The sequence below is a fragment of the Rhinoraja longicauda genome, chromosome 20, assembly GCF_053455715.1.
Source record: "Rhinoraja longicauda isolate Sanriku21f chromosome 20, sRhiLon1.1, whole genome shotgun sequence".
NCBI classification, from domain to species: Eukaryota; Metazoa; Chordata; class Chondrichthyes; order Rajiformes; family Arhynchobatidae; genus Rhinoraja; species Rhinoraja longicauda.
This window is the reverse complement of record NC_135972.1, coordinates 25,719,238-25,863,416: the sequence shown is the minus strand read 5'-3', so window position 1 is coordinate 25,863,416 and position 144,179 is coordinate 25,719,238.

Here is a 144,179-nt window from a genome sequence, read left to right as displayed (position 1 = left end):
CTGAGTTTCTACATTTTCCCAGTGGATTTTCTCCGGGTGCTCCAGATTCCTTCCACACTCCAAAGACATACAGGTTTGTAGGCAAATTGCATCCTGGTGTATATGACAATAAACCTATCTGAACCTGAATTAATCTGAACCTGTGGGCAATCTTCCAGTCTCCATGACACTGGTTTGCATGGATTGTACTGTTGTTACCACAATGCTTCATTTTCTTAGCCTCAGGTTCTTGAACGTGCTCCTAGCTCCTGACTAGCCGTGTGGGGCGGTAGAAGCTCCCAGCGTTCCGCGGCCATACCTCGACAGCGGTCCTGGCTCTCCCACCCACCGCGGAACTGTGAACCCGCCTGGAGATGTCCGAGGCTCGTCTCCTGCACGATCCTGAAGATGGGGAACCGGTGTGGGGACCGCAATGGTGGCGGACACTGGACATAGTGCCGTCTTCAAAATGGCGATGGACGGAGAAGTGGATCAGTGCTGCCATGACAACGGGCCTTCAAGACCAAGACAAGACCTCACTCTTAAGAACTCTGAAACTATGTTGGCAGCGGAAACGTGGCGACTCCTTGTATACTGTCTCGGTGATGTCTACTATTCCACTACAATCGTAGCACTTTTGTAATTATCTATGATTGTGCGTATCTGTAGTATGATTTTACTGGATCGTACGCAAAATAAAAAAATTCACTGTGCCTAGGCACATGTGACAATAAAGTATCATCATCATCGAAAAATACAACTAATTATGTCTGACTATTTCCAATATTACTGGAATTACCATAATTTGTTGACTGATTCTCTTCTACATTCATAGATGTACCAAAAAAAAATAATCCTTTATTCATTGGTGGATTTCTCTTTCTAATTGCATGTATGTCCCAAGCCTTTCCATGCAATCTTAGAGTCATAGTCATACAAGAAGAAACAGGCCCTTCAGCCTAACTTGTCCATGCCGTCCAAAATCATTGATTTAATGGATCTTTACTGTTCAGTGTGCACAGCACAGTGAAATCCTTTTGCATAACACACAAATGCACTGTTGCAACAATTTTGGTGCTGCTTAAAAGAAAATACCATTTAAGCCACTCCCGTTTGCCTGCATTTGGCCAATATATCCCTCTAAACCTTCCATATCCATGTACCTATCCCAGTGTATTTTAAATGTCATTGTAGTACTTGTCTCAACTACCTGCTCGGACTCTTTGGTCAAAAACAATATAATTGCTGATCAGTTAGAGTGAGGCTAAACGCAAATTGGAGGAATAACATCTCATATTTTGCTTGGGCAGCTCGTAGCCCAGTGGTATGAAGCTGATTTCTCTAACTTCAAGTAACCCCTGCATTCCCTCGTTCTTCATCCCTCCCCCTACCCAAGTCACATCAGCTTCTTGTTCTCACCTAGCAAACAGCTAACAATGGCCTGTTACCTTTATCATCGTTACTTTTTTGCATATCTTTCATTAATTTGATCTATATCTCCCTACATCACTGTCTATATCTTTTGTTTCCCTTTCCGCTGATTCTGGTATGAAGAAGGATCTCGACCCGAAATGTCACCCATTTCCAGAGGTGCTGCCTGTCCCGCTGAGTTACTCCAGCATTTTTGTGTCTGTCTTTGGTTAAAACCAGCATCTGCAGTTCCTTCCTACAAAGATTGTGACTTCCGTTCCCTGTGAGAGAGGCCACACAGCGCTCATCGTTCATTAAAGGGACAATCGGATAATTTTCTTGAAGGGTAATCTTAACCTGTCTGCAGAGAATGTTGCTGCTCTGGTCTAATGGGAAGTGGCAGCTTACTGGGTTCAGTGAAAGAAGCAGATTTGGAAGTCGAATGGTAGCTGGCATTAAATCCACAATAGAAGGCTGATGGGAAGGGGAAAAATTCAAACTTTCACAGCACGGAGCAAATAACCTCTGCTATGATTCACTTGGGAAGAGGTCCGTGAGGACGTATTGTTTATGTCGAGCTTGGCAGAGTGGAGAGTTGTAATTCATCTGCGGCAACCCACTAGGAATATGGATTAGCATCATTTACTGAGACATAAAATGTATCCATAAAAAGTCATGAGGGCAGTACACTTTTGCTGCTGCCAGTATCTCTGCAATTGGACTTTTAAATACCATCTACATCTTCCATTACATTCCTCCGCTTGGATTCCCTGCTGCATTCCTTGAGAGGGATACACTCGGGGCAGCACGGTGGAACAGACGCAGAGTTGCTGCCTTACAGCGCCAAAGACCCGGGTTCGATGCTGATCTCAGGTGCTGTCTGTGTGGAGTTTGTACGTTCTCCCTGTGACCACGTGAGCTTTCTCCAGGTGCTCCGATTTCCTCCCACACTCCAAAGACGTACAGGTTTGTAGGTTAATTGGCTTTTGTAAATTGTAAATTGTCCCCAGTGTGTAGGATAGTGCTGGTGTATGGTGAGATCGCTAGTCGGCGCAGACTCCATGGGCCAAGAGGCCAGTTTCCTCACTTTAACTCCAAAGTCTAAAGAGAGGAATCACTCCTGACTCCGGCATCTCTCAGGGTATCTGGTTTTTCCACTGTTTTCTATAATATCATTATTTCAACCAAAGTTTAGTAAAATCTGACATTTGTAGTCATCAACACAGTGGGACAGTGATGCAGCTGGTAGAGCTGCTGCCTCACAGCGCCATAGACTAGGGTTCAGTCCTGACTTCAGGCGTTGTCTGTGTGGAGATTACACATTCTCCCTGTGACCGCGCAAGCTCCCTTCGATTGCTCTGGTCTCCTCCCTCATCCCAAAGACGTGCGGGTTTGTAGGTTAATCGATCTCTGTAAAATTGTTCCGAGTGTGTAAGGTGTGGATTAGAAAGTGGGATAACATAGAACTAGCGTGGAAGGGTGATCGATGGTTGGCGTGGAATCGGTGGGCCGAGTGGCCTGTTTTCATGTTGTATCTCTAAACTAGGCTAAGCAAGTCATATCTTGGAAAACCGACGAATCGTAGAATGGTTACAGTGCAGATGGAGGCCATTTGGCCCGTCGTGTCCATGCCTGCTCTCTACCAGAGTCGAGCGACTCACTATTTTCTGTCCCTTACCGAATCTTTGTAGCCTTGCGATTTTTTTTCTTTGTTCATCCAAAATAAGCCATTGAGGAATCTGCCTCCAGCACGTCAGAATTCCAAGAGTCAAGAGTCAAGAGTATTTTATCGTCATGTGACCCGAAACAGAACAATGAAATTCTTACTTGCAGCAACACAAAAGATATGCAAGCATAGATAGACACAAAAAGCTGTAGTAACTCAGCGGGACCGGCAGCATCTCTGGCGAGAAGGAATGGGTGACGTTTCGGGTTGAAACGTCACCCATTCCTTCTCTCCAGAGATGCTGCTTGTCCCGCTGAGTTACTCCAGCTCTTTGCGACTATCTTCGGTTTAAACCAGCGTCTGCAGTTCCTTCCTACACAGATATGTAAGCATAGTTCTCTGAAAAGCCCATAACAAACAAAAAGAAAATTCAGCATATACAGGTTGATTTCCGATTTTCCAGCACCATTGGTTCCATGCGTAACTGGATCAACCATTTTACCAGACCAACAGAGGTCATGTAATAAGGATACAACAATACACCTCTCACGCACTAATTATACCCCTCCCATGTTTCTAAAGCACCCATGGACTGGCAGAAAACTCTAATTAAACAAGTATTAAATGAAAGTTAAATGTGAATTCAATAATTGATAAAATACATTTTCTTAGGTCCCCCCTTGGTCATGACCATGGGTGATGCATCCTAGCTGGCTGCTTGCTCCATACCTCAGCTAGAGCAGCGTCGCTTGTGGCTGAAGAGACCAATGCTGGAGTGACAGTCTCTGTCGCAAAGGTCACATTTGTGTGTGGACTCTGGGGTAAAATACATTGGGACCGGTATAAATGATACTTTTTTTCCTATCACCAGCGGCTTACATCATACGCTTGGTGTAAACTTGGAGTGGAGACTCGCTTCATGAAACGTTAGTTAGTTTGTTTGTTGGTTTTGTTTATTGTCACGTGTACCGAGGTACAGTGAAAAGCATGCTAACCAGTCAGCGGAAAGACTACACGTGATTACAATCGAGCCGTCCGCAGTGTACAGAAACAGGATAATGGAAATAACGTTTGGCGCAAGATAAAGTCTAGTAAAGTCCGATTATAAGATAGTGCGAGGTTCTCCAATGAGTTAGATGGGAGGTCAGGAACGCTCTCTATTTGTTGATAGGATGGTTCAGTTACCTGGTAACAGCTGGGAAGAAACTGTCCCTGAATCTGGGGGATGTGCGTTTTCACACTTCTGTATCTTTTGTGACACAGTGAGGGGAGAGGAAGGTGTGACCGGGGTGAGACTCTTCGTTAATTATGCTGGTGGCCTTGCCAAGGCAGCGTGAAGTATAAATGGTTGAATTGAACCATGAAGAAGTGCTCAGTCTGATACCCTCACTGTGCATTGCCGTTGCCTGCATTGACCTCAGGATGGAGGAATCCACTTATAGTGCAGCGGATCCAGGAAAATATCCAGAGGCCGGGACCGTGTTTTGGACACAGTGCATGGGCGCTTGGTGTAGTGTCCTCATAATGGAGAGATGCTCAGTGGAATGAATGCGCTCAATATATGATGGCGTTTGCAGGATCTCACCAGGATGGAGGGGTGCCGGGTACAATACCATCATGGTGGTTTGATGCCCAATGTTATTATCACAGAAAGTAAAAACATGCTGTATAAAATACGCTCTCCTCCTGTCACTAAATTAAACATTGAACTCCTTACTCGACCAACCTTATTATTTCATTTAGTTTCGTTTAGATTAGAGATTCAACGTGAAAACACGCCCTTCAGCCCACCAAGTCCACGCCACCCAGCAATCACCCGTACACTAATTCTATCCCACACACTAGGGACAATTTACAGCAGCCAATTAACTTACAAACCTGTGGGTCTTTGGAATGAGGGAGGAAATGGAGAAAACCCACGTGGTCTCAACACCGTACAGATAGTACCCGGAATCAGGGTCAAACCGGGTCTCTGGCACTGTAAGGCAGCAACTCTACTGCTACGCCACCGTGCCGCCCACATTTGTTCTTCTGCATTTAACTCTACTCCCCCTCGCCTACCCCTGCCCACACTACCAAATGTGACTCTCTGTAATATCTCCTTGTGTTGGACAGAGATTGAGAAATGGACAAGTAATCAGGCCTTCCCTCACCAGCCAGCCAGCCAGCGCGTAGTAGAGTTAAATGCCGGAGCTACATGTTGGAGAAGGAACTGGAGAACTTGTCACATAGGATGGTGATGCCAACTGCCTCGGCCTGGCCCGAGGTTCCAAAATGTACCTCCTACCTTTCCTTCTCTCAGTTGCTCCTTTAAAACCATTTCAATTTCCAAGCTGTCGGCACTTACTGCATGGCTCAGAGTCAATTTTGTTGCCTGATGACACTCCAGTGAAGTGCTGCATTAATTATGTCATTTGAATAAGTAGCTGTTAGCATCTGATTTGCTGGTTCATTGCACAACCCTCTCTCTCACCAACAGAAGAAAGAAGAAGAATGCCCTCGGTATCATCTTAAGAACAGGGAAGAGTTCCCAGAGAGAGAGAAAATCCAAACAAATTTAGGACAATAATATTCCCCTGGAAATTAGTATAGAATTGCTATGTAGATTCAAGGAATCATAGTCAGAGTCATACAGCGTGGAAACAGGCCCTTCAGTCCAATTTGCCCATGTTGACCAACACGCCCCATCTCCACTAGTCTCACCTACCTGCGTTTGGCCCATATCCCTCCAAACCTATTCTATCCATTTACTTATCCAAAGACGTTGTGATAGTACCTGCCTCAACTATCTCCTCCGGCAGCTCATTCTATACACCTGTTACATATGTGCGGAGCAAAGAACGTCCAAGGTAGACCATGTATAAAGATGGGAGTTTATTCAGTCATGGGACAAGCGGGAAGTGAAGGGGGTGCGGTCCGGTGGGGACTAAACATGTGCGCGAGTGAGGGCGGACCCGGAGCGAGTGATGCATCAACGATGCCGTCCAATCAGACCACGATACCGACAGCTGAGTGACAGACAGGTTAGTGCGCATGCACGTGTCACGGGGCTACAGCACCCGTGATCTCAATATAGCACAATACCCACCACCATTTGTGGAATTAGGTTGCACCCCCCTCAGGCTCCTATTGAAACTTTTACCATAAATCTATGTCCTCTTACCATAAACCTATGTCCTCCGGTGCTTGATTTCCCCGCTCTAGGTAAAAGACTCTGTATTTGTCCTATCTATTCCTCTCATCTACCTATATACTAAAACTCTTATTTGTTTGTTTGTTTGTTCCTGAACTACAGCCAAAACGATACACAGTAGTGGAACAATTTTAGGCCCACCTTACTCACCGTCACCCCTTTGGTGCTAATTGAAGAAGTTTCATTGAAATCAGTATTATATTTTAAAAGTTATTCACATAAAGTTTAAAGCTATCTCCGAGGGAGGGGGGGAGGGAGGAGGGGAAGGGAGGGAAGGGAGGGAAGGGAGAGGAGGGGGGGGAGATGTGAGGAGGGTGGGAGGGGAGAGGAGGGAGTGAGGGGTGGGGGGAGGGGAGGAGGGAGGGGGAGGGGGGGAGGGGGAGGGGGGGAGGGGGGGAGGGGGGAGGGGGAGGGGGGGAGGGGGAGGGGGAGGGGGGGAGGGGGGAGGGGGAGGGGGAGGGGGAGGGGGGGGAGGGGGGGGAGGGGGGAGGGAGGGAGGGAGGAAGGGGAGGGGGAAGTGGGGGAGGAGATGGTGCTGCACAAATGCAGGAGAGGTTTGGGCCCAACGGGTCTAGTGATCTAATAAACCTCTATATTACTATAATTTACTATCTGAATAGACAAATTGACTACATTTTCTACTGTTAAACCAGGACAGTGTCTGTATTAATTTGCACCCATTTAATGCTGTGGGTCCAGTGGCTCCCCACATCTATAATGCTTACCAGGATGATGCATATTTTTGCATACCTAGGCACTAATCAATTTTACTTCCCGCTATTCTGATAAACTAAGTTCCGACAATAACTAAATATTTGAACCTATTATAGATTTTGTAAAATAGGATCTTAATATTCTTACAACTCAAGGTGATTAGACATTGCAAGGGATTAATTTACTTCAGGTAATGGTGCGAAGCACATGATATTGGAGCCAAGTGTTGACTTTCAGAGATGCAGAGATACAACATGGAAGCAGGCCCTTCGGCCTACCAAATCCACGCCGACCAACGATCACCCACACACAAGCACTACCCTACACACTGGGGACAATTTACAATTTACAGAAGCAAATTAACCTACAAATCTGTACGTCTTTTGAGTGTGGGAGAACACCGGAGCACCCGGAGAAAACCCATGCGGTCACAAGGAGAATGTACGGACTCCATTAGTGTCAGGATCGAACTCGGGTCTCTGGCACTGTAACGCAGCAACTCTTTGTCTATTATAGTAAGGGGCTAAGAACACACCCTTGCTGGGCTCTAATGCTGAGAATTATGGTGGAGGATGCTTTACTGCCTTCTTCATACTGACCATGATCGATGGGTCAGGGAGTGAGGGCCCAGTTGCTGACTGGGGGGGGGGTACAGAGTTTAGAGATGAGTTTGGTTGGAACTAGGACTCTTGCTCTTTAGAACTTTGACACTAATGGACTGAGGATGCAATGGTTCTCCATGAACAACTACAATCATCGTTCTCTCTATGAATCCAGCCGTTGGAGAGTTTATCTTTTGATTCATAAAGTGAGAAACAGCACAGGAGACTATTTAACCCACGTGTTTCATGATAGCATCATGGTAGATCAGTCTGAAGAAGGGTCTCGACCCGAAAGATCACCCATTCCTTGCTCTCCAGCGACGCTGCTTGTCCTGCTGAGCTACTCTAGCATTTTGTGTCTGCCTGTTTCATGGGAGCTCCGGGTACATCAATCCTGCTGGCACCATCTCCTTCCTGCATTCCCAAAGCACCACTAATTATTCCCTTTCCTCTCAAGTGACTCGCAATTCCCGTTTGATTGAATGTTTCCATCACTTTTACAGGCTCCGAATCTTCAGATCATAACTATTCTGTCTATTTCCATTGATCTCTGTTTTACTGATGTTGTACTTGATAAAATGCTGCCTTGACGTTAAAGACTGTCACTCTCATCTCACCTCTGAAATCCAAATCCTTTGTCCGTGTTTGGACACAGTCTGTGAGGACATCTGAAGCAACACCGTTTTGACATAATCTTTTTCTCTTTTGGGTATCAATCATTTCACATTATCAATCAAAGTCACAAACTTCCTCCACTGTGTTTAGGCAGAATTGTAGATTTGGCTTTGAAACTCAGATGGTTCTATAACAATCTGGTTGCGACAGAGGGTGGCACAGTGGAACAGCATTAGAGTTGCTGCCTTACAGCATCAGACATCCGTGTCCGATCCTGACCATGGGTGCTGTCTGTACGGAGTTTGTACGTTCTCCCTGTGACCGTGTGGGTTTTCTCTGGGTGCTCCAGTTTTCTCTCACATTACAAAGACGTTGAGGTTTGTAGGCTAATTGGCTACTGTAAATTGTCCCTCATGCGTAGAATAGAACTAGTGTAGGTGTGATCATTGGTCAGTGGTCACTCAGTGGGCAATAGGGCCTGTCTCTGCACTATATATCTCTAAACTAAACAAACCTGATGAACTTATGGTCAAATATGTTTTCCTGAAAGGACCTTACCACAAAGGACAGGTCCAACTGAGAGGGACATGCCAGAGGTGGTCAGTATTTACTACCCATTCCTAATTGCCATAGAACCTAATGCTTGTATATTGTGTGTAGATACAAAATGCTGGAGTACCTCAACGGGTCAGGCAGCATCTCGGGAGAGAAGGAATAGGTGACATTTCGGGTGTGATGCTTCCCTTCATTGGTCAGGGCACTGCATATAAATGGAAGAGTGTCATGTTGCAGCTGTATAAAACGTAGGTACGGCTACATTTAGGGCGTTGGTTGTTGTGCTGCAGGAAGGATGTAGAGGCTACGGAGGTGGTGCAGGATGTTGCCTAGATTAGGGCGGCACACTGGTGCAGCTGGTAGATCTGCAGTCTCACAGCGCCGGAGACCTGGGTTCGATCCTGACCTCGGGTTCTGCCTATGTGTAGTTTGCACGATCTCCCTGTGCACCCATGGGATTCCTCCGGGTGCTCCGGTTTCCCCCACATCCCAAAGACGTGCAGGTTTGTCAGTTAGTTGGCCTCTGTACAATTGCACCTGGTGTGTAGGGAGTGGATGGGAACATGGGATAACATAGAACTAGTGTGAACAGGTGAAAGCTGGTGGGTGTAGACTTGGTGGGCCAAAGGGTCTGTTTCCATGCAGTATCTCTAAACTAAACTAGAGATCATTATCAAGAAAGAGAGCAGGTGAATGACACAAGACCTAATGTTTTTAAGAAGTTGATACTTGAAAGGTATAAGAAGACGCTGGAAATGTGGCAACCGTTTGTGTCCCGCCTGAGAAGAAATCTACTATCTTTTTTCCTTACAGTCATTGTTCTCTTTTACTTCTGTATGACTGTGCTTATATATAGTATGATTTTACTGGCTTTCATGTAAAACAAAGCCCAGAGAATTGTGAATTTGTGGAATTCTCTGCCTCAGAAGGCAGTGGAGGCCAATTCAGTGGATGCATTCAAAAGAGAATTAGATAGAGCTCTTAGGGCTAGCGGAATCAAGGGGTATGGGGAGAAGGCAGGAACGGGGTACTGATTGTGGATGATCAGCCATGATCACATTGAATGGCGATTCTGGCTCGAAGGGTCGAATGGCCTACTCCTGCACTTATTGTCTATGTATCTATCTATGTAAAGCATCTCACTGTATCTAGGTACATGTGACAATAAAATAAATATTGGACTATACCTTTATGTTTTGACAAACTTGAATTGTTATCTCTGGAGCATCGGAGGCTGAGATGAGATTTGATTGAGGTTTATAAAATTATGAGAGGCGTACATATGGTACACAAGGGAAATTTGCTGTCATCAACAGGATGGTACAGTGGCACAACTGGTAGAACTGCTGCTCACAGTGCCAGAGGCTTGGGTTTGATCCTGACCTCAGGTGCTGTCTTTGTGGAGTTTGCACGCTCTCCTTGTGACCGCGTGGGATTCCTCTGGGTGCTCCGGTTTCCTCCCACATCCCAAAGACGTGTGGGTTTGTAGGTTAATTGGCCTCAATAAATTGTCTGTAGTTTGTTGGGAGTGGATGCAAAAGTGGGATAACATAGAGACTAATGTGAATGGGTGATCAGTAGTCGGTATGGAATCAGTGGGCTGAAGGACCTGTTTCCATGCTGCATCTCTTAAAACATCTTCCACTGTGATCGCATAGAATAGTGCAAACAGGCTTGAGAGAATAACATGGATGTTGCTGCTCCTATCTAAAGACTGCCAATGGAGATAAGATATTGTAGCTGAGAATCATGAGATTTTATTAAATGTTATAGGCAACACTTGAGAGCGTTGTCATGGAAATTCTAAATTAATATCATCTATTTCTAGCTATATCAAATAACAAGCGCTATTTATATTGTTTCACAAATTGTGTAAGATTCCACTCTTTGGATAATATCACCGTGGCCTTGATGTCTTGTGCACTTCGACTTATCATTTTCTCACTGATAAGTAACATGTACTGGATATCACTATCCTATATAACTGGTGAATGTAATGCAGTTTTTACCTTATCAACATTTTTCAGGCTTTTCCTTTACTTATATCAGCTCTCTTCTAATCTCAATACGTTAAGGAGAATATTCAGAGAAAAGAACGACAGAAAAATGAGAACTGCTCCAACAAGCTCTTTCCATTCAAACATGCTTTGGAGAAAAAATACTTTTTGAGGAAGACTTACATCTAACATTATCTCAGAGACACACAATGCTAAAGTAACTCAGCGGGTCAGGCAGTATCTCTGGAGAAAAGAAATAGGTGACTTTTGGGTTGAGGCCCTTCCTCAGACGTTATCTCACATCGGCACAGCGGTAGAGTTGCTACCTTACATCGCCAGACCCAGGTTTCTTCCTGACTACGGGTGTTGTCGGTACGGGGTTTGTACGTTCTCCCTGTGACCATGTGGCTTTTCTTTGGATGCTCCGGTTTCTTACAGACAATAGACAATAGACAATAGGTGCAGGATGAGGCCATTCGGCCCTTCGAGCCAGCACCGCCATTCAATGTGATCATGGCTGATCATTCTCAATCAGTACCCCGTTCCTGCCTTCTCCCCATACCCCCTGACTCCGCTATCCTTAAGAGCTCTATCTAGCTCTCTCTTGAATGCATTCAGAGAATTGGCCTCCACTGCCTTCTGAGGCAGAGAATTCCACAGATTCACAACTCTCTTCCCACATTCCAAAGACGTGCAGGTTTGTCAGTTAAATTGTCGCTCGTGTCTAGGATTGAAGTATTGTACAGGTGATCGCTGGTTGGGCCTGTTTCTGTGCTGTGTCTAAACTAAACTAAACTAATATTCCAAAGCACCATAGCCAATCAACATTATTGAAGAATATTACTCACATGACAACCAAGTTGTGTATTGCAAACTTCCATAAACAGCAATGCCATAACGATCGGATAAATGTTTTATTAGCAACAGTCATTAGTGATAAGTAGTCAACAAGCTACCAAGGACAAAATCCTTGTTCATAAGTCAGTGTTCTTTCCAATGGTTTTAGGGATATTTTTTAGGCTAATGTGATTTACCTTAAGGATCCACACTAAATTAACATGATGTATTTTTCAACTGGAAGTGCCAGGAAGTGTCAGAAGTTGGGACGATATTTCCATACCCGTTTATGAATGAGATATATTAGTTTCGCATCTTACCTGAAACTTGGCACTTTCAACATTCCTGAAACCCTGAGATTTTGTTCCGAGTTGAGTACCTAAGACAAAAAGCAAAACTTCATCTTGTTGGATCATACTGAAATTAGTTGGACCAAATTTCCAAAGTGCAGTTCAATGGACATACAAATTAATCTGTGCCTCCTAGACCATTCTTTGGCACATCTTCTACTCAGTAAGATTGCATTTATAATACTGTGATCAGTTCTGGGCACCAAGTTATAGGAAAGATGTCGCCTAGCTGGAAAGGGTGCAGGGAAGATTTACGAGGACGTTGCCTGGACTCAAGGGCCTGAGCTATAGGGAGAGGTTGAGCAGATTAGGATTCTATTCCTTGGAGCACAGGAGGATGAGGGATATATATTTTTTAAGAGGTGTACAAAACCATGAGGAGAATAGATGGGGTAGACAAGCAGAATCTCTTGCCCAGTGTAGGGGAATCGAGAACCAGAGGTTTAAAGTGAGACGGCAAAGATTAATGGGAACCTGAGGGTTAACTTTTTCACACAAAAGTCGGTGGCTGTGTGAAAATCGTTGCTGGAGGAGGTAGTTGAGGTGGGTACTATTGCAATGTTTAAAGAACATTTAGACAGGTACATGGATGGGAAAGGTTTAGAGGGATATGGCCCAAATGTAGTCAGATGGGACTAGTGTAGATGGGACATGTTGGTCAGTGTGGGCCAGTTAAGCCAAAGGGCCTGTTTCCACACTGGATGACCCTATGACTCTAAATCACCTTTTTCACCTTGCAAGTCTCAAATTGTTCAAATGTCACACTCCGACATATCCTGACATGTATTCCACTAACTCGCGAAAAGCATCTGACTGGCAGCGATATGCTTTGGAAATGTTGTAGTCATGAAAGCCATCGAAGATGAAGTAAGGTTTGGTGCTTTATTTCAGTAGCAAGGACCCCCCCCCCCCCCCCATTAACACTGCACACAGCACAGCAGCCCCAGCAATGCGGCCCTGCAGCACATTGCACTGAAATGTCAGCTGGGATTACGTGCTGCGGTCCTCGAGTCAGCTTCAGATCTGCAGCCTCCTGATGCAACGATCCCACCAAAAGATGGCAGTGCGTGAGAGTCAATTTGCCCGCTGCGCTCGGTGATTCTCAAGCCAACAAATGTCTGAATGCAGCTAAGGCGTGGGTTCCCAGTTCTCCCTGAGTGACGCGAAGCCTTATTAGTTTTGTTCTGTTTCGGGTTTGAAGCAGTTGCAAACATCTTGCTTTTCAATCTGTGGAGTGAATTAGGTCATTTCACATTAAATATAATTCTGTTGAAAGCCATTTCATTCAGCGAGAGCAGGCAGGGTCCGCTTTGTCACCAAGGAGAAGGATTCTGCTTGTTGCCTGCCCTTATTTAAATACATATCAATTAACATTAACATATGGGAATGTAATTAACACCAAGGTTCTCAATTTCATTAGCCAGAACCCTTGACGAGCTCGGTGAATATCAATTAATACAGGAATTTAAAAGCACTTTCAATATGTCCCTGGAAAGTAATAATTGGTTTAATTATCACTTAAAGGTCATTGATATCAGAATTTCGAGATGACCCGGGTAACTGTGCATCAATAATCCATTCTGAGTTTATGCCATCTTTCATTTCCTTGATCATAATGGAAATTTTATTTTAATTAATTTACTTTTGCTGTATTTTTTCACTAGTTGCCAGCTCTCTGTGACAGACCACAAATGGTTGGAATCCTGTTTACACCTCTGGTCAAAGAATTATATATATATATATATATATATATATTCCTTTATTTGTCCCACACTGGGGAGATTTACAGGATTTATAGGCATAGAAAGTTAAGGACCAAATACGGGTCTGTTATGGTCAAGTCCAATGGTCAGTATGGATATGGTGGGCCAAATGGCCTGTCTCTATCAAAGAGAGCATCCAGTGAAGATTTTCAAGGTTCAAAAACTTATTGGGGCATCCCTTTTGCCTCTTTGCCTGTGATAGCATATCAGGCCCCATATCTGAGGAAGGATGTCCTGGAGTTGGAGAGGGTCCAGAGGAGGTTTACGAGAATTATCCCAGGGATGATTGGGTTTACATATGATGACTGTTCGAAAGCACTGGGCCTGTACTTGCTGGAGTTTAGAAGGATGAGGGGGGACCTCATTGAAACTTACTGAATGGTTAAAGGTCTGGATAGAGTGAATGTGGAGAGAATGTATCCACTATTGGGCAAGTCTAGGACCAGAGACCACAGTCATCAGAATAAAAGAACGTATCTTTAGCAAGGAAATGAAAAGGAATTTCTTTAGTCAGAGGGTGGTGAATCTGTGGAATTCATTGCCACAGACGGCTGTGGAGGCCAAGCCAATGGATATTTTTAGGGTGGAGATTGACAGATTCTTGATGAGTAAGGGTGTCAGGTGTTATGGGGGCAAAGGCAGGGGAATGGGTTTGACAGGGAAAGACAGACATGATTGAATGGTGGAATAGACTTGATGGGTCGAATGGCCTAATTCTGCTCCTAGAACTTATACATTGTAATGAGCCTAGCCAGGTAATCCACATTTCAGTGGGGGAGCATCTTGGGAATAGCGACCATAATTTTGTAAGTTTTAAGATGAGATTGCGAGGCACATTTTTCAGACAGCTTGTGGTAGGCGTGTGGAATGTGTTGCCAGGGGAGGTATTAGCGCAGATACAATATTAATATTTAAGAAATATTGAGACTGATATATGAATACGCAGGGAATAGAGGGATATAGCCCAACCACAGGCAAATTGGTTTAGTTTAGATTGGGATCATGGTCAGACCACACATGCTGGAAGAAAGGTCTGCTCCTGTGCTCTGCTGATGTCAGTTTAAGCAGGCAAAGCCACCTTTCACCATGGTACCTACAGTATGTTGCAGTTCCCCTGACTGCTCTGCTGGAGTTATCATCGGATAGAATTGGCCTGTCTGATCTTCAGCGTTCACCCTGTACACTAGCACTATCCGACATACGAGGGACAATTGTATAATTTTACCAAAGTCAATTAACCTACAAACCTTTACATAGAGTCATAGAGTGATATCGTGTGGAAACAGGCCCTTCGGCCCAACTCGCCAATGCCGGCTAACAATGTCCCAGCTACAGTAGTCCTATTTGCCTGCGCTTGGTCCATATCTCTCCCAACCTGTCCTATCCATGTACCTGTCTAACTTCAATGATGGGATAGTCCCAGCCTCAACTACCTCCTCTGGCAGCTTACCGAATATTAAAAGGCTTGGACAGAGAGGATGTGGAGAGGAGGTTTCCACGAGTGGGAGAGACTAGGACGAGAGGCCGTTGCCGCAGAATAAATGGATATGCCTCTAGAAAGAAGGTGAGGAGGAATTTCTTTAGTCAAAGGGTGGTGAATCTGTGGAATTCATTGCCACAAAAGGCTGTGGAGGCTGTCAATGGACATTTTTAAGGCAGAGATTGATGGATTTTCAATTAGTACGGGTGTCAGCCGTTATGGGGAAAAGGCAGGAGAATGGGGTTGAGAGGAAAAGATAGATCAGCCATGATTGAATGGCGAAGTAGAGTTGATGGACTTAATTCTGCTCTTATAACTTGTGAACTTATGAACACCCAGAGAAAAATGCATGCCATCACAGGGAGATCATGCAAAATAGGTGCAGACAGCACCCATAATGAGGATCGAACCTGAATCTCCGGCGTTGCAGGACAGCAATTCTATCACTGCGCCACTGTGCTGGTCTGCAGAATCATCTGTAGAATTCCCTTATTTCAGATTGGAAAATGCTCTCCAGGCACCCCATGGGTTAAATATATTGTGAGATGGCCCCCCTCATTGCCATGAATCAGAGACTTTGGGGAGGAATGAAAACAGAAAGAGTTTCATTATTTAAATATTAGGTTTAATTATATTAATTAATATTTGTACGTGGGTATGCTTCTATCTTTATAAGTCTGGAGAAATAAACACAAAACGTTGGAAATAGCCAAGTTTACATTTAATGGAATTATACTTCATCACCGGAGTTTGCTTAAGAGAAGACAGACAATATCAGAACTTATGTAAAAAGTATATTTCAAAGATTTGAATGGTGACTGTGCACGTTGCAACAATAGTTCATAAGTTATAGGAACAGAATTAACCATTTGGCCCATCAAGTCTACGCCGCCTGTGGGAGGAATGGAAGTGAAACCAAAGAACTGCCGATGCTGGTTTACACACAAAAGGACACAAAGTGCTGGAGTAACTCAGCAGGTCAGGCAGCATCTGCGGAGGTATAGTTGACTGCTTTATTCCAGGACTAGGGAGGACAAACTTCCAATTCCCAATCATTATATTGTGATTCATTCTGAGAAGGGCAGGAAAAGATGACAGGAAGTCTAAGTACGACCAATAGAGCAATCTAAGATAATAGCCGAGGGAAGAGAAAAAGGGAAGGAAATTGATAATAAGTGTATGCATAGGGTAGGTCTAGAGGGATATGGGCCAAAAATCAGGCAGGTGGAACTAGTGTAGATGGGGCATGTTGGTTGGCGTGGGCAGGTTGGGCCGGAGAGCCTGTTTCCATGCTGTATGACTCTAAATAATCATAGAATCTTACAACAAAATAAAGGCCATTTGGTCCATCATATCGTGCACTGGCCCCTTGACTGGCCTTTACAATCAGCCTTACTCAACTGCTTTTTTTTTAAAGTCCATATTTTTCTTTCTTTTCAAGGCCATATCTAATTTAGATTTGCAAGTTAAATTGATTTTTGCCTCCACTATCCATTGTCCGGCAGTGGATTCCGAACGACATAATTAAATGTTCAATATTTAAACAAACTAAGTTTTTTGTATTACAATTGATTTTGCAGACAGTGCCCAGATTCAGGTTTGGAGATAATGTTTAGTTGAGATCCAGCTGGTCAAGGCAAAAGGAAGTGCAAACACTGGAATCTTGAGCAAGTCAAGATGTGTTGGAGGAACTCAGGGGTCAGACATCAACTGGGGAAGCAATCGACAGGCAATGTTTTGGGTCAGGACTGAAGAAGAGTCCCAACCCAAATAATTGTGTGTCCCTCCACAGATGCTGCTGACCGCATAGAAATCCTCCAGGATTTTGTGCTTTGCCAACATTAGTTTAGTTTAGAGATACATTGTGTGGAAACAGGCTCTTAGGCCCAACGAGTCTGTGCTGACCAACGTTCACCCATACACTAATTCTATGTAAGAACAGTTTCACATCCTACACAGTAAGGCCAATTTACAGAAGCCAGGTAACCTGCAAACCTGCATGTCTTTGGAATGTGGGTGGAAATCAGAGTACCCAGAGAAAACCTATGCAGTTACAGGGAAAGATGTACAAACTCCATACAGACAGCATCCGTAGTCAGGATCGAACCAAGGTCTCTGGCGCTGTGAGGCAGCAACTCTACCGCTGGGCCACACCGCAGCCCTCGGTCAAGTTGTGTTGTAGTGTTTCATTCATGGCTTCTTCTGACATAAAGCCTTGACAATCAAGTTTCAATTCCCTGATCGCTTTCATTTTCATCTCATGTTCTCCTACCTCAGCTGGTTTAGATGCCATCAGCATTGCATCACCATTTCTTCCAACAATATTTACATCTGCACAGTGTCACATGCTCAGTGGAAGTTGGCACAAAATGTTGTCAGCCCAAGTTATGCAAAAATAAGCAAAAGCACTATTAGAAGTGCAAACACTTCACTTGCCACTTGCATGTTTTGTCAGTGATTCTACTGACACTTCGTGAAAGCAATGCATTTATATTAAGTTAGAACTCTTTCTATTTTTAGCTGGGCTTATATTGTTTTATTCTTGATTTCCTCAGGTCGCCTGTCAGAGCTACCATGGTATCTGCAATGATGTGCCAGGGAAAAAAATTGCATTGAAAATATTGCATTGAAGACTTAGTGCTTTGATTTATCTCATCCCTTTCATGTTAAGGCATTTCACAATCTAATATTATTTTGATCCCTATTTGCCATAGAAGGATGCTTTAGCCAAATTATGCATTGCAGGGGCTTTGGTTATGTGGAATGTACTGCCAGAGGAGGTAGTAGAGGCAGGTGCTATAACAACACTTACAAGGTCTTTGGACTGTCACATGGATAGGTAAGGTTTCGAGGGATATGGGCCAAGTGCGGGCAGGTGGGACTAGCATAGATGGGGCATTCTGGTAAGCATGGACAAGTTGGGCCGAAGGGCCTGTTTCCGTGCTGTATGACTATGATTCTATGAATCTAAGATGATAGCAGTTGAAAAAATGGACAGTCAAGTATAGGGTCCTCTCACTTGGACTTAGGACCACTGGGAGCTAGGGTGGCGCAGTGGTAGAGTTGCTGCTTTGCAGCGGCAGAGACCAAGGTTCGATCCTGACTACAGGTGCTGTCTATATGGAGTTTGTTCTGCTCCTTGTGACTACGTGGGTTTTCTTCAGGTGCTACGGTTTCCTCCCACATTTCAAAGATGTGCGGGTTTGTTGGTTAATCGGCTTCTGTAAATTGCCCCTAGTGTGCAGGATGCGAAACAGAGATAACATAGAACAGTAGACAATAGACATAGGTGCAGGAGGAGGCCATTTGGCCCTTCGCGCCAGCACCACCATTCAATGTGATCATGGCTGATCATTCTCAATCAGTACCCCCTTCCTGCCTTCTCCCCATACCCCCTGACTCCGCTATCCTTAAGAGCTCTATCTAGCTCTCTCTTGAATGCATTCAGAGAATTGGCCTCCACTGCCTTCTGAGGCAGAGAATTCCACAGATTCACAATTCTCTGACTGAAAACGTTTTTCCTCATTTCCGTTCTAAATGGCCTACCCCTTATTCTTAAACTATGGCCCCTTGTTTTGGACTCCCCCAACATTGGGAACATGTTTCCTGCCTCTAACGTGTCCAACCCTTTAATAATCTTATACGTTTCGATAAGATCCCTTCTCATCCTTCTAAATTCCAGTGTATACAAGCCTAGTCTTTCAACATACGAACTAGTGTATGGGGGATCGTTGGTCGGTGTGGACCTGTTGCTAAAGGGCCTGTTTCCCTGCCGTGTCTTTAAACTAAATTAAACGTCATGATCTTTAATGTCCATTGGTGTAATGTCACAGACAAAGGCTGACATTTCTGACATTTGCACACTAAGCCCACCGAGTCCACGCCAACCAGCAATCACCCCTTACACTTGCACTATCCTACACACTTGGGATAATTTACAATTTTTACCAGAAGCCAATTTAACCTACAAACCTGTACATCTTTGGAGTGTGGGAGAAAACTGGAGCACTCAGAGAAATCCCCTGTGGTTACAGGGAGAATGTACAAACTTCATAAAGACAGCACCCGTAGTCAGGATCGAACCCGGGTCTCTGATGCTGTAAGGCAGCAATTCTACCACTGCACCACTGTGCTGTACTGTGCCACAGTGTAAAAATACCCCCCTCACTTTCTTTCTTTGAAGGTTTTCCTGTTATCTTAAATTTGTGCTTAATGTTGCTACATCATGTGTGGGTGAAAACAGATTCCTCCTCACTGTCAAAAAGAGGTACAACTCAGCGGGTCAGGCAGCATCTCTGCAGAAAAGGAATAGGTGACATGTCCGGTCAAAACCCTTCTTCAGACTTGACTCGAAACGTCACCTTATGGCGAGTCTGGAAACTTGTTCTTTGTTGAAGAAATTTATTGCGACAGCAATATTCGATTACAAAGTTTTCTTAACAAGATTACAGACAACCATTAAAACTAACTGTTCTCTTCGAAGACGTCTCCCAACTGACTCCTTTCGGGCGCCAAAAGCGCACCTGACAACGCTGTCCAATCAGCGGTGTCGCTCTCTGGACCAATCCCTACGGTCACACCCACACGTGACCTTGCTGGCCAATCTGAGGGTTCGACGACTAGGACCACTCTCTATGGTCGCTACATGACCCCCCCCAGAACCCGAGGTACGGAACCTAGCCGGATTTCGCGACCAGAACGAGTAAGGAGAGGGGCAGCCTGAACCACAGGAGCAGGGGATTCCGGACTTGGTGGAACTGCCGGAGCGGGGGGTCCTGGACTGATCGGAACTGCCGGAGGCCGGCCTCTCCGAGGCGGTTGGCCGACCAGGACCGGGCGGTCCGGATCCAAGTGCGCAGGTTTAAGTCTGGACACCGAGACGAGCTCACTCCTGCCGCCCACGTCTAAGGTGAAGGTGACCGTCCCCTTACGCAAAACCCGGAACGGCCCTTCATAGACCCTCTGCAACGGGGAACGATGGGCATCCTTACGCAGAAATACAAACTCACAGTCCTTCAGGGCAGGCGGTTCGTGTACCATGGGACACCCATGACGTGAAGTCAGAACCGGGGCCAGGGAACCCACCCGTGCCCGGAGCGATGCTAAGACTGATGGGACTGGAGGCAGCTGGCCGGAGGGGTCCGGAAGCAAATCCCCGGGTACTCTAAGTGGCGAGCCATATACTAGCTCTGCGGACGAAGCACCGAGATCCTGCTTAGGAGCAGTCCGGATTCCCAGAAGGACCCAGGGAAGTTGGTCTACCTAGTCCGGGCCTTCCAGCCTCGCACTGAGGGCCGCCTTGAGTTGACGGTGGAACCTCTCCACAAGCCCATTAGCCTGGGGGTGGTACGCTGTGGTGTGTTGCAACCGGGAACCGTACAGCTCTGCTAGCATGGCCCAGAGGGTCGAAGTAAACTGTGGCCCCCTGTCAGTGGTAATAACAGCCGGAACCCCGAAACGTGCCACCCAATGGAGGGCCAAAGTCCTGGCACGAGGCAGCAGAGGTATCTGACAATGGGAAAGCCTCTGGCCACCGGGTGAACCTATCCACCACCGTGAGGAGATGGGTGTAGCCCCGGGAGGAAGGCAGGGGCCCGACTAAATCCACGTGAATGTGGAAAAAACGGACCGCTGGGACCTCAAACTCCTGTACCGGGGGCTGGAAATAGCGCTGGACTTTAGCGGTCTGGCAGGGAACGCAGGAACGAGCCCAAACAGCTACCTGTTTACGCAGGCCATGCCACACAAACCGAGCGGCTACTAAGGCAGAGGTGGAGTGGATGGACAGGTGCGCCAGCCCGTGAATGGCATCGAAAACCCGGCGCTGAAGGGAGGGCGGTACTACCGGCCTGGGACGGGGAAGGGAAACATCACACCAGACTTTTGTGCCTTCTGGCCCGCAGGCCACCTGAGCCAACTTCAACCCTGAAGTGGCGGACTGGTATGCCGAGGCGGTGTCCGCCAGTAGCTGTGCCTCCGCAAGCTCTTGGGGATCCACCTCGCAGTCTACCGCTGAAATGGGGGAAAAAGCAGGCCGAGACAGGGCATCAGCAACGTCATTAAGCTTACCCGCGACATGACGGACATCGGTGGTAAACTCGGAGATGGCAGTCAGGTGCCGCTGCTGGCGGGCCGACCATGGGTCGGACAATTTGGAAAAAGCAAAAGTTAATGGTTTATGTTCTGTAAAGGCCACGAATGGGCGGCCTTCAAGGAAATACCTGAAATGACGAACAGCTAAGTAGAAGGCCAGAAGCTCTCGGTCAAAAGCGCTATACTTCAGCTCAGCCGAACTCAGTTGCCGGCTGAAAAACGCCAAGGGCTGCCAACGGCCACCGACCTGCTGCTCCAAAACCCCACCCACCGCCACGTCAGACGCATCGACCATCAGGGCCGTGGGGGCGGAGGCGCTCGGGTGGACCAACATGGTGGCGTCTGCCAAAGCCGCCTTAGCTGCTGCAAAAGCCAACTCTGCGGCCGGCGACCATATCAACTCTACCGGTTTACCCGCAAGGCACTGGAAGAGTGGGTGCATGACCCGCGCAGCTGCCGGGACGAACCTATGGTAGAAGTTAACCATGCCTACGAACTCCTGCAGCCCTTTCACTGTGGTGGGCCGCGGAAATGCACCGATAGCCTCCACCTTCTCGGGCAAAGGAGAGGCGCCGGCAGGGGTGATTCTGTGCCCTAAAAAATCGAGAGAAGAGAGGCCGAATTGACACTTGGAGGGTTGGATGATGAGCCCGTGGTCTTGGAGCCGCTGGAATACAGTCCGCAAGTGGACCAGGTGTTCCTGCACTGAGGGGCTGGCGACCAGGATGTCATCTAAATAAATAAACACAAAAGGTAAACCCCGACCCACACGGTCCATCAGTCGTTGGAAAGCCTGTGCCGTGTTCTTTAAACCGAAAGGCATGCGCAACCATTTCGAACAACCCGAACGGAGTGATCGTGGCAGTTTTTGGTATGTCCTTCGGCCGCACAGGAATCTGGTGGTAGCCCCGCACCAAATCGATCTTGGAGAACACCACGGCACCTTCCAGCCCAGACGAGAAGTCCTGCAGGTGAGGTATGGGGTAGCGATCAGCCGTGGTGACAGCGTTGAGACGCCGATAATCGCCACATGGTCTCCACCCCCCAGATGCTTTGGAGACCATATGCAACGGCGAGGCCCACGGGCTGTCAGACTGACGGACAATTCCCATTTCCTCCATCTTCCTAAATTCCTCCCGTGCCACCACCAGCTTGTCGGGCGGTAGCCTCCGGGCCCGAGCGAAAACGGGGGGGCCCTCAGTGCGGATGTGGTGGACAACGCCGTGTTTGGTCGAAGGGGCGTCAAAATGCTGGATGAGCAGCTCTGGAAACTCCACCAGGACCTCAGCAAACGAGTCGGGTGCCGCGACAACGGCCTGGACAGTTGGGCTGGGTGGGTTGGCAGTTGTCGGAGCGACGGGCTCATCGCTGGCGGAGGGTCGGAGGTCATTACCGCGGACGTCGGGGACCAGTGAAAAGGCCCAGAGAAAATCTGCGCCTAGGATCGCTTGGCTGACGTCTGCTATAATGAATGGCCATTCATACGTGCGGAGGCCTAAAACCAGGGACATCTTCCGCGTACCAAACGTGCGGATAGGGCTGCCATTAACCGCGATGAGGGTAGGACCTGTCTTACCCGATCTGGTCTCAAGGTCGGTCGGCGACACTATACTGACAATAGCTCCCGTGTCCACCAAAAATTCTGTGTCCGTGAATCGGTCTCGGACGTAGAGGCATCGGTTCTGGCCAATCGCAACTACCCCTATGTACGATCGGCCGAGAAGGTACAAGGTGAGCGGCAGTTGCGGGATTCTCCACCCCATCGTAGATGGTAATAGCACCAGCCGCGCTTGTGCGGATCCTTTTGGCGGGCTTTCGGAGAAATGGCGGGAGATGCGGCGCCATCTTGATGTCGCTGTGGCGTGGTCACTGATGTCGAGACCTTGTTGATCGAACCGCTTCCTTTCGATTTGGACGCCATGAGCGCATCAGCTTTTTCTGCAAATGCCACGGCGTCCTTAAAAGAACAATCCGTGAGCACAAGCTTGACATCTTCGGGAAGCTTCTCTCGTAATGCCTGCTCGAACATGAGGCAATCCGTATGTTCACCTGCTAGCGCTAACATCTCAGCCATGAGAACGGATGGCAGCCGATCTCCGAGATCCGGTAGGTGCAGAAGTTTCTTAGCTCGGTCATGCCTATTGAACCCGAAGGTTCGTAATAACAGTGCCTTCATGGCCTCATACTTGTCTTCCGCGGGAGGGTTTACGTTGAACTGCATCACGCGTGTGGTCGTCTCCGGCGATAGAGCGCTGACGAGGTAGTAGTATTTCGTCGCATCTGCCGAGATGTTTCTTAAGTGAAACTGGGCTTCGGTGTGGACAAACCAAGATTGTGGTTGATGTGTCCAAAACGACGGAAGGTGAACGCGGACCGCGCTTAGCTCCGGTGCGCCGGGCGCAGCAGCCACCAACGGGGCGTCGTGTTCGTTCATGGTCGGTGATCGCCCAGATCATGTCGAGGTCACCAATATGGCGAGTCCGGAAACTTGTTCTTTGTTGAAGAAGTTTATTGCGGCAGCAATATTCGATTACAAAATTTTCTTAACAAGATTACAGACAACCATTAAAACTAACTGTTCTCTTCGAAGACGTCTCCCAACTCCATCATCAAGTTTGCTGATGACACTGTGGTGGTGGGCCGGATCTCCAACAACGATGAGAAGGCCTACCGGGAGGAGGTGGCTGATCTGGCACTCTGGTGTCAGGACAATAGCCTCCTCTTGAATGTCACTAAAACAAAGGAGCTGATTGTGGACTTCAGAAGGGCTAAACATCCAAGGACGTACACGCCACTGGAGATAAATGGGTCTATTGTGGATAGGGTGAGCAGTTTCAAATACTTGGGAGTCCGCATCGCAGAGGATCTGACGTGGGCAACGCACATTGCCGCACTGGTGGGTAAGGCTAAGCAGCGCCTTTACCACCTTAGACAACTGAGGAAATTCAGAGTGTCGCTGAGGATCCTTCATTGCTTCTACTCTGGGGCTGTAGAGAGCATCCTGTCCGGCAACATTACAGTCTGGTTTGGGAACAGCTCTGCCCAGGACAGGATGGCCCTGCAGCGAGTAGTGCGTTCGGCAGAACGCACCATGGGAACTACACTCGTCCCCCTGCAGGACCTATACATCAGGAGGTGCAGATCCAGAGCAAGCAAGATCATGAGGGACCCCTACCACCCCAGTAACGGACTGTTCCAGATGCTACGATCAGGCAAACGCCTCCGCTGTCACGCTGTGAAAACGGAGAGGATGAGACGGAGCTTCTTCCCACAGGCCATCAGGACTGTCAACTTTTATAACCCCAGAGACTAAATTTTTGTCGACACTTTTTGTGCTATGTTTAGTAACTTATTAACTTTATTTATATGCTGTAACTGTAATTATTTTTGTGCACAACCCGCAGGCATTGCCATTTTCATTTCACTGCACATCGAGTATGTGTATGTGACAAATAAATTTGACTTGACTTGACTTGACTTGAACTGACTCTTTTCGGGCGCCAAAAGCGCACCTGACAACGCTGTCCAATCAGCGGTGTCGCTCTCTGGACCAATCCCTACGGTCGCACCCACACGTGACCTTGCTGGCCAATCTGAGGGTTCGACGACTAGGACCACTCTCTATGGTCGCTACAACCTATTCCTTTTCTCCAGAGATGCTGCCTGACCCGCTGAGTTACTCCAGCTTTTTATGTCTATCTTCAGTTTAAACCAGCACCTACACAAAAAAGATACAATGTTGTTGAAGCCCTCACAAGGCCTTCTAGATATCCCACAGCTCCACTCTTGCTCCCCCTACCCCCAGTTGAAACAGGGACAGTCCCCCTTGTCCTCACCTTCCATCCCATCAGCCGTTGAAATAGAGCACATAATCCTCCGACATACAATACAATACAATACAATACAATACAATACAATACAATACAATACAATACAATATATCTTTATTGTCATTGTACCCAGGGGTACAACGAGATTGGGAATGCGCCTCCCATACGATGCAATAATTTAAGTAATTTAGACAGCAGCAACCCAACGGAACGAAACAGTTGTAACAGTTTTGGACAGGGTAAAGTGCAAGTTGATCTATGCGTTGTGGCCATCCGGCTCAGCAGGACCGGTTCATAGCAGCTATGGCCCTGGGGATGAAGCTGTTCCTGAGTCTGGAGGTGCGGGCGTAGAAGGCCTTGTATCGTCTGCCCGATGGAAGGAGTTCGAACAGACTGTTGCAGGGGTGTGAAGAGTCTTTGTGGATGCTGGTGGCTTTTCTGAGGCATCGTGTGTTGTAGATGCCCTCCAAGTCTGGTAGCTGTGTTCCGATGGTCCTCTGAGCTCTATGGACTACCCGCTGTAGAGCTTTCCTTTCTGCCTCCGTGCAGCTGAGGTACCACACAGGGATGCCATGCGTTAGGATGCTCTCTATGGTGCAGCGGTAGAAGGTCGTCAGCAGCTGTTGGGGTAGACCAGACTTTTTCAGTGTTCTTAAGTAGAACAGTCTTTGTTGTGCCTTCTTGACCAGCGCAGCAGTGTTATTGGACCATGTTAGGTCCTCCGAAATGTGAGTGCCCAGAAACTTGAAGCTGGACACTCTCTCCACACTGTCCCCGTTGATAGAGATCGGGGCATATTCCCCGTTATGTGACCTACGGAAGTTGATGATCAGCTCCTTGGTCTTGGTGGTATTTAGGGACAGGTTGTTATCCGAGCACCAGTCCGCCAGGTTCTGCACCTCCGCTCTATAGTTTGTTTCATCCCCGTTGGTGATCAGCCCATTTTTGCCACCTCCAACGGGATCCTACCACTAACCACATCTTCCCATCTCCACCCCTTTCCGCTTTTCGCAGAGACTGTTCCCTCTGCAACTTTCCCACCCAAATGACCCCCTCCCCAGGTACTTTCCCCTGCAACCGCAGGAGATGCCACACCTGTCCCTATGACTCCATCCAAAAACGACAGCAGTCTTTTTAGGCAGAGGTTCACATGCACCTCCTCCAACCTCATCTACTGTATCCGCTGTTGCAGGTATGGACTCCGCTATATCGGCAAGACCAAGCGCAGACTCGGCGAACGTTTCGCTGAACACCTCCGCTCAGTTCACCTAAATGTACCTGATATCCCAGCTGCTAAACACTTTAACCTCCCCTCCCATTCCCACAGTGACCCTCAGTCTCAAGAAGGGTCTCGACCCGAAACATCACCCATTCGTTCTCTCCAGCGATGCTGCCTGACCCGCTGAGTTACTCCAGCAGTTTGTGTTACCCACACTGACCTTTCTGTCCTGGGCCTCCCCCATTGTGCGAGTGAGGCCCAGTGCAAATTGGAGGAACATGACCTCATATTTTGCTTGGGCAGCTTAAACCCCAGCAGTATGAATATTGATTTCTCTAGCTCTGTAACCCTTGCTTTCCCTCTCTCTCCACCTCCTCCTCCCCCTTCCCAGTTCTCTGACCAGTTTGACTGACCTGAAACATCACCCATTCCTTCTATCCAGAGATGCTGCCTGTCCCACTGAGTCACTCCAGCATTTTGTATCTATCTACAATGTTGTTATTTCCTTATTAGGCTGTCTCTTTTTGCACTTAATTCTGCATTAATGACAATGGAAATTATATTAAATAACACACAAGACTGGTCTTTTTAGGAAGATTCGTTTTTTGATTGTGTTTTGAGGATGGACGGTCAGGAGGTAATCTAATTGGAATAAGTTGATTGAGTGAGTTTGAATGGGTGCACAAAGCAAAATTACTTGGAAAGTTGAGAATAAGCGGATATAACTTTAAAATTAGGGTTCAAAGTTTTTGTCAGGAATCATTTCTTCATACAAAGTGTGAAGAAAATCTCAGATTCTCCACCCCCAAAAAGTCTTGGGGTAAATTGAATATTTCAACATTGTGATGGATTGATTTTTTGATAGTCGGGCTGATAGAATGAAATGGAAGGATTTGGGCTTTAGGCAGCTCGATAAGACTCGAGATATAGATCAGCCACCATCTGATTGAATGACTGAACAGTCTCGAGAGAATGAATGGCCTTCTCCTGTTCCCGTGTTCCTGCTTTCGGCCAAATATAAAAGTAGAAAGCAGCTGAGCCCAGTTAGTCGATAAATTTTGTGCTTTGTGCTTTTCCGTCAGAATCTCCTCACATTACACTGAATTCTGCGGGTGTAAATGGGAACAGGTAAAGTGAACGTGGCAATACAAATCCATTCCCAAGGGAACTCTCAAATATTCTTCCTTCTGTATCATAAAATACTTAGCATGGGGCCAGCACACGACTCTAGAATAGACTCTGCCTCTGATTCTGAATGAAACCACGGGCTTGCAATAAATGTTCCTCGATCTATTTGGACGGATAATGGCGAATATTCAAGTATGTATAATTGATTATGTACAAAACCTCAGTTTTAGAAAATGGAACGACTTCTATTTCAAGCCATAATTTTACAGAATTAGCGTAAATCTCTAAAGGACTCTGGCACGGTGTTGTTTAATGTGGAAAGTGTGGCTGTTGAGTGGTGGCATTTTTATTTATTTATAGTGGCCTCTAGCTTTGGAACCAAAATAAATCCATGTGGAGGCAATACACAATAAATCAAATTAACAGGAGGCTGCAAACAAGCCCAGGTTTAGAATTCTCCACGTGGACATCTGCTTACAGAGATGTAGCGCGAATATTCTTCATGTGTAGGAAAAAAAATGGCTACTTTATTTTTATTCATTCACAGGATGTGTGTACATTGTTGGTAAAGTCAGGCAGCACTTAATGTCCAACCCAGATTGGCCTTGACTTGGGCAGCTTGGCTACGTTGGAGCACAATTAGAAGTCAACCATTGGGATGAATCTTGCGTTGTCTATAGGTCAAGCCTTAAAGGAGAATACCGAACCATTTTGGCTTTAGTATCTGTTGCAGAGTTTCATGGCCACTCTGCCGGTAGCTTCATCTAAATTCTAAATGCACTGAAAGCGAACGACATTAGAGAGTCAACTAAATTTAAACTCCCCAGCCAAGTTGTGGTATTGGGATGTATTTATTTGGAGTATTGTGTGCAGTTCTGGTCGGTTCCCTACAAGAATGAAGAGAAGGCTTGGGAGAGGGTGCAGCGGAGGTTTACGTGAATGATGCCTGGAGTAGAGCATTTCAAACACAGGGATAAGTTGGATAGACTTGGATTGTTTTCCCTGGAACGCCAGAGGTTGAGGGCAGACTTGCTAGAAGTATATAAAATTATAGGGACATAGATAGGGTAGACAGTCAGAACCTTTTTCCCAGTGTGGAAAAATCCAACACGAGATGTCATGCCTATGAGGTGTGAGGGGGAAAGTTCAATCGAGATGTGCAGGGCAGGTTTTTTACACAGAGAGTGATGGGGGGCTGGAAGGCTCTGGAGGCAGAAACGACAGTGGTGTTTAAGAGGCTTTTAGATAGGAACACTGAAGTGCAGGGAATAGAGGGGTATGCATTATACACAGTCAGATTAGATCGGTTTAACTTGACATCATGTTCAGCACAGACATTGTGAGGCGAAGGGCCGTTCGTATACAGCATTGGTCTATGTTCTAATGGTGACAGGATTTTTACTTCAGATCATTAATCAGAATGAATTTCCTCGTCCAGTAACGTGCCCCATCTAACACATATCAGGTGTTAAGCTATTCCTCCGATAGGAGGAGGACGTTGGTAGAATGTCTTGTATTTTTATAATTAAGGAATTTTCGATGCCAAAGATGAAAGGTCATGGATCTAAGTTTTCAAGATGGGATGGGATGTGTGGGGAGAGTGCGTTTGGGAGGAGGTGGGTAGGATAGAGTTACTTTGTGGAACTGGAAAATGGTGCTTGGTTTAGTTTGGTTTAGTTTAGTTTAGTTTAGTTTAGTTTAATTTAGTTTAGTTTAGTGAGACAGAGGATAAACAGGCCATTTGGCCCACCGAGTCCATGCCGAACATTGGTCACCTGACACCAGTTCTATCCTACACACTAGGGGCATTTTACAATTTTTACCAAAGCCAATTAATCTGCAAACCTTCACGTCTTTGGAATGTGGGCGGAAACCGGAGCACCCAGAGAAATCCCACGCGGTCATGGGGAGAACGTGCAAACTCCGTACTGACAGCTACTTTCCTACAACCATCAGCTTCTTAACATTATCCTGCACATCCCAAATCCCACCTCAGCAATCGAACACTATGGACCACCTCCTGCAGTTTCACTGTCTGGTATACTCATTCCATTTTTGCACTAATGTCTTGCTTGGCTGTCTTTTTCTTTTCACTGTCGTGGAGAATTTATATATAACTTAGGTTGTGTGTGCTGTTCGAGACTAAATGCCTTTTAAGTTGCTGCAAGTAAGATTTCCATTATACCTGTACCTCTACATAATTATGCATATGACAATAAAATTGGCTTGACTTGACTTGACTCACTGTTCAGTTTAAATTAAGACAATTAGAATCAATGATAACAATAGGCTTGCAGACTGACTTACCCTTTTGCTCCAACATTGATCTCTTAATACTCATAAGATACAGAAGCTTATTTAAATTAACGTTCAGAGGACTGGCAACTTGCATTACAAATGAGCTGGTGGATGTCAGTTAGATTTTAGACTTTAGAGATACAGCGCAGAAACAGGGCCTTTGTCCATCGAATCAACGCCGACCAGCGACCATGCCATACACTAACACTCTCCTAAACACTAGGGGCAGTTTACCGAAGTCAATTAACCTACAAGCCTGCATGTCTTTGGAGCCTGGCCGGAAACCGGAGCACCCGGAGAAAAACCACGCGGTCACAGGAAGAATATACAAACTCAGTACAGACAGCCACCTGCAGTCAGGATCGAAACCGTGTCTCTGACGCTGTAAGGCAGCAACTCTACCGCTGCACCACTGTGCTGCCCACACACAATCCCACGCAAAAAAAAGAACAAGAGACACTTGGAGGAGATGTGCTCCAATTGTTGGTGTTGGAAAACCACAGTCACAAGCAATTATTTGCCTCATTCCCTTCATTAGAGTATAAAAATACATGATGGAATTGGCTAATCACTGTTCAACCATCAAGTGCAGAATATTGAATCACAGATGGTAAACAATCTCCAACGCACTTAATATCGATCAGCCTGTATAATTTATCCCTGCCAAAAATAAATTCAAATTGCTATTTCTCTTTCCTTTGTATTTATTTCAGCTTGGGGATTAAAAAAAAAGTTACAAGAATAATTCCGAACAAATAGCACTTTTGGCATTAACTATCTTAATGTTGTGCACTGATCTTGCAAAATTCTCATTTAGTTTATAGTTTAGAGATACGGTGTGGAAACAGGCCCTTTAGCCCACAGAGTCCGTACTGACCAGCGATCGCTGTACACTAGCACTATCCTACAGACGAGGGACAATTTCCAATTAACCTACAAACCTGTACGTCTTTGGAGTGTGGGAGGAAACCGGAGCACCCGGGGAAAACCCACGCGGCCACGGGGAGAACGTGCAAACTCCGTACAGACAGGATAGCATCCGTAGTCAGGATAGCATCCGTAGTCATGATCGAACCCGGGTCTGTGGTGCTGTCAGGCAGCAACTCTACCACTGCCCCACCAAGCCACCCCTCATATTTTGTAAGTGTACAAAAAGATATAACACTTCTCCGAGATCTTTGCTTTCCTCTCACACTCCAAAGACGTACAGGTATGTAGGTTAATTGACTGGGTAAATGTAAAAATTGTCCCTGGTGTGTGTAGGATAGTGTTAATGTGCGGGGATCGCTGGGCGGCGCGGACTCGGTGGGCCGAAGGGCCTGTTTCCGCGCTGTAGAATCTAAATCTAAATCTAAATCTAAAAACTTTGTGTTGCTCGGTATCCATCTTTGTTGCGTTAAGTTGCCTTAGTCAATGAGAAAATGGCAGTGTCGTCAAAATACTGTACGTTGCTACGGAATCACAAGTAACCACCCACTTTGAGTCTGTTAATTCAATATATTTCCTCTGGAGCTATGGAAATTATTTTAATTTTAGATTCCAGTGAAAGATATTAGTTCTTGCAGAGTGTCATATATTACGAAGCAGTGTTACCAGATCACAGCAGCTTTGATATTGATTTAAAGATACTAATTTTCCTGATTAATATCAGCCTATACTTACAAAGACTGTTCACACATTTCTTTGCATTAATCACACTGAAAATAGATCATTGCAGCAAAAATCAATTGTAAAATTACTGTTGCATGTATATCTTCCAGAGAATACAATTCTGTTATGGCTGCTTTGATATATTGCTTGCAACCCGTGAAGTTAACTTGTCATAATTTAAAATTAAAGTCTTTTGTTCCTGAGACTGCAGAAAATGAAAATTCCCACAGTTTATTGTTCGCCAAATTATATATTTGATACATTCATTGTCCAGATCTGAGTATCACCGGCAATGTCAATATATATTGTCCGCCCTTAATTGCCCTTGAGAAGTTGGATGTACATGGATCGCTGTAGTCCTCCTGGTGAAGGTACACTTATGGTGTCGGTTAGCATGGGAGTTCCAGGATTCAGAGCCAGCAATGAGAATGGCAAAATATTTCCAACTCAAGACGATTCCCTGGTTCTTTATTGTCACGGAGGCACTGCACAGTGAAATTCGTTTTGCACAGGTCACACATGCACAAGTTGCCATATTTTGGCGCCGTTTACAAAAGAAAACGTCCAAAGTACAAATTCCGGCCCACATGCTGGATGTGCTGGATTACCTTCTTCTTCTTGCGTTTGAGGCAGCAGAAGTTATGAAGCTGCTTCTGCTTCTGCCGTCTCTGTTTGTTGTCGCTCGCCTGACTGAGGTCAGTTGACAGGGCTCACCATGGGGAGGTCGACAATATGAGCCCTGCTGGATTACCTGAGACAGATAAGCCCAACAAAGATGGATACCCTAGACAGGCAAGCCCACGTAAGCCCCAGGTTGTTTCCGGGGCTCCTCTGTCGCCATCGACTGGTTCGGTCCCTCTCCTTGCCCAACCTCCATCGTGTCCTCGAAGATGGTGTAGGACTTGGAGAACTCGTAGGTGGTGGTGTTTCCAGCTGCCTGTGGCTTGCTGTGTGGTATGGGTGAAGGATTTGTCTGGTGCTGTTGGGGTAATCTGTAAGAGTAACTACAGTGCATTTTGTATAGTAGTTCACATTGCTGCCATTGTGTGCCAGTGGTAGAGAGAGAGAAAGACGAGGCTGTTGGATGGGCTACCGTTCAAGCTGCTCCTTTGCCCCAGATCAGTGCAAGCTTGTCGAGAGTTAATGAAACTGCACTCATCAAAGCAAATGGAGGGAATTGTATCACACGCCTTATTTGTGCCTTGCAGATGTTGGAAAAGCGTTGCAGTGTCAAAAGATTTGTCACCCACGGCATGGGTGCTAATACCCATTCAGACACAGCTCCAGCAACATCTTTAAATTTGCTGAGGATTAGGGTACCACCATCATTGCTACAATAATGAATCAGAGTACCGAGGGAGATTGGGAATCTGACTGAATGGTGCCAGAACAGGAATCTTGCTCGCAACAACAGCAAGACTAAGTTGCTGATTGCTGACCTCAGGGAGGAATGACAGGGAACCACAAACCTGCCTTTATCAATGGCACTGCATTGGAGAGATTGAAGAGCTTCAAGTTCCTCTGTGTGCATAACTCTGAAGGTCTGTCCTGGGCCCAGCACCTCAATGCCATCACAAAGAAAGCTCCTCAGTGCCTCTACTTCCTTAGAACAGACACAAAATGCAGGAGTAACTCAGCGGGTCAGTCAGAATCTCAGGAGAGAAGGAATGGGTGACGTTTCGGGTCGAGTCCCTTCTTCAGTCTGAAGAAGGGTCTCGACCCGAACTGTCACCCATTCCTTCTCTTCTGAGATGCTGCCTGACCCGCTGAGTTACTCCAGCATTTTGTGTCTCCCTAGTTCCTTAGAAGATTGACGAGATTCGATAAGTCAATGAATACTCGATTGAACCTCTACATGCGAAAGGTATAGAGAACACTGACTGGTTGCATCATGGCCTGGATCGGCATCTTGAATGCCCAGCAACAAAGGAGATGACAGAGAGTGGTAGACACTGCCCAGCCCATCACAAGTACTGTTGGCCCCACCATGGAAGGGATTGATAGGAGGCACTGCCTCAAAAAGACAGCAATTTCTCCAAAGACCCACACCACACCGACCCTGCTAATTTTTCTGCTACCATCAGGAAGAAGGTACAAGAGCCTGGAAACTATGAGCACTAGATTCAATAAAGCTTCTTCCCAGCAACTATCAGGTTCTTGAACATGACCCACAAACCCCAGAAAATATGATCAACTGCAGACTGTGTATTTGATTGCAGTACAGACTTTGGTTTTGCACTATTTACCTGGCATTATGATCATTGTTTTCTTTTTGTATTATTGATTATTATACATTAACGACATGTTATTGTGTTTACCGACCTGTTATGCCACAGCAAGTAAGAATTTCATTCTTCCACTGTTGGTGCGTGACAATTTAACACTGTTGACTCTTGACTCTGAACTAATTTAGTGGCTGGTGTATTTATGTAGTTGGTCCATAGAGTCAGACAACGTGAAAACAGGTCCATCGGCCAAACTTGCCCATGCCGACCAAGATGCCCCTTCTAAACTAGTCTCACCTGCCCATGTTTGGCCCATATCCCTCTAAATCTTTCCTATCCATATTCCTGTCCAGCTGAATTCCTTAAAGTGTTAATCACCAGGATATTAACAGTGGGGTATTGTATAATGGTACTGTCTTTGCGTGAGTGTCAAGAATAGGTTGTTAGACCCTCTCCTGTTCAAGATGGTTATTGTCTGGCATTTTTTTATGGCATGAATACTATCTGCTACTTATTAGCCCATATCTGAATGTTTTCTAGGGATTGCTGCATTCAGGCATTGCTGTTCCAGTTGCTGATGAATTGTGGACAGAATTGAACATTACGGGGAGTTTGTTGCTAAGCCATTCCTGTAGAATAGAGAAAATGCATAAAATTGTACACCTGTATTGCAAACAGATGTGAGGTCATTTGCATAACTCTCCATATGTCCTTCTACTCACAGTGGAATAAGATTCCACAATCAATTGTTTGGATTAATGGCTACAGTGAGCACTGTTTATCTTCAAACAATTGGAACAAATATTGCCATAATGTGCTCCCTCTTTGTATGAGAAAATGTAGTTGCAGGAAATCTTTCTTCAACCATGACACCCGCGGAGTTACTCCAGCATTTTGTGATACCACGACATTCAAACATATCACCTACATCATAAGTCGGGAGTAATAAGCCATCTATTACATAATGTAGTTCCCTCTTTCCTGGCATTCTCAGGAAGGATTTACTTTCCTTCTCGCCCTTCAGTTCTTGCCTCGTGCTTTTATTTTCTCGGCGACTACAAACTGTATGGTGAAAACACCATGGAATCTCTTCACCGCCAACTGCATGGCTTTAAAATCTCCTCCTCAGACTCCTGTCTCTTCTGCAAGAGTCATTGTGCAAAGAAGCAGCTGAAGAAAGCTCTGCACGGCTACCAAAGGGAATGTCTAGAGTTAACAAGCTGGTACCTCAGGGAGAAGTAGCACAGTCAATGGGGCTACCATGCGTTGCAAAGTGGAATGGCATATATACCATGGGCAAGTACCACAGCAAGGAGCAATACATGTTAGCAGAATATTTTCAAAACCCACAGATAATCTCAAGCAGATAACCTCCTAGGAATAAACCCTGGTATTAAACTTGACCACAACTGGTATTTTTTATTCATTCTCTCCCTTATGATCTACTTTACCATATGCTCGAGGACCAGCTTTCCTATAAAGACTGCTTCTGTTACCGTAATGTCTCATGGCAATTATGCGTGCAATCTGTTGCTTACTGACATTAAATAGAGAGCCGCTGAATGAATAATTTCTGTTATTAATTATTATAATTTCTTCAAGGAATTGCGAGAGTTTAATAAACTGGAGCATTATGCTGAAATCAGAGACTTACATAATGCTTGTTCAACGTGCAACAGGAATACGAGCCATTGTGTGAGATGTAATTAAAATTGGACTGATAACCTTTTGTTAGCTTGCTGTATTTTGTAATGCATGCAAGCTAATGAAATTTATAATCTGTCAGAGATTTAAAAAGCTTCTAAGTCTCATATTTAACGTGTTTAGCTGAACTGGAAGCATCAGCTGGCATCATCCCTGAAACATAACTGCAGTAAACCCGCCCAATAACGGACCCCAATATAATGGATTTTGGTTATAGCGGACTGAGGCTCCCATTGCACCACCCCTCCCACCCCCCACTCCCCCACCCCCCCACCCCACCCCACCCCACCCCACCCCACCCCACCCCACCCCACCTCACCCCTCACTTCCCGCCAGGTAACCCAACGAGCTGGCGCCACACGACAGGAGTATTTGGTAGCGACCACGGAGAAAATGAGCAGCATGAAGGCGGCGTGGGTACCAGGCTCGTTCCTGGCACTCCACGTGTAGGGCCTGGAACTCTGCGGCTCCCCGGCCTGTGAATACCCACTGGTTTAACCCCCTCCCTCCAAGGCTGCGATTCTTCCCTGCCGACCTTGGGTTAAACTAGTTAATATTTACACCCCCCGCGCCCTCACTCGGTTCTCACGGACAAGCGCCAATAACGAACACCGCCCCTCCACCCTTGGCCCCCATGGACTGTTATTGCCAGGGTCTACTGTACACTGATGGTGGTGAAAAAAGTACACGGTGATGGTAGTGTGGCCGATCTATGGCTGCGATCTGCCAGCAGGTAAAGCTCACGGCTAGGTTGTTCCTGAGCGGAGGCCGGGCCCTGACCTTATGCTCGATGAGCATCAGCCCTAGCCCACCCGCTCTGAGGTAGTGCTGTCCACTGGGTTAGTGCAGACACCAACACATCTCCCAATGATCAGGCTTTAGTAGTTTAGTTATACAGTAGTTTTAGTTTAGTTTAGTTTAGTTTAGTTTAGGTTAGGTTAGTTTAGTTTAGAGACACAGCGCAGATACAGGCCCTTCGGCCCACCGAGTCCAGGCCGACTGGAGATCACAACAATTTTTACTGAAACCAATTAACCTACAATCCTGTACCTCTTTGGATTGTGGGAGGAAACTGGAGCACACAGAGATAACCCATGTGGTCACGGGCAGAATGCCGGAAACACAACAAACGGAAAAATAACGGACCTCTATATAAGGGATTTTGGTCATTGCAGACTGAGGCTCCCGTTGCACCATGTAAATAATAGTAACCAGCCGGCGCTCTTTGCGATACGGGAAGAAAACGAGTACTCACGTGGTCACAGTGAGAACGTGCAACCTCCATAGGGAAATCACGAGAGGTCATGATCAGACTCAGGTCACTGCAACTGTGAGGCAGCAACAATAAAAGCTGGATGTGTGGAAAAATGTCTGTAAGTCGCTGTGTTAGAGCTGAAATATAATTTAGCAATGAGGTGCATCAAAGCCATTCATCAACATTGCAATTCATCCTGTTTACTATTTATAGATTGGACTTCAGATAAAGAATATTCCTTCATGAACTCCATTCAAATTTTCGATATAAATTGGAATTTATTTTCCTTTGTAGAGCAGTCAAAAACGAAGGGCACTCATTTAAAGCAATTCCTAGCAAGATTAATAGGAAGTCTTGGCCTGAAAAGAGGGCAGAGGCAAGAATCCTAATCAATATGTAAAAAGATAGTCTATACATACAGAGTTGGCTGGGCTATCAGGAAAATCAGACACCATGGATAAATATCTCTCAAAACCACAAGGGAAATCAAACACCACAGATTGCTGGGCTCTTACATAGTCCAGAAAGTCAAATGCAATGAATTGGTGCTTCCTTCGACCACAGGGGAAATTGGATGTTGCACACATTTGCTCCATAGATTGACAGAACAATAGGATGCCAAGGATCCATAGCTGGCGCTTTGGACCGAACAAAATAAAAATTATTTAGAATGTATTGCACTCTTTCCTGAAATCTCCCCATGTGCCTATGCACATGATAGAATAGTCCTAATCCCAGCGCTCTCTGACTGTGCTCTTGATATATTCGCTGCAAGAATTTCAGGAACTTCTGGGGCTCTTATTTCAGTTTGAAGTCTGATAATCGTTCCAGCAGCCTGGGGCTCACCTGGATCGGGCACCACCCCAGCCAACTGAGTTGAGCGCGGACCGGACTGGGCTTTGAAAATGGCGCCAAAACTTGGCGACTCTTGCATGAGGTCTCAGTGGACTATTTCTATGCACTTTGTATGAATCAAGGATTGTGCTTAGGTATGCCAATACTTTACTGAACTGTATGCAAAGAAAGAATTTCACTGTATGTATGTATGTGTGACTATAAAGAAGTATTGTCCATTGAACATTTGCCATTGCCCATTGCCCAGCTGTTATCGGACTTTTGAATGGACCTTTCTTATGCTATGAATAAATCATTGATCTTCCGACCTACGTTGGTGCACTTTTTTTAGATCTGCACTTTCTTTGTGCATTTAAAACTACATTGTGCACTTTGTTTATTTTCTCTCTTGCACTACCTGATGCATGGAATGATATATTTGGATAGTACGTAAAACAGCATTTTAACTATCTCGGAGCATGTACTCGGTACAGGAGCAATTTTGTGATTCCTTTTTCCTCTCATCAATGCAATATTATTAAATAACACTAATCTACATTCTCACTTACTTTATTTAAAGGGGTAACTTGCAAACATATGGCAAGCAAGTAGATAAGAAAAGAAGTGTTATATTTAACACATGCTTCTTAATTACCAAACAAAAACATGAGAAATGTATTATCCAGACAATAAAATAAGTTGCATTTATTTCGGAGACTATGTTGTCCTTGGCTCTTACGTTTGCAAGGTGTTCAAAATTAAATCCTCAGGGCCAGAAGTAGACCAGAAGGTTCACACCTATATACTACAATTCTCATTTGTGTTTGTTCCTGAACTACAGCCAAAATGGTACATGATAGCGCAACAATTTTAGGCCCATCTTACTCACCGTCGTCCCTTTGGTGCTAATAGAAGACGTTTCATTGAAATCGGTGTTAAATTTGTTAAGTTATTCACATTTTAAAGTTTAAATCTATCTCCTAAGGAGGGAGGGGGGGAGGGAGGGGGGTGGGAGGGAGGGGGGGAGGATAATGGGGGTTGGGGATGGAGTGTGGGGGGAATGGGGGAGGGGAAGGGGGAGAGGGAGGGGAAGGGTGGGGAGGGAGGAGGGAGGGAGGAGGGGAGCGGGAGGGGGGGGGGAGAGGGTTCTACACCAATGCAGGGGGAGGAGAGGGGGGAGGAGAGGGTGCTGCACCAATGCAGGAGAGGTTTGGGCCCAACGGGTCCACTTGTTCTAGTAAAATTGTATTATTGTCAGCATTCTCCTCAATCTTGGCAGTCCAAAGTCTTCTTAGACCAAGAATCCACTAAGTGACTTGGACAGATATTTTGTAGAAGGGTTTCTTTAAACTTGTGCAACACTTTTTTTTATCAGGAAACATTTTAATGTTCTCTTCTTTACAAGGTGGATAAGGTTCAAATGACAATAGACAATAGACAATAGACAATAGGTGCAGGAGGAGGCCATTCGGCCCTTCGAGCCAGCACCGCCATTCAATGTGATCATGGCTGATCATTCTCAATCAGTACCCCGTCCCTGCCTTCTCCCCATACCCCCTGACTCCGCTATCCTTAAGAGCTCTATCCAGCTCTCTCTTGAATGCATTCAGAGAATTGGCCTCCACTGCCTTCTGAGGCAGAGAATTTTGGCCCTTGCCAAATGGGAGGAGAACACCTTGCACTTTATCTTGCACTAAACATTATTTGTTTTATCCTTTATTTGTACACTCTGGACGGTTTGATTGTCATCGTGTATAGACTTTCTGCTGACTGTATAGCAAACAACAACAAGCTGCTCACAGGACCTTGGTACACGTGACAATAATTAACTAAGCTAAGACATAGTTTCAAAGGTAACTCTCCAGTACTGAACTCCCTCGGTAATCCAACTATGTTCTTATTCCCACTCCATTTCCACTCAAATTCCCTCGTGTCCTTAGTAATTAGGAACCTGGCATCCTAAACCTGTTTATCACAGGAAGTCTATCATTCAAAGGATTCTAGATAGTTATCCTTTTTATAGCAGTCATCAAGTGAACTCTTCATTTGTGACACACCATTCACAGTTTCCAATTTGAGCATCTTAGGTTATTTTCTCATCAAAACAACTGTGTAAGTTCAAGCTGTTGGGTGCTTGGTATTGGTATTTGTTTATCATTGTCGCATGTGCCGTGATACGGTGAAAAACTTTGCATTGCATGCTATCCTGGCAACTCATACAGGATATAGTGCAACAGTCATAGAGAAAGCGTAGAAAAAAAGAAAAAATGCAAGGGCCAAAATGAGGTTGATTGGGATCTGGAATAATTCCATAGCTTATAAGAGGTACGTTCAAGACTTTAGTAACTGCGGGGAAAAGTTGACCAGTGGGCCAAGTGGCAGGATGCTTGCAAGTGAAGAAAATATGTAGCTCTCGTGGACATAGGTTAGACAATCTACTCGCATCAATGTAATATTGCAGGGAGAAGACAGGAGAATGGGGTCGAGAGGGAAAAATTATCAGCCACGATTAAATGGAGGAGCAGACTTGATGGGACAAATGTCCTAATTCTGCTCCTATGTTTCATGGTCTAAGGTATCACACAATGCTGGAGTAACTCAGCGGGCCAGGCAGCATCTCTGGAGAGAAGGAATGGGTGACGTTTCGAGTCGAGCCCCTTCTTCAGACTGATGTCGGGGGGGGGGGGGGGGGCGGGGGGCGGGACAAAGAAAGGATATAGTTGGAGACAGGAAGACAGTGGGAGAACTGGGAAGGGGGAGGGGAAGAGAGGGACAGAGGAGCTATCTAACGTTAGAGAGTAGAAGGGCAGGAGGAATCACAGAGGAGGAGCAGCGAGAGAGCATGTTGCTAAACTCTCGTCGAATAGAGGAGGAGAACTTCTTCAAAGTAGACATACCTCGAGGAGAAATCGCAGTGGAGCGGCAAGTTGTGCAGGAAAATAACTGCAGATGCTGGTACAAATCGAAGGTATCATAAAATGCTGGAGTAACGCAACGGGTCAGGCAGCATCCTATGGACTGTTATGGTCATTTTATGGTCCAAAATGGGTGTAAAGGTATTGAGATGCTTCATTGCAAGAAATGGCCTTGAATTCAGCTTGTGGCTCATGGTCATATCAATCCCTAGCACAGTGGACTGGCATCAATATAATTGAATCAAGCCTACAGCCTATCCCCGATATCTTATGTTGATCATACTTATCCTTCTTGTACAGCACAAGGTCATTCATTTTATGTTAAATCAATTTTTTTCTGCATCGTTCTTCACTATGAAGGACACTGCAAATATCCCTAAGGTGACAGATGGGCTAATGTTTAAACAACCTGGAAGAACCAGGAAAAAGTCCAGTGACAAGGAGTAAACAATGAGAGAAGCTCATTGGCACGGGTAGCGCAGCGGTAGAGTTGCTGCCTTACAGCGAATGCAGCACCGGAGACTCAGGTTCGATCCTGACTACGGGCGCCGTCTGTATGGCGTTTGTACGTTCTCCCCGTGACCTGCGTGGGTTTTCTCCGAGATCTTCGGTTTCTTCCCACACTCCAAAGACGTGCAGGTATGTAGGTTAATTGGCTGGGCAAATGTAAAAATTGTCCCTAGTAGGATAGTGTTAGTGTGCGGGGATCGCTGGGCGGCACGGACCCGGTGGGCTGAAGGGCCTGTTTCCGTGCTGTATCTCTAAATCTCTAAATCTCTAAATCTCTAAACCGAAAAAAATCTCACGGGGCTAAAGGAGAACATTACGAAGATGTACCCAGGACCCGAGGTTCTGAGCAAAAGGGAAAGGTTGAGCAAGCTTAGACTACTCCTTGGAGCGCAGGAGGATGAGGGGTGATGTCACAGAGGTGTACAAAATCATGAAAGGAATAGATCAGGTAGACGCACAGAATCTCTTGCCCAGAGTAGAGTAATCGAAAACCAGAGGACATTGTTTTAAGGTGAAGGGGCAAAGATTTAATAGGGTCCTGAGGTGCACCTTTTCCACACAAAAAGTGGTGGGTGTATGGAACGAGCTGCCGGAGGAGGTAGTTGAGGCAGGTAACATTTAAGAAACATTTAGACAGGTACATGGATAGGATCGGTTTAGAGGGATATGGGCCAAACGCAGGCAGGTGGGACTAGTGTAGATGGGACACGGTGGCCGTTGTGGGCAAGTTGGGACAAAGGGACAGTTTCCTCAGGGTAAGACTCTGTGACTATCATTAGGACTCGATGGCCGACAGCCAAGGGTTTTGAAGGAGGTGGCTGTGGACACCATGGACCCACTGACTGAACTCTTTCAAATATCTGGTAAATTTCAGCAGTAAACCAGGCCGCTGTAAAACAGCCAATGTGATTCCCTTTCTCAAAAAGGGAGAAAAACAGGTGAGTAATATATAGTCCAGTTTATTCAACATCAATTGCCGATGCCACAGTCAATAATCAAAGAGGAAATAACTGATTATTGAGGGGAAAAAAGACTAAAGTGTTTCGAGTTTAGAGTTTAGTTATTATTGTCACATGTACCGAAGTACAGTGAAAAGCCTGCTAACCTGTCAGGGAAAAGATTATACATGATTACAATCGAACCATCCACAGTGTTCAGATACAGGATAAAGGGAACAGCATTCAGTGCAAGATAAAGTCCGATAACTGTTACTTAGGAAAAAAAGCCTCAGAGTGCTGGAATAACTCAACGGACCAGGCAGCATCTCTGGTGAATATGGATAAATTATATTTTGGGTCAGGCCCCTTCTTCAGACTCAAGAGGCGACGTTTCAGGTCAAGACCCTTCTTCAGACTTCTAGTATCTGCAGAATCTCGAGAGATTCCATAGGTATATTAAGAGTGAAAAGGTGTGTAGAGAGAGGATAAGTCCCATTAAAGATCAGCATTGCTGATTGTGTATGGAGCCAAAGGAGAGGGGTGAGATTTTATGTGAATATTTTTCATCAGCTGTTATCGTGGAGAAGGTCATAGTGCTAAGGAATTGAGACAAATGGTTTTAGAGACACAGTGCGGAAACAGGCCCTTCGGCCCACCGAGTCCGCGCCGACTAGCGATCTTCTCTTACACTAGTACTATCCCACACACTAGCGACAATTTTACAATTTCACCTAAGCCAAACCTGTATGACTTTGGCGTGTGGGTGGAAGCCAGAGCACCTGGAGAAAACACACGCAGTCACAGGGAGAATTTACAAACTCCACACGGACAACACCCATAGTCAGGATCGAATGCGGGTCTCTGGGGCTGTAAGGCAGCAACTCTACTGCTGTGCTACTGTGCCACACTTCCTCAAGTACGACACTTGTGACGTCTCAACCACCTGAACCCTACCACAACCGACTTTGCATACTATCGTTGCTCTACATACTTAGATTTTAACACCATCATAGTTGGGTTTGGCTCAGACTAACTGCTAAATTATTGTATAATTATTTATCCTTTCCTTCCCTATAATGTGCTTGTAAAGCTGCAGCAAGTAATAATGTTCATGTTTCCCGGTTCATGTCCGCTGGATGTGACAAATAGCCGCTCTGGCACTCTTTGCCTTATGCAAATTACAAAAGGGGAGGTTTTATTGGTGATCTTAAGGTGTTTTAAGGTGGATGAATCCCATGGGCCTGACCAAGTGAATCTTTGAAGCTTTTGCAAAGACAAGGGAAGAAATTGCAGAGGCCTCAGCGGATATAGTTGCATTGTTTATTAGCACCAGGTAAAGTTTTGGAAGATTGGAGGGTGGCTAATGTACGTTATTTAAGAAGGGCAACAAGACCAAGCCAGGGAAGTACGGGCTGGTGAGCCTGACATCAGCAGTGGGTTCATAATGGAAGAGGATTCCAAAGGACAGGATCTAACAGCATTTGCATATTGCTGTATGACTCCTTGGTCACCACTTGGTATCACAAGAAAAAAGAAAAAAACAGGTAAAGGCCAAGATGTAGACTTTGTAATGGAGAGAGGGGAGAGAGAGAGAGGGGAGAGAGAGAGAGAGAGGGGAGAGAGAGAGGAGAGAGGGGAGAGAGAGAGAGAGGAGAGAGGAGAGAGAGAGAGAGAGAGAGAGAGAGAGAGAGAGAGATGTGTGGGCACAAAATGCTGGAGTAAGTCAGTGGCACATCTCTGGAGAGAAGGAAGGGGTGACATTTCGGGTCGAAACCCAGAGATGCTGCCTGTCCCGCTGAGTTACTCCAGCATTTTGTGTCTATCTTCGGTTTAAGCCAGCATCTGCAGCTTCTTCCTACGCAAAGAATAGACAAAGAATAGACAGACAGGCTAGACAGACGGATGCTCAGATGTGGCCAGAAGTCAAGTAACTGGAAATGGCCTACCCTGGCCTATTGACCTCCAGTAATTTAGAAAAGATCAAGAGTTAGATTTGATAAATAACAGTTATTGAACCATGTTTTTAATGGAAAATCAGCCAGAGTTTCACATAGGATTTGTGACATACCAGTAACATTCCCAGATTCTTCAGTGGCTGGCTTTGATTATAATTCTCCCTCAACTTGCTAATCCATTAATCATCAACTCTATATGCAGGCACTGCCTCCTACTTTGTTTATTGTGGGAAACATGAGCCAAATCTCCCCCAACCTAAATAATAAAATCAAAGAGCAATAGAAATCAACTTTCCTTTTAGATTTGGTTTATTTCTGAATTCTTTATAAATGGAGTTTCCACCAATTTAGTCTCAGTTAAATCATAGCTCTTTAATTCAAATTATCTGTAAATTCTTTTTTTTTTTGGTCCAGAATACTGCCCCACTGTGCCTTTCTATTAAAGCTGTTTCATTCAAATTGAGGAAATAAATCAATTTTCTTCTGCAAAACAAATTGACATTGTATAGATCGAGGTTCTAGCCTTGAAGTAATTTGGCACCAGCCAGCCTGCCTCTCTCTTTCCACTAACCTGAGCAGCCTTCAAGCAATTCTAATGAAGTTATCTTTGATCGCACGCTGTACAAACGGTTAAAATAAAACATGAAATGCTTCTATTTTAAAATCCTGTATTCGCGTCACGCCGACAATTTTTTTTTTTTTCCGAGACATTTCTGTTCCAGTTCCATTTCTCAGTGATATCAAGTGGAACTCCATTGCAAGTAACCCCGAGGGTAGGGCAGGTGGGAAAAAAGGAGAAGGGCAAAGCTTTTGAAATAGATGAGCTTTCATCTCACGGGTGAAGAAAACTGCCCCGCAGTGTGTCATGGTCAGTGTCATTAACAAGGGGATATCATCTCTTAGTGTGGCTTTGAGCTGAAGATATCTATTGTCTTAATGGGTGAGATTGTCCGTTACGGAAGCAGGTCCCGAGAGAGATTGTGTTTTCCATTGGAGGAAATTGCTATTTAAATTCCCCGGATGCCATTGTGGGATTCGATCCCACGTCTCCGGACTGTGGGCCGATTGTCTACCCTGGTGGTATCAAAGCGGTCATGTTATTGAATGAGTAGCATAGTGGGTGGGGGGGGGGGGGGGGGGGCTAAGAACCCAGAGACATGGGATCAAATCTCACATGGGGGATTTAGTCAGTTTATTAAATCAATCTGGCAAAGAAGAAAGATTGTATTGGTAATGGTGATTGTGAAGTTATCAGATCGTCCTATAAATCCGTCTGGTTTTCCACTAAAATCTTTCAGGGAAGCAAATCAGCTGTGCTTTCCTGATCCTCATTAACGTGCCTGTAGTTGTACAGTAGTTACAGTAATCCCCAACAACTCTCACCAACATCTACAGATGTGACCGTAGAAAGCATTTTATTGGTTTCCATGTCAAGCTGATGAACTTTGGTTGCGCTCCCTGTGAAACCAAGAGGAAGTTCAGACGTCAAATCTGTTCAGGTACCTCAGGTAAGATCACACCTGCACCCTGTAACATTGCAGTGAATCTTCTTAACTAAACAGCAGCGGGCATTGACGTACTTTGGTATTTACATCCCAAATCTACTTCTGGTGAAGTTCAACTCCATATACAACTCAGGTGGTACTGTTCACATCACGAAACACAGGTCGTTGCTAACTAAAATATAGCCAGTTCATGGAAATAATGGTTTTGATTGATTTTGCCTCTGATCTTTAGATCTTTTGATATTTCCCTCAGCAAACCGTTGCAATGCATTAACGCCATTGCGATCACGGACTGTGGGGCAATCTTGAGAAGGAAAGGGCTTGTGGAATAACAGGCCAATTTCCAACTGCATCTTCAATGTGTAAAGATCCAACGGAAGATTGCAGATCCCCCACGTCTTGATTGGAATATTCTAACAATGTCTTCACTTTGGAAACCGAGAATAATATCATAATAGCTGTGATCTCACGTTTCATTTCTGTTACCAGAGACAGCATGTTCGGATTAAAATCTGCACAACCTCAGATTCCCATCAGACACCAGGGCTTGCGTCAGTCAGAGTGTTGTACTTTTATTTTGAATCTGATTTAAATCATTATTTACATGTAAATATTGGCACCATTATTATCAGGCAGGGAGATAATTTGGTCAACCAGACCAGTTCAGAAACAAGATCCCATTACCCCCCAGACTCCCACAATTCTTACCCATAGCATCAGGGGAAAAAAGCAGAAAATAACTAATTGAAGCCACTGTGAAATTTGTGAAGACTGATTGCTTTTAGCTCGAAAGGTTGTACGCAAGGCATCAATTGTTATACTTATCAAACTTGAGTGCCAATACTCTGTGGTACTCCATAGGGATACGTTGTAAAGTCACCTCCAAATAAAAATTGATTCAAGTTGAGCATCTTCAGATCAACAGCTCAAATCAATTCGGACTTCAGACAGCCCCTCTCTCATTCTAGGTATCCGTAGTGGCAGATGATAGAGTCACAGAATCATACAGTATCTCTGCAGCCACCTCCTTCAAAACCCTTGACTACCGGCTATTGAGTCCTAGTGGTAGTCATAGTCATAGAGCCATGCAGTGTGGAAACAGGTCCTTTGGCCCAACTTACCCACACTGACCAACATGTCCCATCTACGCAAGTCCCACCTGCCTGTGTTTGGTGCTTATCCCTCTAAACCTGTCCTATCCATGTACCTGTCCAGATATTTTTTAAACGTTGTGATAATACCTGCTTTAACTATCTCCTCTGGCAGATCATTCCATATACCTACCACACTTTGAGTAAAACAGTTGCCCCTCAAGTTCCTCCTCACCTTAAACCTATGTCCTCTGGTTCTTGATTCCTCTACTCTGAGCATCAAATATTTACCAAATCTATTACCCTCATGATTTTGTACACCTCTATAAGATCACCCTTCATCCTCCTGCCCTCCAAGGAATAGTCCTAGCCTGCTTAACCTCTCCCTATAGGTCAGGTTCTCGAGTTCTGGCAACATCCTTGAAAATCGTCTCTGCAGACTTTCCTCCCACATCCCAAAGACTTACAGATTTCTAAAGGGCCTGTCCCACTTAGGCGATTTTAAGGCGACTCCCGGCGACTAGGCTGTCGCCGAACGTTTGCCGGGATGTCGCGGGCATGATCGTGAGGAGTCTTCAATGAATCGTAGCGGATCTCGGCGCGTCGCGGAAAAATTTACCTGCTAGAAATTTCTCGCCGACAGCTGGCTTGTCTTGTCGCCAGGTACCGTAGCTTATTGCGGGCGCTGTCGCATGCTGTCCCCAGGTTTGCTAGGTTGTCGCAGATGCATTTAGAAGCACGTAATATTAAATTAAGAAAAGGCATTTGAAGATACCAGAAGGTAGTTTTGTTTTACCAATTTCTTTACCGTCAGGACATTTGACAGGTAGATTGGAGGCGACAGTTTGACGGTCAGGTAAGGGTGGGAATTTCGCGATGTTTCCGAAGGCGGTGTAATCTCTTAGCCAGGTGCTAGTTTCACAAAAATGTAAGTTGTATCGACCTAACTAGGCATTGTCGTGGTCATTGTCGTAGGGTAAAAGAACCTTCGGCGATCTGCTACGACTTTGACAGTCGCCTTAAAAATCGCGTAACTGGGACAGGCCCTTAAGTTAATTGACCTTTGGAAAATTGGCCCGAATGTGTAGGGAGTGGATGAGAATGTTGGATACAGAGAACTAGCGCGAACGATTGATCGATGGTTGGCATGGGCATGGTGGGCTAAAGGGCCTGTTTCTATGCTGTATCTCTGAACAAAACCAAAAGTATGAGTACAAGTAAGTGTGTTCCAGCTCCCCTGATTAGTACAGCTTATGCCCGTCATATCGACAGCTGTGGACAAATACAACTTTTCATCAAAAGACATAAAGTGCTGGAGTAACTCAACGGGTCAGGCATCATCTCTGCAGAGCACGGATAGGCAGTATTTCTGATTGGGACCCTTCTTCAGACTGTCCTCTGGAGAACATGGATAGGTTTGAAGAGGGGTCCCGACCCGAAACGTTGCCTATCCGTGTGACGCAGAGATACTGCCTGACGCGTTGAATTACTCCAGCACTCCAGTGCTTTTTTTTGTTGTAAACCAGCATCTGCAATTCCTTGGATCTATAACTTTTCATTCATTGCTGCTCTATGAATTCGTCAGCTTTTGTTTCCCCTGATGCCTTTTAAGATGCATCTGGCCCCCTATTTATTTCCGCTAAGTACCTTAAGCTTCAAAAGCAGCACAAATTATTTCAGGCACAGAAATATTTTAGCACTCTGGAAAATCTCTGTGGAGGGATTAGACCCGGCCAGCTTCCACAGAAGGAACTGTCCCTCCATTATCTTCCCATTGTCAGCAAGACGATAGGGGCTCTTATCAATGCTGGTCGTTTAATGACATTTGCAGATACAATGACAAATCTGAACAGACTACGAGGGGAAAAAAACCGACGATAAATTAAAGAGAGATATAATCATTTTGGCTGAGCTCATTTCAATTATTCTTTTCAGCCCACGGAGATGGTGGAGTTTAACTAAGGAGCAATTAATTTTGTGCAGAGCTGGAATTGATTGCAGACCGTGCTGGCTTATTAGTTGGTATCTGGTCCGGGTAATGGGGGCGAGGGGAAGCATCGAGCGCTCAGGAAGTTCACATGCAAGCAATTCTCCCTCCAAAGTATTGTTTATGCTGAAGATTGTTGAGAGGGGTAAAATGACACAGGCTTTGTTTCCGCCAACGTGTTATTTCTGTGCAGCCCTGCAAAAGCATAGCTGACGCCTTCCTGGGACATTAATCAAGGGCAGACAGGACAAAAATCAATAAAGAACCAGGACTTGGCATGGATATATGTGCAACACGCGTTTCTTTTCAAATAAAGGGACGTGTGATCCTTTGAGCTGTGACTCTTTTCTCTTAATTATGAGCGCATTTCAAGTGCGGCCTCCTTTATTCCCGGCGATAATGAATGGCTCGGCGTTGGGACAATCGCGAAGCATTATCTGAGGTGGCTGCTGCTGAAAGCATCCATTTGCAAAAGCTCACAGAATGGGAATACACAATGAAGGGGGAAAGTAGGTCACGGCGAAGTTGCTGCAAGTTGTGGCTGTCACACGGCTCAGGGGGATCTGGGTCCGTGGCTGTGTCATTATCTGTGGGGGAAGTGTTTCACATCCGTCATTCGCTGCATCAACTGAATACCCGCAGAAGCACGCCAATATTTATTTACTCATACTTAACACATGAGTGCCGTGTGTCCCCAACTCACCCTGCACTGAGAGATTTGCTCATGCATTTCAGAGTGTACTACTACCATTGCTGTACGTGCAGGCCCACCACACATTTTTCCGGCACCTTTTGTGTTATTCATTTGCCGTGTTGTTCATTTTGCCGGACCAGCAGATGTCACAGCCTTCAGGGGGTCGAGATAACGGCCCACAAATTTGGCCGAGGAAGTCGGCCATGGGAACGGATCTGCCGTTTGCGTCTCTAGGCTAATCTGGTCACTTCATCACAATAGACAATAGACAATAGACAATAGGTGCAGGAGGGGGCCATTCGGCCCTTCGAGCCAGCACCGCCATTCAATGTGATCATGGCTGATCATTCTCAATCAGTACCCCCGTTCCTGCCTTCTCCCCATACCCCCTGACTCCGCTATCCTTAAGAGCTCAATCCAGCTCTCTCTTGAATGCATTCAGAGAATTGGCCTCCACTGCCTTCTGAGGCAGAGAATTCCACAGATTCACAACTCTCTGACTGAAAAAGTTTTTCCTCACCTCAGTTCTAAATGGCCTACCCCTTATTCTTAAACTGTGGCCCCTTGTTCTGGACTCCCCCAACATTGGGAACATGTTTCCTGCCTCTAACGTGTCCAACCCCTTAATAATCTTATACGTTTCGATAAGATCTCCTCTCATGCTTCTAAATTCCAGTGTATACAAGCCTAGTCGCTCCAGTCTTTCAACATATAAAAGTCCCACCATTCTGGGAATTAACCTAGTAAACCTATGCTGCACGCCCTCATTAGCAAGAATATCCTTCCTCAAATTTGGAGATCAAAACTGCACACATGATCACTTTGTCACCATTGAAATATATCTCTCACGAATCACTATATATCCCTCCTCGAACACTGATTAAAAAAAAGAGACAGAGTGCTGGAGTAACTCAGCGCGTCCGACAGAATCATGAACCTCCTGGACCAGACTTACAGGTCTGTAGGCTAATTAGTTTCAGTAAAGATAGTAAATTGGCCCGAGTGTGTGTGGGGTAGTGCTAGTATACGGAGATCACTGGTCGGCGTGGACTGGGTGGGCCAAAGGGCCTGTTTCAGCACTGTATCTCTAAACTAAACTAAGCATCATCCAAGCAGAGAAGTAGCTACCTAACAATGCAGCGATTGTTTTAATTCAATACAGTTTTAGCATCGTATAGATACGAGACTCCATTAGAATTGAATGAGATTGTGAACTGTCAGAGGGGAAACTACTGCCAGGATACTGGAGAACATTCTGTGGATGTAGTTTTAAATTCCTCAGCCTTCCAGTCAGCTGAGCTGGAACTGCGACTATAAATCATGTTTCCACAATCTGCCCTTTAATGTTTGTGTGTGAGTTAAAAGCCAACGGTGCAGTTGGCTTCTCACTAACTTAGAAATGTAACCATCACCCTGAGTGTAACTCGGCCCATCTGTTAAACCTGGCATGTAGAGACCTCCGTTTCGTCTGTGAAAACACAGTTTGGGAGCTGTCATTCCATGCCAGCCTTGGGTAGTTTCTCTACCGCAAAACAGTAACAATCTCAAACCTTTTTCCCTCGCACTGAAACAAAAAGCCTTAAAGAAAGGAGCAAAAAAACCCAGAAAGTTAAGGGAGATTATTTTCCGGATTGCAATACAGCGTGGAAACAGTTTATTAACACCTTTATTTATCTCTTGGTTCATCAAAGAGTGTCGCTAGACTTGCTGCTGTCACTTTGTGCAGAGCAAGTTCTCACTAATATTAACAACCACATAACGTATTTCAGTAATATTCTTTAGCTGAGGTATAAATGTTGATCATAATGTCACGGAGAATGCTTTTACTTTATGTTAGAGATCCAGCGTGGAAACAGGCCCTTCGGCCCACTGAGTCCGTGCCGACCGGCGAACATCCAGCACACGCACTACCCTACACCCTGACGACAATTCACACTTTACAGAAGCCAATTAACCTTTTAATCTGTACGTCTTTGGAGTGTGGGAGTGGAATAGCATGAGGATGTGACCAGTAATAAAAGTTCCTTTATAAATTTCAACCAACGCCAACAAACCACAAACATTCACAGAGTGCATAGAAAATGTAACAAGACATTGTAGCAAATTTATTTACAAAATTACGTTTCAGAAAGTTGACGAGGGATTTCTTTGGTAGACGCAAAATGCTGGAGTAACTCAGCGGGTCAGGCAGCATCTCGGGAGAGAAGGAATGGGTGAAATTTCATTAGTCAGTACGGGTGGTGAATCTGTGGAATTCATTGCCGCAGGTGGCTGTGAAGGCCAAGTCAATGGATATTTTTAAGGCGGAGATTGAAAGATTCTTGATTGGTGTGGGTGTCGGGGGTTATGGGGAGGAGGCAGGAGAATGGGGTTGAAAGGGAAAGATAGATCAGCCACGGTTGAAGGGTGGAGTAGACTTGATGGGCTGAATGGCCTAGTTCTGCTCCTATACCTTATACAGTTATGAAAGTGGTGAATTAATAAGCACAGTTAATTAGGAACTGCGATAAAATTAAAATTATTATTTGACCTTTTTGGCTAATACTTTGCATTATATAAATTTAGAGTTGTGTTCAAATTAAGTCAATTTTTTTTCTCTATTCAAATGTGATTAGTGTAAAAAATAATCTGATTATTTAACTGCAGCTTTATCCCGTTATCGTAATGGAAGGTCTAAATATGGTTCACAACACATTGAGAGCATTTCTTTTGTAACAATGATTCATTAAATGGCAAGTAACGAGGCTCATTAGAGATTAAAATTGCCAAAGTTGCAATGTTTTGCAAAAACATGTTTGGTAATCAACCCGCTCCTCTCCTTAAGAATAATTCAGCATGGGAACGGTGAGTGGCAGTGGGCGGCAAGGGGGAGGTGCACTGGGAGATGGGAAGGAGATTCACAATGTACTCATGCCAGCTTTGCTTTGCCTGTTTATATTGTTGGCCCAATACCTTCTCCTCTTCAGCCGAGTAACCTGCCGAGAGCTGCTGGCGAACCACGCTGTGTGGGCTCGCACATCCCTGTTTCTCCACCTGCACAGCGTAGAACTACGGGATGCATCGGACGCGGCCTGCTAATGGCACAGAGCGGTGGAGCAAAGGTGGAGGCTACGCCTGGCCAGGCCGACCCCGTAACGCCGCCAGGACAATGGGCCTTCATGGTCAGGTTAAGAACTCCACTCCTATAACAACTGAGGCTTGAAAATGGCATAACATTTTAATTTTTCATTTTAGAGATACGGTGCGGAAACAGGCCCATCGGCCCATCGAGTCCGTGCCGACCAGCAATCCCCTTACACTAGCACACACTACATACTCGGGACAATTTATAGTTATTACCGAAGGCAATTAACCTACAAACCTGTATGTCTCTGGAGTGTAGAAGGAAACTAGAGCAACTGAAGAAAACGCAGTCGTCATAGGGAGGACGCACAAACTCCATACAGACAGCACCCACAGACAGGATCAAACCTGGGTCTCTGCTGCTGTAAGACAGCAACTCTGCCACTGCACCACCGTGCCACCACATCTGGTGACTCTGTATACAGTCTCAGTGTAGGTAATAGACAATAGACAATAGGTGCAGGAGTAGGCCATTCGGCCCTTCGAGCCAACACCACCCTTCAATGTGATCATAGCTGATCATCCACAATCAGTACCCCGTTCCTGTCCTCTCCCCATACCCCCTGACTCTGCTATCATTAAGAGCTCTATCTAACTCTCTCTTGAAAGCATCCAGAGAATTGGCCTCCACTGCCTTCTGAGGCAGAGAATTCCACAGAATTACAACTGTCTGAATGAAAAAGTTTTTCCTCATCTCAGTTCTAAATGGCCTACCCCTTATTCTTAAACTGTGGCCCCTGGTTCTGGACTCCCCAAATATTGGGAACAAGTTTCCTGCCTCTAGCGTGTCCAATCCCTTAATAATCTTATATGTTTCAATAAGATCCCCTCTTATCCTTCTAAATTCCAGTGTATACATGCCCAGTCACTCCAGTCTTTCAACATACGACAGTCCCGCCATTCCGGGAATTAACCTGGTGAACCTACGCTGCACTCCCTCAATAGCAAGAATGTCCTTCCTCAAATTTGGAGACCAAAACTGCATACAGTACTCCAGGAGTGGTCTCACTAGGGCCCTGTACAACTGCAGAAGGACCTCTTTGCTTCTATACTCAACTCCTCTTGTTATGAAGGCCAACATGCCATTAGCTTTCTTCACTGCCTGCTATACCTGCATGCTTGCTTTCAGTGACGAAAAATTCCAGAAGATTAGTCAAGCATGATTTTCCCTTCGTAAATCCATGCTGACTCGGAACGATCCTGTTACCGCTATTCAAATGTCCCGCAATTTCGTCTTTTATAATTGACTCCAGCATCTTTCCCACCACTGATGTCAGGCTAACTGGTCTATAATTTCCCCTTTTCTCTCTCCCTCCTTCCTTAAAAAGTGGTACTACTATAGATGTACTGTATCCGAGATGCTTTTCCAAGAAGTATCTAAATACTTATGTATAGTGAAACTTGAACTGATCGTATTAAAAAAAAAGAATTTCACTGAACCACAGTACATGTGACAATAAAATACCATTGAACTATTGAACCATTGAGCTACACCAAGTTCAGGGACAGACTGGGTGGTAATAGATGCTCTTCGTATCTATCCCTTTAGGTTTACTCTGTTGCTTTACCTGCTGCTTTTCTATTCATCTGATTGAAAAGGGTAAATGCAAAATAATGCAGTTTGCTTTATTTTCTTTACTTTAATTAATGATTGCTGTAATCAGTAATTTGTTCATTTCAATAAATGTATTATTACTAATTTAATTTTTAAAAAAATTTCATTTCAAAATTTTTTAACTTTACCTTTAATTTGACTTTACTGGACATTATCTTGCACTGATCGTTATTCCCTTTATCATGTATCAGTGCACTATGGAGGGCTAAATTGTAATCATGTTGAAGTCAATCTTCCCGCTGACTGGTTAGCATGCAACAAAAGCTTTTCACTGTACCTCGGTACACGTGACAATAAACTTCACTGTGAATCTCCTGCCCTAGATTGACTTTCCAAAATGCAACACCTCACACTTATCTGCATTAAACTCCATTAGCATTTCCTCAGCCCACTTGCCCAGCTGATCAAGATCCTGCTGTAATTTTGGATTACTATCTGCACCATCTATGACAGCACCCACTTTTAGTGTCATCTGCACTCTCACTTATCGTGCCTCGTACATTCTTATCATAATCACTGATATCAATGATTCTCAGCAAGGGGAATTGACCATGAACCAGCCCATTGATTCTGCCATGTAATGAGTACTTTGTGCAGCAACCGGGAGTCTGGAAGTATTACTAACCTGAAGTAGTTTGTGCAAAACCACTTTGCACGTATTTAAGCACGCTCAAACTGTGTCAAGAGCTGTGAGGTGATCAGTAACTGAAATTGATTTTGTAAAGAGGATTGATGGATGAAATGACAGCCATGGTTCGAATGCTGCACTGCAGGAGGTGATAGTGAGGAGAGGTGTCCCTTTATTTGCAATGGTGGGCCATGGGTAGGAGGTGGGTGGTTGGGACTGGGACCCTCTCGATAGGTCATGAAATGCAATAAGAATGGGCAGGACCTGAGGATGGATCAGGAGACGAAAACCATGGACCAGAGTGCACAGCAGGCCAACACAGCACGGTGGCGCAGTGGCGCAAGAGACCCGGGTTCAATCCTGACTAAGGGTGCTGTCTGTATGGAGTTTGTATGTTCTCCCTGTGACCGCGTGGGTTTTCCCCGGGTGCTCCGGTTTCCTCCCACACTCGAAAGGCATGCAGGTTGACAGGTTTATGGGTTTCTGTAAATTGTAAATTGGTCCTCGTGTGTAGGATAGTGCTAGTTTATGGGGCTCGGTGGGCCGTTGGGCCAGTTACCACGCTGTAGCTCCAAAGTCTAAAGTTCAATGATCTCCCTCAAGTTGTCATGTCCAGTGATTACTTTCAATGATTCATTAAATGTTACAATCTCCTGCCAGTATTCCTGGCAATTCACTGCACTTGTGTTCTCTCTTGATGAGAACTCAAACTGTGACAAAATGTTCAGGCACTTCTTGTACATTCAGCAGGGCACAGTTTTGCGTTACTTGTTTGAGTTTGTGTTCTGATGGAGAAAATGAGGCCTTTTCAAATTCTGTCACTTTCGTTATCTGCAGGCTTGACAGAACAAGTGTGTAATTGCAGGTCACTTTTACAAGGCAGATGACGTGCCTCCACCACTGACATCTCCGGTGTCCTTTAGAAAGTCTCTCAGTCAGTTCTCCAATCAGTCACAAAGTGGCAACTGGAGAAGGGGCCAGACCGCGTGTGCGACAGAACATAGGTGAGACAGGGAACCAGCAGCCGTCAGTCCCCGGGGCCGTACGCTCCTTGCAGCAAGAACAGATCATCTCCCTGGTCACCACCTCTCATGCCGGGTCTAATATCCAAATCAAATTCCATTCACAGAGGTAGAATGTCCTCCTTTTAGTTTAGAGATAGAGCGTGAAAAAAACCAGACCCTTCACCCCACCAAGCCCTCGCTGACTAGCGATCACCCGTACACCAGGCAGGGGTTTACTAGTTTTTTTATTGCTTGGTTTATGTGTTTCATGTTGGATTGTTGGCAAGGCCAGCATTTATCATGCATACCAGAATTGTTCATGAGAAAATGCAGGTGTGCGATCTCCTTGGTTAGATTTTAGACTTTTACCTTAGACTTTTAGACTTTAGAGGTACAGCTTGGAAACAGGCCCTTCGGCCCACCTATTCCACGCCCACCAGCGATCACCCCCGTACACTACTACTATCCTGCACAATAGGGGGAATTTTACCGAAGCCAATTAACCTACAAACCCGCACGTCTTTGGAATGTAGGAGAAAACCAGAGCATCCGGAGAAAACCCACAGGGTCGCAGGGAGCGCATACAAACTCCATGCAGACAGCACCCACAGTCAGGATTGCACCCAGGTCTCTGGCGCTGCAAGGCAGCAACTCTACTGTTGTGTCTCTGTGCTGCCCACTGTAGTAGTGGTTTCTGGCCCTGTGTTTACTGTGGTCGTCTTTTTAATTCAGCCAGCAATAATTTGTGGTTAGTCGCTTAATACTTGCTGGCATAACAATTAATTGAAGCAAAGTTCACAAGTTCACAAATTATATGAGTAGAATTAGGCCATTCGGCCCATCGAGTCTACTCCGCCATTCAATCATGGCTGATCTCTGCCTCCTAAACCCATTTTCCTGTCTTCTCCCCATAACCTTTGACACCCGATCTAATCAAGAATTTGTCTACCTCTGCCTTAAAAATATCCACTGACTTGGCCTCCACAGCCATCAAAGCCAGCCAATTGAAGCAGAAGGGAAACGTTTAATGAAGAGTTGTGAGGCAAGACTTTTTACACAGAGAGTGGTGGGTGCCTGGAATGCACTGCTAGAGAAGGTGAAAAAAACAGATGTCAGTGACATTTACAAGCCATTTAGACAGGCAGTGAATGTAGGGATACAGATCATGTGAAGGCATATCAGATTAGTTAGATTAGTATCATGGTCAGTGCAGATATGGCCGGCCACAAGTCCTGTTTGTGTGCTGGAGTGTGTTATGTTCTATGTAACTCCTATCATTTATACTAGACTTTAGAGATAAAGCGTGGACACAGGCCCTTTGGCCCAGCAAGTCAATGGTGGCCAGTGATCACCCCATCCATTAGCATCATATTACACACTGGGGACAATTTGCAATTTACAGACACCAATTAAACTACAAACTTGCTCATCTTTAGAGTATGGGAGGAAATCAGAGCACCTGGAGAAAACCCAAGCGGTCACAGGGAGAACGTACAAACTCCGTCTAGATAGCACACGTAGTCAGGATCGAACCTGGGTCTCTTGCACTGTAAGACAGAAACTCTACAGCTGAGCCACTGTGCCGCAGTGATATAGATGTTGACACAGACTTCATATAATCAGCTCCATTTGTATTATTAAAAAGCAGCAAACAACTTATTCCACAATGACACATGATAGACTTAAAATCTGCGTGCTGAAGTTATTTCTCAAGATAAGCTGGTGCAAATTGGAATTGTATCACTTCTCTTATACATCCAACGTAATTGAGTTTAGTTTAGAGATCCAGCATGGAAACAGGCACTTTATCGCACCAAGTCCATACCGACCGCCGATCACCCATTCACTCTACTTCCATGACATTCCACTTTCTCACCCGCTCCCTACCGATTAGGGGCATTTTTACAGAGGCCAATTAACCTACAAAGTCGCACGTCCTTGGGATCTGTGAGGAAACTGGAGAACCCAGAGGAAACCCACGTAGTCTCAGGGAGAACATGCAAACTCCACACAGACAGCACCTGGGTCTCTAACATTGTGAGGCAGCAACTTTACCATTGTCATTCACTATCATTTACTGTTGGGACCCTTGACGTGTCTTTCTTTCACTGGTCTGTCACTGACTCAGTTATTGAACCAAAGCCTCTCTACCCTACTGCTTAATTGACGGATGATTCAATTTTTACGTTTTCATGTCTTTTAGCTTGCAGGTACTTTCTTGACAAAATGCTGGAGTAACTCAGCAGGTCACGCAGCATCTCAGGAGAGAAGGAATGGGTGACGTTTTGGGTCGAGACCCTTGAAGGGTCTCGACCCAAAACGTCACCCATTCCTTCTCTCCTGAGATGCTGCCTGACCTGCTGAGTTACTCCAGCATTTTGTGAATAAATACCTTCGATTTGTACCAGGATCTGCAGTTATTTTCTTACACTATAGGTACTTTCTTGTGGTCATTTATGAGATGTGGGAGTTGGTGGTTTGGAAATTATTGTGCGTCAGAATTATCCTTGAAGAGAGGACGTTGAGCAACTTTCTGAACCACTGGTGAAAGTGCCCGCACAAAATTATGACACATCCTTTATTTATAATAAAGGAATATTGTGTAGGAAAAGGAAATAAGGGCAGCGTATAGTGCTGCTAACTCTCGGCACCAGAGACCCGGGTTTGATCCTGACCTCGGGTGCTGTCTGTGTGGAGATCGCACATTATGACCACATGGGTTTTCTTCCAGATGCTCTAATTTCCTCCCACATCTCAAAGAAGTACAAGCTGGTCGTTTAATTTGGCCTCTGTAAAATTACCCCTCATGTGGAGTGAGTGGATGCGTAAGTGGGATAACAGAACCAGTGTGAATGTTTAGAGTGTGTCCGGAAGTAGGAACGGCAGATGCTAGTTTACACCGAAGATAGACACAAAAGGCTGGAGTAACTCAACAGGTCAGGTAACATCTCTGGAGGAAAGGAATAGGTGACGATTCGGGTCGAGATCCTGTTGTACTTCGTGGTCCGGTACTTGTTGTACCTTTAGTGACTCTGGAAGGACCACAAGTACACGTGTGTAAAAGGTTACATTGCTGGAGCTCAACTCCAGGCTGTTTATTCCGTGGCCACCTGCATCCAGAGTGCCCGCCTAATCACACCAATCACTTAGATACACAGGCATACAAAGTAGTCCTTGGATACACAAAGTAGTCCCAGCAATATCACAACATCCCCCTTGTCTTATATATTACAACATCCCCCTTGTCTTATATAAAATTGTTTTCTTTACTATTCGAGGGCTAAAATATATTTAAAAAACAAAACCAAAACACCATTGCTATTTGCAAACAAAACCAATAGCACAACTAAACACAATTGCTTTTTTCGCCATCATGGTGGTCACTCCTCTGCGGAATTTCACTCATCTCCGGGCGGTCACTCACTCCGTGTGGTCACTCCACAGATATATACATTTATACAAAAACATCAAATATAATACATTAAGCTTTCACTACACATATCACTACACAGGTCATTAAACACAAAATATTCATTTTGTTCCATATCTTCCCCTCAAGAAGACGTGCTGTGTAGATCAAACGTAGTGTAGGCTCTAGATGCTCCACCACCATGATTTGCCTGCCACTGCTGGGCTGCCACTGCTGGGCTGCCACTGCTGGGCTGCCACTGCTGGGCTGCCACTGCTGGGCTGCCACTGCTGGGTTGGCACTGCTGGGCTCCCACTGCTGGGCTGCCACTGCTGGACTCCCACTGCTGGGCTGGCACTGCTGGGCTGGCACTGCTGGGCTGGCACTGCTGTAATCACGGTGCGCTGGCCCCGCCTACAAGTGCTCCCCGGCAGCTGCCGTTCAACTTTTCGAACGCGCTGCCGCTGGCCCCGCCCACAGGTGCTCCCCAGCTCCGCCCACAGGTGCTCCCGGCAGCTGCCGCTCAAATTCGAACGCGCTGCCGCTGCCTCGGGCCCAGGGCCGTCCCGACTCTATGGTCGACGCGCCTCGGTAAGTACGCAGTGGCTCGGCCTTACCGGCCGCTGCACCTCCACGGGTGGTCGGTCCCTCCGGTCGCCGACCCCCTCCGGTCGCCGCACACCTCCGTGGGTGTCGGTCTCCTCCGGGGCTCTCCCGGTTGCCGCACACCTCCGTGGGTGTCACCCTCCCCCGGTCGCCGCACACCTCCGTGGGTGTCGGTCTTACCGGTCGCCGCACACCTCCGTGGGTGTCGGTCTTCCCCGGTCACCGCACACCTCCGTGGGTGTCGGGTCTCCCGGTCTTTCCGGTCACCGCACACCTCCATGGGTGTCGGGTCTCCCGGTTGCCGCACACCTCCGTGGGTGTCACCCTCCCCCGGTCGCCGCACACCTCCGTGGGTGTCGGTCTTACCGGTCGCCGCACACCTCCGTGGGTGTCGGTCTTCCCCGGTCACCGCACACCTCCGTGGGTGTCGGGTCTCCCGGTCTTTCCGGTCACCGCACACCTCCATGGGTGTCGGGTCTCCCGGTCGCCGCACACCTCCATGGGTGTCGGTCTTCCCCGGTCACCGCACATCTCCGTGTGTGTCGGGTCTCCCGGTCTTCCCCGGTCACCGCACATCTCCGTGTGTGTCGGGTCTCCCGGTCTCTCCCCCGCGAAGCAGTCGCAGGCTTCTAATCTCGGGCCTACACAGGTGCTGGGGCACGACGTGGGCCTACACGCACCGCCCCCAGCAGCTTGCAGCATCACGTCGGCAACTCGGCGCCGACTACTGAGCAGGTAACTATACCAACTCACACTGGCCCTGTCGGGATGCACTCCAAACGTCCCGTACCGAGCTGGAAACTTTTCTTTTGTTTTGTTTCCCTTCAGGGCTTTTTTTTTTCTTCTTCTTTTTCTTCTTCTTTTTAACCTTTTCTGCTCGGGCATGCTTCATTCCCTCCCTAGGCGAAACACCAAGCTGCTGCCACCATGTTGTTCTTCGTGGTCCGGTACCTGTTGTACCTTTGTTGTGACTCTGGACGGACCACGAGTGCACATGTTTATGATGTTATCATGGTGCAGCTTGTACTCCAGGCTGTTTATTCCAAGGCCGCCTGGATCCAGAGTGCCCGCCTAATCACACCAATCACTTATATACACAGGCATACAAAGTAGTCCTTGGATACACAAAGTAGTCCCAGCAATATCACAACAGATCCTTCTTCAGACCTGAGGCAAACTTGAGGAGATTTCGCAGTGGAGCAGACAAAATTTGTAGGAAGGAACTGCAGATGCTGGTTTACACCGAAGATAGTCACAAAATGCCAGGGGTCAGGCAGCATCTATGGAGAAAAGGAATAGGTGACAATTCGGGTCGAGACCCTTCTTCAGATCCGGGTCTGAACGGGTAATTGACGGTCCTATTTCCTTGCTGTATATTTAAAACAAACTCATCACTAAACTTAAAGAATGAAATAACTTAAAACTAACACAGAGAAGAAGGATAGTTTTAAAGTTGCCCCATGAAACTGAAAATAAATGCCGTTCTTACATCTGAGCATATTAATGTTACCTTACTGGACAATAAAACTCAAAGATAGGTTCAAAATGGCGACCCTTGGCCTTGTAATTGTTGAGGAAAGGCGAAGATTTATTATTTCTCAATGACTGAACAACACAAAGAAATGTAAGCGCATTGCTGAGGCCCATTAGTAAGGTAACAGGAGCTATCAGTGCACTTTCAGGCAAAGTGGAAATGAAATAAAGGCTGTCAATGGTAAATGAACATATATCCTGTTTTATCTTTTACAATATATCACTCGATGCCTTGCTGCTTGCTGAAGCTTTTAGAGGTTCGCTGAGCCATCGAGGGGTCCTCTTTGTTTTGCTGCACTGCTCCTGAATTTTTCATAACATAGTCATTTGCAGATGCAAGTAGATAAATTAGCACGACAAATGGTGTTAAATCGCATAATCGTGCTGATTGATTTCCAGTTAACATGCGCAATGTAAAGATGCCTTATGGTGTTCCCTTGTCAGAAAACCGAATGAATGTCAAAGCAAACCCACAGTTGCTGTCTGTGCGGAGTTTGTACGTTCTCCCCGTGACCTGTGTGAGTTTTCTCCGAAGATCTTCAGTTTCCTCCCACACTCCAAAGACATACAGGTTTGTATGTTAATTGGCTTGGTATAAATGTAAATTGTCCTTAGTGTGCGTAAGATAGTGTTAATGTGCAGGGACCACTGTTCATTGCGGACTCAGTGGGCTGAAAGGCTTGTTTCTGCGCTGTATCTCTACACGGGGCGGCACGGTAGCGCAGCGGTAGAGTTGCTGCTTTACAGCGAATGCAGCGCCGGAGACTCAGGTTCGATACTGACTACGGGTGCTGCACTGTAAGGAGTTTGTACGTTCTCCCCGTGACCTGCGTGGGTTTTCTCCGAGATCTTCGGTTTCCTCCCACACTCCAAAGACGTACAGGTATGTAGGTTAATTGGCTGGGTAAATGTAAAAATTGTCCCTAGTGGGTGTAGGATAGTGTTAATGTGCGGGGATCGCTGGGCGGCACGGACTTGGAGGGCCGAAAAGGCCTGTTTCCGGCTGTATATATATGATATGATAAACTAAACTCATTATCTCATTTCTCCCTTAAGGTAGTGTCTTAGATCCTATTCACATCTAACTAAGAGGGCAAATTGGTTTTCATTCACATACCTCCAGATTCACAAATAGTTTCATCCCAGCTGTTCTCAGGCAACTGAACCGTCTTAACACCAACTAGAGCATGGTCCTGACCTCCCATTTACTTCGTTGTAGACCTTCAAAATATCTTTAATTGCACTTTACTGTACTGTATCTTGCACTAAATGTTATTCCCTTCATCATGTATCTGCACACTGTGGATGGCTTGATTGTAACCACGCATAGTCTTTCCACTGACTGGTTAGCATGCGGCAAAAGCTTTTCATTATACCTCGGTACACATGACAATAAATTACACGAAACAATTATCAGGTCAGGCAGCATCTGTGAACAAAGAAACAGAATATATGTGCAAAGCACAAAGTGCTGGAGTAACTCAACAGTTCAGGCAGCATTTGTGCAGGACATGGGTAGGCGATATTTTGGGTCTGGAACCTTCTTCAGACTCAACAAAATTAATATTCCACGTTAAGGATAGTTTGTCTTAAGAAAATTTGAGGAAGGACATTCTTGCTATTGAGGGAGTGAAGCGTAGGTTCACTAGGTTAATTCCAGGAAAGGCGGGACAGTCGTGTGTTGAAAACTGGAGCGACTGGGCTTGTATACACTGGAATTTAGAAGGATGAGAGGGGATCTTCTTGAAACATATAAGATTATTAAGGGATTGGACACGCTAGAGGCAGGAAACATGTTCCTAATGTTGGGGGAGTCCAGAACCAGGGGCCACAGTTTAAGAATAAGGGGTAGGCCATTTAGAACGGAGATGAGGAAAAACATTTTCACTCAGAGAGTTGTAAATTTGTGGAATTCTCTGCCTCAGAAGTCAGTGGAGGCCAATTCTCTGGATGCTTTCAAGAGAGAGTTAGATAGAGCTCTTAATGATAGTGTAGTCAGGGGGTATGGGGAGAGGGCAGGAACGGGGTACTGATTGTGGATGATCAGCCATGATCACATTGAATGGCGGTGCTAACTCGAAGGGCCGAATGGCCTACTCCTGCACCTATTGTCTATTGTCTATTGTCTATTGTCTAAAACAATTTTAAGTTACGGAGAGGATGGGGGACGGACGCATAGGACCTAGCATTAGAAGGGAGAAAAGAGGCCCATGAAACTAGGGGAGATACAGATGGAATTGAAGTAAGAAAAAGAGCAGGTTTATTTCAGATTCAAAGATTCAATGATGTTTTATTGTCACATGTGAAATGCTTTGTTCTGCACACAACCCGGTAAAATCATAAAGCGGACTTCAACGAGGCAGTGCACAGGAGACGCCACGTTTCTGGCGCCGACAAAGTTGAAAAGGTCCACCGAGCCGTCTATCTTCTGCCTGCCGCCACACGTGGCAGGAGACGACGTCCCACTGGCCCCACGATTGTTCCTGGCGGCCCCCTTCTGGGTCCCCTTCTGTTCTCGAAGCCTCCCGTCAGGCCCCACTTTTGTTCTCGTCAGCCCCCTTCTGGTCCCCGTTCCTTCTCAGCATCCCCTCCCCCCCTGCTGCGTCCCTCTTTGTTCTCAGCATCCCCTCCCCCCCTGCTGGGTTCCTCTTTGTTTTCAGCATCCCCTCCCCCCCTGCCGCGTCCCCCTTTGTTCTCAGCATCCCCTCCCCCCCCTGCCGCGTCCCTCTTTGTTCTCAGCATCCCCTCCCCCCCCTGCTACGTCCCCCTTCGTTCTCAGCTGCCTCCCGCCCGGTGGCCATCCCACGGGTCCCCTGCGATCTCGACGCTCCGCATCCACCTCCACCTTTGATTTAAACCTCCACCCCCTTCAGGAACGTCGTAGATAGCTTTAAAGCATTTGTGCGTAAATGTATGATTCACGGAAAGCAAAACTGCCGAGAGAGAGGTGCAACTGAGGCGGATAATATAAAGCGCTGTGGTGGTCTCAGTAAACCAAAGCTATTTCCATCGAGGGAGAATTGAGAATTGGAGGAAACTGATTTAAGGTGACTGGCAAAAGTGATTCTTTACATCCAAAATTCACAGTCTGAATGTTGAATGGAAGCAAATTCAATAAGAACTTTTATCACAGGATATTTAAACATTTATTTATTACAACACAGAAGGAGGCCATTCAACCCATCGATCCAGGCTGCCTCCCGGCTGAAGAACCCCTTCAGTCCCGTTACGCTTCCATTAACTTTTAATATAGTTTTTTCTTTCTTTTTTGAGGGCAAATCATTTTTGAAGCTGCCTGCATCAGTGGGGATGAGAAACACTTCCTTCGCCATGATGTGCCTCCCGATAACTGGTGGAAAAAGGATTGGGAGTGAATGGAAGTCACATATAAAATTCTCAATGGCGTTTGAGATACCAGCAAGGACATTATTAAGAAGATGGTGGTGTGTTATAGACAATAGACAATAGGTGCAGGAGGAGGCCATTCGGCCCTTCGAGCCAGCATCGCCATTCAATGTGATCATGGCTGATCATTCTCAATCAGTACCCCGTTCCTGCCTTCTCCCCATACCCCCTGACTCCGCTATCCTTAAGAGCTCTATCTAGCTCTCTCTTGAATCTATTCAGAGAATTGGCCTCCACTGCCCTCTGAGGCAGAGAATTCCACAGATTCACAACTCTCTGACTGAAAAAGTTTTTCCTCATCTCTGTTCTAAATGGCCTACCCCTTATTCTTAAACTGTGGCCCCTGGTTCTGGACTCCCCCAACATTCGGAACATGTTTCCTGCCTCTAATGTGTTGCTTTGTAGAACCTCTGCATCCTACTGCCGTAGATGCTCCCACAATGCTGTTGGGTAGGGAGTTTGGGAGGTTTAGACTCAGCAACTAAGAAGGGACAGTGATACCTTTAATCCTTCAATATTCAACAGTGATTCAATTCAATATTCTTTCCTTTTCTGTTATTCAAGGGCAGCATGGTGGTGCAGCAGTAGAGTTGTTGCCTTACAGCGTCAGAGTCCCAAGTTTGATCCTGACCATGAGTGCCGTCCATACCGAATTTGTACGTTCTCTCCACGGGACCTGCGTGGGTTTTGCCCAGGCGCTCTGGTTTCCTCCCACATTCCAAAGACATACAGGTTTGTAGGCTAATTGACTTGCTATAAATGTAAATTGTCCCTCGTGTGTGTAGGATAGTGTTAGTGTGCGGGGATCATTGGTCGGAACGGACTCGGTGGACCGAATCTCAAAACTAAACTAAACTAAACTAAACATTCAAAAATTGAGCGATTAAATGTTTTAAAAGCAATTCAGGTTTTGAAAGATAAACAAACACCATAATATTGTAATGCACCTGAGAACATTTTTTTCACACAGCGGGTGGTAAGTATATGGAACTAGCTGTCAGAGGAGACACAAAAAGTTGGGGTAACTCAGCGGGTCAGGCAGCATCTCTGGAGAAAAGAAATGGGTGACCCTTTTGGGTCGAGACTGTTGTACTTCGTGGTCCCGGTACCTGTTGTACCTTTAGTGACTCTGGACGGACCACAAGTACACGTGTATAAAAGGTTACAATGCTGGAGCTCAACTCCAGGCTGTTTATTCCGTGGTCATCTGGATCCAGAGTGACCACCCAATCACACCAACCTCTTATATACGCATTCCTGCACATGCAAACAAAGTAGTCCTTGGGATACACAAAGTAGTCCCAGGCAATATCACAACAGAGACCCTTCTTCAGACTGAGAGTCAGAGGAGAGGGAAACAGAGAGGTATGAAGAGGTATATAGGACAAATTAATAAGAGATATGTAAAAGGACAGATCAAAGCCAGCAACAATGATCAAGGAAAGATGGAGCCCACAGAATCAGAATCAGAATCAGAATCAGAATTACCTTTATTGTCATCCAAAAAAACCAACTCTTTTGGACGAGATTTCGTCACCCACAGTCCAACAGTAAGAGCAATAAAATAAGCAATTACACACACAACCACAAACCAACACAAAACAAAAAAAGAAACATCCATCACAGTGAGTCTCCTCCAGTCACCTCCTCACTGTGATGGAAGGCCAGAATGTCTTTTCTCTTCCCCTGCCGTCTTCTCCCGCGGTCAGGCTGTTGAAGTTGCCACGTTCCAGGCCGCGCCGGACGGTGAAAGGTCCGCAGCGGGCCGACCCAAGCCCCGCGATCCGGGGCGGGCGAACACGCTGTCGCTGCCGCTGCCGCTGCACGTCGGGGCGGTCGTAGAAGGTACTAATGAGATTGGCGACAAGGCATAGGCTTGTACTGATTACATAGGTCACAGTGAGCAAGGGCAACTTGCCATTGGCACCAAGTTCTGATGAAATCAGACCTCGTCAGATGCAGCAAACCTCTCTATATTTTTAAATATCTATGATTAACCGAGTTCTATCATTTTCAGACTTAAAATTAGCAATGAGTACATATCTTTTCTTTTGAGAGTAGTTCACCTTCTTGAGTTTCTAAAGTATTTTCCGGTTGATTACACTCATTTGGAGGTTCAATGATGAGATACTTATTTAGCTTTCCTTTAGCCATTCCGAATAAGGTGAACCACAAGGATTGAAGGTTTTGCCTCAGTAACGCTGAACTGCAGTGTTCTTCCCTAATAGCTATTTATGCACAGTTTCAATGTGAACTAACTCTTATATTTGGATGTATAATTAGTGGACTCTGCTATGCTTTATTTTTAAAGTCGTAGATGAAGCAACCTCCTACTGAGATAATCCCTTTCTCTGACAAAATTGACTTATGAATTGTATGGGATATTATTAAGTACCAATTTCAATAATGTAGAGTGAGAATTAGGAAATCATTTATGTATTGCATAAATTTGACATAATCTGCTGAGTTGAAAGGGGAAAAAAACTGCAGATGCTGGTTTAAATCGAAGGTAGAAACAAAATGCTGGAGTAACTCAACAGGTCAGGCAGCATCTTGGAGAGAAGGAATGGGTGACACAAAACATTGGAGTAACTCAGCGGGTCAGGCAGCATCTCAGGAGAGAAGGAATGGGTGACATAAAATGCTGGAGTAACTCAGTGGGTCAGGCATCAGTCTGAAGAAGGGTCTCCTCCCGAAACGTCACCTATTCCTTCTCTCCTGCTTTGTTGATATGTTCAGTATTGGTAATAGTGCCCTGATATTCTATCACCTGGCAATATTTGTCACATATACAGTGTCCTAAAACCTGGAATCTCCAGTCTATATGATGTTTGTACGTTCTCCCCGTGACCTGTGTGGATTTTCTACGGGATCTCCGGTTTCCTCCCACACCCCAAAGACGTACAGGTTTGTAGGCTAATTGGCTTGGTATAATGGTAAAATTGTCCCTAGTGTGTGTAGGATAGTGTTCGTGTTCAGGGATCGCTAATTGGCATGGACTCAGTGGGCCGAAGGTCCTGTTTCCCTGCTGTATCTATAAACTAAACTAAAACTAAAATATAGACAATAGACAATAGACAATAGGTGCAGGAGTAGGCCATTCGGCCCTTTGAGCCAGCACCGCCATTCAATGTGATCATGGCTGATCATTCTCAATCAGTACCCCGTTCCTGCTTTCTCCCCATACCCCCTGACTCCGCTATCCTTAAGAGCTCTATCTAGCTCTCTCTTGAATGTATTTAGAGAATTGGCCTCCACTGCCCTCTGAGGCAGAGAATTCCACAGATTCACAACTCTCTGACTAAAAAAGTTTTTCCTCATCTCTGTTCTAAATGGCCTACCCCTTATTCTTAAACTGTGGCCCCTGGTTCTGGACTCCCCCAACATTGGGAACATGTTTCCTGCCTCTAACGTGTCCAACCCCTTAATAATCTTATACGTTTCGATAAGATCCCCTCTCATCCTTCTAAATTCCAGTGTATTTAGAAGTGTGGTGAAGCCATTAACACCAAATATCCCTGGAATATGATTCTGGAGTGCTGATTTAGAGGTACACATTAGACTTTAGAAATACAGAGTGGAAACAGGTCCTTTGGCCCACTGAGTCCATGCCAACCAGCGATCACCCCGTACAATAGCACTACCCTACACACTAGGGACAATTTACAATTTTAACAATGCCAAATAACCTGCAAACCTGCATCTTTTTGGAATGTGAGATGAAACTGGAGCATCCCGAGAAAACCCACGTAGTCACAGGGAGAACGTGCAAACTCCACAGGGACAGCACCCGAGGTCAGGATCGAACCCAGGTCTCTGGCGCTGTGAGGCAGTAACTCTATCAGCTACACATCTGTGCCACCACCGTGCCACTGTGGTGCCCTTTTGTACAAAGAGGCAGGAAAGTGAAGCTGAGGCTTAGATCAGACCCGCCCAACAAAGTTTTTCAGCGTTTCTCGATTACATGACAATAATAAATCAAAGACCAGTTTCGATACCATGATGTTATTGAATGTTTTCATTCACATACAGGCTCTCGGGACCAGATGATCTACCCCTCAGAATAAAAAGACGTACCTTTCGAAAGGAGATGAGGAAGAATTTCTTTAGTCAGAGACTGGCGAATCTGTGAAATTCATTGATGCAGACGGCTGTGGAGGCCAAGACAATAGGTACCTTTAAGGTGTAGATTGACAGATTCTTGATTAGCAAAGGTGTAGGGGGTTATGGGGAGAATGGGGTTGGAAGATAGATCAGCCACGATTGAATGGCGGAGTAGACCTGATGGGCCGAATGGCCTAATTCTGCTCCTATAACTTATGAACTTATGAACTTGTGCTGCTTTTTCCTCTTGTTCTTATTATACATCTCTTTGGGTGCACTGGAAACACTTCACAATGTTGGAAGTTCCTCATTATAAGTGTCAATTCCAGTTAAAGTTCCTGAGGGATCGCAGTAGAAAGGCTTATTTAGGTTTTAAAAAAATGAAAGCTCCTTGTCTTCAGTTTTAAACGAGAGTGATGATCTTGGTTTAACCAGAAGAGTTCAATTACTTTATCAGCTATTTGTAACCTAGTACATAATTAGAAGAGGCCTTCTATAAATAGTATCATGCATTTGTAAAAATTAAATGAAAGACTCTTATTTCTCCCTCATGGCTTGTTATCCTTATAAATGTATTCCGAGAACTTCAGAACAGATGAGGTTTAAATGAGCTGTAACTTGGAAATAAGAAATATTGGCCCAGATTTCATGACTGTGATGATGGTGGAAACCGTCAGCATTTTCCAGCATTACATTACCAAATTGACAGAGACATTCGGAGTGATGCAATAATGCAGATAAATGCAGAAATTTAGAAGCAGTTCTCGTTAATTCCCTTCTCTTCACAGACTTTTATAGTCTTTACCTAGTGTAACTTCCAGGACTCAACGATCTGATGTGAAACTAAGGCATTTATAAGCCATTCCTTATATCGTTTTTATTACATCAAGCGTAATTTAGTAATTGCCTCCTAAGGCATGATTACGATTTAGCATCCTCTCTGTCATAATAAATAATGATATATGTGTGGGTTATAATTCCCTTGGTTCAATGGGCTGCACAGTGGCGTGGCACGGCGGTAGAGTTGCTGCCTTACAGTGCAAGAGACCTGGGTTTGATTCTGACCACGGGTGCTGTCTGTACAGAGATTGTACGTTCCTCCCCCTGGGACCACGTGGGTTTTCTCCGGGGGCTCTGGTTTCCTCCCACATTCCACAGATGTGCAGGTTTTTAGGTTGATTAGCTTCTGTAAATTGTCCCTATTCTATTTTCCAGACAAATTATCTCAACACTTTTGGTGCAGTTAAAAATGAATAGCCACAGCAAACTAAAGAGAACATATATAGGCTATTTAGAAGTCTATCCATGAGAGCAATTCTCCTAGTCTAACACAAGAATTCATATACAAACACTGGACTGTAATCAGAAGACTAGTGATTTGGAGGTGCTTCAGTTTCCTCCCACATTCCAAAGACGTGCGGGTTTGTAGGTTAATTGGCCCTCTGTAAATTTATCTAGGGTGTAGAGAGTGTGCGTTAAAGTGGGATAAGATGGAACTAGTGAGAACGGACGATTAATGGTCGGCACGAACTCGGTGAGCTGACGAGCCTGTTTCCATGCTGAATCTCCAAACTATACTAAACGAAACTAAGTAAGCTGTGGAGATATTTTCTGTTCGTAAATTTTTATCTTTCCACCACGGCTGCATGTTTCAGCTACTCTTCAGCTAAGCTCATCACCTGTCTTAATGCCTCATCTGAGTCAGCAACAAAGTAGATGGCACCATCAAGACGCACATATAGGACATTTTGTTATGCTCATTGTGCTACTTCAATGCAGTCTGATGTCATGCCAATGATATCTGTCTGAAACGGTCATACCTACTCAGTGAATGTGCTTTGTCAGTTGCCAAGTGAGCGAACAAACCTCTTACAATCCATTACAGGCCAAGTATTAAAACTCAAAGTGTTATCTAAGTTCTGAATTTTTGTTCCACGTGTGAAGCTTTAATCAACAAGAATATAAAAGAAAGGAATAAATATGCTTTCTCATTTTTGGAAACTAATTTCTGAGTCATCACTGGGCCAATCTCAACTCTAACAACATTATGGCTTCATCTCATGACAAAGATCTAAGACACAAGGGCCTGGCCAATATTTGACTTTCCATTAATATCACAAAAGCTAAACATTTGTTTATAATCAGACAGGTGTTTGTAAAAAGTTGCTGTAATAAATTTAACAGCCATTTTTCCTACGATATTTATGAGGATGTTGCCAGGATACGAGGGCCTGAGCTATAGAGGGAGGTTGAGCAGGTTAGGACTCTATTCCTTGGAGTGCAAGTAGATGAGGGCAGATTTTATAGGTGTACAAAATCATAAAAGGAATAGATTGGGCAGACGCACAGATTCTCTTGCCCAGAGTAGGGGAATTGAGAACCAGAGGACATAGTTTAAGATGAGGGGGGAAGTATTTAATAGGAATCTGAGGAGTACTTTTCACACAAAGGGTGGTGGCTGTATGGAACGAGCTGCCAGAGTGGGTAGTTGAGGCAGGTACTATCGCAATGTTTAAGAAACAATTAGATAGGTACATGTATAGGACAGGTTATGGGGATATGGGCCAAATGCAGGCAGGTAGAAATAATGCAGATGGGACATGTTGGCCAGTGTGGGCAAGTTGGGCCACAGGGCCTATTTCCATGCTGTAAGACTCTATGACTCAATGACTCTATAATATAAACCATTGAACCATTATTGCACTTCAAAAGCATCTTGTTACCTCTAAAATGGCTTCTACGGCTTTACAAATGACGCGGACGAATTGTCTCCTGATTAGTAGCCATAAACATGCTCGAAAATCAGGTCAGCATGTTATCTCATTTTCAAATAAATATATTTCATTGACTTTAAAAAATGGGTTGCAAAGATAGAGTAAAATGCGTTGATATTTGGTGTTTAGTGTAATCGTTAAATGTCTAGATTGCTTTTCAATGGAAGTTATTACAGAGAGAGTGAGCGGTGGGTGCCTGGAATGTACTGCCAGTGTTGCGATCGGGGCATTTAAGAGGCTTTTATTTGGTGCATAAATATGCAGGGAATGGAGGGACACAGATCATATGCAGGCAGAGAAGATTCATTTAACTTGGCATTATAGTACCCTAGTATGTGAGGACAAAGGACCTGGTCTCGGACATGGTGGTCTGCAGCACTGGGGTTCCGCAGGGAACAGTGCTAGCTCCATTCTAGTTCACCCTGTACACTGCGGACTTCAGGCACAGCTCTGCAAACTCCTATCTACAGAGGTTCTCTGATGACTCTGCCATCGTCGGCCTCATCACGGGCAACGAGGACAGGGCGTACAGAGAACTGATCAAGGAGTTTGTGGACTGGTGCCAGCGGAACTGCCTCCGGATCAACGCAAGGAAAACCAGGGAGATGATGGTAGATTTCCGCAGGCGCAGCCAGGTCCTCCCGACACTGGTGAACATCCAGGGAATGGACATCAAGAGGGTGGATTCTTATAAGTACCTGGGTGTCTACCTCAACAATAAACTGGACTGGACTGAAAACACCGATGCTCTATACTGAAAGGGCCAGAGCAGACGTTATCTGCTAAGGAGACTCAGGTCCTTTGGAGTGCAGGGGGCACTCCTAAGGACCTTCTACAACACGGTGGTTGCATCGGCCATCTTCTATGGAGTGGTCTGCTGGAGCAGCAGCATCTCAGCGGCGGAAGGGAAGAGACTCGACAAGCTGGTCAGGAAGGCCAGCTCTGCCCTGGGTTGCCCCCTCGACTCAGTGCAGGTGGTGGGAGAGAGGAGGATGATGGCAAAGCTAAACATCGCGGCTGGACAACGACTCCCACCCCATGCAGGACACTGTCACTGCACTGAGTAGCTCCTTCGGTGACAGACTCCTTCACCCCAAGTGCATGAAGGAGAGATATAGGAGGTCCTTCCTTCCCACTGCTGTGAGACTTCACAACCAGCACTGCTCCCAGCAGACGAGTCAACAATAACAGCTAAGAACACACGGAAAACTGATGACAATTTATGTATCTTCTATTTATAATGAATGATCTCGTGCTCTCTTGTTACCCACTTTGTTGCTGTAACACTGTAAATTTCCCCGATATGGGGCGAATAAAGGAATATATTATTATTATTATTATTATTATAGAAACATAGAGACATAGAAAATAGGTGCAGGAGTAGGCCATTCGGCCCTTCGAGCCTGCACCGCCATTCAATATGATCATGGCTGATCATCCAACTCAGTATCCCATACCTGCCTTCTCTCCATACCCCCTGATCCCTTTAGCCACAAGGGCCACATCTAACTCCCTCTTAAATATAGCCAATGAACTGGCCTCAACTACCTTCTGTGGCAGAGAATTCCACAGATTCACCACTCTCTGTGTGAAAAAAAACGTTCTCATCTCGGTCCTAAAAGACTTCCCCCTTATCCTTAAACTGTGACCCCTTGTTCTGGACTTCCCCAACACCGGGAACAATCTTCCTGCATCTAGCCTGTCCAACCCCTTAAGAATTTTGTAAGTTTCTATAAGATCCCCCCTCAATCTTCTAAATTCCAGCGAGTACAAGCCGAGTCTATCCAATCTTTCTTCATATGAAAGTCCTGCCATCCCAGGAATCAATCTGGTGAACCTTCTCTGTACTCCCTCTATGGCAAGAATGTCTTTCCTCAGATTAGGAGACCAAAACTGTACACAATACTCCAGGTGTGGTCTCACCAATGCCCTGTACAACTGCAGCAGAACCTCCCTGCTCCTATACTCCTATTATTATCATGGCATGGACATTGTAGGCCGAAGGATCTGTTCTTGCGCTGTACGGTTCTATGTTCCATGTTCTAAACTGACCTGGTTCCCAGTGTGAAATGTCACCTACCTATTTCCTGCAGATATGCTGCCTGACTCACTGAGTGCTAGAGGAACTCAAGTGGGTCAGGCAGCATCTGAGGAGGGAATAGATTGTGTAGGAAGGAACTGCAGATGTTGGTTTACTCTGAAAATAGACACTAAATGACCTGCTGGAGAAACTCAGCAGGTCAGGCAGCATCTCTGAAGAAAAGGAATAGGTGACATTTCGGGTCAAAACCCTTCTTGAGACTGAGGACAAAGGCTCAGAAAGGTTTCGACCCGAAACATCACCTATTCCTTTTCTCCAGAGATGCTGCCTGACCAGCTGAGACACTCTGGCATTTGGTGTCTATCTTCGAGGGAACAGTTAGGCCATGTTTTTGGCCGGGAAATGGTGTCTATCCATTTCCCTCCTCAGATGCTGCCTGACCCGCTGAGTTTCCTCCAGTGCTTTTCTGATTTGATGAAGGTTCCTGCGTCTGCAGTCTCAGTGGCTCCATGAACAAAAGGCTCTCACTCCTGAGTCGTGACACCACCCGGCAGATGTTTCCATTCTGATTCAGGCTCCAGGAGGGAAGATATAAGAAAATAACTGCAGATGCTGGTATAAATCGATTTATTCACAAAATGCTGGAGTAACAGCAGGTCAGGCAGCATCTCGGGAGAGAAGGAATGGGTGACGTTTCGGGTCGAGACCCTTCTTCAGTCTGTGAGGGTCTGAAGAAGGGTCTCGACCCGAAACGTTACCCATTCCTTCTCTCCCGAGATGCTGCCTGACCTGCTGAGTTACTCCAGCATTTTGTGAATAAATCCAGGAGGGAAGAGACATGTCTCCAGCTCAGCTGTCCTGGCAATTATTGCTCTTCCTCACCTGGGAAGGCAGCCAGTGCAGTGTTTAATCACTCAATCAGCCAAGTCGCATTTTTCCGATGACATGGCAGCCAATGACTCTGGCAGCGAGCCCATGCTTCCAATGCACAGGAGCTTCTGCCCCCGATGCACGCTGCAGATCAGCAGATGAGAGCCGTTTGTCCCTCAAAGCTGCCTTCCCTTCGAACCTTATTGTGTGACAGTAACCATGCTGTGTCCAGCATGTGTTCAGACCAGCTGCCTCACGTGGCTCTCTCAGTGGAGCCACTCAGCAACAAAACCAGATATAAATAACATCCGGTGTGAACATCAAACTGTGGCCCGAGTCTTCAATGCTGCCTAAAGCAAATTTAAACTGACAAACTGATGAGAGGTGCAGGAAGGAAGTGCAGATGCTGGTCTACACCGAAGATAGACACAAAGTGCTGGAGTAACTCAGCAGGCCAGGCAGCATCTCTGGAGAAAAGGAATGGGTGACGTTTCGGGTCGAGACCCTTCTTCAGACCTAATAAGAAGGATTACTAAACTAATAAGGATTTGTCAAGTGGACTAAAAAATGTGCACCTTTTGAAAATTGGTACACTGCATAAATTGTGCACTGCGGACAGCTTGATAGTAACCATGTGTATATTCTTCTCTTTAACTGGATAGCACACAAACAGAAGCCTTTCATGGTACCTCGGTAAACGTGACCATAATAAACTAAAGTTGCAATGCACTGGTACAGGATGTCAGTTTCGAACGCAGGGACAATTAGGGGCAGTAATTGTCCTTGTGGGCCTTGAAGCTACTCTTGTTCATTAAAAAGTGGCTGATCTTCCAGTAGAAACATTTTGTCATACCTTCGATTTGTACCAGCATCTGCAGTTATTTTCCTACGTTCCTTGCAGTAGAAACAAATAACTGCAGATGCTGGTTAATATAGTAAAAGACACAAAGTGCTGGAGTAACTCAGCAGTTCAGGCAGCATCTCAGGAGAATGTGGATAGGTGATGTTTCAGGTCGAGACCCATCCTGAAACGTCACCTATCCATGTTCTCCAGAAATGCTGCCAGACCTGCTGAGTTACTCCTGGACTTTGTGTCCTTTTGCAGCTGTTCTACCTCAGTGCTATTTTCCCGTGCCATCCCCATATACCTTGATTCCCTTTATATCTGAAAATCTATTGTGGCCATGATATTGTACACCATGAAAATGTTGGACCTTGCTCAAGGCATACTGATGCCCAAAGGAACCTACTGATGATTGTGCACGAATTAATAAGGCCAAATTTCAGATGAAGTAAATAAATTAAATAATACGTTATCCTTTATTACGAGAGGTTTGCATTACAGAAGTAAGAAAGTCTTATCACAATTGTAGGAGGCCTCGATTGAGACTCCATCTGAACTACTGCTTATAGCTTTGGAATCCTTGCACAAGAAGGCATGTACTTGCACAACGAAAGAGCGCAGAGAAAATTTACAAGGATGTTGCCAGGACTTCAAGGCCTGAGCGAGAGAGAGAGGTATAGCAAGCAAGAAAGGATGAGGGGGTGATCTTGTAGAGGTGTATAAGATCACGACGGGCACAGATGGAGTGAATGCGCAGAGTCTTTTACCCACATGAGGAGAATCAAGCTGCAGAGAACAGATGTTTAAGGTGAGAGAGGAAATATTTAGAATGGAACCCGAGGGACAACTTTTTCATACAGAGTGTGGTGAGTATATGGAATGAGCTGCCAGAGGGGGTAGTTGGGGCAGGTACTATAACAACATTTAAAAAACATTTGGGCAGGTACATGGATAGGATATGTTTAGAGGGATATGGGCCAAATGCAGGCAGGTGGGACGTATAGATGGGGCATCTTGGTCAGCATGAGCTAGTTGAGCCGAAGGAGCTGTTTCCAAGCTGTATGGCATCTATCACTCCATGAATCACGAACAATAAAAGTCCCCCATCGACCCACTAAAACAAGCATCAAGCCTTTTTAATGTACAGATTCCTGGCCAGACACCACACTAAAACCTGAATATTGTGACTTTTGCCAGGGTTGGCCCTGCAACATTCATTTTCAGATGCACTGAATGTAATCTCATCAGTGCTTCTCATACGGCTACTGCAAGGCAAAGCTGAAGAGGTACTATTTCTGCAGAATGGAACTTCTCTGCAAGGATCAGTAAGGATAGGCAGGGATTTACGTGTCATTTATTCATTTGTTTATATGGGATTGTTGGAAGGCCAACATTGATCATTTATTAAAAGCCCACACTTGTTCCTGAGATGATGGTGATTAGACTTTAGACCATTACTTCAGACTTTTAGACTTCAGAGATGCAACCCAGAAACAGGCCCTTCGGCCCACCGAGTCCGCGATGGCCAGCGATCACCCTGTACACTGGCACTATCCTACGCACTAAGAACAATTTACAATTTATTTTAGCAAAGCTAATTAACCTACACACCTGCACGTCGTTGGAGTGTGGGAGGAAACCAGAGCACCTGGAGAAAACCCACGCGGTCACAAAGGTGAACAAAACTGAACAGAATGCCCCAAATGCAACCTTCCCATCTTCTTGTGCAACTTTAACTTAACATTCTAAGTCTATACTGATGCAGGCCTAAGTGGACAAGAAAGTCTTCTTGTCCACCCTATTAACCTGTGTGTTATTTTCAGGAAACCATGTCCCTGCATTCTTTAAAAGAATAGGAAATTGTCCATTTAAATGTCATTGTAGGCATTTTCAATCTGGAAAGTTAGTCTAATTGATCTCCATTTCACTGGACACTGATTGATGCATACCTCTGGGCTTCTTTTCCTTGTTAATTTTGCTGGTTGTAAAAGCCTTCAGCTTTATTCACGAAGGAAGGTATCACAAAATGCTGGAGTAACTCAGCAGGTCAGGCAGCATCTCTGGAGAGAGGGAATGGGTGACGTTTCGGGTCGAGACCCTTCTTCAGCTTTATTCACAGTTGATGATAGAGGGCGGCACGGTGGCGCAGTGGGAGAGTTGCTGCCTTACAGCACCAGAGACCCGGGTTCGATCCTGACGACGGGTGCTGTCTTTACGGAGTTTGCACGTTCTCCCTGTGACCTGGGTGGGTTTTCTCCGGTTTCCTACCACACTCCAAAGATGCACAGGTTTGAAGGTTAATTGACTATTGTAAATTGTCCGTAATGTATAGGATGATGCTAGTGTTTAGGGTGATCGCTGGAAGGCACGGATCCGGTGGGCTGATGGGCCTGTTTCCACGCTGTATCTCCAAATCTAAAGATGAATTTCTCGGTGTAGCAGCCTTTTGTAAATCCCTCAGTTGCAGGATCAAAGGATTATGTTTAATTTCGCAGGACTTGAGTTCCCATTAGGTCTCTGATATCAGTGTTCTGTTTTGAGAAGGACTGACAACCTACAGATCGGAAATCATCTGATCTAATCCTGATGGGAAGATCACCGTCCTTTCAAAACCAACCGCCTGTGCATCAGGAATTGTTGACTTTGTTTTATGTTGTCACTGGAGAGTTGTTAGATGGTTTGAAGTTAATGCTGACTGTTTGAAAGTCATCACACTCGGTGTCTCTCTGTTTGTTTTGCAACCATATGGTGCATTGAAGTCTTCATGGAATGCCAATGTCTGCACCAACTCAGTGCTTGAACTCTGCTCATTAACCTCCTCAGATTCACATCAAGGTCATTGCCACAGCTCAGCCTGAAGTTTTAACTTGATCGGGTCAATTGATGGCAGTGTTAAATTGCAGAAATGGATTGATGCTCCTGTCTAACACGTTTAACAGAGGAATCCCTGTACAACTGTTTTATGAGTAGGGCCTCCACTTACTCTATAACAATGCAGCTTACTTTAGTTTAGTTTACTTTAGTTTAGTTTTGTGGCACAGCGCGAAAACAGGCCCTAAAGCCCACCGTGTCCATGCCAACCAGCAATCGCCCATGCACTGGTTCTATCCTACATGCTAGGGACAATTTACAGAGGACAATTAATCTACAAACCTGTACGTCTTTGGAGTTTGGGAGGAAACCAGAGCACCCGGAGAATAACCCACGCGGTCACAGGCGTACAAACTCCATACAGACAGCAGCCATAGTCAGAATTGAACCCGTGTCTCTGGCGATGTAAGGCAGCAGCTCTACCATTGCACCACCATGCCACCCTGGTATGCCCTGTGTCTTGAGATGCCTGTTGTACGTTAGTCCAAGTTTCAGAAAAGGTTGGGGGACAGGAAAACCCACGCGGTCACGAGGAGAACGTAAAAACTCCACACAGACAGCACCCATAGTCAGGATCCGAACCTGGGTCTCTGGTGCTGTAAGGCAGCAACTCTACTGCCGCGCCACTGTGCCCCCCAACACTGCCTCGAGTAAGGAATTCTCTTCAAACTGAATTGAATGATTCATCCAGGATCAGGCTCAGGTGCATTCTCAATTTATTACACAGATACTAAAAATACTGTGACATTAAACGATAAACTCATGCAACCTGTCTCCAGCATCCAAAGTGATTAAACTCATTTTTTGTTGGGTGTTGGGCTGTTACAGATCCCGTTTTACAGGCTGTTTCTAAAACTCCAATGAGTCTGTAGGAAAGAACTGCAGATGCTGGTTTAAATCAAAAGTATGACAAAATGCTGGAGTAACTCAGCGGGGCAGGCAGCATCTCTGGAGAGAAGGAATGGGTGACATTTCGGGTCGAAACCCTTCTTCAGACTGAAGAAGTGTCATATAATATTTGGCATATAATAATACGTGTCATATAATGAATGTCTGGTGGTGAAACCTACTGAAGGACAAACCTTTTCCCAGTGAGTATAACTTGTGGTACATGCCTATGAAGGGATAATAAAACCATATTTCTCCAGATTAAGTTGACCCTTGTGAAAATTGTTCCATGGTTTTGTATCAAGCACATCCATTCTGACCACGGCATTGACTGCCCTGGTACTGACCAAGTCAAACTCACCATCCATCCCAAAAACGAGGGTGCAGCCTGCCTCAACCACTTCCTCTGGCACTTTGTAACAAATATGTACTACCCTCTGTGTGGAAAAGTTGCCCCTCAAGTACCCCTTTCAACTGAAAGCTATGCTCTCTACTTGTTGATTCCCCAACCATCTTGACCTCCCCACCATCAAAGGGATTTATAGGAGTTGCTGCCTCAAAAAGGCAGCCAGCATCATCAGAGACTCAAACCACATTGGTCACACTCTCATATCATTCCTGCCATCAGGGAAGAAGGTATTGGAGTCAGCAAACTGTAATATCCAGGTTCAGGAACAGCTCCTTCCCTACAAACATCAGGCTATCAAACACTGCAACCTCCAAATAGGCTCTGAACAACATAGACTTGAGGGCATTATTCTTGACTTTGCACTGCTGTTGTCTGTTTATTTGTCTATTTTTTAATATACGATGCACTGAACTTTTTTTGTAGTTTATTATGGGTTTTACAGAGTACTATGTTTATATATCTGTTATGCTGCTGCAAGTAAGAGTTTCATTGCTCTCTTTTGGGACATATGATAATAAAACACTCTTGACTCTTGATAGATGACCTCTTCTCCTCTGTCTGTTTGAGTACAACACGAGGATTTATTTCACGATACGATACGATAGGATAGAGCTTTATTTATCCCAGGGGAGAAAATGTTCTGTCAAACAGTCATAAAACACACCAAGATACACACGAAACATGAGATTAAAGTGATGAGTGGATGTGGATTGGGGATGTGCAAAGATTTGGGGAGGGGGGGAAGGGGAGTCAGTCTACCTCATGACAGAAAGGGGAATAGTTGCACAGTTTGATAGCCACAGGGAAAAAGGATCTTCTGTGGCATTCTGTGCTGCATCTTGGTGGAACCAGTCTGTTGCTGAAGGTCCCCTCGGGTTGACCTGTGTGTCAAGGAGGGGGTGAGCTGCATTGTCCACAGCTGCTCCTCAGTTTGAGGAGCATCCTCCCCTCCAAGACCACCTCCAATGAATCCAACTCCACCCCCAGTAGCGAGCCAGCCTGCCCGAAGTGCTTATTCTCGACTGAGCTTGTTTCTATTCTGCTTTGAGGCCTTTTCTTTAAATGTCAGTTTTCTTCACAGTTGTCTACCACACAGAAACCTTAAGGAACGTTGACAGTCAGGGAGGTGGAGAGAAAATATAAATAAATCCCTCTGCTCCAATTGTGTAAAGTTTGAACAAGTTAATGTGCCCTGACACTTCATAAATACAGCAGAGGCGCAATTCCTAAACTGTTCACCTGTCTGACAAAAGATTGCATGGCATTATTTATTTCAGTGTTAAACAATTGAAAGTCTACTTACCATGGAGTGAAATGTGATAACGACTATTTCTAGCTTATTTAACATCACTTTGCGAATTCAACTGGGCGACTTGTAATAGAAGTTGGTTTCCTGCAGAGATGGGATCAACCAAGCATAGTTGCAGTAATTATTGGACCTTTAACTGCTCCTCATTTGGGTCAGCACAGTGGCGCAGCGGTAGAGTTGCTGCCTCACAGCGCTAGAGGCCCGGCTTCCATCCTGACTATGGGTGCTATCTGTGCGGAGTTTGCACGTTTTTCCCTGTGACCGTGTGGGTTTTCTCCAGGTGCTCCGCTTTCCTCCCAAACTCCAAAGACGTGCAGCTTTGTAGGTGAATGGGCTTCTGCAAACTGAAAATTGCCCCTCTTGTACAGGATAGTTCCAGTGTACGGGGTGATCACAAGTTGTCGTGGACTCAGTGGGCTGATGTTTGTATCTCTTAGGACCCACGTTTTTCAAGGTATTGTCTCTTGGCATCCGTAATGGCTTTGCGAAGGTCATGGTGAACTTGCTTGTTCAGCTCAGGATCGTTTGACTTGTATGTACTTGTCAGCAGTCTGCAATTGAAACCTCAACTTGCTAACCCATAGACTGCAATCAGCAAGTATAGGCAACAAAACATACCCCACAATAATTTTCAATGCTAGTGCTCCATAAGGTTGTGTCCTCAGCCCCTTACTGTACCTTGTGCAGACTTATGAATTTGCAGGAATCATCTGCTCTCACTCCATTTACAAGTTTGCTGTCCAGCCTGAAGAAGCCTCCGACAAGGTCCCACATAGGAGATTAGTGGGCAAGATTAGAGCACATGGTATTGGGGGTAGGGTGCTGACATGGATAGAAAATTGGTTGGCAGATAGAAAGCAAAGAGTGGGGAAAAACGGGTCCCTTTCAGAATGGCAGGCACTGACTAGTGGGGTACCGCAAGGCTCGGTGCTGGCACCACAGTTATTTACAATATACATTAATGACTTGGATGAAGGGATTAAAAGTAACATTGGCAAATTTGCAGATGACACAAAGCTGGGTGGCAGTGTGAATTGTGAGGAGGATGCTAAGAGCTTGCAGGGTGATTTGGACAGGCTGTGTGAGTGGGCAGATACTTGGCAGATGCAGTTTAATGTGGATAAGTGTGAGGTTGTCCACTTTGGTGATAAGAATAGGAAGGCAGATTATTATCTGAATAGTGTCGTTAGGAAAAGGGAACGTACAACGAGATCTGGGTGTCCTCGTGCACCAGTCACAGATAGGAAGCATGCAGGTACAGCAGGCAGTGAAGAAAGCCATTGGAATGTTGGCCTTCATAACAAGAGGAGTTGAGTATAGGAGCAAAGAGATCCTTCTGCAGTTGTACAGGGCCCTAGTGAGACCGCACCTGGAGTATTGTGTGCAGTTTTGATCTCCAAATTTGAGGAAGGATTTTCTTGCTATTGTGGGTGTGCAGTGTAGGTTCACTAGGTTAATTCACGGAGTGGGGGGACTGTCGTATGTTGAAAGACTGGAGCGACTAGGCTTGTATACACTGGAATTTAGAAGGATGAAAGGGGATCCTATTGAAACATATAAGATTATTAAGGGGTTGGACACGTTGGAGGCATGAAACATGTTCCCAATGTTGGGGGAGTCCAGAAACAGGGGCCACAGTTTAAGAATAAGGGGTAGGCCATTTAGAACGGAGATGAGGAAAAACTTTTTTCAGTCAGAGTGTTGTAAATCTGTGGAATTCTCTGCCTCAGAGGGCAGTGGAGGCCAATTCTCTGGATGCTTTCAAGAGAGAGCTAAATAGAGCTCTTAAAGATAGCGGAGTCAAGGAGTATGGGGAAAAGGCAGGAATGGGGTACTGATTGTGAATGATCAGCCATGATCACATTGAATGGTGGTGCTGGCTCGAAGGGCCGAATAGCCCACTCCTGCACCTATTGTCTATTGTCTATTGTCTATTGACCCGAAATGTCACCTATTCCTTTTCTCCAGAGATACTGCCTGACCCGTTGAGTTACTCCAGCATTTTGTGTCTATCTGCCTGAAGTAGAACTTGTACCTCCATTTACAAGTTCACAAGTTATAGGAGTAGAACTAGGCCATTCAACCCATCGAGTCCACCCCACCATTCAATCGTGGTTGATCTCTGCCTCCGAATCCGATTTACCTCCCTGGGCTGCAAGAATAATTACAGATAACGCACAGAATCACAGGTCTAAAGTAATTTCAATCTCAAACACCCCAAGTTGGATTGTTAAACGACTGCTCTTGATGTGGAATGTGAAGCAATGGCTGGTAGCTTATCATGTAATAAACGTCGATGCATTCCTGTGATGTTCATAGTGACAGCAAATGCCCTAATTACATGTTGGGAAGTGACATTTCAATTCTTTGAAAATAACCAGCAGCAGCTTTGTGGAGTGTTGTGCTGAAATGTCAGCCGCAATTGTGTTTAGTTGCTTGAGTGAGCTTCAGTCTTCAACAGTCTGACTCACAGATGGGAGATCTGTTTATGTCAACACTGCCCCAATCGTCATTCTCCAACCTTTAAACCAACACTTGTCACATCCTATCCTGGACCTAGTCTGTACTCACCACCCCATCCCCTCATCCGGAGGAATTTCTTTAGTCAGTGACAATAGACAATAGATTTAGATTTAGATTTTAGATTTAGAGATACAGCGCGGAAACAGGCCCTTCGGCCCACCGGGTCCGCGCCGCCCAACGATCCCTGCACATTGACACTATCCTACACCCACTAGGGACAATTTTTACATTTGTCCAGCCAATTAACCTACATACCTGTACGTCTTTGGAGTGTGGGAGGAAACTGAAGATCTCGGAGAAAACCCACGCAGGTCACGGGGAGAACGTACAAACTCCGTACAGACGGCGCCCGTAGTCAGGATCAAACCTGAGTCTCCGGCGCTGCATTCGCTGTAAGGCTGCAACTCTACCGCTGCGCCACCGTGCCGCCCTAGACAATAGACAATAGGTGCAGGAGTAGGCCATTCGGCCCTTCGAGCCAGCACCGCCATTCAATGTGATCATGGCTGATCATTCACAATCAGTACCCCGTTCCTGCCTTCTCCCCATACCCCCTGACTCCACTATGAGTGGTGGGTGGTGTATATATGCGTGGTGAATCTGTGGAATTTATTGCCACAGACAGTTGTGAAGGATAAGCCAATGGATATTTTTAAGGTGGAGATTGATAGAGTCAAGAGTCAAGAATATTGCAAGAGTGTTTTATTGACATATGTTCCAGATAGAACAATGAAATACTTTCTTGCATTCTTGATTAGTATGGGTGCCAGGGATTGTGTGGTGAAGGCAGGAGAATGGGATTTGGAGGGAAAGTTGGGGTTGAGATACATCAGCCAGGATTGAATTGTAGAGTAGACTTGATGGACTGAATGGCTTAATTCTGCTCCTATAACTTATGAATGGAGAAACAAGGAACAGCAGATGCTGGTTAACACCCAAAAGGACACAAATTGTTGGAGTAACTCAGAGAGCCAGGCAGCATTCCCTGGAGAATAAGGATAGGTGACGTTTCGGGTTGAGACTCTTCTTCAGATAGATTGTAGCGAGAAGAAGGTTGGAAAAGGAGAGACGCAGAACAAAGCGTGGCAGGTAATAAGTTGGCAGAGGTGAGGTGGTCTTTGAAAGGCAGATGTTACTATCAAAAACCACCCTCACCTGTGTCCTATCACATTTTGTCCTGCTTCTCCCCTGTTTCAGCTTTCCTCTCCTCACCCAGGATCAGTCTGAAGAAGGGTCTCAACCTAAACATCACCTATCCATGTTCTCCAGAGATGCTGCCTGACCCATTGAGTCTCTCCAGCACTCTGTGAAACATCACCTATCCATGTTCGCCAGAGATGCTGCCTGACCCGCTGAGTTACTCCAGCACTCTGTGAAACGTCACCTATCCATGTTCGCCAGAGATGCTGCCTGACCCGCTGAGTTACTCCAGCACTCTGTGAAACATCACCTATCCATGTTGTCCAGAGATGCTGCCTGACCCGCTGAGTTACTCCAGCACTCTGTGAAACATCACCTATCCATGTTGTCCAGAGATGCTGCCTGACCCGCTGAGTTACTCCAGCATTTTGTGTCTGTCTTCAGCGTAAACCAGCATCTGCAGTTGCTTCTCACATATCTTTCAATCACTCCTCCTTATGGTCCTTCAATTTAGCAAATCAAATTATGATCTTTGAAACACCATCAGACATTCCACCGCATTGAGATACAACATATTTATATCTTGGTGAACTGGACGGTTGTGCATTTCAAATCATGATTAATTTAAAGGCAATGGTCCAAATACAACAGGCAACAGACTCCTAAGTTCATCACACCACAGAATTTGCCTTTAGCTCTTTTCAGCATATGGCTTTACCAGCAGAAAGCCTGTGACACTCATTTGATTTAAATACAGGTTAAACTAATCCCTATTGTGGATTTCTTGATAATATTTACATAAAATTAATGATTTATTTTGGTACCTCCAGCAATATTATCTTCAGAACTGTACCGATGTACAAATATGATTTCCAGGATAGCACAGATTAGATTGCATTAATGTGGTGATGTCTTCAAGCTTATCTGATATCAAATTGCCACGAGTATTTTGTAAACTGATTATTCAATTCAGATTATGTTTAGAATGCTTGGGACGCTCAGAAGGTCAGGCAGCATCCGTGGAGAGACACAATCAGTTAACATTTCTGGTTAGCTATATTTCTGGTGGTGGACGTATCAAAGAAGCTGCCAGAGGAGGTCGTTTAGGCATGGACTATCCCAACATTTAAGAAACAGTTGGACAGATACATGGACAGGACAGGTTTGGAGGGATAAGGACTAAATTCGGGTAGTGCAGCTGGGACATGTTGGCCGGTGTGGGCAAGTTGGGCCGAAGGGCCTGTTTCCACACTGTATGACTCTAAAACTAGAAAAAAGATAGAAATCAAATCTGTTTTAAGATGCAGAAATGATGTTCAGTGGAATTTTAAAACTTCTTAAAATTGAAGCAAATATTTTTTGTTTTAAAGTGGAGAGTGCTTAGGAAATGTCTATCATAAGGTGAAGCCCAAGAGAGACTTAAAAACCAGTGTTGGTGGTGCAAACTGAGAGAGTGTAGAGTTTCAAGATAGAGTGTGGAAACAGGTCCTTTGGCCCACCAAGTCCGTGTCGACCAGCGATCACCCAACGATCGACCAGCGATCACCAGCGATATCCTACATGCTAGAGGCCACTCTAGGGACAATAGTGGAATGAGCGCTGGTGGTGACAGAAGAACAAATGGGCCCAGTGGAAAAACTGGGGTTGGGGCAGTGTCTGCGAATGTTCTTTGAGGGCGGCACAGTGGTGCAGCTGTAGAGCTGCTGCCTTAGAGCACCAGAGACCAGGGTTCGATCCTGACTACAGGTGCTGTCTGTATGGAGTTTGTACATTCTCCCCGTGACCTGCATGGGTTTTCTCCGGGTGCTCTAGTTTGCTCCCACATTTCGAAGACGTGCGGGTTTGTAGGTTAATTGGCTTTTTTAAATTGCCCCTTGTATGTAGGATGTGAAACTGGGATAACATAGAACTAGTGTACAGGTGATCGTTGGTCTGTGCAGACTTGGTGGGCCGAAGGCCCTGTTTCCACGCAGTATCTCTAAATTAAACTAAACTTAACTAAACAAGTGCAAATTAGGAGTGTGGGAGGAAACCAGAGCACACGGAGAAAACCCACGCAGGTCACGGGGAGAATGTACAAACTCCGTGTAGACAGCACCCTTCGTCAGGATCGAACCCAGATCTCTGTTGTTGTTAGGCAGCAACTCTACTGTGCCGCCCCTAAACCCACTCGGTCACAGATAGAATGTACAAACTCTAAACAGACAGCAGCTGCGGTCAGGATCAAACCCGGGTCTCTGGCGTTGTGAGGTATCAGCTCTACCGCTGCTCCACCGTGCCACCTGCGACAATAAAGTGCCATTGAACTAACATATAACAACTACAGCATGGAAACAGGCCTGTCCGGCCCTACCAGTCCACGCCGACCATTCTCCCTGACCTAGTCTCATCTACCTTCACTCAGACCATAACCCTCCAATCCCCTCCTATCCATATACCTATCCAATTTACTCTTAAATAATAAAATTGAGCCAGCCTCCACCACTTCCACCGGAAGCCCATTCCATACAGCCACAACCCTCTGAGTAAAGAAGTTCCCCCTCATGTTACCCCTAAACCTTTGTCCCTCAATTCTGAAGCTATGTCCCCTTGTTGGAATCTTCCCCACTCTCAAAGGGAAAAGCCTACCCACGTCAACTCTGTCCGTCCCTCTCAAAATTTTAAAAACCTCTATCAAGTCCCCCCTCAACCTTCTACGCTCCAAAGAATAAAGACCCAACCTGTTCAACCTCTCTCTGTAGCCTAAGTGCTGAAACCCAGCACTTAGTGTACTTTAAAAATCACTTGTTGTGGCCACAATGCCGATATGGCAAATGTAACCCTCCTCCATCTGTGTCCTCTGACTGAGACAATGAAGCAAATTTCTGAACTTTGGAAACAATCCTTCATTTGATTCATTCATTTGTACTCTGATCAATTGTCACACTTCTGAACACAAAGGGAGCGAGTAAGTCAGTATGAATGTGCCAACCACACATTAAAAGGTCACTGCCAGAGGAACCGTCATCCTCAATCCCATCAAATGTAATAGAAAATACGTGCTGGATCCCCTGAGCCCATTTAAGCCTAAAAGGCATGCAGATGACTGAGTCAGATATGTTTGTTTATTTAAAATGTATAATGTATTGGAGAAATGAAAATGGCTGACAGCTCGGGGCTGCTTCTTCCACCAGTAATATATCAGTGTCCGTGTGAAGCTGGCTACAAGTAACTCGGTATTAAGAAGTTACAACAGTGTTCTATCACTTGAGTAGCCTTTGAGAGAGGTAGTGTGTGAACAGGAAAGTGAGTGAAGAAAAAAAGCTTACTTTTGTTTTTCAAAAGGAGAATCCTAATACAAGTCACTATTTTTTTATTTTTTTTTTTGAGATACAGCACAGCAACTGAGCACTGTGCCTTTGGCCCACCGGCCAGCGATCCCTGCACATTAACACTATCCTACAAACATTAGGGACAATTTATATTTATACCAAACCATTTAACCTACAAACCTGTACTTCGTTGGTGTATGGGAGGAAACCAAAGATCTCATAGAATAAACCCACGCAGGTCAATAGTCAAGTGTTTTATTGTCATATGTCCCAGATAGAACAATGAAATTCTTACTTGCTGCAGCATAACAGAATGTGTAAACATAGTACACTGTAAACAATATGATAAACGAGAGAGAAAAAAATACACACAAACACACACATATATATATCTATCTATGTATATTACGAAAACTCTGATCTTGTATATATATATATCTATATTTATGTATCTGAGATTTGGTTATGGAAATACACCCAAGACGGTAAATGATAGCATCACAATTTTAGCACCACCTTAATCACCATTGTCCTGGTGACACTTTACAACAAGTTTCATTTAAATTGGTGTTATATTTTTAAAGTTAAAGAGATTTTAAAGTTTTAAAATAATTGTTTAAACCGATTTCTTATCATGTTCAGCGTGTGACGTCATGATGGGACCCGCACGAGTGCCAGCCAATGAGGGAGGGGGGCGGCCTGACTTTAACAAATGCGCCCTCCCCCCCCCCGGAGGACCAGCGGGAGGACCACCGCCTGTCCTAGCATGCCTCGCACCTGACCTTCCCCCCGTAGTGCAGCGCGGCGACAGATAGAAGGCGAAAGAAGATGGCCACTGGAAGGCCGCTCTCCTGCTGCTGGCCACCACGATGGCCGCCCGGGACCAGGAAGATTTATTTTAAAGAAAAAACACGATTTTCATTGAGAATTATTTTAATTTTTTTGAAACGCCATTTATTTTAAAAGAGAAAACACAGTTCTCCCACGTGGGGTCGATTGATTGGCTCCGACTTCCCGCTCGACGCCCAATTGGTCTGGATCCCATGGGGGAGGAGCCTGCCGCTGCTCTGATTGGTCGCTGCGTCTTCCTGTTCGAAGTGCGCTGGTTGTCCGTTGGGTCTTCTTCCCGCTCAAAGCAACGGCGTCGTAGTCGAGCTGCCGCTCTTGCTGAATGAGGGGACAGTCTCGAGGATCTCCAAGGGAGAATTTGCGCAATAAAAACCCACAGTGTTAAAGATAAGCTTTATTTTTTTTTTTAAAGATCTCCATTTTCATTGAGATTTCTTCTTTTTTTTTAAATGCCATTTATTGTAAAGATAAAAAACGATTTTCATTGGAATTAATTTTATTTTTAAAAACAAGCCATTTATTTTAAAGAAAAAAAGCGATTTTCATTGAGATTTGGTTTATTAAAAAAAAACACCATTTATTATAAAAGAAAAAATGGCATTTTCATTGAGATTTATTTCATTTAAAAAAACACCATCTATTATAAAGAAAAAACATGATTTTCAGTCAGATTTATTTCATTTCTAAAGAAAACCCCTTTTATTTTAAAGAAAAATGTGATTTTCCCCACGTCATAATGGGAACCCAACGAGGCGAAGAGAGAAGGCGAAAGAAAATGGCTGCTGGCAGGTGCATCCTTCACTAGTATATATATATATATAAACACACATATATATATATATATATATATAAAAATATACATATATATATATAAATACACCCACCCACACACACACATATATGTGTGTGTGTGTGTGTGTATATATGTGTGTGTGTGTGTGTGTATATATGTATATATATGTATATATATATATATATATATATACGCATATACAAACACGCAGCATGTTCCAGGCCCCCATCACTCTCTGTGTTTAAAAGCATGCCCGCACATCTCCATTGAACTTTCCCTCTGTCACTTTATAGCTATGCCCTCTAGTGTTGGACATTTCTACCCTGGGAAAAGGGTTCTGTCGGCCGTAAACTGTCAAAATGTATCATGAACAGCTTTCACATTTCCCTCCAAAATGGTACAGCTCTATTTTAAGATTCTGTCCTTTTATTCCTGACCTTCCCATCAATAGAAATAGCCACCCTGTTTCTGTCTCATCACAGCCTTTCAACATTCAGATCAGATTGAAGGCAATGAAGTTGTTCCGAATGCCAATGTAATTGTTTAGGTTTAGGTTTATAATTGTCATGTGCACTGAGAAAAGCTTTTGTTTGTGTGCTATCTAATCAGGTCTGATAATATGATACATGGATGCAGTCAAGCCAAGCACAAGTGCAGCAGTTAGGGTGAAAAGAAAAAGACCAGAGTGCAGAATATAGTATCTCAGCATTTTAGCGTAACAGTTCCAGAGAAAAAGTGCAAGATCTTCGATGAGGTAGGTTGGAAAATCTCAACTGCACCCTAGTTTATGGAAGAGCCGTTCAGAAGTCTGATGACAGAGGGTAAGAAGCAGCTCCTGAGTCTGGTGGTATGTGCTTCCAAGCTTTTGTACACCCTGACCCACAGGAGTGGAGTGAAGGAATAATCAGGGGTGGGAAAAGGTCCTTGATTATCTTGACTGCTTTCTCATGGCAGTGTAAAGTGTGGATGGAAGCAATGGTAAGTCTGGTCTATGTGATAGACAGGACTACATCCACAACACTGCAATTTCTTGTGGTCGTGGGAAGACATGTTCCCAAATCAATCAAGCTGCAATGCAACACAACAGTGTGCATTCTACAGTACATCTGTAGAAGTTGGTAAGAATCTTTAGACTTTACTTTAGAGATACAGTGTGGAAGTAGGCCCTTTGGCCCACCAAGTCCTCGCCGACCAGCAAGCACCCCGCACACTAACACTATCCAACACACTTTTGGAGCAATTTACAATTTTACAGAAGCCAATTAACCTACATCTTTGGAATGTGGGAAGAAACCGGAGCACCCAGTGGAAACTCACGCAGTCATTGGGAGAACGTATAAACTCTGTACCTACAGGACCCATTGTCATGATTGAACCTCAGTCTCCCGAGGAAATGGAGATGTTCGTGTGCCTTTGGGCTGTAGCCTCACTATGGCTGGTCCAGGACTGTTTTTTAGCAATATTTACACGTAGGAACATGCAGCTCTCAACTATTTCCACGTACGCACCATTGATGCTGATTGGGGCATCCTGAAATTGATAACCATCTCCTTCGTCTTGCTGAAATTGAGGGAGTGGTTGTCATCCTGATACCACATTAGCAGAGTCTCTATCTCCTTCCTGCACTCTGTCTCGTTGTTGTTTGAGATCTGGCCCACCTCAGTGGTGTCATCTGCAAACTTGTAGATGGAGTTAGAGCGGGATTTGGCCGAACTATCGTTAGTGCACAGGGAGCATAGCAAGACACTGAAAACGGATCCTTACAGGGCACCGGTGTTGAGAATTATTGTGGAGGATGTGTTGTCACGTACCCTTAAAGAGTGAATTGGATAGACTTTCAAAGATGAAAATTAAAGCCAGGTTAAGAACATGAAAGTTGGATTGAGTGAAGTACTCTGCAAAAAGCTGGCACAGTTCCAACAGACCAAACCCCAGATTTTATAACAATTTTGCAATCTATAATTCCTTTAATCTTCCACTATTGAGAATCTATACTCAAAAACATTTTCTCTCCCAGCAAACTCACCTAGAGTATATTGCTGGGTCAATGTTTATTTTAGTTTTAGAGATACAGTGTGGAAACAGGCCCTTCAGCCCAACAAGTCCACGATGACCATTGATCACCCATACACTAGTTATATCCTACATACCAGGGACAATTAACCTGCAAATCTACATGTCTTTGGAGTATGGGTGGAAACCGGAGCACCTGGAAAAATCCCCACGCGGTCGCAGGGAGAACATACAAACTCCGTACAGACAGCACCCGTGGTCAGGATTAAACCCAGTTCTCTGGCACTGTAAGGCCACAACTCCACTGCTGTGCCACTATGCTGCTCTTTGCTGTAATTCTAGCAGTGGGACATGTTCAATGGGATTAGATGCTGATGGTATGTTTGTAACACAATCATACTTACTGTATAACTTTGAACTCAAAATAAACTGGATTTTTTTTTTTTAATACTAGCTGGATACCTTTGAGCTGCTGAGTTCCTGCACAGAGTGTGGACATAATGTAGCTCCAGTTTTCTGCTTTTGGAGAGGTTTTTATTTCATTTTACGGGCCAATAGACCAGCCTCCATCTTGGTGGTTCACAAAACTTTTCCATAAGAACCACAAGGGGTGACAGGACTGCAAGCCTGCTCCAGATGCACCATCACATAGTGTCCCATGCAGAGGTTATGATTAAGCCACCATGCATACTCAGAATGATGTGGGGATTTACATTTTATTTTTATTCATTTGTTCGCAGAAATTTGATATTATTGTCAAAACATCCCTAACTATCCCAGAATATAAGCGTTATTCGACAGTGTAGGAAGTAAAAGCAGATGTTGATTTATACCGAAGATAACCACAAAATTCTGGAGTCACTCAGCAGGTCAGGCAGCATCTCTGGAGGAAAGGAATAGGTGTCGTTTCGGGTCGAGACCCTTCTTCAGACTGAAAGATGGATGTGGGGGAGAGGGTGGGGGTGGGGGGGAGGACTGGAGGGGCGCAAAAATAGTAATTTCCCTCCCCCCCACCCCCCAAACTTCTATCTTTCAGTCTGAAGAAGGGTTCCAACCTGAAACGTCACCTATTCCTTGTTTCCAGAGACGCTACCTGTCTCGTTGAGTTACTCCAGCATTTTGCGTCTATCAGTGTTATTCGACTGTTTAAAAGACGTAGGGTTGAGGAAATATATAGAGGCCTGACTGGAAAGGATAGCATTTTTTTTTCCCCTGAAGGATATCAGTTATCAATTGAGATAATATGACAATCTGATAGCTATTAAAGGCACTAGCTTTTTTTTTATTTATTCCATGTTTATTTAATTATTCAAATTTAAACTCTGATTAATCCGTCTTTGGGAACTTAAGTACTTGAAGCAAATTTCCTGGCCTTTACATATTATTTAATTATTTCTGTTTTTGACTGCATTTCTGTTATTGTACAAGTGACTTGAGCACTTCATCATATTTGAATCCGATTGAAGGAGAAGAGTCAAAGCCAAGAGTCAAGAGTGTTTTATTGTCATATGTGCCGAAACGGAACAACAAAATTGCAGCATTAGTATAAGGGATTTGTTAGCAGAGTACTCAATAGATAATATAATAAAGAACAAAAAAATAAATCACATCCTCAATACGTATTGGATGTAGATTCAATTGTGACTTTCACAATAAGTTCTTAAGTCATAGGAGCAGAAATAGGCCATTTGGCCCATTAAGGCTACTCTGCCATTCAGTCATAGCTGATCTATCTTTCTCTCAACCCCATTCTCCTGCCCTCTCCCCATAACCCCTGACTAATCCTTACTAATCACGAATCTGTCTATCTCCACCTGAAAAATACCAATTGACGGCCTCCACAGCCATCTGTGCCAATGAATTCCATAGATTCACCACCATCTGAATAAAGAAATTCCACCTAACTCCTTTCTAAAGCTCTGTCCTTTTATTCTGAGACCACGGGCTCTGGTCCTAGAGTCTGCCATTAGTGGAAACATCCCCTCCGCATCCACACGATCCCAGCCTTTCACTATTCGGTAAGTTCCAATGAGGTCCCCGCTCATCCTTCTAAACTCCAATGAGTACAGGCCCAGTGCTACCAAACACTCATCATACGTTAGGCCAATCATCCCCAGGAACGCTTTAAAAAGGGAACTGGATAGATATTTGAAGGCAGATCTTTGGAGAACAAGCAAGGAAGTGGGACTTCTGGAATTAAAAGAGCAGGCATAAAATGGATCATTTTTCAGGATCCAGTCATTGTTGGCAAGACTCGTACTTATCGGTTGCCAGCAATTGCCCCTGAGGAGTTTTAGTTTAGTTTAGTTTAGTTTAGTTTAGTTTAGTTTAGAGATACAACATGGAAACAGGCCCTTCCACCCACTGACTCTGCGCCAACCAGCAATCACCACACACCAACACTATCCTGCACACTAAGGACAATTTGCAATTTTACTGAAGCCAATTAATGCACAGACCTGTACCTCTTTAGGGTGTGGGAGGAAACTGGAGCACTCGGAGAAAACCCACAGGTCACGGGGAGAACGTAAAAACTCTGCATAGACACCACCCATAGTCTCGATCGAACCCGGTTCTCTGGCGCTGTAAGGCAGCAGCTTTACCACTGCACTAGCGTGCTGCCCTGTGATGGTGAGAAATCTGTCACTCCTGCACATATATCACAGGAGAAAATGATTTAAAAGAGCAGAACAACGGGACACAAATCAGCATGGAATTCTCTGCCACGGATGGCAGTGGAGGCCAAATCACTGGATGAATTTAAAAGAGAGTTAGATAGAGCTCTTGGGGCTAGTGGAATCAGGGGATATGGGGAGAGGGCAGGCACAGGTTACTGATTGTGGATGATCAGCCATGATCACAATGAATGGCGGTGCTGGCTCGAAGGGCCGAATGGCCTCCTCTTGCACCTATTTTCTATGTTTCTAAGCACATCAGATCTGCTCACTGACTTGCATAAGGAACCTGAGGTGAAAAGAATTAGGAATAAGTGGATACAGAAAATGTTTTCAATTAAATTGTTATTATAGGGGTCCAGGAATCAAAGACAGCTGCAAACCAGCAAACATTTAAGGGTGAAGATGGGAATTTTCACTGAGGGAAGTTGGTGGGTGGAATCAACTTTTAAATACAGTACTGAGATTTAGCTGCAAGCTGGTGAAGATATGCTGAGGGTGGGAGTAGAGTAGCATAATGGCTACAGCACTGTGCCAGCAGATGGGCACCTAGAGTGCGAATCTCGAGTCAGGAGTTCGAATCCCATGATGTCATTGTAGAATTTAATTCCCTAGAATTAAATAAAGCTGGAATGAAATACTAATTTTGGTTAAGATAACGAAACAGATTGCATAAAGCCCACCTGCTTCACTAATAGAGTCTTGGAGTCATACAGCACGGAAACAGGCCCTTCGACCCAACTCATCCATGCTGACCAAGATACCCCATCCAATCTAGTCCCATTTTTTTGCAAGTGACCATTACCCCTCAAAACCATAGATAGGCACAAAATGCTGGAGTAACTCAGCGGGACAGGCAGCATCTCTGGAGAGAAGGAATGGGTGACGTTTCGGGTCGAGACCCTTCTTCAGACTGGTTAAACCAGCATCTGCAGTTCCTTCATACACATTCCCTCTAAACCTTTCCAGAAACAGGCCCTACCATGCCTATAGTAGGCCCTACCATACCCTATTTCCTTACCACATAGAAGGAGAGGATGAGAGGATGGTTCAGTTGCCTGATAATAGCTGAGAAGAAACTGCCCCTTACTCCATAAAAGGCGGCTATTTTGGAATCTTAGTGTCATACTGTAGCAACCGAGCCTTCAGCCCATCAAGTCCAGGGTGATAATCAACCATCTAATGACACCAATCCTACATTAGTCCCGTATTTTTATTTCCCCACATTCTCATCAACTCCCCCCAGCTTCTATCCTTCACCTAGAATTTACGGTGACCAATTAACAGTGCAATTACGGGCAATTTATCAACTCCCCCCAGCTTCTATCCTTCACCTAGAATTTACGGTGACCAATTAACAGTGCAATTACGGGCAATTTACGGTGACCAATTAACCTACCAATCCGCACATCCATTGAGTCTATGCCAGTTCTCAGGGCAATTCCACTCCCCACTAATTTTCCCTGCAGCTGATTCTCCCCACATTTCCATCAACTGCCCCGAAGATTCTAGCATCCACTTCCCAATCTGCATGTCTTTAGGGGGATAGGGGGGGAACCGGAGATCTGAGAGGAAAATCTTTCAAACAGAGGGTGGTGGCTACATGGAATGAGCAGACGGGGGAAGCAGTCGAGGCAGATACAACATTTGCGACGTTTAAAAAGCATTTGGACATGTATATAGAGAGGAACGGCATAGCTGAGTTTCATCAGTAACGTGCACCGAGATACAGTGAAAAGCTTTCTGTTGCGTGCTTTCCAATCAGTGAAAAGACTATACATGATTACAATCACGCCATTCACAGAGTACAGATACAGGCTAAAGGGTATAACGTTTAGTGCAAGATAAATTCCAATGAAGTCCGATTAATGATAATTCAAAGGTCTCCAATGAGGTAGATGGGAGGTCAGGACCACTGTCTAGCTGGTGAGAGGATGGTTCAGTTTCCTGACAATAGATGAGAAGAAACGGTCCCTGACTCTGGATGTATACATTTTCAAACTTCTGTATGATTAGTATCCCAATTAATTTTGTTCTATTGCCATGTGACTACACATATTTAATTCAATGTATTGTACTTTGGACATCCTGAGGTTGCGAAAAGGATTGTAAAAATAATAGGATTCTTTTTATGACTCTCTTTCTCTTTCTCTTCATTTTATTTTGTTTATTATTTGTAATTGAGGAATAAGCCATTATGCAACAATGTGCAGGATCTCTCTAGGGTCCCAGCCTGAAACGTCACCTATCCATGGTTTCCAGAAATGCTGCCTGACCCGTTGAGTTACTCCATCACTTTGTGTCTTTCTTTGTAAAGCAGCATCTGCAGTTTCTTATTTTTCTCTTCATAAATGTTTGTCTTAACATCCCTCGTTTACATCTCCACTCTTCTTAATTTCTCCTGTTGTTTTCATATCCCTCTTTTCTCTGATCATTCTCTCTGCCATATTTATATCTATAACGTCTCAAAGACCTGACGTTCAATGCCATCATATTCCAAGTGCCCCTGGTGAGCCACCATCAGCCAGACCTCGACAGCGCAGTGGCACAGCTGGTAGAGCCCCTGTCTCACAACACCAGGGTCCTGGGTTCGATCCTGACCACAGGTGCTGTGTGTGTGTGTGTGTGTGTGGAGCTTGCACGTTCTCCCTGTGACCCTGTGGGTTTCCTCCAGGTGTTCTGGTTTCAATCTACATCCCAAAGATGTGGGGGTTTGTAGGTTAATTGGCCTCTGTAAAATTGGCCCTAGTGTGTGGGGGGTGGATGAGAAAGTGAGGATAACATAGAACATAGAATAGGATTATGGGGAGAAGGCAGGAAAATGGGATTAGGAGGCAGAGATCAGCCATGATTGAATGGCGGAGTAGACTTGATGGGCCAAATGGCCTAATTCTACTCCTATAACGTGAACTTGTGAACTAGTGTGAGCGGGTGTAGTCTTGGTGGGCCGAAGGGCCTGTTTCCATGCTGTATCTCTAAACAAAACTAAACCCTTAAGTTCTCTATCTCCTTCTATCCTTCCTATACTATATACTGCGGTCTCATCATTAACGAGATAAGCCACATAAGTGCTATCACTTCAGGAGTAGGACAGTGGTTGAGCATGTTGCAAGAGTCTTTAGACTTTAGACTTTAGACATACTGCGCAAAACAGGTCCTTCAGCCCAACGTATCCATGCCAAACAGCGATCACCCCATCACTAGCACTATCCTACACACTAGGGGCCATTTACAATTTACAGGAGCCAATTGACCTTAACAAATCTGTAGGACTTCGAAATGTGGGAGAAAACCGGAGCACCCGGAGAAACCCACATAGTCACAGGGAGAAAGTACAAACTTCGTACAGGCAGCACCCAAAGTCAGGATGGAACCCGGGTGTCTGGCGCTGTAAGGCAGCAACTCTACCGCTGCGCCACTGTGCCGCCCTTCTGAAAACTTTTATTTTACTGTGTTGTTACTACTTGGTGATTTTTGCTTGGTGCCTAGCATTCCCCTGTAGATCGACTTGGGATGATCTATTGTGTGAGAGACACTGCATAAAAGTAAGTTATGGTTGCTATAACTGCAGCATGGCTTTGCAATGATACCATTCAATAAAGCCGGGATGGGAAGAGAGCAGTTGCAAACTCAGCTGCAGAAGACTTACAGGCACATTGTAGACTTGAGCAGTCCTCGCCCCTAGGTACCCATTGGCTGGTGATTGACATCCGGATGGTGTTCCAAAAGCCAAGCATCTTGTAAGATGATAGCTTAATGCATTAACGTCAAGAAATCACATTACTTTATGACAGAGGGAAGTTTTCTCAAAAATAATAAGACACCATAAAGACAATGTATTGTGAAAGAACTAAAACGTTGAAAAGAAAAACAGAAAGCTGTTGTGAAGCTCTTCAGGGATCCTCTGGTATCTTCCATCACTGATGGCACCGTCGGGAAAACAGTGGCGTAGCGGTAGCGCTGCTGCCCACAAGCGCTGGAGACCCAGGTTCAATCCTGACTAAGGGTGCTGTCTGTGTGGAAGTTGGTTCAGTTTAGTTTAATTTATTGTCACGTGCACCGAGGAATAACGTTTAATGCAAGATAGTCTAGTAAAGTCCGATTAAAGATCGTCTGAGGCTCTCCAATGAGGTACATAATAGCCCAGGACCGCTATAGAGGTGTTGTCTAGTTGTCTACTTGTTTACATATTAACTGAAAGGAGTTTGTACGTTCTTCCTGTGACCGCGTGGGTTTTCTCAGGGGGCTCCGGTTTCCTCCCACATTCCAAAGACGTGCAGGTTTGTAGGTTAATTGTCTCCTGTAAGTTGCTTTTAATGTGTAGGATGGGAAAGTGAGATAACAAAGAACTAGTGCATATGGGTGATCGACGGTCGGCGTAGGCTCGGTGGGCCAAAGGGCCTGTTTTCACACTATATCTCTAAACTGTTATCCATTTCTGGTAATTTCTTCTTTCACGTAACTTCCTCCCACCTTTTCTGGAATTATTCTTCGACTGGATTACATTTTCACAAAGAGACCGTTACATCTAGATTCAGGGACATTTCCTTCCCAGCTGGTATCAGGCAACTGAACCATTCTATAACCAGCTAGAGAGCAGTCCTGAGTTACCATCTACTTCACAGGAGACTCTCGGACTAGTTTTAATCAGACTTTATCCTGCACTAAACATTATTCCCTTTATCCTGCACCTGTACACTGTGGACGGCTTGATTGTAATCATGTATAGTCTTTCCTCTGACTGGATAGCACGTAACAAAAAGGCTTTTCACTGTACCACGTGACAATAAACTAAACCAAACCAATCTAAACCAACCTCAACCAAACATCTGACCGGATTCGATGGAGACAGGAAGTGACCTTGCTGTGGTAGCTCTTGTCATGACAACATACGAGATGTTGCACTCTGTGGAATAATGTGACAATACCATGCTTAAATTAAGAGCCAGGAACTGTAAGAGCTTCTCTGCTCCACTGTCAGTGACCTTCCAGGATTGAAGCACAATAGAAACACAATGTCTTCATCAGTCTTAGCCAGTCAGTGTCTGAAGGGGCAGAGCTATTTCTTGGGCAGCAACCTCCAGCCTTTTGTGTTTAACTGGACCTGCAATGCTAGACTGCGATATCCAATTCAGTCCTTGAAAATGCATGTAGGAATGAACTGCAGATGCCGGTTTTCCCCGAAGATAGACACAAAATGCTGGTGTACCTCAGCGGGACAGGCAGCATCTCTGGATCGAAGGAATGGGTGGCGTTTTGGGTCAAGACCCTTCTTCAGACTGGAGAAGTCTGAAGAAGCCTCTTGACCCGAAACATCACCCATTCCTTCTATCCAGAGATGCTGCCTACCCCGCTGAGATACTCCAACATTTTGTGTCTATCTTGAGTCCTTGACAATGATGAACATTATTTATTTTATTATTAAATATCAGCCTCATCATTCCAGTAATTTAATCTCCTCATCATCCTTCCACATGGAACATTTTGTTTTGGCAAAGATAAAAACTGATCTAACTCTCTGTCAATGGTGTTTCTCTAACCACATGTCAAGAAGAATATGGTTGGAATATTGGTTGATTTCAATATTGCTTTCTCTGTTATTACCGGAATCAGTCTGAAGAAGGGTCTCGACCCGAAACGTCACCCATTCCTTCTCTCCAGAGATGCTGGCTGTCCCGCTGAGTTACTCCAGCTTTTTGTGTCTATTACCTGGACCAATCCATGTCTAAAGTAAAACGTCACACTCTGAGTGTTCTATGTTATGCCACAGCCATCTTAAGACATAGCTCATGAGAGGAATAGATCGAGGCGATCAGAGTCTCCTGCCCAAAGTAGGGGAATTGAGAACCACAGAACATAGGTTGAAGGTGAGGGGGGGGGGAGATTTAATAAAAATCTGACGGGTAACTTTTTCACACAAAGGGTGGTGAGTGTATGGAACGAGCTGCCGGAGCAGGTAGTTGAGGCAGGTACTATCGCAATGTTTAAGAAGCAATTAGACAGGTACATGGATAGGACAGGTTTAGAGGGATATGGGCCAAGCATACACAGGTGGGACTAGTGTAGATGGGCATGTTATATAGTTTAGTTTAGTTTAGTTTAGTTTAGTTTAGTTTAGTTTAGTTTAGTTTAGTTTAGTTTAGTTTAGTTTAGTGAAACAGTGCAGAAACAGCAGACCCTTCAGCCCACCTAGTCCGCGCTGACCAGCGATCCCCGCACATTAACACTACCCTGCACACACTGGGGACTATCATACATTTACCCCGCTAATAGACCTACAAACCTGTACGTCGTTGGAGTGTGGAAAGAAACCGAAGATCTCTGAGAAAACCTACGTAGGTCGTGAGGAGAACGTACAGCCAAGCACCCATAGTCAGAATCAAACCCGGGTCTCTGGTGCGTAAGGCAGTAGCTCTACCGCTACGCCACCGTGACGCCCTGGTGTAGGCAAGTTGTGCAGAATGGCCTGTTACCACGCTGTTCAATTCTATGACTCTATGACTCTATTACACCAGAGAGACAAAATGCGTCATCCTCATCTCAGCCCATTCCTTCTCTCCGGAGATGCTGCCTGTTCCGCTGAGTTTTACTCCAGCATTTTGTGTCTACCTTCGATTTAAACCAGCACCTGCAGTTCTTTCTGACACATTTCCCATTACATACACAACTGTTCAGGAGATTTACTTAATTCAAACCAAATTCCACATCCATTCATGAGTTCAGTCCTGTCAGAGAACACCCGAGTTGGAGAGTCATAATATGTTTTGCTCTTTGGCTGGTTTCGATTAAGAAAAATAAATGGTCCTCTAAGGAAGAATGCGATATTAAAGGAGAATGCAGGTGAGAATATATCATTTCATAGATCTATGCAGCGCTCATCATAAATCCACCAAATGTTTTGTTTCCAGGTTAAATCTTGTCAGTAAATTCTACACTTCATGATGACTCACAAGATCTGACTATTTTATGCAAAGGAACAGCTTTTTGTTTGATTGGCATAATTTACATAATGACTGCATCCATCCTGTTATTTAGGGACAAGATTATGAACAATTTTACAGCGAATTTGGATATGTACGACTTCTTTAAAGACGTTGAGTCTCGCTATCAGAATGAGCGGTGTAATGTACACAGTGTGACATATTGTATCCTAGCAACAGAGCTGTTACAAATTGATGTACATGTTAGAACTAAAAAGAAACTAGCTGGCCAAATATCAGTGGCAGATTCCTGTTTCTCTTTGGAAACAAGAAAGAAGGATGAGTTTTTGAAAAAACATCAGCATTACACTCCTCTTTTCGTTATTGTCTTTAAATAATGGCATTGTTATAACACATTTCACCATTGTTACATTCTAAACCAGAGGGCCTGTTCCTGTGTTGTTCTAAGTTCCATGTTTGAAGTTGTTCCCTTTATCCAATGTTGTACTGAATTTGAACAAGGGAAAGCATTTGAATGGAGGTAGTTAGCGTGAACATCTCTTTCCTTGCTGTTTTGGTTTTGAAGAGAAAATAAATACCTTGGTGATTTTGGGGGAAGATGAGAGATGGCAGAATAAGATGAGACTGAGGAGGGAAAGAGAACATTAAAATGCCCAGAATAAAGAACTATTAAATCTGCAGGCAGTCTCACATCACCTGGCGACCAGAGAAGTGGCTCTTAGCTGCAAGTAGAGAGGACAGTTCAATATTAATCCCTTGAGTTTGAGTTTGAGTTTGACTTTAGTTTATTGTCACGTGCACCGAGGTACAGTGAGAAGCTTTTGCTGCGTGCTAACCAGTTGGCAGAAAGACAACAATCGTGCCGTCCACAGTGTACAGATATAAGATAAAGGGAATAACATGAATGGCGTTTAGAGCAAGATAAAACCAGTAAAGTCTGATCAAAGATAGTCCGAGGGTCTCCGGAGAGGTAGATAATAGCGCAGGACTGCTCTGTGATTATTGGGCAAGGGTGGGAGGAGGTGTGTGTGGGGGGGGGGGGGGGGGAGCTGGTAGAAGTTGCGAAAAAACAGAGGAGCAATCAACAGAGTTACCGTTGTAAAAGACACTTGCCTTCATTTCACTGCTGGGTGCCCTGAGCCTGAGGAAACATATGACTATACCTGTCACACTCTTGCGAGTTTCTAATCCATAATGCTGAATGCTTCCCCTCTCACTGGGGGCCGGTGTGCTTCGGAGTGAGGACAATGTCATCCGGTTGTTACTTCCACTGTACAGCAGAACTCTGCCCAGATTAGCCGCTCACAAAGGAACCAACCCCCAGAGATCGTGAGAAAAATTGAATTTAATAATGCGACTTTTGTCAACCTGAGAGTCCGATCCTACCAGAATGGCTCCATTAAACGTAGGAGGCATTTTACCATTAATTATTCCTGGTGGTGAATTCCAACCGCATGTAAAACGATAAGAAAAAAGGTTTGCCTTCTGGCATTCTGACCCCGCAAAATACCTTACAAAGCTTTTCAAAGGAGAGGTCTTTGGAGTGTTCTGTGCTCATTAGTCTCTTGCCTAGCTTCCATGTCATTTAAAGCAGGGGGGTGGTATTTATTTATTGACTGTGGGATTTAGCCAGTAAAGCCTTGCAAACTGCAGGCACGTTCAACGCATAATCAGTCCAAAAAAGACATGACGGCTGAGCGGTGGGATCAACCGGGTTTGAAGCACTTGCCTCCAGCCAGGATATCAGGCCAACCAGTGAGGTGCAAGAAAGATGCCATTAATTGCGGCACGGTGGCGCAGCGGTAGAGTTGCTGCCTTACAGCGTTTACAACGTCGGAGACTCGGGTTCGATCCTTAACCCCGGTGCTGTCTGTACGGAGTTTGTAAGTTCTTCCCGGACTTGCGTGGGTTTTCTCCGAGATCTTCGGTTTCCTCCCACAGTCCAAAGACGTACATGTTTGTAGGTTAATTGGCTTGGTATAATTGTAAATTGTCACTAGTAGTGTGCAGGATGGTGTAAAGGGCCTGTCCCACTTAGGTGACTTTAAGGCGACTGCTGGCGACTAGGCTGTCGCCGTCAGTTTGCCGGGGTGTCGCGGGCATGATCGTGGGGAGTCTTCAAAGAATCGTAGTGGATCTCGGCGCGTCGCTGAGAAATCAACCGGATTGAAATTTCTAGGTGACAGCTGGCTTGTCGGCAGGTATCGTTGCTTATTGCGGGCGCTGTCGCATGATGTCCCCAGGTTTGCTAGGTTGTCTTAGATGCATTTAGAAGCATGTAATATTAAATTGAGTAAAGTCATTTGAAGATACCATAAAATACTTGTGTTTAACCAATTTATTTACCGTCAGGCCATTTGACAGGTAGATTGGAGGCAACATTTTGACGGTCAGGTAAGCGTGGGAATTTTCACGATGTTTATGGCCATCAGTGATTACATTTAAAGTAGGCTCCCAACCCAGATATGCAACCCAGAAACCAGATATGCATCTCCCGTACATTTTCAAAGAATGCCCACACTCTGCACAAAAATCCATTTAACCACGTTTAAAATTAAATTTCTTAATACTGCTATTAGTAAACTGGAAGTTAATCCAGTTTATGCCTTGTTATCATGAAGCTTGGTTTTCAAGTAACCCGGGCAAGATGTTATATTTCAAAACTCTCAAGTACTTACCGACTTGTCAGTGATTTCAATGAAAATTAGGACGCCGGAGAAGCATTGATAAGCGTGGGAATTTCGTGATGTTTCTGAAGACAGTGTAATCTCGACCTGACTCGGCATTGTCGTGGTCATTGTCGTAGGGTAAAAGAAAATTTTGGCGATCTGCTACGACTTTGACAGTCGCCGGCAGTCGCCAAAAAAATCGCCTAAGTGAGACAGGCCCTTTAGTGTGCGGGGATCACTGGTCGGTGCAGACTCAGTGGGCCGAAGGGCCAGTTTCTGTGCTGTATCTCTAAACTAAACTAAACTAAAAATCAAAGTAGATTATTCTGGAGGAGAGGGAAGTGAGAGGGAAGAGATCTTTGCTTTTCACTTGCAGCCCAATGACACCAGCTCATTTGCAAACAGCATTGAACGCATTATCCTGCCGCCACACTCGTGTCTAAAACAAAATCTGCTGCAGTGCCCTTATGTGTCACTACCCTCTCGAGCAAACAGAGTTCTCCAGTTGCAAAACTGTTGCTGGGTGTTTGTGAAATATCAAGCCTTCAATGTTTATCCCCCCAACTCAGACCTGACTGGTGAGTAGGTGTCTGGAAGAAGGGTCCCGACACGAGATGTTGCCTTTTCCCCCCCCCCCGATGCTGCTTGAACTGTTGAATTCCTTCCAGCACTTGGGGAGTTGGAGAGGTGAACATTGCAGCCTTTATATATTCTAATGCACAATGTAGAAATTCATCTTTATAAACTAGTGACACATGAGTCTTCATGGTGTATTTAAATCTTTTCTTGATATTTAACGGTTCATTTGCACCTCCTCCAACCTCATCTGTTGCTCGCAGTGTGGGGTCCTGTATATCGGCGATAGCAAGCACAGACTAGGCAATCGTCTCGCTGAATACTTACGCTCAGTCCGCCTTGGCCTACGCGATCTCTCAGTTTCCAAACATTTTAACTCCCCTTCCCATTCCCATACTGACCTTTCTGCCCTGGGCCTCCTCCTCTGTTGGAGTGAGGCCACACACAAATTGGAGGAACAGCACCCCATATTTGGCTTGGGCAGTTTCTAATCCAGCAGTGAGCATTGATTTCATTAATTGCAAATAACCCTGCATTCCCTCTCTCTCCCTTCCTCCTGCCCCCACCCTAGTTGTCCTACTAGTTCCACTGTTCGCATCCTTGTATCCCTTTGTTATCACCTCTTCCCCAGCCAACAATGGGCCATTGTGGGCTCCACCCTTCCTTGGTCATCTGTTGCCGGCCCTGATTTGTTCTTGCCTTTTCTTACCTCCAGTTCCCTCCCCTCTACTTTTCAGTCTGAAGAAAGATCCCGATACAAATGTCGCCCATCCTTTTTTTCCAGAGATGCTGCCTGACCCGCTGCGTTACTCCGGGCACTTTGTGCCTATCTTCGGTAGAAACCAGCATCTGCAGTTCCTTTCTACCCACTGTACTGTTCTATGCCCTATGCTCTATGTTCCATGTTTCTACTGCAGTGTCTAATGCCAAGAAGGACAAGAGACCAGGTACACCACACCATTTCCCTCCACATTGTGCTTGTAAGTACATCACCGCTCCTTGACCACCATCGTGGTTTAAATCCTGGCACCTTACTCAAAAGCACAATGGGACCACCTTCATTAGAAGGAAGCCACAAAATGCTGGAGTAACTCAGGCAGCATCTCTGGAGAGAAGGAATGGGTGACGTTTTGGGTCGAGACCCTTCCTCAGACCAGTTGGGGAAAAGGGAAACGAGAGTTATAGATGATGATGTAGAGAGATAAAGAACAATAAATGAAAGATATGCAAAAAAGTAACAAAGATGATAAAGGAAACAGGCCATTGTTAGCTGCTTGTTGGGTGAAAACGAGAAGCTGGTGCGACTTGGGAGGGGGGGGGGGAGGGATGGAGTGAGAGGGAATGCCGGAGTTATTTGAAGTTAGAGAAATCGATATCGATAGGAGGAATGAAGGCGGCTTATCACCAGGTTCTCAAGGGCGATTCTGGACAGGCAATAAATGCTGATCCTCACAATCCACAGTGCAAAAATAGCAAAAAACAGTGAACAAAGGAATAAATAGGTTTTTACTTGGCATTGTAGCGACCATGGAGAATGGTCTAGGTCGTCGAACCCTCGGATTGGCCAGCGAGGTCACGTGGGAACGCGACCATGGGGATTGGTCCAGGGAAGGACATCGCTGATTGGTCAGCGATGTCATGGGTGCGTTTGGCGCCCGTTTTAGTTAGTTCGTCTGAGTCTTCAAGGAAGACAGTAAGTTTATATTGGTTGTCCTGCGACTTGTTGTTTTGATTCTGTATTCGTGTATTGCGGTTGCAATAAACTTCATCTACAACTACAAGTCTCGGACTCGCCATATTGGTGACCCCGACGTGATCTGGACGATCACCGACTGAGAAAAACCCGACGCCTCGTTGACGATGACTGAGCAGGGCACACCGGAGTCAAGCGCGGCGGACGTTCATCTTCCGTTATTTTGGACGTACGCACCGCAAGCTTGGTTTATCCACGCCGAGGCCCAATTCCATATAAAGAAGGTGTCGGATGATTCCACGAAGTACTTCTACCTCGTCAGCGCGCTATCGCCGGACACAACCAAGCGCGTGATGCGGTTCATAATAAATTCACCTGCGGAAGACAAGTATGAAACCATGAAGAAGGTATTACTGCGGACCTTCGGGTTAAAAAAGCATGGTGGTGCGGCAAAACTTCTGCACCTACCGGAGCTTGGAGACAAACTGCCTTCCGCCCTCATGGCCGAAATGATGGTGCTAGCCGGTGAGCATACGGATTGCCCGATGTTTGAGCAGGCATTCCGCGAAAAACTCCCCGAGGATGTCCGATTGCTGCTTACGGATTGTTCTTTTAAGGACCCCGAAGCATATGCAGCGAAAGCGGACGCGCTCATAGCGGGAAAAAACAAGGCAGGGGATTCCATCAACAAAGTCTCGACATCGGTGACCACGCCACAGCGACGGCAAGATGGCGCCACGTCTCCCGCCAATTCTCCGAAAGCCCGCCAAAAAGATCCGCACAAGCGCGGCTGGTGCTATTATCACCTACGATGGGGTAACGAATCCCGCAACTGCCGCTTGCCTTGTACCTTCGCGGGAAATGCCTCGGCCGATCGTACATAGGGGCAGTTACGATTGGCCAGAACCGGCGCCTCTATGTCCATGATCGATTCACGGACACAGAATTTTTGGTAGACACGGGAGCCATCGTCAGCATAGTGCCGCCGACCGACCTCGAAACCAGATCGGGTAAGACAGGTCCCACCCTCATCGCGGTGAACGGCAGCCCAATTCGCACTTTCGGTACACGGAAAATGTCCCTGGGTTTAGGCCTCCGCACGTACGAATGGCCATTCATCATAGCCGACGTCAAACAAGCGATCCTGGGCGCAGATTTTCTCTGGGCTTTTTCACTGGTTCCTGATGTCCGCGGTAACGACCTCCGACCTTCAGCCGAAGACGAGCACGTCGCTCCGACAATCGCCTCCTCGCTCAGCCCTACTGTCCAGGCCGTCGTCGCGGCCCCCGACTCGTATGCTGCGATTCTGGCCGAGTTCCCAGAGCTGCTCGTTCAACGTTTCGACGCACCTTCGGCTAAACACGGTGTGGTCCATCACATCCGCACCGAAGGCCCTCCCGTTTTCGCTCGGGCCAGGAGACTGCCGCCAGACAAACTGGTGGTGGCAAAGGAGGAGTTCAGGAAGATGGAGGAAATGGGAATTGTCCGTCAGTCTGACAGCCCGTGGGCCTCGCCGTTACACATGGTCTCCAAGGCATCTGGGGGGTGGAGGCCATGTGGCGATTATCGGCGTCTCAATGCTGTCACCACGGCTGATCGCTACCCCATACCGCACCTACAGGACTTTTCATCTGGGCTGGAAGGTGCGGTAGTGTTTTCCAAAATCGATTTGGTGCGAGGATATCATCAGATTCCGGTGCGACCAGAGGACATACAAAAAACTGCAACTATAACTCCGTTCGGGTTGTTTGAATGGTTGCGTATGCCTTTCGGTTTAAAGAACGCGGCACAGGCTTTCCAGCGACTGATGGACCGCGTGGGCCGGGGTTTACCCTTTTTGTTTATCTATCTAGACGACATCCTGGTAGCCAGCCCCTCAGTGCAGGAACACCAGGCCCATTTGCGGACCGTGTTCCAGCGGCTCCAAGACCACGGGCTCATTATCCAACCCTCCAAATGTCAATTCGGCCTGCCTGCCCTTGATTTTCTAGGGCACAGAATTACTCCTGCCGGTGCCGCCCCTTTACCCGAGAAGGTGGAAGCTATCCGGGCTTTTCCCAGGCCCACCACTGTAAAAGGGCTGCAGGAGTTCGTCGGTATGGTTAATTTCTACCATAGATTCGTTCCGGCAGCGGCGCGAGTCCTGCGCCCGCTTTTCCAATGCCTTGCAGGGAACCCGGTAGAGTTGTTGTGGTCCCCGGCCGCAGAGTCGGCTTTTACGGCAGCTAAGGCAGCCCTGGCAGACGCCACCATGTTGGTCCATCCGAGCCCCTCCGCCCCCACGGCCCTGACGGTTGACGCCTCTGACGTGGCGGTGGGTGGGGTTCTGGAGCAGCAGGTTGGTGGCCATTGGCAGCCTTTAGCCTTTTTCAGCCGGCAACTAAATTCAGCCGAGCTGAAATATAGTGCATTTGACCGAGAGCTTCTAGCTCTCTATTTAGCTGTCCGTCATTTTAGGTATTTCCTCGAGGGCCGCCCATTTGTGGCATTTACGGACCACAAGCCATTAACATTTGCGTTTTTGAAATTGTCTGACCCATGGTCGGCCCGCCAGCAGCGGCACCTGACTGCTATCTCCGAATTTACAACAGATGTCCGTCATATCGCGGGTAAGCTTAATGCCGTTGCTGACGCCCTGTCTAGACCTGCTTTTCCCCCTATTTCGGCGGTGGACTGCGAGGTGGATCCCCAGGAGCTCGCGGAGGCGCAGCTTCTGGCGGATACCGTTTCGGCTTACCGGTCCACCACTTCGGGATTAAAGTTGGCCCAGGTGGCTTGTGGGTCGGAGGGCACGAAAGTCTGGTGCGATATTTCTCTTCCTCGTCCCAGGCCGGTAGTGCCGCCTTCCCTTCAGCGCCGAGTTTTCGATGCCATTCATGGGTTGGCGCACCCGTCCATCCGCTCCACCTCTGCCTTGGTAGCAGCGAGGTTTGTCTGGCATGGCCTGAGAAAACAGGTAGCGGGGTGGGCACGTTCCTGCGTGCCCTGTCAGACCGCTAAAGTCCAGCGCCACGTCCAGCCCCCCGTACAGGATTTCGAGGTCCCGCCCTTTCGTTTTTTTCACATCCACGTGAATTTGGTCGGACCTTTGCCTTCCTCCCGGGGCTACACCCACCTCCTCACGGTGGTGGATCGGTTCACCCGGTGGCCAGAGGCTTTCCCATTGTTTGATATCTCGTCAGCGTCTTGTGCTAGGACTTTGGTCCTCCATTGGGTAGCTCGTTTTGGGGTCCCGGCAGTTATTACCACTGACAGAGGGCCACAGTTCACTTCGTCCCTCTGGGCCGCGCTGGCGGAACTGTACGGGTCCAAGTTACAACCCACAACTGCATATCACCCCCAGGCAAATGGACTCGTAGAAAGGTTCCACCGCCAACTTAAGGCGTCCCTCAGTGCAAGGCTTGAAAGTCCGGACTGGGTGGACCAACTCCCTTGGGTTCTTTTGGGCATCCGGACTGCTCCTAAGCCAGATCTCGGTGCGTCGTCTGCAGAGCTAGTATATGGCTCGACACTTCGAGTACCCGGAGACCTTTTTTCGGACCCTTCAGCCCTGCTCCCTTCGGTCCCATCAGCGTTAGCATCTCTCCGGGAACGGGTGGGCTCCCTGGCTCCAGTGCCGACTTCACGCCATGGGTGTTCCATGGTGCATGAACCGGCTGCCCTGAAAGACTGTGATTTTGTTTTTCTGCGTAAGGATGCCCATCGCGCCCCGTTGCAGAGGGTCTATCAAGGGCCGTTCCGGGTGTTACGTAAGGGAACGGCTACTTTCACCTTAGACATGGGCGGCAAGAGCGAACTCGTCTCGGTGTCCCGGCTCAAACCTGCCCATTTGGACCCGGATCAACCAGTTTTGGTCGGTCAAACCCCTCGGAGAGGCCGACCTCCGTTAGTTCCGCCCAGTCCAGAAACCCCCGTTCTGACAGTTCCTTCAGGACCTCCCGTTTCGGCAGTTCCTCCAGAGCCCCCCGTGCCGGTAGTTCCTCCAGAACCTCTCGTTCCGGCTGTTCCACCAAGTCCGGAACCTCCGGCTCCTGTGGTTCAGGCTGTCCCTTTCCGTACTCGTTGTGGTCGCGAAATCAGGCTCCCAGCTAGGTTCCGCACCTCGGGTTCTGGGGGGGGTCATGTAGCGACCATGGAGAATGGTCTAGGTCGTCGAACCCTCGGATTGGCCAGCGAGGTCACGTGGGAACGCGACCATGGGGATTGGTCCAGGGAAGGACATCGCTGATTGGTCAGCGATGTCATGGGTGCGTTTGGCGCCCGTTTTAGTTAGTTCGTCTGAGTCTTCGAGGAAGACAGTAAGTTTATATTGGTTGTCCTGCGACTTGTTGTTTTGATTCTGTATTCGTGTATTGCGGTTGCAATAAACTTCATCTACAACTACAAGTCTCGGACTCGCCATAGCATCACAGATTCCAAGATCTGCAGTTCCTTGTGCCTCTAAGAAATATATTTTTTTGTTTTTTGGCAGTACATCTTCAGAAATAACTGCAAATCACAGTTTGAGAAGCTGAAGCATGCAAAATGGTTAATGGAATTATTTTGCGATGAAAGAGGTGCTGCTGCTGCTGCTGCTTAATTGGTGTGTCATTAGGTGAAATTGTTAAATGTTTCAAATGTTTCCAACTCCCTCAGTTCAATTACAAATCTTTTCACGGGTCCTTCACTGTTGACAGAATTATTATTTTATTCTCAGTCTGCGTACTTGGGGGGATTTTAATGTCGCAGAAAGACACAAAGTGCTGGAGTAACTCAGCGAGTCAGGCAGCATCGCTGGAGAAAATGGATGGGTTACCTTTCGGGTCGGAACCCTTCTTCAGACTGGACAGCAATTTTTTAGACTGTACAACAAGACAATTTATTAGACCTCTCCAGTCTGAAGGCTGGACAACACGACAATAATTTTAATGTGTAGGAAGGAACTGCAGATGCGGGCTTACACCGAAGATAGACACAAAAAACTGGAGTAACTCAGCTACTCAGGCAGCATCTCTGGTGAAAAGGAATAGGTGACATTTCGGGTCAAGACCCTTCTTCAGACTGAGAGTCAGGGGAGAGGGAAACAAGAGATATAGAAGGTTCATAGAATGTTGTGGGCAGAATTGTTGTGGGCTACAAGCAATGTGGGCGGCACAGTGGTGCAGCGGTAGAGTTGCTGCCTCACAGCGCCAGAGACCCGGGTGCTGTCTATACGGAATTTGTATGTGCTCCCCGTGTCATGCGTGGGTTTTCTCCGGGTGCTCCGGCTTCCTCCCACACGCCAAAGACGTACAGGTTTGTAGGTCAATTGGCTTGGTTAAATGGTAAATTGTCCCTAGTGTGTGTAGGATAGCGTTAGTGTGCGGGGATCGCTGGTCAGCGCGGACTCAGGCCAAAGTGTCTGTTTCCGTGCTGTATCTCTAATCTAAAGTTGATACTTACCACAGTTTGTCTTCCAGGATTAGCGGAAGGAGTGGCTTTCCAGGCCAAGTGAATAAATTCTTCTCCTAAATCAACTAAATTGTGTTGAGATGTAGGGGATGAGGGTTGCCCCTCTGGGAGGCTTGACTCTCTGATTACTTAGGTACTGAGCAGAATCCTTTAAGTGAGTTCCAGCAGTCAGCGTCTGCCCTGCTTTTGCAGCCAGTCAACCAAATCAACAATTATCGATTGTGGATTCCCTCCACTTACCTTTTCCTTCATTTAAGCTCCACACGCCCAGCATGCTGATCGAGCAGAGTCATTCTCAGATGTTCCCTTTGGCTGGCTAACCCCACATTTTACTGGCCACCTCTATTGTCCTGGAGGAAGGGTCCCAACCTGAAACATTGCATGTCCGCGTTCCCCTGAGATGCTGCCTGACCCACTAAGTTTTGTTTTGTCTCAAAAATAAACTTTATTCCGAATAAATAGTTTATTCTGGATGGGGCGCCACAGTGGCGCAACGGTAGAGCCGCTGCCTTACAGCGCTAGAGACACAGGTTTGATCCTGACTATGGGTGCTGTCTGTACAGAGTTTGTACATTCTCCTTGTCACCTCGTGTGTTTTCTCCAGTTTCCTCCCACGCCCCCAAAGACGTACAGGTTTACAGATTAATCGGCTTCGGTAAAAATTGTAAATTGTCCCTAGGATAGTACTAGTGTACTCAGAGAGGGAGAGTGGGCAGAAGAGGTTTACCAGGATTAGAGGGCATTAGCCACATGGAGAGGTTAGCTGAACTCAGATCAGCTTTTAAAATAGGTAAGACAAGCTTGGATTGTTTTCTCTGGAGCATCAAAAGTTGAGGGGAGATCTTATAGAAGTATATAAAATGATGAGTGGCAAAGACAGGGTAGACAGTCAGAACCTTTTACCTTGTGTGGAAATGTCAAGGATTGGAGGGCATAGCTTTAAGACTAGAGGGAAAAGTTTGAAAGGGGTAGCTAAACCGACAGTTTAGGTAGCAATAAGGTATTAAGGATAGGTTCCTGCTGGATCTTTCAACTATATCCTGGTTTATTATGCATCCACTTGAAAGAAAAGATAGGGCCTCACAGAATTTTCTTGATTATATGCCGTTTTTGACTTAGCATATGTTTGATTCCAATAATAGTGCCTATGAATCCTATAGTGGCTTGTGAGCATGATAAATCATTGAAAGTACATTGCTACTGCACTTACCAGATGTGTCTTGCAGTATATCAGTAGCAGAATACAATACAACATCATGAGCCATCTCCAAGTTACATGTTACAAACATAAGAATTACCGCTGTTATGTTATACTGTCTTTAATGATAATTATGGTGCATTGTTGCTAATTTATATTTCAGGTTAGGAATTCAATTCTGTAAAGGTGGGGAAAAATATTCTGAACTACTTTGGCCTAAAATTGGCTGATAGAATTTGCTGTATGAAAAGGAGCATTTGCCACATTGGCGCAGTTGGCAGAGCAGCTACCTCACAGCGCCAGAGACCCAGGTTCGATCCTGCCTTGGGTGCTGCCTGTGTGGAGTTCACACATTCACCTTGGGACCACCTTCCATGTTCCTGGTTCCTCCCAGGTGCTCCGGTTTCCTCCCACATCTCAAAGACGTGTGGGTTTGAAGGTTCATTGAAGGTCTCTGCCAAATCACATTAGTGTGTTGGGGAGTGGATGACAAAAGAATGATAACATAGAACTTTTAAAAGACATTTGGATCCATGGGGACATGGATAGGAAAGGTTTAGAGGGATTTGTGCCAAACCTGGGCGAATGGGACTAGTGTAGATGGGGCATCTTGGTTGGTATCGGTATGTTGGGCCTAAGAGCCTGTTTCCATGCCAGAAGACTCTATGACTTTATGACCCTAACTAATGTGAATGGGTGGTTGGCATGGACTCAGTGGGCCAAAGGGCCTGTTTCCATATTGTGTTTTTCAATAAATCTAATCAATTTGATTTCGATGGTCGACAAGTACTCGGTGGGCTGAAGGGCTTGTTTCCATGCTGGGTCTTTCAATCAATTCAATCAATTTGGAGAGGCTGCTGCTCATTTTGAAAATTAGTTTTTGGGCCTGAGTGCTGTTAAAAAGCCCAGCGTTCATTGCCAGTCCCACATACTTTGAGAAAATGGTTGGGGGAACCAGGAGGAGATCACAATTAACTGCTCGAGTGGGCTCGGCCACTGAGTCTATGCTGACCACTGATCACCCATTCACACTAGTTAAGGTCATAAAGTCTTCAGTCTGAAGAAGGGTCTCGACCCGAAATGTCGCCCATTCCTTCTCTCCAGAGATGCTGCCTGTCCCGCTGAGTTACTTCATCATTTTGTGTCTATCTTTGAGTGGGCTCAAGGTTTTGTTTTATGTTGTAGTGGTGGGAGAATGGCATAGGATTGTGGTCAGACATGGGTACAAGAATATAAGGAAGACCCCACAGCATGAGCTAAGTTTATAGCTCAAAGAACACATCCCAGTTCCAAACTCCAGACACCATGGAGGACATCATGCCAGGATAGAGTCCCATTAAGTATCAGAGAAACCAGTCACTAAAAATGACTGAAAGTGCTGGAGTAACTCAGCAGGTCAGGCATCATCGCTGAAGAAAAGAAACCCATGACGTTTTGGGCCGGAACCCTTTTTCAGACTCAGATGCCACTTCATATCTTCAGTATAAATCAGTATCAGCAGTTCCTTCCTTCTCATCTCTGGCGAACGTGGACAGGAACAGGACCAGTCTGAAGAAGGGTCTCCACCCAAAACATCACCCATCCTGTTTCTCCAGAGATGCCGCCTGAGCCGTTGAGTTACTCCAGCACTTTGTGTCTTTTTTTATTGTAAACCAGCATATGCAGTTCCGTGTTTCCCAAAAAAATTACTCACTGCTGTTGGCTTTTATTTGTCTATGCATAAACTGGAAGCTTTTCTTTCTATTGTACAGCTGTAGATACAGTACCTATCAAAATTAAACTGCTGGCTTTGCATATACTGAAATGGTCAAAAGTGCATTTGAAACATTACTTTTTCCATAAAGCTGACAAAACTCTGAAGATAGACACAAAGTGTCAAAGTGTGAGAGTACGTCAGCGGGTCAGGCAGCATCTCTGGAGAAACGTCACCTATTCCTTTTCTCCAGGGATGTTGTCTGACCCGTTGATTTACTCCAGCATGTTGTGTCTATCTTTGGAAGAAATACGTGCTGGGCGGATTGAGCAGGAACCCTTCTTCAGACCCGGCCCGAAATGTCGCCTATTCTGCAGAGATGCAGTCTGACCCGCTGAGTCGCTCCAGCATTTTGTGTCTATCCTCGGTATAAACCAGTAGCATCTGCAGTTCCTTCCTGTCACAAATCTGATTTGGTCTATTCACAAAATGCTGGAGTAACTCAGCAGGTCAGGCAGCATCTCGGGAGAGAAGGAATGGGTGATGTTTCGGGTCGAGACCCTTCTTCAGGCTCGACCCGAAACGTCACCCATTCCTTCTCTCCCGAGATGCTGCCTGACCTGCTGAGTTACTCCAGCATTTTGTGAATAAATCGATTTGTACCAGCATCTGCAGTTATTTTCTTATAGTACTTGTTGCTCCACTCTGATTTGGTCTAAACGGGTTTCCATCTGTATTAAAACCTACACGTAACCAGTTTAAGCTTTCTATTGAAACCGTAAGAAGCAGCTATCAGATACAACAGTATATGCATTATTCCAAGTGAAATAGTTTCAATTTTTCATTTCACGCTGGTTTGTGTGAAAAAGCTTCCACACCTTGCCTTGTGTTTGTCATTTCACAGTGCATTAGTGCTTCATTTGACTTTTGAGAAGATTGAAGGAAAGTGATAGATTTAACACTAAATTTGCAAAATTTCGTTTATTTTAAGCTGCTATTTTAAAAAACACATTTATTTCCATCTTACAGATGTGAATTTATTCTAATCTGATATTTCCTGAGGATTTTGTCTTGTGGTTTGAATGTGTGGAAAATTCAGGTGCTTATACATCCCACTAGTTGTTAGGTTGATTTGCCACTAAATGTGGCCTGATGGAGGTGGGCAGTAAGAGAGAAGGGGAGAGCTGATGGTTTGGACATAGGACAGTCTAGCACAGGAACAGACACTCAACCCACGGTGCCTGTGCCGACGATACAAGCCAACATTATATCACAGCCTGTATGCTTGGTAATGACTTTAGACTTTAGACTAGAGACACAGCATGGAAATAGGCCCTTTGGCCCACTGAGTCCGTGCCGACCAGCAATCCCCATACACTAACAACATCCCACACATACTAGGGACAATTTACGGAATTGCAATTTATAGAAGCCAATTAACCTACAAATCTGAGATAGACACAAAAAGCTGGAGTAACTCAGTGGGACAGGCAGCATCTCTGGAGAGAAGGAATGGGTGACGTTTCGGGTTGAGACCCTTCAACCTACGAACCTGTATATCTTTGGGATGTTGGAGGAAGCCGGAGCACCCGGAGAAAACCCACACGATCACAGGGAGAACGTACAAACTCCGTACGTACAGCACTCATAGTCAGGATCGATCTGGCGCTGTAAGGCAGCAACTCTACCGCTGTGCCACCGTGCCGAACTATTACCAGGGGAATATCACAGGCACGAAGGTGGGAATGGGATGGGGCGAAATGGTGGTGATGTGGATAATAGATCGGACGTTAATATAAGATTTGACTTGGTTGCGTGGCGCGGGGAGAGCCCTGTCCCTCAGTAATCATTCACCAAGCTTCTCTCTGAAAGAAATGGACTATTGGCTGCTGACATGTTAACATTCCATCGCCTCGCGGATCATAAGTGCAGTCATGACAGACCCGCTGAGATCCACAAGTGTAAAAGAAGCAAGTTACAAAATGTCTCTGGCCTTTACCTGTGTCTTTTCTCCACTCCTCATTCTCTGACCTTGAAGGGTTTTAATAAGGTTCTGACACTTGCAAACCCTGGTTGGGGATTAATTCTCAACTCTCCATTTACTAACACGTTTTACTTATGTACCCGCAGGCATTTGGAAATATAATAAATTGTGGCTATAAATAGATGGAGCATTGCTTTATATTTAAGGAGCTTATTAATATGTGCCAGATTTGTACTGGTATAGTGCTGAACGGTGTAAGGTCCCAAATGTCTCAGCCCCTTTTTAAGACCTTGTGATTGTCCATCCTTGACGTCTGTGTATGGTGTTAACCCACTTTCAACATCGCCCTAACATCCATTGAATCTTTTCCATCCTACAAGAATTTGGTTTGGTTCAGTTTAGTTTAGAGTTGCTATGCAGAAACAGGCCCTTCGGGCCACTGAGTCCATGCCGACCAGCAATCCCCGCACACTAAAACTATCCTACACATACTAGGGCCAATTTACAATGTTACCAAGCCAATTAGCCTACCAACCTATACATCTTTGGAGTGTGGGAGGAAACCAGAGATCCTGGAGAACACCCACACAGGTCACGGTGAGAACATACAAACTCCATACAGATAGGACCCGTAGTCAGGATCGAACCAGGGTCTCTGGTGCTGTTAGGCAGCAACTCTGCCGCTGCATCAACATGCCACACTAAATTTACTTCCATGATTTTCTTTGTAGTTCAAAATGGACTTAAATCCTGCTAGATCTGAAATACTTTGACCCAGAAAGACATGGAATAATAGTAAAATCTGAGAAGTTAGGCTATTTACTGCCCTGGTAAGGATAGTGACTGTAGGAGGGAATTTGGTGTTTCACCCATACCCCGTATCTAGTTTTACTTGGGGCCCAGCTCAGGCAGGCACAGACCCAAAATATAACATCTCTTAGTTCAGTGGTGAGTCTCTCAAACGAGTTGGTTTATTGAACACCTTAACAGTGCACAATGGGAAACACTCTGAGAACCCAAAGTTTTTCAAAGATTCACAGTACCTACAGCATTTTTATATTTTCATGATACAATGGTTATTGTGGATTCAACATTTTTGAAATAATTCATCATTGACCAGTCTCTGTAGCCTTTCATCTTTGTCTTTCCCCAGAGTTATCTTTAAGCTTATTAACCTTATGCTTCCTGTTACTTAATATACCACTGTTCCCATTTGTAGAACAAATAGGTGTCATAAATAGGTACGCCCGGTCAGTTTTATTACCTTCCGCAGTTTACAACCCCCAATGTTTATTTCAACTAAACTAGCTGTGCAGTTTGATAAATCTATTCATTGCCTCACTAACATGCTAAGGTTTCCTATGTGTAGGAAGGAACTGCAGATGTTGGTTTACACGAAAGATAGACACAAGAAGCTGGAGTAACTCAGCAGGTCAAGCATCGTCTCTGGAGAATGCTGCCTGACCCGCTGAGTTACTCCAGCTTTTTATGTCTATCTTAAGTTCCCTGTGTTGGCCTTTTTTCCCCATCATGTTTCCCCAGTATGTAAGCTCTCGGGTTAAACACATCTATTCATCTTTTCTCCAAATGTTCAAAGTTGCCATCATGAGTGAGGATGTTTACTTTTCACAGGCAGTGCCCTATTTTGCTGACATCTTACCTAATGGTTTGAAGTGTCCCAGAAGATAGCTTGACCCATAACAGCACTTCGCAAGGTGTGGAACCACAATTAATTCAACAGCCGTGTGTTGTTGAACAATGGAAAATAAACAGAGCCCAAAGGAGAAGAACTCTAAAGATTTCAGCCACCGAAGGAATGATTCCTGAACAGAGGGGATGGTCAACTGGGTATTAATACTGGTCCGATCTCCCAATGAGTCACTATCCAGGACCACTGGGGCAGGGTACGGAGAGCTGATCTCACCACAGAGTGAGATGTCCGACAGGGAATGTTGCCAACTGGCCCATTCCAGACCGCTGAAGTACGTGCTGAGGGACTCGCTGAAGCTTGGTGAATGCACAGTTGATCATTCTGTTTGGTGTACATCCAGTGACACCATTAACTGAAGATTACCTTAAAACATCATATTCAGCTTGCTTGTGGCTAGTTCCTAAACATAGGTTTGACGCCAAGTATCCAAATTTGCACAAATTTGCACAATAGGTAAAGCCCCATTTCAGGAATGAAGCTTCCTCTCATTCTTTGGTGGGAGGTGAGCACCAGTTTCTTCCCAGCTGTTCTCAGGCAACTGAATGGTCCTCTCACCTACCAGAGACCTCCCGTCTATCTTTAATCGGACTTCACTTGCACTAATTATTTCACCCTTTATCCTGTGTATGTAGACAGTGGATGACTTGGTTGTAATTATGTATGATGTTTTTGCTGACTAGAGAGCACGCAACAAAGAAGCTTTTCACTGCACCTTGGTACACGTGGCAATAGTCAACTAAACTAAACTAAACTAAACGACCCTTCCAAACCAGCCGGTAGAAGTTGATGTCAAAGCCCGCATTGAAACGATGCAGTTCTTTTGCGCCTTTCCTTACAACTTGGAAGAGGTCCACTCACCATCCGAGGTTCACAATAGATCTCAGAAAAATTCCATTCCCGCACATTTCCCTGTGACTTATTCTTTTCCACATGCTCAATAACCCCTTGCTGATCCTCCTGCCACACATTAATTTAATAATAATATATATTCCTTTATTCGTCCCACACCGGGGAAATTTACAGTGTTACAGTAGCAAAGTGGATAGCAAGAGAGCAAGAGATCATTCATTATAAATAAAAGACACATAAATTGTCATCAGTTTTCCGTGTGTTCTTAGCTGTCACTGTTGACTCGTCTGCTGGGAGCAGTGCTGGTTGTGCAGTCTCACAGCAGCGGGAAGGAAGGACCTCCTATACCTCTCCTTCACGCACTTGGGGTGAAGGAGTCTGTCACTGAAGGAGACAGTGTCCTGCATGGGGTGGGAGTCATTGTCCAGCAGCGATGTCACCTGCACTGAGTCGAGGGGGCAACCCAGGACAGAGCTGCCCTTCCTGACCAGCTTGTCGAGTCTCTTCCCTTCCGCTGCTGAGATGCTGCTGCTCCAGCAGACCACTCCATAGAAAATGGCTGATGCCACCACCGTGTTGTAGAAGGTCCTTAGGAGTACGCCCTGCACTCCAAAGGACCTGAGTCTCCTTAGCAGATGAAGTCTGCTCTGGCCCTTTCTGTATAGCGCATCGGTGTTTTCGGTCCAGTCCAATTTATTGTTGAGGTAGACACCCAGGTACTTATAACCATGACAATGGGTGCTGCCTGTACAGAGTTTGTACATTGTCCCCGTGGCTGTGTAGGTTTTCTCTGAGAGCTCCAGTTTCCTCCCACATACCAAAGACGTACAGGTATGTAGGGTAATTGGCTTTGGTAAAGATTGTAAATTGTCCATAGTGTATAGGGCAGTGGTAGTGTACAGGGATCACTGGTCAGTGTGGACCAGGTGGGCCGAAGGGCCTGTTTCCGCTAAACTAAGCTAAACCAGGGGTAAAATGCAATTGTGAAATAATGTGGGAGGAAGATGGAGCAACCAATGGAACCCACATGAACAGAGGGAGATCATGCAACCACATAGACAAGGCCTGAGGTTGGCATTGAATTAGGTATCCAGAGCAATGAGGCAGAGGCATTGTGTCACCACAGAGCAAATGATAACCACAGAACTGACACTGCCGGTACTAGTGCAATGTTTAAGAAATCCTCAGGCAGTGTGTTCTACTGTTTCAAATTCCAGTGTCTACGGGCTCTTGTGTCTCGCCAACGATAAAGCTCTGATCACACTTAATTGGTTCATCTTTATGGTTGAGGAACTAACTAAGAAGAAGATGCAACAATAGAAGTAGGGTCGTGACTCAAAGCGTCACCCATTCCTTCTATCCAGAAATGCTGCCTCTCCCGTTGAGTTACTCCAGCATTTTGTGTCTATCTTTGTTGAAACAATAACAACTGTGGCACAGTGCTGCCTTACAGCACCAGCGATCCGAGCTTGATCCTAACAAGGGGTATTGTCTGTACGGAGTTTGTGCGTTCTCCCTTTGACCGTGTGGGTTTTCTCCGGAGCTCCGGTTTCCTCCCCCATTCCAAAGACGTGCAGGTTTGTAGATTAATTAGCTTTGGTTAATTGTCTCTAGAGTGTAGGATAGAACTAGTGTAAGGATTGTTGGCCAGCGTGGACTCGGTGGGCCGAAGGGCCTGCTTCAACGCTGTATTTCTAAACTAATGTTTCATGTAATGTAATGTCATGTAAATTCATGTAATGTAAACTAATGTATCTCTAAACTAGTTTAGGAATGTTTACATAGGTGGTCGTGGTAACAATCTAATGGGGCTACTTTGGACTAGCGGTGCAAGGTTTTGTGGATGTTGTATTAATTATCCCATGCATGGGGCCTTTTTAGCCTCACACCTGCACTTGCAAGCTGAACAGTGCACACAAACCTCCAATCTTGCCACTGGTTGTGTTAAACAGCTGCCAGCATCTTAATTAACAAGTCTGCATCATGTGGGAATCCCTTTGTTATTATAATTAGTAGTTTCCTCTGATCATGACACTCTTTCTCAATTGCAGTATTTTTCTAGTAAACATCACCTGTTCTGCTTTTTTTTGGCACTCCGTGGAATGTAGCAAGTTGAATGGCTGCGAGACAAGGCAATTTGCACAAGACTAAACTGGTCTCAAATCCACACAAGAGGCACAGGAAACATTCAGTAGACCGGGCAGCAATTTACTTGACCCAGAAAAGGCTAGGCGAATGTCTCAGATCTAAGGTTAAAACGTCAGTGTGGCACGGTGGTGCAGCGGTAGAGACTTGGGTTCGATCCTGACTACAGGTGTAGTCTGTACAGAGTTTGTGCCTTCTCCGTGACCTGCGCGCATTTTCCTCGGGATCTCCAGTTTCCTTCCACACTCCAAAAACGTACAGGTTTGTAGATGAATTGGCTTGGTGTGATTGTAAATTGTTCCTAATGTATAGTGTTAGTGTGCGGGATCGCTGGTCGGCACGGACTTGGTGGGCCGAAAGGTCTATTCCTGTGCTGTATCTCTAAACTAAACTAAACTAAACTAAACTAAACTAAACTAAACTAAACTAAACTAAACTAAACTAAACTAAACTAAACTAAACTAAACTAAACTAAACTAAACTAAACTAAACTAAACTAAACTAAACTAAACTAAACTAAACTAAACTAGACAAATGTGATGTGCTGACATGAGGAACTGCAGATGCTGGAATCCTGAGCAAAAGAAGAAGTGCTGGAGGTATTCAGCAAGTCAGGCAACATCTGAGGAGGGAACGGACAGGTGATGTTTTGGGTTAGGACGTTTCTTCAGACCGATAGTAGCAGTGGGGAGATATGATATGCCATTAGAGTTCTTACTAGTAAATGCATTGTGTAGGAAAGAACTGCAGATGCTCGTTTACACCGAAGATAGGCACAAAATGCTAGAGTAACTCAGCGGGTCAGGCAGCATCTCTGGAGAAAAGGAATAGGTTCTGTTTCGGGTCTTCTCACTGCAGTCTGAAGAAGGATCTCGATCCGAAACGTCACCTATTCCTTTTCTCTAGAGATGTTGCCTGACCTGCTGAGTTACTCCAGAGTTTTGGGTCTAACAAGTAAATGAGTTTGCTTAGTTTCACTTTGGAGCTGTAAGCTGTCTTGTGTCATCTGTGAGCAAATACTTCACCTGCGCATTGTTTAAAAATGAAACATGAGTGGCATTAATGCACTGTAAACACAATATATTGATTCAATGGCGCATTGAATATAGAAAGAGAAATGTACTGATTTATTGCTTTTACTTTACATTTTTATGAACAGAGTATATTCATGAATTAAAATTACACATGCGAAGTAAATAAAAAGGAAAATAATAGTCTCAGGTTTTCAAACCTATCCACAGAACACAATTGCTAAATTTGCAAATGATACCAAGTTGTACAGAGGATTGCCAATTGTGTGATAAAACAGAAGAGGACACTGAGAAACAAAAAAACAAAGTGCTGGAGGAACTCAGCGGGGCTGGCAACACATGTACAGGTGACGTTTCGGGTCGGGACCCTTATCTGATCACCTGTCCATGCCCTCCCCAAATACTGCCTGACCTTTAGATGAGTCAAGTTCCTGGAGTGAGATATGAACTCTGAATCCTTCAGCACCAAGGCCAGACCACTGCAAACAGCCACAGTTGACAATATAATACAATGCAAACAAAATGTGTTATAAATATGACCCTAAGGAGTAGAAGACCATAGGGGGTGGCACAGTGGGGCAGGGGTAAAGTTGCTGCCTTACGATGCTAGTGACCTGGGTTCGATCCTGACTACGGGCGCTGTCAGTATGGAGTTTGTACATTCTCCCTGTGACCGCATGTTTTTTTTTCCAGGTGCTCCGTTTTCCTCCCACACTGCAAAGACGTACAGGTTTGTAGGTCAATTGGCTTCGGTAAAAATTGAAAATAGTCGCAGCTTGTAGGATAGTGTTAGTGCATGGGGATCGCTGGTCGGTGCAGACACGGTGGGCTGAAAGGGCTGTATCTCTAAACTAAAGTAAACTAATTTGCTGTATATTAAGTGATGTTTCCCCCTTAAGTGATCCATTCTCTGTCTTGACAAGAAATGCTTTGCTCTAAGTGGCCAGTTGTTGCTGCTGAGGGCAAGGAACTATATACTTTTCTCAGTGCTGTAGTTGTCTTTTATTTGTGTTAAACTCATTACCAGTGTCTCGGACCAAGATTACACATATATTCCACTGTCTTTTTCATGCCATTTTGATCAGTGAAAAAGTCAAAGGACATTAAAAAAAGAATCAATATTTAATTATTTTCACACGACAATTGGTTGTTTTCCGCATAAAGCACGGACTTAGAATTGACAGGGCTAAAATGACTGTAATCTATTTTAAGAAGTTATTCCCTGGAATAGTTCCAGTTGGGAATGCAAAAGTGGTATTAGAAAGGGCAGAAGATTGAAAGCTCACTCCTTTTCACATTCTACTTGACCCATACACTAACCGCCACAGCTATTTTTTTTTTGGAGAGGATTTTTATTGCATTTCAAAATTTCAATGACCTTCGTAATGCAATTCCAAAATCCTCGCAGATTGCTACACAAAACTATCTCAGGCCTCTTAAAAAACATTTCCTGAAAACATGGTTTATTGAAATAGATCATTCTTAATATTAAAAGACTTTGCATTAGAAACCTCTCCTGAAAATTAAATCTGCACTGTATTTTCAACAAGCAACTTCTATTTCATGTCATGTCAGCGTTAGCCTTCTAACCTCATCTTCCACAGTGAAGACTTCTTGGCAAGCAGAATGCAAATAGACTGAGAGTAAATTCTATTGTAGACGTCCTCAAACCTGTGCTTTCTGAAAGTGGCAACACATAGGTAGAGTGATATAGAAGGCGTACGGTATGGTTGCCTTCATTGATCCGGGCATTGAATATAGGAGTCAGGAAGTCATGATGCAGCTTTTAGGACTTTGGTTAGGCCCCATTTGGAGCATTGCATGCCATTTTGGTCGCCCCCATTATAGGAAGGGTGTGTGGGCTTTGGAAAGGGTGCAGAGGAGGTTTGCCGGAATGATGTCTGGATTAGGGGTATCAGCTTCAAGTAGAGAGTGGACAGACTTGGGTTGTTTTCTCTGGACCGCTAGAGGATGGGGGGAGGGAGATCTGATAGAAGTATATACAATTATGAGAGGCATAGTTAAGGTACTCAGTCAGAACCTTTTTCCCATGATGGAAGAATCACATAGTAGTGGATGTAGCGCTGCAGTGAGAGGGGTAAAGTTTAATGGAGATGTGCAGTGCAAATTTGATACACAGAGGGTGGGGAATGCCTGGGACGTGCTGCTGGTGGTGATGGTGGAGGCAGATATGATAATGGCATTTAAGAATGGCAATGTAGTGGATCGGCATATGGATATAAAAGGAATGGAGAGATATGGATTATATACAGGCAGTTGAGTTGGTCTTAGCATCATGTTTGGCTCAGGCATTGTGGACTGCAGGGTTGTTCCTGTGTTATGCTGGTCTATGTTTAGTTTAGTTCAATTTAGTTTAGAGATACAGCATGGAAACAGGCCCTTCGGTGCACCGAGTCCGCGCCGACCAGCGATCCCCATACACTAGCCCTGTCCTACACACTGGGGACGATTTACAATTTTTACCAATTAACCTACAAACCTGCGTGTCTTTGGAATGTGGGAGGAAACCAAAGCACTCAGCACAGAGAGCACACGGAGTCAGGATCGAACCTGGGTCTCTGTTGCTGTGAAGCAGCAACTCTACTGCTGCATCACGGTGGAAGTTGAACCTGGGCATTTGAATCAGTGGTCCAGGCCATCGGATATGATATTAGTTCAGCAACCTGACCACCACAGTATCCTGTATTCCTCAATGGCCACAATCTGAGGGAGCAGAGATGAGCTTCAGGCGAACGATTTGGAGAGACGGAGACATTGTGGAGACCAAAGCAATAAATCCAAAGACATGAGGTAATGAGGGTGGAGTTAAAGAAAATACACAGGAGAAAAGATATTGACAAGTAAAGGAGTGGAATAACAGTGGGCAATATTAAAAGGTAGATCAATAGAACCCTGGAGAAATATGTTCCACTAAAAAATATGAACAACATACTCATGAGAGAGGTGCCCTGGATAAATAAAGAGGTCAAGATGAAAGTTAATCTAAAAGAAAAACAAGGTCTCAGCAAGATATGGAATGAGGAAGGGAGAGGGTGAGAAAAGAGAAGATGCTAACTTGATAAATAAGCGATGGGGAGGAGTGAAGATTAAATATTAAGGAATGCAGTAAGAACTAGTATTCTGTATACTTGTGGATACTTATCAAAACATTAAGATTATTAAGGGGTTGGACAAGTTAGAGGCAGGAAACATGTTCCCAATGTTGGGGGGGTCCAGAACAAGGGGCCACAGTTTAAGAATAAGGGGTAGGCCATTTAGAACGGAGATGCGGAAAAACCTTTTCAGTCAGAGAGTTGTGAATCTGTGGAATTCTCTGCCTCAGAAGGCAGTGGAGGCCAATTCTCTGAATGCATTCAAGAGAGAGCTGGATAGAGCTCTTAAGGATAGCGGAGTCAGGGGGTATGGGGAGAAGGCAGGAACGGGGTACTGATTGAGAATGATCAGCCATGATCACATTGAATGGAGGTGCTGGCTCGAAGGGCTGAATGGCCTACTCCTGCACCTATTGTCTATTGTCTATTAAGATGGGGAGAATGGAGAGCAGCATTGAAGGTTGAGAAAGGAAAGCTTAACAGGAAATGATACGGTGTAATGGTAGGATTTATTCTTTACTTTCGACTTTACAACGCGGAAACTTTACAGGCCCTTCGGCCCACTGAGTCCATGCCAATCAGCGATCACCACCCACATTTGTACTATCCTACAAACTGGGGACAATTTACAACTTTACCAAAGCCAATTATCCGACAAACCTGTATGTATTGGGAGTGTGAAGGAAACTGGAGCACTAGGAGAAAACCCACACGGTCACAGGGAGAATGCACAAAATCCGTACAGACAGAACCCGTAGTCAGGATCGAGCCCGGGTCTCTGGCGCTGTGAGGCAGCAGCTCTACTGTTGGGCCACTGTGCCGCCTTGGAGAAATATGTTCCACTACAAAAATATGAACAACCTACACAAGAGAGAGATGCCTTAGATAAATAAAGTGGTCAAGATTCAGGATTCGGATTCAGGATATCTTTAATTGTCATCCAAAAAACAAGTTTTTTTGGACGAAATTTAGTCACCAATAAAAGCAATAAAATAAGCAAATTACACAAATTACACAACCCTAACCAACACAAAAAAAAGAAACATCCATCACAGTGAGTCTCCTCCAGTCCCCTCCTCACTGTGATGGAAGACCAGAATGTCTTTTCTCTTCCTCTGCCGTCTTCTCCCGCGGTCAGGCTGGTGTCGTTGCCACGTTCCAGGCCGCGCCGGATGGTGAAATGTCCGCGGCGGGCCGACCCAAGCCCCGCGATCCGGGGCGAGCGAACAAGCTGCCGCTGCCGGAGCTCCCGATGACGGCATCCACGCGGCCCGAGCCTAAGGCGAGTCGCAGCCGCTCCCGCAGCCTCCGAGGACGGCCGGCTTCGCTGATGGTGAGTCCGGTCGGCTCCGCTGATGGTGAGTCCGATCCGCGGGCTCTGCGAACCAGAGCCCTGGAGGCCGCCAGCTCCAGGAGTTGGGCCAATGGTAGGCCGCAGCAGGAACGGAGACCCGACCCAGAATACAAAGGTCGGATCTCCGTTCGGATGGGACAAATTTACAATTTTACAGTTCCCCCCCACACACACACATGGTACACAACCACAAAAACACGACATCATGTCTACAATTAAGACAAAAAAAACAACAAAAACACAAAGACAAACGGACCGCAGGTAAGCCGCAGCTGCTAGAGCAGCGCCGCCATTTTGGGCCCTTCTAAATTCCAGTGAAGACAAGCCCCAGTCGACCCATTCTTTGGGTTAACCCTAACCCAAGGAACCTCACCCACTGGCACAGGGTCCCACAACCAGTCACACTGACACAAGGCCACTCCCTGAGGGTGGCATAATTATTCACACCGATACCACATTCATTACCACAAGGTCTAACATCTAATTGTCTTTTATTAAAATTGTATTTTAAAAATAGCAATGGTGTTTTGTCAGCAACCACATTATTTCACGAAAAACAAGGTGTTAAACCTCTTTGTTCAGGGAATAGATTAACACTATGGAGAAAAAAGATGGTGATGAGCGCTATATATCTTCTTAACTTGGTAAAGTGCACATGGACAGTAAACATCCTCACTAAATAAAGGACTCATGAACTCATGGACTCTCTGCAGGTCAGTATTCCAAGCAGACAAAACGATTTGCATTTTAATGGCCTGGTCCTTCTGAGTTGCACATCATCCCGACATGGACATGCGCCTTTTCCGTTACGAGGTCTCAGTATAGGAGTAAAGGATTTCAGTATAGGAGTAAAGAGGTTCTTCTGCAGTTGTCTAGGGCCCTGGTAAGACCACATCTGGAGTATTGTGTACAGTTTTGGTCTCCTAATTTGAGGAAGGACATCCTTGTAATGAGGCAGTGCAGCGTAGGTTCACGAGATTGATCCCTGGGAACGCGGGACTGACATATGAGGAAAGATTGAAAAGACTAGGCTTGTATTCACTGGAGTTTAGAAGGATGAGAGGGGATCTTATAGAGACATATAAAATTATAAAAGGACTGGGCAAGTTAGATGCAGGAAAAATGTTCCCAATATTGGGCGAGTCCAGAACCAAAGGCCACAGTCTTAGAATAAAGGGGAGGCCATTTAAAACTGAGGTGAGAAAAAACTTTTTCACCCAGAGAGTTGTGAATTTGTGGAATTCTCTGCCACAGAGGGCAGTGGAAGCCAAATCACTGGATGGATTTAATAGTCAATCAATAGTCAATAGTCGTTTATTTGTCAGATACACATAAATGTGTAGTGAAATGAAACATTACCCGCAGTTGAAACACTAAGACCAATAAGAATAATCAATAAAAATGCAATAACACACACAATCATACACTAACATCAAACAAAAGAAACATCCATCACAGTGAGTCTCCTCCAGTCCCTTCTCACTGTGATGGAAGGCCAAAATGTCTTTTCTCTTCCCTGCCGTCTTCTCCCGAGATCAGGCTGTTGTAGTTGCCACGTCGGGGCGGTCGGGGCTCCCGACATTGGAGCGCCGCGCCGGACGGTGAAAGGTCCACGGCCAATTCCAGGCCGCGCCGGACGGTGAAAGGTCTGCAGCGGGCCGACCCAAGCCCCGCGATTCGGGGTGGGCGAACACGCTGCCTCTGCCGCTGCCGGAGCTCCCGATGTCGGCCCCACCCAGGGGCCTGCGGGCTTCCGACTTCCACGCGGCCCGCGCTGGAGCCTCAGGAGACGAGTCGCAGCCGCTCCCGCAGCATCCGCAGGCGGCCAACGCCGCAGGTGGTGAGTCCGGGCCGCGGGCTCTGCGAACCAGAGCACCAGGTGGTCCCAGGTGCATGGCCGGTGGTAGGCCGCAGCGGGAACGGAGACACGACACAGAAACAAAGGTCGCGTCTACGTTCGGGAGAGAGATTTTTTTTTTTTTTACAGTTCCCGTTCCACCCCCCCCCCCCCCCCCACATAACATACAAACACTACACCATATTAAAACTACAATTCATACAAAAACAACAAAAAACACAAAAGACAGATGGACTGCAGGCAAGCCGCAGCTGCGACGGCAGCGCTGGCTCCTCCCCCGGTTAGATAGATAGAGAGTTAGATAGAGCTCTCAGGGCTAGTGGAATCAAGGGATATGGGGAGAAGGCAGGCACGGGTTATTGATTGTGGACGATCAGCCATGATCACAATGAATGGCTGTGCTGGCTCGAAGGGCTGAATGGCCTCCTCCTGCACCTATTTTCTACGTTTCTATGTTTCAAACTGCTGGGATGCAAGCTGCCCAAGCAAAATATGAGGTGCTGTTCCTCCAAATTGTGCTGGGCCTCACTCTGACAATGGAGGAAGCCCAGGACAGAAAGGTCAGTGTGGGAATGGGAGGGGGAATTAGTGACCAGCACTTTATCCCAGGGTGGAAATGTCAAAGACGAGAGGGCATAGCTTTAAGGTAAGAGGGGCAAAGATTAAAGGAGATGTATGGGGCAAGGTTTTTTACACAGAGCATTGGGTGCCTGGAATGAGCTATGGTGGTGGTGGATGTAGATATGAGTAGGGTGTTTAATAGGCTTTTAAAATGGCACTTGGTTAAGTTGGGAAGAGTGTGGTACAGATCATGTGCAGGCAGATGATATTGGTTTATTTTGGCATTTTGAGCGGCACAGCCATTGTGCGGCTGAAGGGCCTGATCCTTCTATGTCCTTTGTTCCATGAAAGGCTGTGTTTATCAGTCATTGGAAGCACGGGATAAGAGGATAATGGAAAGGATAGACACAAAAAGCTGGAGTAACTCAGCGGGACAGGCGGCATCTCTGGAGAGAAGGAATGGGTGAGGTTTCGGGTCGAGACCCTTCTTCAGATACCTCGACCTGAAACGTCACCCATTCCTTCTCTTCAGAGATGCTGCCTGTCTCGCTGAGTTACTCCAGCTTTTTGTATCTCTCTTCTGTTTAAAGCAGCATCTGCGGTTCCTTCCCCCACGAGAATATAATGCAGTTAGTGGAGCAGACATAATCTACGACGACCAAGCCAGGTGTATTGTCAATAATTAATGCTTATTGTGCACTGACAGCCTGTGACAATTGGTGAAGGGGAGCGTTGGCCTTGTTCATTGATTAACTGTATCACAGGTTGTCGAGTGAACCTGCAATAGGTTTATGCCTGGTCTTGATGAAGGAAAAACATTCTGCACGATTGCTATGACTACTCCTTGTCTGATTGAATGCTTTAAACAAATTATTATAAGGCTACACTTCACCTGAAGAGGTGTTAGGAACTGGGTTGACAGCAATTAAAAATCAAAGGACTGCACATATTGGAAATCAGAACTGAAAACGGGTAATGCTGGAAATATTCAACAGGTCAGGCAGCATGTGCGTAAAGGAAAGCAGCATTAACGTTTCAAGTCAAAACTCCTTTATCAGAACATTAGACAGGAACATTTATCTTGTGATAACTATATTCAAATTCAAAATAAAGGACATGCCAGAATTGAAAGAAGAACACAGAGTACTGGAGTAAACTCAACAGGTCAGGCAGCATATAATTCAAGGGGACACATCATTTTGTATCATGTGATGAGCAATATATTGAAGCAGAAATAAGGAACTGCAAACGCTAGTTTATTTTAGAAATTGACAAAAGGGCTGCAGAAACTCAGCAGGTCAGGCAGCATTTCTGGAGAACAAGGGTAGGTGAGATAATTTGATTTATTCACAAAATGCTGGAGTAACTCAGCAGGTCAGGCAGCATCTCGGGAGAGAAGGAATGGGTGACGTTTCGGGTCGAGACCCTTCTTCAGACTGATGTCAGGGGGGCGGGACAAAGGAAGGATATAGGTGGAGACAGGAAGATAGAGGAAGATTTGGGAAGGAGGAGGGGAAGGGAGGGACAGAGGAACTATCTAAACATGGAGAAGTCGATGTTCATACCACTGGGCTGCAAACTGCCCAGGCGAAATATGAGGTGCTGTTCCTCCAATTTCCGGTGGGCCTCACTATGGCACTGGAGGAGGCCCATGACAGAAAGGTCAGACTGGGAATGGGAGGGGGAGTTGAAGTGCTCAGCCACCGGGAGATCAGTTTGGTTAATGCGAACCGAGCGCAGGTGTTCAGCGAAGCGATCGCCGAACCTGCGTTTGGTTTCGCCGATGTAAATAAGTTGACATCTAGAGCAGCGGATGCAATAGATGAGGTTGGAGGAGGTGTAGGTGAACCTTTGTCTCACCTGGAAAGACTGTTTGGGTCCTTGGATGGAGTTGAGGGGGGAGGTAAAGGGATAGGTGTTGCATCTCGTGCGGTTGCAGGGGAAAGTGCCCGGGGTAGGTGAGGTTTTGAGTTGGGACCTTTCTTCAGACTAGTTCCTGACCCGAAACATCACCTATCCATGTTCTCTGGCAATGCTGTCCGACGCGTTGAGTTACTCCAGCACTTTCTGTGTAGGAAAATAACTGCAGATGCTGGTTCAAATTGAAGGTAGACACAAAATGCAGGAGTAACTCAGTGGGTCAGGCAGCATCTCAGGAGAGAAGGAATGGGTGACGTTTCGGGTCGAGACCCTTCTTCAGACTGATGTCAGGGGAGGGGGCGGGGGCGGTTCCTCCATTATTCTGCCCCTCACAGCGATCCCCCCAAGCCGGGTCCTGCATTGTTCATTGTTCTTCCCCCTCCCTTTGTTCTTTTCCCCCCACCCATCCCTCACGGTGGTATCCCTCACGGTGGATCCTCCATTCTTCCACCGTTACACGTGACACTAAACTAAACTACTGCAGAGAATGGAGGAATATGGGTTATGTGCAGGTGGATAAGTGATGACCTTGGCATCATGCCTGGCATGGACATTGTGGGCTGAAGGACCTGTTCTTGTGCTGTGTTGTTTGATGATCTATGTTCTAATAAGCAGATTAATGCTGTGGACAGGCGCGAGAGATAGAAAGAGTTAAGTTGGAAGACGGGAGGGAAAGATTCCTGGTCAGTACTGAGCAGGCATGTGTGAAGTGGAGTCACATTGACATTTGGACATCTGGTTGGTGTCAGTGTGGGAGCATAGCTTAGACAGCTTTTCAGCTGAGATGGCTTCACAGTCCTGAGAACATCCAACTCTCCCCGAACACAGAGGAAAACAGATAAGGATATTTTGATGTACATAATAATTTCTGGGGTACTGCATACCAGGGACATTCTGGTCAATTCCAAAAGCATAAAACACTGCTCGTGGATCAGGTAGCCAAGATGATTATGAAAACTAGCAGGCATGTGAAACAATTAAAAGAAGAAAGTGCATCAAATCCCCATCATAACTGACCATTGGGGGAGGGGGAGGGGGGATGGTGTCTGTCATTGCCGATTGTCTGCTATAGGCGAGTAAGGGATTATTGTTGTACAAGTCGTAGAAACAAAGAGCTGCAGATGCTGGTTAATGCACGGAAATGCTGGAGAAACTCAGCAGGTCAGCCAGTCTCTCGGTCTGGAACAGGGTCTAGAATCCAGGTGAGTTCACGGCCCCGGCCTGCTGGCTGCTGGGGGAGAGGTGAGGGTCGGCGGAGTCGATGGTCGCGGCCCGCGGGCGGTCAGAGTGCAGGTGAGGGTCGGCGGTGGCGGCAGGCATGGCCTGGTAGCGGCCAAGGAAGCGGTATGGGCCAGGGATGACCTTGACAGCCCGGCCTGGAAGGTCAGTAGATCCATCTGCTGGAATCGATGTCCATTATATCGAGCACTGTTAAAGTGAAGGTTTACTGTACATATAAGGAAAATAATGGATTTAGAGCCATGAAATTGGGCATAAAATCAAAATCTCTGGAAAGTATGCAAAGGAATGTCTAAAACGATGTATCAGGAGATAACCTGTGACTGTAGTCCAGCGACTAACAGATGCAGAAAGTGACTCTGAACCCCTGACTCAGAGAATGTCTCACTGCATCGAATCCCAGCCAGGTTCATCTGAGCTGGTAATAGGTGCTGGGATTTTTAATTGATTGAAGGATACAGCATGGAAACAGGCCCATCAGCCTACAGAGTCCATGCCGACCATCAATCACCCTTTCACACCAGTTCAATGTTATCCTACTTTCGCATCCATCACCTACACATTAAGGGCAATTTATAGAGGGCTCATTAACCAGCAAACCCACACGTCTTTGAGATGTGGGAGGAGCACCTGGAGGAAACCCAAGCTTTCACAGGGAGAACGTGCAAACTCCACACAGACAGCACCCGAGCTCAGGATTGAACCCGGGTCTCTGGCACTGTGAAGCAGCAGCTCTACCAGCTGTGTCTCTGTGCCGTCCTTTGTGAAAAGTTGTGAATGTAAAACCAAAGACGCGCGTAACTGAAAGAGTTAGATAACTGAAGAGCTAATTAATTTGGTTTCAGCGACATTGTGAATCTTTGAGTTATTTGGACAAATTGCAATGAATAACGTATAGTGATGAGGTAAAGTCATTGCCTGATCTTGTTTATCATCAGCTCCAGTTCATTGGCAACAGTTGTTTACAAAATGAGAGCTAGGGTTGAAAACTTTAGGCACACTCATTAAAATGGATCGATCACATGTGAGGTGTCAGGATATGATCCAAATAAATTACTGCAGATTAAAACTCATAATCTAGACTATAAAACATCTTGTGATCAATGATGCCCCATCCACCCTAGCCCCACTTGCCAAATGAGGGCAGGTGGCACGGGCCTAGATGGGGCATCTTGGTTGGCATGGGTACGTTGGGCCAAAAGGCCTGTTTCTGTGTGTTATGACTCTTTGACTCGACGGTGGGTGCCAAGGTGAGGAAATTCTTCTCTCCACATTCATTAACAATCCTTAATGTTGAAAGACGATTAAAGGTGGGGAATATTTCCCTTTAACATGCATGGGGAAAGCGCGAGTGAGACAGGCCCTGTAATCTCCTGCCCACGTCGATGAGACTGATGCTGCATAGATTTTGCCAATGGGAGGGAGTGCCCAGTTATATTGGGAATAATGGAGTAGAAACAGAAACATAGAAAATAGGTGCAGGAGGAGGCTATTCAGCCCTTCGAGCCAGCACCGCCATTCATTGTGATCATGGCTGATCGTCCCCAATCAATAACCCGAGCCTGCCTTCTCCCCATATCCCTTGATTCCATTAGCCCCTAGAGCTCTATCTAACTCTCTTTTAAATCCATCCAGTGATTTGGCCTCCACTGCCCTCTATGGCAGAGAATTCCACAAATTCACAACTCTCTGGGTGAAAAAGTTTTTTCTCACCACAGTTTTAAATGGCTTCTCCTTTAGTCTAAGACTGTGGCCCCCGGTTCTGGACTCCCCCAACATTGGGAATATTTTTCCTGCATGGAGTCATAGATTTACACAGCAGTCTCTGTGGCCATGCTGACCCTTTTACCCATTTACACTAACTCCACTTACCCAAGCTCCGTATGTCTCCTCCTATACAGATCCACCACCGATTTTCCTTGGCATCCCTTGATCCAGAGCCTTTCTGGATTATCCGTTTTGCCAGACCAGAGGTGTCCAACGGTACTGAATGGTCCGCTTAGACCACCGTGGAGCCAAGATACCAGCCCGCAAAGTCAGCCTCTGAAGCCGGCTATGGGAACGGGTCTGCCAGCTCCGGCCGGGCCAGAGTTCCAGAGTCCCAGCCGCAGGGTCCAACTTCAAGCAGCCGATCGGTGCCCAAGTCTCGATGAGGTAGAGATCGGCTGCCTCGCCCGACCTAGGTGCCACATTTTCGGGGGGACATCTGGGGGGGATTTGAAGTGCGCTGTCTGGAATATAGGAGGTGCCAGACCACCAGTTGCCTTAAAATCAGTAGTGAACCTGTACCTTGTCCATTTAATCACCTGTATAAATATCTCTGAAACGAAGTGATTGTAACTGATTCCACCAGAGAGTTCCAGATATCAGGCACTCTGCATAATATATTTGTCCCTTAAATCTCCTTAAAAAAATCTTTATCCTTGTTTTTAAAAACCTTATCAAGGGGAAAAGATTCTGACCATCTATCCCATCAATGCCTCTTATCATTTTATAGGCTTCTATTAGTTCACCCATCAGCCTTTTTTGCTCTAGCGATAACATATCCAGACTATCCAGTCTGTCTCTGTAACTAAAGTCTTCCAATCCACGCAACATCCTGGTGAATCTCCTCTCCACTGTTTCCAACAGAGAACCAAATCCTTCCTTTAGTGTCGTGACCAAAACTGCACCTAATAATAATGCAAGTCGCAGCTGTTCTCAGGTGACGGAACCATCCTACCAACAACTAGAGAGCAGTCCTGAGCTATTATCTACTGCTTGCCTACCCTCTTTGATCGGACTTTACTGCACTTCATCTTGCACGATATTCCTTTCATCATGTATTTTTACATTGTGGACGGCTCGATTGTAATCATGTATTGTCTTTCCGCTGACTGGTTAGCATGCAGCAGAAGCTTTACACTGTACCTCGGTACAAGTGACAATGAACTAAGCTCAAACTCGAGTACAGTCTAACCTCCACTGCCAGAGTGATGTGACGTGCAAACCAAGAGAACACACGTTATATTTGACTTGCTGGGCCTCCAACCCGATGGCATGAACATTTAATTCTCCAAATCCATGTAGACCCCTCCATTCCTCCTTCTCATCTACCCTGCTTTACCCAGCCCACCTTTCTTTCTGCACCTCTCACCCCGTCACCAAGTTCATTTCCCTTCATCTTCTTCCTCCATCCGTTCAGTCCGATACGATACGATGCGATAGAACTTTATTTATCCCAGGAGGGAAATTGATCTGCTAACAGTCATAAAAGACATGATGCATGAAATATTATATTAAAGTGACGAGTGGCCTGACTAATAGTGCTTTCTTTGTCACACGTGCAACTGCACGGTGAAATTCTTTTTGCATATTTGCATATGCAGGTGCTGCCACATTTTGGCGCCATTTCAAAATAGTCTACTGGAGCAGTTCCTGATCCGGGTAAGCCCCAGGCTCCTGCGGGGCCTCCCTCCATCGCCTTCGACCGGATCGGCCCACGAACCAACGTCCATCTCCTCGCCCGCTGAGTTCAGTTTAGTTTAGAGATACAGCACGAAAACAGGCCCTTCGGTACACCGAGTCTGCGCCAACCAGCGATCCCCGCACACCAACACTATCCCCACACGCACTAGGGACAATTTACATCTATACCAAGCCAATTAACCTACAAACCTGTACATCTTTGGAGTCCTCCAGCAGTTTGGTCTCTTGTGACACGAAAGAAGCTATAGAGTCATACAGCGTGGAAACTGGCCCCTTTCGGCCCAACTTGCCCACGCTGACCAGCATGTCCCATCTACACTAGTCCCACCTGCCTGCATTAGGCCTATATCCCTCGAAACCTATCCTATCCCTGTAACCTGTCCAGATGTCTTTTAAACATTGTGATAGTACCTGCCTCAACTACCTCCTCCGGCAGTTCGTTCCATACACCTTTACACTTTGTGTAAAAAAGTCACCCTCGGGTTCCTATTATATCTTTCGAAGTGATTGAGCAACAGAGCTGTAAGCATACAACACAACACAATGAAATGCACACAAGGATGGAAATCAGAAGAAAATCCCAAAGGAACACATAATGCTTGCAGAGTAGGCCTGGGGCTGGAGGGCCTTGAGAACGTCTAGGCCTCCAGGGAACAAATCTAATTGGAGCACTTTGTAACAACATATGGGCTATTTTCTAAGTAATCTAAAGTGGATTTTTTTTTTTTTTGGTGAATCATTTGAGCTCCATGTGTTTTTTTAACTTTTAAATTCAATCGTAGCCCGAGGGGTGTGATTTGCTGGATTATTTCTCAGTGCACTGGAAATCGGAGTTAACTTTCTCCTGTTCCGTTGATGTATGTGGAAAGAAGTTATAATGCCTTTACCAACTGCTCTCCAAGTATAATGCTTCTAGAGTAGAGCCGTAGAGGCATCCACCATGAAATGGGCCCCTTGGTCTACCACACTCGAGCAACCCAGTAACCATTTAACATCATACCGCACAAAATACGATATCTGAATGTTTAAGCACATGAAACTCAGGAGATTAATGGTTGCACGACAAAACATTGGGATGGCAAATAGTATGACGGCCTTCATGAGTTTATTCATAAGCTAACGGAGCAGAATTAGGCCATTCGGCCCATCAAATCAACTCCGTTGAGTCGAGGTCTTAATTGTCTAGGCCTTAATTGCAAAACTTATTACAAAGCTTAATTACAAAACTGAATTACAAAGGCCCATCCCAACAACAACAAGGCCTGACCAGCCACCCGCAACGGAACTGTGAACCCGCCCGGAGAGGAAAGCCCATCGAGCCTTGGCCTATCTCAGCAAGAGGCCTGGCTCACCCAGGGTGGCACAGTGATAAAGTTGCTGCCTTACAGCGCCGAAGACCCGGGTTCAATCCTGACCACGGGTGCTGTCTGTAAAGAGTTTGTACGTTCTCCCCGTGACCTGCGTGGGCTTTCTCCAAGATCCTCGGTTTCCTCCCAGACTCCAAAGACGTACAGGTTTGTAGGTTAATTGGCTTGGTACAAATGTAAATCGTCTCTAGTGTGTAGGATCGTGTTAATTTATGGGGTGATCTCTGGTCGGCGCGGACTCGGTGGGCCGAAGGGCCTATTTCTGCGCTGTATCTCTAAACTAAACTAAACTAAACCCGCTGCAGGAGGAGGATGGAGGGAGACAACGGCGGTCACTGGACAAAGGGAACTGGACATAAGAAGGACCGGTGGGGTCTTACCTTCTGTGCACTCAAGGCCGGCTGTAGGCCTCCCCCACACCCCCCTCCCAGGAAACATGGGCTGAAGAGGGCCGTGCAAGCAGAGGGACGACCGGGATGGAGGCGATGGCTGCAACGCGTCCTTGTGGCCAGCTGCAGCTGGGACTATAAAATGGCACCAAAATGGCGCCTCTTGCATACAGAATCAGCGGGCTGTTCTGTACATTCTGGAATAACCAGGGCATTGTGCTCATGTATGGTGATAGTCTTGCTGAGTTGCATGCAAAATAAAAGTATTTGGCTATATCTGGGTACACGTGATAATAAAGAAATCATTGACCCATTGGATCATGAAAGCATCGGTCTTACAGCAGTGGTGCAGACCATTGTGATACAGATACAGAGCCTTTATTCGTCATCCGGTACCGAGGTACCGAACAAAATTACGTTACAAGCAGTCACACAAAAAAAGAAACACAAAACACATAACCCCAACACAAACACCCATCACAGTGACTCCAAACACCCCCTCACTGTGATGGAGGCAACAAAACTTCCGCTCTCTTCCCCACGCCCAAGTCCCCGCGGCCGAGCCGCACCGGGCGCTGAAACATCCCGCGGCCGAGCCGGGCGATGGAAGGCCCCGCGGCCGTACCGTGCGCAGCTAAGTCCCGCGTCCGAGCCGCGCCGGGCGATGGAAGGCCCCGCAGCCGAGCCGCACCAGCTATGTAAAGTCCCGCGGCCGAGCCGCACCAGCGATGTAAAGTCCCGCGGCCGAGCCGCGCCGGGCGATGTTAGGTCCCACGGCCGAGCCGCGCCGGGCGATGGAAGGCCCCGCAGCCGAGCCGCACCAGTGATGTAAAGTCCCGCGACTGAGCCGCGCCGGGCGATTGAAGGCCCCGCGGCCGTACCGTGCGCAGCTAAGTCCCACGGCCGAGCCGCGCCGGGCGATGGTAGGCCCCGCGGCCGAGCCGCACCTGGCGCTGAACCGTCCCGCGGCCGTACCGGGCGATGGAAGGCCCCGCGGCCGAGCCGCACCGGGCACTGTTAAGTCCAGCGGCCAAGCCGCACCGGGCGATGGAAGGCCCCGCGGGCGATGGAAGGCCCCGCGTTTAATTTTTTTTTTTTTTTTAGCGCAAACGGAGATACGACTTGGAAAGGGTCGCATCTCCGTTGAGGAAGAGATTTTTAAAGGTTTCCCCCACCCCCCCACCACCCCCCACATATACACAGCTAAAGATAGGCTATTTCATACATCTAACACTAACAAGTGGAGACTTCATTTGGAAAACTTTGTGCAGTTTATGGCTTAGCCCTGAGCTAGTTATATACTTGCCTTTGGGATAACACACCAAGCATACTGTACACCAAGTTGATTTGTGGGCTTGCCTCAGGAGGAGTGGTTGAATGGGAATTAAGAAGAAGAGGTTATTTCAATGAGATTATCTAGCATGGGTTAAATATACTGTAGGTAAACAAGCTCTTCGGCCCACTAAGTCCATGCCAACTAACAATCACCCATGCGCACTATCCCACTGTTATCCCACTTTCTCCCAAATAAAATAGTTTTGGGATCAGAAAGACTTCATGCAAGTGAAACTCCTTCCCTCATTTTTAATTGGTTTTAAATTCGCACTTTGTGGGCAATGTTTTGTCCTTAGTCATCAGTGCATCGACACTTGGAAACAGCTCCATAGAATTATTCATTTGTTCCCCCTTCTCTTGTGCCCACTTTATAACCCTGCTGCCTATCAAAAGGCCTGTGGCAAACCTTTTGTTGCCTGTTTGCCAGTAGCTACAATACAATGATGTCAAACGGTGTCACTTTTTTGGGCAGTGACACATCTTCAGAGCTAAACAAATCTCGACCATTTTCAGTATCGTGCAGTCAGAGGGGTTTACTTTAACTTGGCATAATGCTCAACATGGACATTATGGGCTGAAGGACCTCTTCCTCTGGGCAGTGTCGCTGCCTCACACTGCCTGGCAGTGACCCAGGTTCGACCCTGACTATGAGTGCTGTCTGTACGGAGTTTGTAATGGTGGAGTACGGAGATTGATTGGGCCAAAGGCCAATGGGTGATCGCTGATTCTCCCCATGACCGCGTGGGTTTTCTCTGTGTTTCCTCCCCACACTCCAAAGATGTACAGGTTTGTAGATTAATTGGTTTGGTAAAAATTATAAATTGTTCCCGAGTGTGTAGAAGAGTGCTAGTGTATGAGGATCGCTGGTCAGTACGGATTCGGTGGGCTGAACTGAATTTCTGAGTTTCTGCACTTTATCTGCAAACTAAACGAAGCTAAACTAAACTAAACTAAACTGTGCTGTACTGTTGTATGTTCTACGTTCTTTAGTTTGTGTTTAGTTTATTGCCATGTGTACCGAGGTACAGTGAAAAGCTTTTTTATTGTGTGTTATCCAGTCAGTGGAAAGACCACACATGATGACAATCAAGCCGTCCACAATGTACAGATACAGGATAAAGGGATCTTACACCAATTTACCACTCTAAGGTGTCCACTTGACCATTCTGAAGCTCATAGCCAATATTCATTATAAGGACAAATTTTGTCATCTGGTTCAAAGGTTCAATGGTTCTTTATTGTCACAATGAAATTCCTTTGCCCAACCCACAAATCAGAGTCACTATATTTGGCGCCATTTACAATGAAAAAGAAAAAGTCCAAAGACCGGTCTGCACGCTGGTGTTGGAGCGCCCCTGACCCAGGTAAGCCCAGGTAAGCCCACGGCCCACGGCCTGATGGTCCTCTCCTCGCCCGTCTGCCTCTGTGTTCCTGGGGTCGCCTCCTGCAGGCGACCTGGAGTCAATACCCCGGTCCCTCTCTGACTGCTCCTCTCCATGGCCGCCGCCAGCGGCTCCCTGCTCCTCACCTCTCTGGTCTTCGAAGCTTCGGGTCCTCCCCCTGCAGGCTGCGGCCCGCTGGGCCCACCCAGTCTTCGTTCTCGATCGGCCCATCCTTGCCGATTGTTCTCATCGGCCACCAAGTCATCTATTGCTGTGGAATCTGCATCAGCACTGACTGATTTTGTCTCTGCACTTCTCATCGTTGGGAATGACTGACTGAAGTCTGTGTTCTCAGAGTAAGATAATTAGCCTTACTACCCTGTTGTTACCAACTTTGCGATTGACATTGTTTTGAAATGGGGCTTATGTCTAGGTCTTTGCAGCTCTTTGTCGCATTGCACACCTGGGAGCCCTTGTCTGGTGACCCGGAGTCTGGTGATTTATAGGAATCGTGGTCTGTACTGGCAGCTTGTCTACTGTACTTATACAATGGTGGAGTGTGGACATTGATCGGGCCAATTGCCAATCCTTTTGGACAGGCAGATCAATAGTTTCTCACTGCCCGCTAAGCACCACACGCTGACCATGCCCTGCGCTTTGACCTCCTGCAAATTTAACAAGGCCCAGAAATAACAATGGCACTCATTGAGTTCAAACGAGATGCCAATGGAAAAAAGTTAAATGGCAAGTGAAGGTAACAAAGAGACAAGAGTATCTTTTCAAACCCGTTTGATTTTAAATCTGAATTGTAAACGGAAAATACTGCAGTTCTGTGGAGAATTTGGCAGTGTTAGGACGTCTGTGACGGTGAAGAAGCTTTTGAAGCAGCGGTAGAGTTGCTGCCTCACAGCGCCAGAGACCCGTGTTCGATCCTGACCATGGGTGCTGTCTGTTTAGAGTTTGTACGTTCTCCATGTGACCGCGTGGGTTTTCCCCAGGTGCTCCAGTTTCCTCCCACACTGCCTTAGAACCATTCCCATCCAGCTAAGGGGGCGGATTAGTTTTCTTACGCACACCTCCAGATTCAGACAGAGTTTCTTCCCTGATCTTATCAGGCTACTGAACCATCCTATCATCAACTGGAGAGCAGTCCTGATCTCCCATCCACCTGAATGGAGACCTTCGAACTATCTTTAATTGGGCTTTACTGGACTTTATCTTGCACTAAACATCATACCCTTTATCCTGTATCTGTACACTGTGGATTGTTTAATTGTAATCATGTGTAGTCCTTTCGCATACAACCAGGCCTTGGGCATAAAACCAGGCCTGATGTTTCAGTGCTTTCCCATTGTGGCTGCTGCAATGGGAAAGCACTGAAACATCAGGCCTGGTTTTATGCCCAAACTCTCAACTTTGTGACTCAGACGCGAAGTCTTTGCCAAGCTGAATCACAGCTGAGATACTGAGGGGGGTAGTTCTGGCTGAATTACGTTAAACAAACCCACACTGTAACTGATGCAGCAATTTGCTTTAAGGTATTTTGTCAGAAATCCAATCGCCCTTCTGCCTCATAAAATGAGTCACAACTGTTGAAATATTAAATTATATCCTTCATCTTCCAGAGTTATTTTGTGAGTAATTAATCATACATCAGAGGTGATGCATTTTGCTGTTGTATAAATATTCCAAATGTTGGAGGTGTGTTTTGAACTTTTACTTTCTTTGTTTGAGCTGTGGCGTGTTATGTCAGCCCTTTTCTATTGAAATAAATGTAACGTAAAGCACAGGACTTCCCTTGTTCCCCAGTATGCTCTTGCCTGATAAGTTCATAAATTCTAGGAGCAGAATTAGGCCATTCGGCCCATCAAGTCTACGCTGCCATTCAGTCATGGTTGATCTATCTTTCCCTCTCAACCCCATTCTCCTGCCTTCTCCCCACAACCCCTGACACCCGTATTAATCAAGCATCTGTCAACCACCCACCTTAAAATTATCCATTGATCTGGCCTCCACAGCGGTCTGTGGCAATTATCCACTGATTCACCATCCTCTGACTAAAGAAATTCCTCCTCATCTCTTTTCTAAAGGTGCATCCTTTTATTCCAAGGCTGTGGCCTCTGGTCCTAGACTCTCCCACTGGTGGAAACATCCTCTCCACATCCACTCTATCCAGGCCTACCGAGCTTGCTCTCTTTAACATCTGTATCTGTCTCGATCTTCTCATCTGCCTCACCACTGCCATGAGTTCCACCCAGTCCCACAAACGGTTCATCCCCACCCCCCTCGTACCTAGCCTCCCTGCTACCAGACTAGTTTAAACCAGCCCAAGCAGATCTGGCTAGTCTCCCTGTTGCAACATTGGTTCCCTCAGGTTCAAGTGTAACTTGTCACTCTCACACAGGTTAACTCTGATCCAGAATATATCCCGATGGTCCAGAAATGTGAGCCTTTCCCCTTTCACCAGCTCCCCCGCCATGCATTCACCTAACCTGTCTTCCTATTCCTGCTCTTACGACGACGTCCTGCTTTTGAATCTATGATCTTTTGAACAATATGTCACAGCGGCGCGGTGGGGCACCAGTAGAATTGCCGCCTTACACTGCCAGAGATCCAGGTTCGATCCTCACTACGTTCTCCCTTTGGAGTGTGGGAGGAAACCCGGAGCACCCAGAGATAACCCACGCAGTCACGGGGAGAACGTACAAACTCCGCACCCGTAGTCAGGATCGAACCCGGGACTCTGGCGCTGTAAGGCAGCAACTCTACTGCTGTTCCGCCCCCGTATGAATGAGACCAATGCAAGCCAACGAGACTTGTAAAGTTGGAGCAAATCTGTTACACCTGCACAACACGATGGCTGCCTAGTGCTGTCGCTGTCATTTGGCTAAATCACAGCGACATATGACATTGAAAGATAAAATTGCATGAATCACATTTTAAGACACCGGCCAGGGAATAATTAGATAAAGAAGAAAGAGAGGTATGAGATCCTTGATGAAAGTCCCTGTGTCTGTCAGCAGTATTTTTACACGCCACATGAGGGTCTGCTCATTAATTGGATTATGTCTGAAGCTGTTAATTCTACCATCTCCAGCCGAGGAACAGCAGCCATGTCACACCTGTTTAATGTTCAAGGAACCTAGGGAAGCAGCAAATACGACTCATTTAAATTGCACCTCATGCATATAATTAGCTCTGGTTGCTCTGATTACAGAGTTGTTCTTCTTTCAATACTGACGCAAAGTATTCGTGGCCCTGACAGGCTGGAGGTGAAGGATCCTACCCAAACAGTTTCAATGCAAACGCCTTTGAAGTAGTCGCTACAGTTTCCTTCTTAATTTCCTGCATGAACGACATAGAGATCCATCAACCCAATCCACAGACGGCTGTGACGGCCAAGTCTTTGGGTATTTGTAAAGGGGAAATGGATAGGTTCTTAATTAGCAACGGTGTCCAAGGTTATAGGGAGAAGGCAGGTGAATGGGATTGAGATGGAAAGATAGGTCAGCCATGATAGAATAGCAGAGTAGGGTCGAATGGCTGAATGGTCTAATTCTGCTCCTATGCCTTATAGACTCAGAAGGCCCACACCTCCTAGCCTTGACTACAGGTCAGGCCTTGCAGCTTGGTCCAGAGTGTCGTAGATTAGGCCAGTTGGTCCCTACCTATTTATCCTACATATATCTGTGGCTAACTTTGGTCTTCCATCATATCAAATGGATCATTTACTTTTCTAATTGGAGCTGGTTTCAACTTCATGTATGTAAGTCATATTTTTCCCTGCAGATACAGGCTCTTCGGCCCACTGAGTCTATGCTGACCAGCGATCTCCATACACCAAACCCTATCCTACACACTAGGGCCAATTTACAATTTTTACCGAACCCATTTAACCTACAAATCTGGACGTCTTTGGAGTATGGGAGGAAACCGGAGCACCTGGAGACAACCCACTCGGTCACGGTGAGAACGTACAAACTCCATACAGACAGCACTCGTAGTCAGGATCAAACCCAGGTCCCTGGTGCTGTACGGCAGCAACTCCACCTCTACGCCACCCTTAACTATAATTTGGCTACAGCTAAGATTTCAACAAAACTTGTTATTAGGAGTGAGAAGCATATTTACTTGAATTGTTCAGGGGGAGATCAAGGTAGTTTTAATATGTGGTTAAATTGAATGAATTTTAAAGAGTGCAGTATTTACCACTTACTTAACTTAAATGAATCATTTCATTATCAGCTTGATAGCAGTTTAATCACATTTTCATGTTGTTTCCATATTAATTTCCAATGTTGAACTTGTTTTTGTAACTGAACAACCAAGACTGGACAGGAAAGTATTATTAGACGAATTGGTTTTCTTCTGAGAGTCATATATCATATTCCCCATTAAGCTATTCATAGTTTTGTGTGGGCTTTCAGAAAAGACTTTGTGCTGCAGAACTAAAATACTGCACCTGTTGGAAATCACAAATTAAAAACAGAAAACTAGGAGCTACTCAACAGGTCAGGCAGCATCCAAGGAAAGAGAAAAGTGTT